Genomic DNA, 144179 nt, shown 5'->3' on the forward strand with positions numbered 1-144179 from the left:
TCATCATCAACTCCTGGAATTTACTCAAACTCATGTCCGTTGACTCAGTGATGCCATCTAACCATCTCATCCTTTGTTGTCCCCTTTTCCTCCTGCCTTCAATCTTTCCCAGCATCAGGGTCTTTTCAAATTTGGAGTCAGTTCTTCACATCAGGTGGCCAAAGTATTGGAGTTTCAGCTTCAGCATCAGTCCTTCCAGTGAATATTCAGGACTGATTTCCTTTAGGATGGACTTGTTGGATCTCCTTGCAGTCCAAGGGACTCTCAAGAGTCTTCTCCAACTTTTGGATCTCCTTGCAGTCCAAGGGACTCTCAAGAGTCTTCTCCAACACCACAGTTCAAAAGTAACAATTCTTTGGCGCTCAGCTTCTTTATAGTCCAACTCTCACATCTAAACATGACCACTGGAAAAACCATAGCTTTGACTAGATGGACCTTTGTTAACAAAGGAATGTCTCTGCTTTTTAATATGCTGTCTATGTTGGTCATAACCTTTCTTCCAAAGAGCAAGTGTCTTTTAATTTCATGGCTGCAATTACCATTTGCAGTGATTTTGGAGCCCCTAGAAATAAAGTCTCTCATTGTTTCCATTGTTTCCCCATCTATTTGCCATGAAGTGATGGGACCAGATGCCATGATCTTAGTTTTCTGAATGTTGAGTTTTAAGCCAACTTTCCCATTCTCCTCTTTCACTTTAATCAAGAGGCTCTTTAGTTCTTCTTTGCTTTCTGCCTATATAAGGGTGGTGTCATCTGCATATCTGAAGTTATTGATATTTCTCCCAGCAATCTTGATTCCAGCTTGTGCTTCCTCCAGCCCAGCGTTTCTCATGATGTACCCTGTGTATAAGTTAAGTAAGCAGGGTGACAATATACAGCCTTAATGGACTCCTTTACTGATTTGGAACCAGCCTGTTGTTCCGTGTCCAGTTCTAACTATTGCTTCCTGACCTGCATACAGAGTTCTCAAGAGGCAGGTCAGGTGGTCTGGTATTCCCTTCTCTTTAAGAATTTTCCACAGTTTGTTGTGAGCCACACAGTCAATGGCTTTGGTGTAGTCAATAAAGCAGAAATAGATGTTTTTCTGGAACTCTCTTGCTTTTTTGATGATCCAGCGGATATTGGTAATTTGATCTCTGGTTCCTCTGCTTTTTCTAAATCCAGCTTGAACATCTGGAAGTTCATGGTTAACATAATGTTGAAGCCTGGCTTGGAGAATTTTAAGCATTACTTTACTAGCGTGTGAGATGAGTGCAATTGTGTGGTAGTTTGAACATTGTTTGGCAAGAGCACCACAGAAGAGATGAGGTGCCCTCAGTCCATGGAATCAGTTGGCAAATGACGTCTGTTTGTTCCAGGGTTAGTGACATTAACTTTGTTCGGTTGATTAAGGTGTTGTCTGCTAAGTGAGAGACAGTTTGAGATTATTGTTTACCTATCTTCTCTCCCAAGACTTTTATTCAGTGGTTTTCACATCCATGGACAGTCTTCTAACTCCATCATTTTAATATATTTATTAGTAGACATTCTATTGTAAGACAAAGCTTTCTTGTTTTTCTTTTTTATTTTTTTATTTACTTATTTCTATCCATATGTACTAGCAGATTCTTGTTTTAGCTCATGGATTCTGCTTCATTACTACATTATTTATTTTTATGCTATGATCTCTTAGCTATGGCCAGTGGGAGCCACTCTCACTGTGTTCTGTCCTTTTGCTGCTGCTGCTGCTGCTGCTAAGTCGCTTCAGTCGTGTCCGACTCTGTGAAACCCCATAGATGAAAGCCCACCAGGCTCCCCCGTCCCTGGGATTCTCCAGGCAAGAACACTGGAGTGGGTTGCCATTTCCTTCTCCAATGCATGAAAGTGAAAAGTGAAAGGGAAGTCGCTCAGTCGTGTCTGACTCCTAGCGACCCCATGGACTGCAGCCTACCAGGCTCCTCCGTCCATGGGATTTTCCAGGCAAGAGTACTGGAGTGGGGTGCCATTGCCTTCTCCAGTCCTGTCTTTTTGATGGATCCTAAAAGAAGCTTAGGGCTTCTCCAGTGGCTCAGGAGTAAAGAATCTGCCTGCAATGCAGGAGCAACAGGAGACTCAGGCTCGATACCTGGGTCAGGAAGATCCCCTGGAAAGGGCACAGCAACCCATTCTAGTATTCTTTCCTGGAGAGTCCCATGGTCAGAGAAGCCTGGCGGGTTACGATCCATAGGGTCATGAAGAGTTGGACATGACTGAAGTGGCTTAGAATGTAGGCATGAAAAGCAAGCTTTACAATGTGTTGGTTTCTGCTGTACAACAAAGTGAATTAGCTACATGTATACCTATATCCCCTCCCTCTTTGAACTTCCCTCCCACCCAGCCCCCATTCCATCCCTCCAGGTAATCACAGAGCATCGAGCTGAGCTCCCTATGCTTGACATATCATGAGGCTTTCTATGGCTTTTATTCCTTGCATTGATCCTACAAGTTGTGAACCTTTCTTTACAGGTGAGGAAACCAATGCTTGGAGTGACAAAAGAACTCTAGAAAAACAGAGAACAAATCAATGGCAGTGGCATTATTTGGTGCCAGGTCTGTATTTCCAAAGGTCATACTCTTTCCACTCACTCACTAGAAAGTAGCTGGCCTGCCAATTTCTAACTCAACCTCTTGCAACACCAAAGAGAGAGAGAAAAATTTATAACACAGGCTGTTAAACTGACCCTTTTGTTTTTCTGTTATTCCTACTTTGTTAGAGCAGCAATTGGGAGGGGACAGCCGGAAGTTCTAGCAACTATCTGAGACTATGAAGCAACCTTGGCGATAGAAGCCCCCTGGTAGGATCTTAGAGCAAATGACAGCAGCCTGGGCTTTTGATGACAGCTTGCAATCACTTTACTAGCCCTGAGCTGCTCACTTCTATTTTTACATGCGAAGGAAACTTTTACCCTTTTCCTCCCTTCCTCCCTCCCTCCCTTCTTTCTTTCCTTGCTTCCTTCTTCTCCTCTTTCCTCCTTTCCCTTCTTTTTGTTTGTTATTGTTATTTTGAGTTTTTCTATCATATGAAAAAAAGAAATTCGAATTACAGTTTCCAAAATTATGCTTGGCTTCCTCTGGGCACATGTAAATGTCTGGGAAAGCCTGCAAAGCTCTGGTTGAGTGTGATTTAACTGACAAATTAAAAAGGTTTCATGGAAACACACACAGTTGAATATTTTGGGCCTTTGTATCCTTTGACATCCTTTTGAGCTAAAGCACCTTTAGCAGTTAAAATACATTAATATAGTGTTTCCCCCCGTCTCACTATTTAATTCAAAGAAGGATGCATTTGGAAGAAATTAGGGTCTTGCTCCACTAAGGCTAGTCCTGTTGAGTCCATTAGAGACAGTAACATTTGAGATCATGCTACATGATTTGGAATGGGTATGATGCTTGTGTGATAAAAATTATGACATCAAACAAAACTTAAAATTTACTCCAGGTGGGATTTCCCCACCCCACTCCCTATTTTAATTTTAACATCAAGCACAAAAGTAACACTACATATTTCTCCTCTCCTGATATGCTGAACTTTGGGCAAAATGGAAGGTGAATTAGGAAGACATACTTTTGTACTTGAGTACTACCCAGATTGGTGGAAATGAATTTTCCACTTAAATTCAGTTCATTTCAAAGCAGCCAAATATCATGGTCTCCTGGTTACTATATTTTAAGTCATTTTTAATTTAGCAAAAGATACTGTTTTGATGAAAATATTTTATGTATCTCCTTTGTTGACTGAAAGAGTTAAAAATGGACAAAACCACCACAAACCTTGAACTTCCCAAAAGTCTTATAGAGAAAAATATGGAGAGAATATTTAGAGACTCTGGTAAAACAAGTGGGAATTTGAACAATCATCTTAATAATTTACCCCAAAATGTTGAGAATGTTTATTCTGCCCTTAAATCTTGTTTGTCTGGCCCCATTACAGATAAAATTGACCTGGATTTTGTAGACAAAAACCTGAAAGCTTCCCTTAACTTTGTGAGAACTTTGTCTAAGTACCAAGTCGTCACTATGGGTGACTATTTGTTGAAAAGACGCCATCGCACGGCATTGCATTATCTTTGGAGTTACAAATTTGTTCCTCTGGGACTTAAAAGGAGATTAGAATGGACTCATAAGATCATACAATTTCAACATTTGCAAGGAGCTTAGATATGACCTACTTCAATCCTCTTCCGCTTCCAGTCATTTTAAAGATAAGGAAACTGAGACCCAGAGATTTTTTTCAAAGTTTCACAGTTTGTATATAAATCCACTGTTAAAGTCATGATGTCTCACACTTTTTGTTTATTTTATAAAATGACCCAGTGGAGGAAAAGAAGCTTTTGCCCATCAGTTTGAATTTGGTCCTAATTGTATTTGGTATCATGATTTTCTTCCATAAAATTGTATGGAATAAGAGAATTATAACATCAAAACCTTCTAAGAATGAATTCACTTAATCTTGTTTAAAGTTATTGATACTATATACCTACCAGAGACATGGGTAAGTGAGAGGACTTTATCATAAGTGATAGCAACATCTTAAGCCATGTATAAAAACAAAAATAGCAAACTGCATATTGATTCTAAAGCAAATCAAGTGAAGTGTCTTCTATGGACATATAGTCAGGTAATAAACTCAAGAAAATAATGTATGTTCCCTCCTGTTTTCAACAGGACTAGAAAATCTCCTTTAAACTTTGCATGTAATATGGAAATATGGTTTCTGGAGTAAACATTACAACATATCTTCATGAGTATTTATTAAGAAGTCCCAAATGTTTGTTTTTCTTAAAAAATGGCTGACATATCTATAGGTTTAAATCTTTTATTTGTTACTGATTAACTTAACTGCTGTGCCTGAAAAACCTTCATAATAAATAAGCTAACCAGTGAGTGCTTCACAATCAAACTAACTTTGCTTAAAAGATGATCGCCAAAACATGATTTACACGCTAATGAATTTTGCAATCAGCATGTGGTGGTGTACAAGTTCCAACATGAATCTAAAATGTACAAATCCAAAGACACTGAAGTTATTAAAAATCACACCACAATGCAACTACTTTTAATTAAAAAGAAATATATCACATTCATATTTAGCAGCGACATTATGGCATATGAGAAGGATAACTCAAAGTTACTTTTTGAACATATCCTAACACAACATAGCTATTGTTGCTTTGAAAGTTAATAATTCCTTTTTGAGATCAAATTACTTACTACACTGATGCAAATCAAGATGGAAAAAAAAACCCAAATAAGAATAAGAAATTATATATATACATGTAAATGATGTAAATTTTTTTACAAGGTGATTGATGATGGTGTGTCAGTAAAAAAAGTTGCTTGTAGATCTTTTTTTTTTTTCTCCAATCAGACCAAATTATTCTTAGAAAACCTGTATAAATCACTGGCTTCTGCCTCTGTTTCAATTAATTAAATTGCTGACAGTGAAATTGTTAACAAAGTAGCTTTAATATAAAAAATGATTTCCAGATCTTTGTATGTGAAACTTAAAAAAAAAAAAACCTTGAAGAACTTAAGTTTTAAACATCTGCATGGACAGATGTCAGAATGCAGAGTGTTGTACTATTATGCTGTGTAAGTATCCAACACTGTGTTATTACTCTTCAGTTAAATATTCACAGTGAGAGTTTATGATCTTTGTAAAAGAAAACTTCCACAAGAGAATAACCTCATCTCGCACAACATAAGCACTTTAAATGAATGAATCCCAAAGTAAACAATGAAAAATAATTTTCTGTGCTACTTTTTACATCTTATTTCAGTTACCTAGGATTTTTCTATTGATATTTTAAAAATCATTCAATGGCATGCAGTGGTTGTGATTTTATTAAAAATTATAGTATTCATTTTGAATATTTCTCTGGAAAGAGAATTTTCAGTGAAAATCTTATATGTAAATGGTGGAGAAATTACATCTGGGGAAAAAATACGGTCCTGTTGAATCCTACTTGTTGTGGAATATATATTATAGTACAACGAGCAGTATTTTTCAAGACATAAAAGATGAAAACTATCATAATATTATAAATGCAGCAGTAATTTAGTAAGTAGGACTTTATTTTTAAAGGAATACTGAGACCCAGACACCAAGATGCTGGGATGTTATTTCATTCTCTGTTCTCCTCTACTCCACACCCTGCAACTTAGATTCAGTTACTGTGCTTGATGAATATGTTCACAGTAGAATTATAACTGCCTGAAAAAAAAAAACTTTTTAATGGTTTTAAAGTGATTAAGGAAGAAAAACCGCTCTTATCTACTTAGAATTTACTGGCCTCTTCTGCACTAAATACATCACACAAACAACCACAGTTTCCTTACATGCTGGGAAAAATTCCTTAACAAAACACTGTAATTCTATGTCAAAGAGACTAACAATAGCATGAGCATCTCACTGTTTACTTAATGAGATGTGAATGGAAGTGTGAAGGTGAAAAGACAGATTCTAGGTTAGAGGATGGTAAGGTGAGACTGCTTTTCAGCACAAGGAAAAAACCCTTGGAAACACCGTGTCTGAAAATAACACAAGTCTTTCCTTCCTTCTTCTCTTTCTTTACTTGAGGAATCCTCCCTATTTGTCTTAAAAATTCTAATGTGGATTAATCTGCTCTCAAAACCATCATAGTGATGTTTATAAATTGAAGTGGCTTGGCTTTGGAAAACATTAGCCTATATTTTCACTTCCTTTGTAGCAAATGTTTAGTGATAGCCTGGTCTGCAGGTCGCATGGCATAGTCTACCCACTATCAATATCACCACCATTGTTTTCATCATTAGAGGAAACTGAAGGAAATTGGTGATGAGTTGTCAAGAAATCTTAGGGACAACCACCTGTCATTGCCCCATTTGTCCTTGTAAATCCTTTGTACCTATTCATGAAGGTCAAATGAGGTTATGTCTAGGAACCCACTGTAAACTGTGAAGCACAAACATGAGAACTGGTGATGCCAGTGAGGATTCGGGTGTTGCTGGACAATATTACTCATTTTTAGACCAGAAATCTGGTAGTAGCCTTACATTTTCTGATGATTATACAGTCTTGATTAACATAATTTATACTGATATAAACTACATTGAGCCATTCACTGGAATTCTAAAGCATTTTCTTATGATTCCTCTTTCACTATTGTCTAGAATCATTTAGCTACTGCAAGAAAAATGATTTTTTTTTACCTTATGAACTTTCCAATCTACACTTAGCAGATTAATTAGAAAATTGCCCCATCTCTTTTTTCCCTTTCCTGATATGTAGCTCTCACAGAAAGACGATGCTAATTTGATACAGAAGCTGCTTAAAATCAGTCGAAATAAACCCTGCTCCAATCTTGTGTACATTAAACAATTCTCCCTGATCAAATGGGAGTGGGGCTGACAACCAGAAGAGAGGAAGTTTGGAGATGGGTTTCTCCCCTAGCCTCATTTCCAACCAGGTAAAATGGAGTTTGAAAGGCCCAAATTCTCTGCAGATTTGCACAGCACAGTAATAGCCTTTATGCCTGGAAATTTATGGGCCATGGACAGTTTATAAGAAACGATGTAGTTCATCAGAGAGCCAGACTGATGGTGCACGTGGGAGCATTCTGCACAGGAAGTTGGGTTTTGGAATAATACTTACTTTGATAGAGTTGTTTTGTTAGCTAAGTAAAACAGTAGGGAAGCCAATGGCCACTTAGGCTTCAAACATAAATATATATTTATAAGTCACCCAGCTGCCTAATTGAGAGCCATAGTGTTTTCACTAAGTATATCTTTACCAGAAAGCAGTAAAAACAACAACATCATCAACAAAACCCCAGCCTCCACATAGATTCATTTAATCAGTCTTTGATAGTTTGGAGACAATTAAATGCTGTCTGAATGCTTCTTTCTTAAAGTCAAAGAGTGGGAGGTTGGGTAGAAAGATGCTTTTTTTTTTTGGTGGGGGGATGTTCTTGTATATTTAAGGTACAAAGACATAAGTTAAACCTTATATTATACTCCGGGTCGCTCAGGGCTATTATCAGAGATTTGAAATTGTGGTTCTAAGGACTTCAGATGAGCAGAGTTGGGGGGCTCTGAGGAGCAAGGGCTGGGTGTACAATTGTCTGGTGCTTTCAGGTTTCACAGAAGAAGGTTAAGCAGGAGGTGGCTTGTTAAATTTGAGCAGAGAACTGGAAAATAAGATTTCACACTCCTGAGATGAGGAAAGCTGGCGAGTTTGGAATTTGTCTGGGAGCTTTGAAAAAGGTCGGGTGAGCTATAGTGTTTCTCAAATTGTATTTCAGTGCTTCTGAAACGAGAAAAAGTAGGTGTCATAAAGGGCCCACAGACACATGCGCTCAAGTCAAGCGTCCTAGGTAAATGGGCATTTTCAAACTCAAAGGCTGATTTGGCATGTGGAGGGCATGTGGGAAGCAAATGCACAGCCTCTCCTTCTGCTTGGCTGGACCGCCTGGAATTCAGGTCGCACTAACGATGTTTTGCTACTGTGTCTTCCTTTCAGTCTTCTCTTTCTATTCTCAAACTCCTTTCTCCTCTTTAAGGCTGCGGCTTTCATGAGGTCTTTCTCTTGCTTTGAGGCCTTGAGCGGGACTTGGATTGCAAGTGGCCGCAGGGGAATCCAAAATGTGGGTTCTAGCCTGAGATCTGCTTCTTGGTGTGACCCGATCACAGGACACTTGCCTTTCTTCCTGGAGAGAGCAGGGTCAGGTCTCTGAGGTCTCATCTAGAGCTGGCATTATATGATCTTAGACTTGGCTTTTTTTTTTTTTTTTCTTATTGAAGTATAGTTGATTTACAATGTTGTGTTAGTTTCAGGTGTGATTCAATTACATGTATATATTCTTCAGATTCTTTTCCCTTATATGTTATTACAAAATATTGAGTATAGTTCCCTCTGCTATACAGTAGGTCCTTGTTTTTTATGTATTTCATATATATAACCCGTCCCTTTCCTCTTCGGTAACCATAAGTTTGTTTTCCATGTCTGTGGGTCTATTTCTGTCTTGTTTTCTTATTTGTTACAAGTAAGCTCACTTGTATCTTTTTTGTTTTTAAGATTTTACTTATAAGTGATATCATATGATATTTTAGATTGGGTCAGAAAATGTACTTGAATTCTCCCCTCTTCTGGGCCAGGTGTGACTCTGTCAACTGCTTTTTAGGAAAATTATTCATTACTGTTATTTGACCAGCTCTTTGTATCTAATTCTCTTTTCCAGTTGTTTTTCTATATATTATTTTTTTACTTCCAGTTTTACTTCTATTCTCTTTGCCCTTTGGTTTCCTTTGCGAGACGAATTTTACTTTCATATGATTATATAATATAATATGCTGCCTTTCGAGTACTTATTTTCCCCTTTTCCTTGAGGTTTGATCTTTTCTTGCCTGATATAACGTGAGATACATTTTAGGCCCTTTATAAATATTTCTTGATTGATTGGTTTAATAAGACTCCTCGTGTTTCTGACCTCCCATCTTCTCGTTTTGGCTTTGGTTTCTACGCCAGCTCCTGTGTTTTTGGAATTGTAGTTAAAGCCATCCTTCACCTCTTATAACATGAACAGTGGATCAGGCGGATTGCAGCTATGCAACCTCTAGCCTTAAATCCTCAATTCTTAGGGGGCTGACTTAAAGGATGACTCAGTCTCATTTCCCTTGCTCCCATCCAAAATGAACAGGAAACACAAAAGGTATTCAATATATTGGATAGCAGTCAAACTTCTAATAGTTTGGCTGTGCTAGAAAAATGAAACCTTTTTGTGTCAGAAGCCCCCAAACACTTTCTTTTGGTTCCAGCTTGCAAGAATATAAAATGAGAGTTTTCTCTGCTAAGAGTTACAAATGTTCTGAAATAACAACTCACTGGAGAGATACAGATAAAAATCTGTAGAAGTATAACCTCACATTAAATCCACATTTCCTTGTACCATAGAACATTAAAAGAATTTAATAGCTTGGAGAAAATGTTACTCATTGCCCATTATCTTGCTACTAATCTATGTATTTCTATGAAAATGCGATAAATTTTATACTATGCTGAGCACATTTTAGCATATACTTTAGTGGACTATTTATTTTTTAAATTCAGAAAGCAAATGATTGGTTTTCGTTAATTAACTTTTTATTAAGTGGAACTCCCAATAGAATAAAACAGAAAAAAGTTGTTTTGCCCTATCCAATATTATTTAACTTACTCTGAGATTCTCTGAGAATGCTTGTATGTCTTACAGTCTCTCCATACTTTGTTTCACTATTCTGCCATTTTGAATTTCTTTCAAGGAGGCATTAAATTTTGTTTTGAAAAACCAAAGAATTGATTGCTGCTAGTGGCTAATTCTGGAGAAGACAATGGCACCCCACTCCAGTACTCTTGCCTGGAAAATCCCATGGGCGGAGGAGCCTGGTAGGCTGCAGTCCATGGGGTTGCTAAGAGTCGGACACGACTGAGCGACTTCACTTTCCCTTTTCACTTTCATGCATTGGAGAAGGAAATGGCAACCCACTCCAGTGTTCTTGCCTGGAGAATCCCAGGGACAGAGGAGCCTGGTGGGCTGCTGTCTATGGGGTCGCACAGAGTCGGACACGACTGAAGCGACTTAGCAGCAGCAACAGCAGCAGCAGTGGCTAATTCCAAGTAACACCCTTGTCTTAAGAGACTTAAAAACAACAGCCACAACTTTCTGATAGAGTGGGAGTTTTGTAAGTTGAAGATCCCCTGTAGAAGGCAACAGCTACCCACTCCAGGGTTCTGGCCTGGAGAATTCCATGGACTATATAGTCCATGGGGCCACAAAGAGTCGGACATGACTGAGCGACTTTGACTTCACTTCACTTCACATGGTATTTCCACAATATATTTTCCAATCTCATTAGAAATAAATTTGACTTGTAAAATCTTCAGGAACATGTATGCTTGTTGGAAATGCCATTGGTACATTACGGCATCTGCAATGTATAATTTTTTTATTATCTATTTAATACTCATATTACTAGGATAAGTCTTGCTCAAAGAAACAGATGTTATAATCTAGAAAGTTATAGACATTAAAAAATGTGAATGATGGAAACTAATGAACTGAACTGTGTAAACCCTGACTTTATAGTAGTACTCTTTTAGGTGTATAAAATTACATAAAAAGATGAATCAGAATCTTTCAGAAAATTTGCTAATATATGTCATTATATGTCAATGTTATAAAGTGCAAAATAATTTTTCTCCTCCAATTTAGCAAACTGTTGTCCAATTTAAAGCAGTTTGATACCTATGATTTATACATTTTGTTCATGAAGAGCTAGCACATAGAACTTTAAGTGGTGTGAAATTCTTTTTTAGAGACAGGAAGCAGATTGATGGCCATTTTTGCTCTAGGTAAAAAGAGGTTATATTATTTCTCAACCCATTTTTTGAGGAAGATCTATGTCCTGGCTCTTTTCCTTCCAATCAAGTTTGAAAGTATGGAAGCATTATAAATTGTTATTATAAATACATATATTGTGTTAATGTAGTAGTCTGTTCAACCTTGGTGTCTACCAGCACTCATTATGTTGCAGTATTTTAGGAGGACCTTTACAACTTTTGTTAACATGTATTCTAAAAGAAGTACTATTAATGCTAACCCTGGAAGTCCTAAAAGGTGCCTTGTCCACTAAAATGGAGTTTTAATGCAGGGAATACAAGTGATTTTAGGCTCTATGTGAAAAAATATGGACGAGTCAACTGATGGAAATCGAACAACCATGACAAGGAGAAGGGTCTGCAGTTTCCCTTTCAAATGGTGTGAAGACTTCAAGTCAATCAAGTATCCTAAAATAAGTCACAAAATAGGTGAATCCCCTAGGATCTTACCAAGAACAAGTGAAAACTGCTCTGTTAATACATTTCTTCCTCTCTGAGAATGCCCAGTAAAGGAACTCCCATAAAAAATGACCTAACAATATGAAGACAGGAGCCTCCTTGAAGAAGAATCAACAGCCAGAACAAATATGAAAGTGATGGCTCTGAAATCGGACGTTATGGAATAATCTAAATAGGACTATACAATCGTTATGTTAACTGATTAGAGATAAGGAATAGAAATCACAAAGAAACCTCAGAAAACCATGGATGAAGAAAAGCTGTACTTGAAAAATAGCCAAATAGATGTTACAGAAATGAAACAAAACCATTGAAATTTTAAAAATCCAATGAGTTATTATAAAGCTATGCTAATTTGAATGTTGATAAATATAATGGTGAAACAGAATAGAGAACCCAGAAACATACCCAAGCATGTATCAGTTTAGTTCAGTTGCTCAGTCATGTCTGACTCTTTGCGACCCCATGGACTGCAGCATGCCAGGCTTCCCTGTCCATCATCAACTCGCAGAACTTGCTCAAACTCAAGCATATATGGAGATTTGTTACTTCACAGAGGAGGCATTACAGATCAGGAGAAAAAAGATAAGAGTATTCAGAAAGTGTCTCGGTGTTGAATGATAGTCAAACAGAAGAAAGAAATTTGGATCTCAGCTTTAGACCAACCACTGAAATCAAATCCATCTAAATTTACCTAAAAGTAAAATCCAAAAATTTTAGGGGAAATTATAGGAAAATATGTCAGAGTGAAAAGAATTTCTTAAAATAGTCACAGAATAAAATCATTAAGGATGGATAGGACAACTAGATACCCACAGGCAAAAGAATGAAGTTGGGTCCTTTACCTCACACCACATACAAAAATTAACTAAAAAATTAATCAAAGTCCTAAATATGAGAGTTAAAACTATAAAACTCTCGGAAGAAAAAAGGCAATGGCTCCTTAGAAATGACATCAACTCGGAAAGAACAAAGGAAACAAACTGGACTTTATCAAAATTAAAGATGTGCTTCAAAGGACATATCAAGGAAGTGGAAGAAAATATTTGCAAACATATATCTAATAAAGTGCTAGTATCCAGAATATGGGCTTCCCAGGTGGCACTAGTGGTAAAGAACCTGCCTGCCAATGTAGGAGAAATAAGAGACACAGATTTGATCCCTAAGATCCCCTGAAGGAGGTCTTGGCACTCCACTCTAGTATTCTTGCCTGGAGAATTCCATGGACAGAGAAGCCTGGCGGGCTACAGTCCATAGGGTTGCACAGAGTTGGACATGACTGCAGCAACATGGAAAACAAATTTATGGTTACCAAAGAGAAAAGAGGGGATGAGGGATAAATTAGGAGTTTGAGATTAACATATACACACTACTGTATACAAAATAAATAAATAAGAACCTACTGGATAGCACAGGGAACTATATATTCAATATCTTGTAATAACCTATAATGGAAAATAATCTGAAATATATATATATACATGAAAAAAAGCGCAAATGTTAGTTGCTCTGTTGTGTCTGACTCTTTCCGACCCAATGGACTTGCAGCCCGCCAGGCTCCTCTGTCCATGGAATTCTCCAGGCAAGAACACTGGAGCGAGTAGCCACTCCCTTCTCCAGAAGATCTTGCTGAGCCAGGGACTGAACCCAGGTCTCCCTCATTGCAGGCAGGTTCTTTATCATCTGAGTCACCAGGGAAGCCATATAAATATATATATATATATATACACACACACACACATATATATACGTATATATACATATATATACACACACACAATGCATCACTTTGCTGTACACTTGAAACTAACACAACATTGTACATTATACTTCAATTAAAAAAAAGAATAGATATTGAGAAAAAACTAGCAAGCCTTTACATCTGACAAACAATGAAGATAATGTGATATCATAAAATTTACAGCAAGTGCTATAAGCCAGGTCTGTGAGCTCTGTATATTTCTTCTTGTTTAATCTTCACTACAAGCCTAGGAGTTAAGTATTCTTGTTAGGACCCAGTTTAAGATGAGGAAACTGAGACTCATGAAGGCAGAATATCAGGGTGAAGGTCATTCTATGCTGGAAGAACTGGAGTCCCGTCATTCTGATCCCAGAAGTGCCTGGAAGTATCCTGGTTCCAGTTCTGCAAGTTCCAAGTTCCCGGACACATATCAGTCCTGGGACAGTGAGGTCAGCCATGGGAGCCCAAGCCTATTAGGGCAGACGTTCACTTAAAGTTTGTTGAATGGTTAATTTAATGAATGTTGTTTATTATTTTTCATAAATGTTAAAGATTTGCAATATATTAAGAACACAGCTTTTTATATTATATATATTTTTCTTTTGTCATTTTTACAACTTTTTTTGATATACAGATATTTTAAAGTTTTATGTGTCAAATTGTTCTATTTTTCCTTTATGGTTTCTTCCTTTGCTTTTATGTTTAGATATTCTTCCCTACCCTACACACCACAAGTTATATTTTCTTCTGGTTCTTTTATAGTTTATGTTGTAATTCAAAGTAAGTTGGGGATATGCAGGAATGGGAAAGACTTCCATGCACATTTTCCTGGTTTGGGTGAGTGTTTCAGAACTGTGAGCATTATGTTTGAAATGTTCATCTCAGGAACTGATTTAAAATCCATAACTTAAGGGAATGAAACGCTTTCCAATGCATTCCCAATGTGCAGCGCACGTGTATCTGCCCTGCAATTGGCAATCATGTCAAAATGTGTCAGCTCATTTCATATTCTTTTCAACTATCCTTTGATTAAAGGAGCGCTGTATCAACGTAAGTAAGCCTGCAGTCAAATCTACCTTCAAATTATTAGCACCTGGTGAGAGATGTCCTTCCCATTCTAAACACCAGTTCATCATGTCTTATTTGTAATTCACTTGAAGATTTTGATATATCATTATAAATACTATATGTGACTAAGTCTTTACACTGAAGCTTTGTTCTTGTAATAACAGCAGAAAATGTGAATTGCATACTGTGTTCCTGATACAGATGTGTGGATTCAGACCAAGCAGGTGTGGTACTGGGCTGAGATGATAAATCACCAGTCCCAAACGTCTTTGTTGGCAAACATAATGTCATTAATGCTTTCCTTGTACCATTGGCTCTAACTTAGTTTTCTAGCCGATGCAATGGGAAAATATTTGCGAATTCAGTTATTAAACAGTACAATGGAAATTATTTTGTTAGAAAACAAAATGAATGTTCTAGTCCAGGCATCAGCAAACTTTCTGGGAAGAGTCAGATGGTAAGTATTTTAGGTTTTGCTGGCCATAGGATGTCAATTACAACTCCTCCCCTCTGCATTTGTAGCAGCCCTAGACAGAACATAAACAGACAGGCGTGGCTGTGTTCCAATCCGACTTTATTTACAAAAGCAGTTGGTCTGAATGGTTTGGCCCCTGGGTTGTAGTTTTCCTACTACTGTAGAGTCAGAGATTTCATTCCCTTACAACTGAATATTTCTTACTTGAAAGGTGAGCATTAGTTACTATCCTGGAAAATATTAAACAAGTGCTCCTATCATTGGTAGTTTAAGGCTTTGACTTCAATGTCTTAAGGTTAAATTGGAAAGCCTTTTGAAAATGCTTTGAAGAATCATGATGTAAACGTGGAGTTGTTTGTGAGAATAGGTTATATCAATCTCAAATGAAAGGTTAGTGTCTCAGAGCTTCTTTGATATTAGTGGCTCATAACTTTCTTCCTAAACAAATATATCTGCCTTCTGCCAGAGAGCTGAATTCAGCTCTTAATTCCAATGGGGTTCAGACTTAGATGGAGGGAAACATATGGGTACCATACTTTTGGTAGAGTGTGTCTCTATGTAATCACAAAATTTGAATATCTTGAGAAGGAAATGGCACCCCACTCCAGTATCCTTGCCTTGAAAATCCCATGGACCGAGGAGCCTGGTGGGCTGCAGTCCATGGGGTCTCGAAGAGTCGGACACGACAGCGACTTCACTTTCACTTTTCACTCTCATGCATTGGAGAAGGAAATGGCAACCCACTCCAGTGTTCTTGCCTGGAGAATCCCAGGGATGGGGGAGCCTGGTGGGCTGCCGTCTATGGGGTCGCATAGAGTCGGACACGACTGAAGTGGCTTAGCAGCAGCAGTAGCAGTAGAGCTCTATGTTACAACTTTGGATGGTCTGCTCTAATGCACAAAGTTTCTGCATCACAAAGGTGGCAAGTGCAAGACATGCTCAGTATCATTACTTCATGCTTTAGTCAATTAGAAAGAGCAGCTTTTGCTTCTGTTTTGATAACTTCGCTCACCGTACAGAATGTGATCTGTGGGTCAGTTGCTGATTTGCTACAATCATATTCCCAAACTACAATTTTTGGGTGTGTATATATATATATACACACACACACACACACATATACATGTAAAAATATTTGTAGTTTTTGAGGGGGGTTGATAATATATATATATATATATATATATATATATATATGTATAAAGTGAAGTGAAAATCTTTCAGTTGTGTCAGACTCTGCAACCCCATGGACTGTAGCTCTCCAAGCTCCTCTGTCCATGGAATTCTCCAGGCAAGAATGCTGGAGTGGGTAGCCATTCCCTTCTCCAGAGGATCTTCCTGACCCAGGGATCGAACCTGGGTGTTCTGCATTGCAGGCAGATTCCTTACTGTCTGAGCCACCATGTATATATATGTATACAGACATGCTTTGTGTATTTACATATATAGTTTAAAAATCGGTCTCTTACAGACACCCAAATATTCATGAATATTTACTCCTGCCAAATTTCAATGCTATCAGTGCTTAAGACAGGTTGGATTTCATACTTTCAAAACTTCCCTGTCTGTGATAAGTCTTTTGTTGTTGTTGTTCCTGTATTTTGTTTGTTTTTATACTCTTGGAAGGGACTTTATTATTCTTTGGTGGTTGGCTTGTTTTTGAAGATGTCCCCAAAGCCACTGGAGATAACATATAATGAGTAAGGTAGATGTTTAAGTTGGGGAATGGATCTTTGTTCAAAAATAAGATATAAAGTTAAAGTAACAGTACTGATTTTTTTATGTCTTATGATGCAGCTTTAAAGGAATTTTTGAATATTTTAAGCAATGAAAACATTACTGAAATATGTATTGCCGCTTTAGATTAATTATTGGAGGGCAATTTTCATTTGGTTATGGAAACTACCAGCTGTATTAAGTCTTATTACTTGTATTGATACCTTGTAGAAACATGCTTCTCATTCACCCTTAGGAGGATAACTTGGACCGATACAAGGAGCCGTCAACAGGTTTGTAACGTGTGTCTCTTTCAACAAATCTGTGGACGCTTTAGTGCTAATTTCGCAAACTCTTGCCAGTCCAACTTGGTGAGATTTAATGACAGAAGTATCCCTCCTGAGTACCTATAACTTCTATGGCCCTTTGTGGGTGGTGTTCTGGGGCTGACCAGTGAAGGGGCAAGAAATAATTCTTAATTCATTTCATGATGGAGCCAAGTGTTGAAAGAGAGCCAGCTGGAGGCTCCTGGGGAGAATAGGGGCACAACTGAGAGAGAGAGGAGAGAGAAGTACTCAGAGGGACAATACTTGGGATTATTCTGATTTAAGATAGATTTAATTTGAGGAACGTAAATTCTGTGTTAATAGTAGAAACAGAAGTAACCATGAAAAAGTTCAAGTTGAGACAACAGGGCCTTTCTTTGGTATGTTTCTTCTTCTCTCTTAAAACATGCATGTGCTATACCCACCCCCCACAAATACTAAAATTTATTGTTAATTTTCTAATTACAAAAGAAATACATACTTATGAGGAACATTTTTAAAACCAGGATGTAAAATTAAAAAAAAAATTACCCATCATTGATCACACAGAAATATTAGTGGTGAAACTTAAAGGTATGCGTTTTCTCAATTATCTCTTCTTCCTCCTTCCTGCCTCCCTTTCTCTTTTGTCTTCCTTTTATTTTTTTTAATAACATTTCTATTGATTGCTTTTTTAAAAAAGAGGATCTATCACTTTAAATAAGATGTTTCATGAATTGCATGTCCTATAACAATATATCTAAATATCTCCAAGTGTATCTCTTTGTCAATGGGCATTTTTCCCAACATAATTTTAAAAATAATTTTGACTAGCTCTCTTCTCCCAGTTATAAATGCAATACATATTTATTGTGAAATAATATAGAAAACATACAAAAACAAAAGATAAAAATCATCTTTAGTACTACTACCAGAAGTTGCTTACATTTTTCCGTGGGGAATTTGAAGGAGGGTATTTATGGTAAAATAAGCTTGGGAAATTTTGGATTAAATGCACTTAAACAGGTTTTCTTTCACTGTAGGACTTCTCAACACCTTTAATATGTTGAAGTGTATTATGGTGCTCATAAAAGAGAGATGAAATAGTTTCCCCAACTTATTTGACCTAAGAATGTTTTATTCCAATAGATATTTTCTTTCTTCAAAACACACATTAGTAAACACTGTTCTTTACACACACACAGAGGCATATTCACACAGTCTTTATATACTTGTTTCTAAATATACTCGAGTAAATTCCGGAAGTTGGCGATGGACAGGGAGGCCTGCCGTGCTGCAGTCCATGAGGTCGCAAAGAGTCGGACACGACTGAACGACTGAACTGAACTGAAATATACTTGTTGTAAATTGTTTTTAAAAATAATAGGATAATAAACACATCATGGATGTCTATTCACATCAATAAATGGAAATTCACGTCATCATTTTTAATGGCTGCAAAATCTGCCCCTGGTTTTATGCATCCTATGTTTCTAAAAGCCTTTGTTTCCACTTTTTTTTTATATTTGTAGATTATACTGAAATCAAAGCCCTATACATCACTTTCTTGTAAACTTGCCAAATTATTTCCTTAGGTGAAACTTATAAGAAAGAGATAATATAAGACTTTCAATTTGTCTATATTCCAAGATTAGTTTCTTTACTCAAGAATATAGCATTTTTTATATTAAAAACAGAATGAGAGTTTAGTTGAAGTGTATGCTTATCAGCAGTGATCTAACAGGAGCAAAGTGGGCTATCAGAAATATGGTTTTTAAAATGCTTGCTGTTATTCACAAGACTACTGTGCATTTATAAAGGAGTAGTTATCAAAATGTCTTTTGGGTATGAAAACTGAGAGCTTCCCTACTTAGAAAATAAAGTAAAAAAGCCAATTCCAAAAATGTTATCCCACTCAACTTCTGGTAGAGAATCAAAAAGCTTAGGAGGAACAATACTTTCTCAGTTTTAAGTGAAAGGGAAATACATTTTAAATTCAGGTTAAGATACAGAAATATATCCCTAGTGTTTCTCTTAGTGATCTGCCTCTTCTTGTTAATTAAAATGTAACGTATTCTATCCAGTGTTTTATTAGAATTATGACTCCATTCTGTCAAAGGTCTCATAAGATATTTCACTGGAGCTCACAGAAACTGGGGTTTCATCTTGCTTAGAATCAAAATTCAGAAAGCAGATCTGTTTGATCAGATTCTCTCTGTCTGAATATTGGAGTCTGCATTGAAGCTTTTGAACGATTATACACAGGGCTGAGCAAAGGCTATTATTTGCTTATGTGGTAGATTGAGATCAAGAATGTTAATGTTATCTCCAAGAAGACTTTTTAATTTATATCAAAATTGTATAAACAGGGTCACCAGGGCTAAATGGGATGTCAATGACCTATGAAGATGAGAAAGTAAACAAAAGATCTTAAAATAAGCTCGTAACCTGAACACCTCGAGCGTTGTTGTATATTAAAAGGCAATTGCTTACATAAAGAAAGGGAAAATTACTTAGTGCTAATTCTGTTTGTGACAGGCTCCTTCTTCCTCAATCCATCAGCAGAATGGTGGTGGATGGGGGTTTCACTCTGCCTGTTTTGAAGGGCTGTGAAGAAAACCAATGTGAGCTGTCCTTTACGGGCATCCTGGCCCTCAGATGCCTATCCATTTCCTTTATGGGTTAGCTTCAGGCTAAGTTCTTTCTTCAGTAGAGGTTTGTGGAGATAAGGGGGACCTGAGTAAGATTAAAGGAGTAAGACGTGGTTGGCAGGAAGAGATGGGTAAGTTCACTAAGGTACACGTTCAAGGATTTCTTTGAAGCCTAAACGTCCATCTTTAAAAGGAATTTCAGCCAGATGGGGAACAAATGGGAACCTGTCTTTAGGTGGATAACCCACAGAGTTTGGGTTCAAGAGTAAAGGGATGAGGGGGTCCGAAAAATGTCATGAAAAAAAGGACCATGGAAAAAAAATAGAGTTGATTTTTAAAAATTTTGGGTTAGTGGATATATGTAATTAGAGATCTGAAATGGAGACAAATTAAAAACTCATTGGGCTTCCCTGGTGGCTCATCGGTAAAGAATCTGCCTACAAAGCAAGAGTCGCAGGAGCCACAGGTTTGATCCTTGGGTCAGGAAGACCTGCTGGAGGAGGGCATGGCAACACACTCCAGTATTCTTGCCTGGAGAACCCCATGGACAGAGGAGACTGGCGGGCTGCAGTCCTCAGGGTCTCAAAGAGACGGACATGACTGAAGTGACTTAGTACACGGCACAGGAGTAGATAGTCTGCTCACAAGAAAGAAAAGATGTATGAGGACTCCATGCTGACCAGGTTGTAGCTCCAGAGAGAATAGAACCTAGAGAATAGAACCATTATGTACATGGTTCTGTGGTTACACTTCTAGAATTAGACCCAAGCTCTTTTAGTTACCCTGTGTGACCCAAGAGAAGTAATCTAACCTCTCTGTGCCTGACTTTTCTCATCATTAAAATGAGAGTAATAATGGTAGCTACTTGCCAGGTTAGTGTAAGGTTAAACGAGTTATTACCTGTAGAGCAGTCAAACAGTGCTTGATATACAAGAAGTGCTCAGTGAATGCTAACCGTAAATTTTAACATTTGAAGATGCACTAAGAAGGTTAAGAATATCCTGAAAGATAACTATTCTGCTGCCTGCCCTTCCATCTGAGTGCTTAATTTATGTGGTTCTTTTTAATACAATTTTATGATTTTAATAATAAATTCATTTAATACATGAATATAATTTTATTCATTTATTTGGCTGTGCTGGGTCTTCATTGCTGCCCAGGCTTTTCTCTAGTTGCGGCAAGTGGGGGCTGCTCCCTAGCTGTGGTGCCTGGGCTTCTCATTTGGTGGCGTCTCTTGTTGTGGAGCACAGGCTCTAGGGCACTCGGGCTCCATAGTTGCAGCTCCTGGGCTCTAGAGCACAAGCTCAGTAGTTGCGGCCCTCAGGCTTAGCTGCCCCGCAGTGGAATCTTCCAAGACCAGGGATGGAACCCATGTCTCCTTCATTGGCAGGTGGATTCCTTACCATTGAGCAACCAGGGAAGCTCTATGTGGTTCTTGATGACTTTTTGATCTTTAGGAGTCATGTTTCAAAATGTGAATCATCCACAGGGTCTTACCCAAAGCTGCTCTCAATTAATGAACACTTGAGCAAGGATCCATTGGCCAGGCATACTGCCTGGGTGGGGTATCACTCCAGGGAAGAGGAAGAGGTGCTGGGCAGTGGGAAAGCTTCTGAGACAAACTTAACTCATTCACACCAAACTTAACACACCAGGTACAATTTTTCCAGTTGTGAGGAAATTCTTAAGTTTCTAGCATTTAAGTCCTAATCAGCAGAGAAAGAATGTGCCCCTATTGTTCTGTGAGAACACACAGATGGTTAGGATACATTTTCTGGCTCCTTGATTGAACCCTAGGAAGAAAAAACGTGTCTCATTCAAAAGAAGTCATGGGGACTTCCCCGGTGGTTCAAAGTGGTTAAGACTGTGCTTTTAATGTAGGGGGTGCAGGTTTGATCCCTGGTCGGGGAACTAGATCCCACACCGTGCGACTAAAAACAAAAACAAGTCGTGGAAGGGCAGGGACTCTTGAAAAAGTGGTGGAGGTTGTGACAGAGCTCATGTGAAGGAATTCAGGAGTCTTTGCTTTGGATGAAGAAGCTGAGTTAGCGTATGGCTGAAGCTGCATGCTGGCCAAGCCGGTGCTTGAGACATCAAAAGACAGGAGAGACAGGAAGGCAAGGACAGACAGACAGACACTCACACACACAATCAAAGAAGAGGCTAGTTTATAAATATATATTCTATTGAAATACCAAGTTATGTTTTATGGCTTAGTTTTTTTTCCCTAAGAGCCATCCATTTAATATGTTTTGTTTCCACTAACTTAAACAGAATCTATAATTATTCCTTTATAGATCCTCTATCCAAATACATTAAAATACTTACTATTTATCCTAGCACATTTTCCTGCTCTAACACAGTGGATTTCTCTTCCGATTAATAATACCCGGAGGATTCTGCACAAATCTAGCTTTTTGAGCTTAGGCCAATAAACATGGATCAAATGATCTCTAAGGCCTGTTTCAACTCTAAATCTCTTTCATTAAAAAAAAATTGTTTATACAAATTTTAAAGATTACTTTCCATTTATACTTACTATGAAATATTGGCTATATTCCCCGTGTTGTATATACATTCTTGAGCCTATCTTACACCTAATAGTTTGTGCCCCCTCTTCATCTACTCCCCCCCATATTGCCCCTCCTCCCCATTTGTAATCACTAGTTTGTTGTCTGTATCTGTGTTTTGCCATACTGGCTAATTTGCTGCATTTTTTAGGTTCCACATTTACATCATGTCATAGAATGTATCTGTCTGACTTATTTCATTTAGCGTAATGCCCTCCAAGTATTTTTGTTTTTGAAATACATATGTCAGAGAAAGGCATTGTAATGTTCTCAATGTTTGGCTTTTTTAGTGGTGTTGATCTTATCTCCGCTGCAAGGTTTGTTCAGTAGACCAAGAACATCTTGGTCTTTTAAAGTCACACACTGAAGAGTGGCATCTTTATTTCGAGGAGAAAGTGAAGATATGCTCGTACTAGTACAAGAAGGATCAGGTCATTCTTCATTAATAAACTTCCAAATTTTGAAAGGTTTATATTAACAAGAGTTCATTTTTGCTCTTATGACATGGCCGTCATGGGCTGGCTGCAGGCCGCACTCCACCTGCAGCATCTCATGTGAGGATATCGGGGGATGGAGCAGCCACTGTCTCAAGCATTGCTGGCTTTCATGGCTGAAGGTCAGTGCTCTGGTGGATCTTGCACTAGCAACTAAATGTTCCAGCCTGGAAGCAACACAAGCCATTTTTGCTTACAATTTATTAGACAGAATAAATCATACAGTCACCCAACTACAAGGGGTCCTGGTGTGTATAATTCTTCTCTGTGCTCTCAAGACAAGGACCTTCAACTATATGATGCAGAGATTCATGGGTTAGCTTACTTTAAAAATTCAAATAATAGAAAATTGTCACTTAGTAATACCCGATAGATAACTATTATTAATAAGCTAAGTTGGTGGGTTTTTCTAGTCCCTATCAAAGTGTACATATATGCACACATATACACACATGATTTAATTTAAAAGTATCCCACTAGAAATGCTCCTTCTATAGTCAGCTTCCCTTCTACCCTTAAGCATATAGCAAGGTTATATTTCTCCATGTCAAGACACTGAATCCACCTCTTCTCTTTTAACTGATGGGTACTATTCCACTTTATGGATAGACTATAAGTGTTTAATTCTCTAGTGTTCTTGACTGCAGCCATGAAATTAAAAGACGCTTACTCCTTGCAAGGAAAGTTATGACCAACCTAGATAGCATATTCAAAAGCAGAGACATTACTTTGCCAACAAAGGTTTGTCTAGTCAAGGCTATGGTTTTTCCTGTGGTCATGTATGGATGTGAGAGTTGGACTGTGAAGAAGGCTGAGCGCCAAAGAATTGATGCTTTTGAACTGTGGTGTTGGAGAAGACTCTTGAGAGTCCCTTGGACTGCCAGGAGATCCAACCAGTCCATTCTGAAGGAGATCAGCCCTGAGATTTCTTTGGAAGGAATGATGCTAAAGCTGAAACTCCAGTACTTTGGCCACCTCATGTGAAGAGTTGACTCATTGGAAAAGACTCTGATGCTGGGAGGGATTGGGGACAAGAGGAGAAGGGGACGACAGAGGATGAGATGGCTGGATGGCATCATTGACTTGATGTACCTGAGTCTGAGTGAACTCCGGGAGTTGGTGATGGACAGGGAGGCCTGGCGTGCTGTGATTCATGGGGTTGCAAAGAGTCGGACACGACTGAGCAACTGATCTGATCTGATCTGATCTTGCCTGGAGAATCCCAGGGATGGGGGAGCCTGGTGGGCTGCCGTCTATGGGGTCATACAGAGTCAGACACGACTGAAGTGACTTAGCAGCAGCATAGAGGCACACTCTTTCTAGTTTTTTATATTATTAAACACTGTGCAATCAGCATTCTTGAACACACAACTCAGCTAGCAGTAAATGTTTGTGACAAAAAAATAAATCGAGGAAGATAAATAATCACAGTGATATAAGACTCCAAATACATGGCTAGGGAAGAAAACAACATATTATTCAACCCTTTTTCACCTGGGTCAGCATATTTCAATGGCAGTAAAATTGTAGGAATTCCTAACTATCTTAATGTAGCATGTCATTCATTTTAGCATCTCTAGGACTCCTTTAAACTCCTGAATTCCTGTTCAAGTTAAAAAAAGTCTTGATTATAAAATTTAGCATCCCCTCTCTCATCCTTTGGGGCTTCCCAGGTGGCTCAGTGGGTAAAGAATCCACCTGCTGATGTAGGAGACTCAGGTTTGATCCCTGCATCACGAAGATCCCCTGGAGGAGGGAATGGCAACCCACTCCAGTATTCTTGCCCAGAGAATCCCATGGATAGAGGAGCCTGGCAGACTACAGTGCATGGGGTCGCAAAGAGTTGGACATGACTGAAGTGACTGAACACACACACATGCTTTGATGCTGTGGAAATAAGGTATATTGCAGTATTACTGCCTTATCTGAGAAATCTGAATCTCCTGAAAAGTGAACACGATGATAATGTGACCCTTCATTTATTTTTTATCTTCATTTCCAATTCCTCAACCCTATATACAGAATGACTAGTGATTTAAGTGAGAAATCTGAATCTAAATATCGTCAGGGTTTTAGCAGTTTAAACCAATCATGAGGACATTAGCTAGAAAAGCTCTGTGACTCCCACTGTGGAGGTGCTTACAGTCCCAAGAGGAGAGCTCTGAGCTTGATAGCTATGAGGTTTTTTTAAAAATTAATTTTTTTTATTGAAGGATAATTGCTGTCCAGAATTTTCCTGTGAGTTTTGATGGGTTAAGTAGTTTGTAGTTGGTTGTGGAGTTGTGAGGGAGCGCACCGTGGAAGATAAATGAGTTCCTCAACATCTGAACTTACTCCTCGGGCCACTCAGGTCAGCTCAGTTCTTCTTGAAGTTTTCACCGTGACCCAGTCAGCATCAGGCCTGGAGCCCCACAGGTAAGAGAAACCCCTGTGAACCAACCAAAATACTGGGGAGGGCTTGAGTAGCTTTAGCAAATTCTCACAGGGGAAAAAGTGGAGGGGGAACTATTAAAGATAGACTGGTACATCCTTATCAGGTGAGCTTTACAAGGATTCATGAAAGACAATTGGAAGCAACCAGAAAAAAATGTCTTCTTGTTTGAAAGAAAAGTTAAAGTGTTAGTCACTCAGTTGTGTCCAACTCTTTGTGATCCCATGGACTGTAGCTCCCCAGGCTCCTCTGTCCATGGAATTCTCCAGGCAAGAATACTGGAGTCGGTTGCCATTTCCTTCTCTAGGGGATCTTCCCAATCCAGGGATTGAAACTGGGTCTCCTGCATTGCGGGCAGATTCTACCGATGGAGCCACCAGCGAAGACCCTTTCTTTTCTTCTTGTTTAAGTTGATCAATTTACCTTTCAATTCAAGCTGTATATGAACTGTGCACTTTAAAAATCTATTCTATTTCAGTAGTTTTTTTTATTTTATTTATGGAGTTGTTTTCTTAGATTCTGTGTATGAGACAGGAAAAGAGAGAGAAAGGAGGAAAGTAAATGATATAATCAAAAATTATATCAAATTATTATTTCTAATTTACAAGTATAGAGTAAGGGTGTATTAGACCAGGCTGCATAGCAACCATAGAGTGGGTGGCTTAGACAATACAAATTTATTTCTCACAGCTCTGGAGGCTGGGAAATCCCAGATCAAGGCGTCACCAAGGTGAGTTTCATTCTGAGGCTTCTTCTCTTGACTTGGAGGAGGCTGCCATGTGAAGTGTACTCACATGAGCTCTTCTTTGTGAGACAGACAGAGAGGGGTAGGGCTCTCTGGTGTCACTTCTTGCAAGGCCACTAATCCCATCATGAAAGCCCCACTCTCCTGACCTCATCTAACCCTAATTTCCCAAAGATCCCATCTTCAGATACCTGCCCACTGGGGATTAGGGTACCAACACACAATTTTGGGAGGGACACAGACCTTCAGTCCACAGTGTGTGCATGTGTGCTAAGTCGTTTCAGTTGTGTCCGACTTTGTGACCCTGTGGACAGTAGCCCACAAGGCTCCTCTGTCCGTGGGATTCTCCAGGCAAGAATACTGGAGTGGGCTGCCATGCCTCCTCCAGGGGATCTTCCTGACCCAGGGGTTGAACCTGTATCTCTTAAGTCTCCTGCATTAGGAAGCAGGTTCTTCACTAACGCCAGCTGGGAAGCCCTCAGTCCTCAATAAGGGGTGTTAAATTCTTGGCTTACTCTTCAGTCCCCAAGGAGTTCCTAGAAAACTGAAGTTAAAAAAAATTATATTTGGTTAATATCTAATCTAAAAAGCACCACTATATAAATGATGCACACACAAACATTTATTGTTGTCCTCTTTATCTCACACTGGGCAGAACTTCCCTGCCTTCATTTTTACCCTCATCTCTCATGAAAAAAATCTTTGCAGATTTGTTGTTGTTTTTACAGTGCTAGATTCAGATGAAGATTAAAGAAGTAATGAGAGGCAGTGAAAAGCACACTTGAGATGCTGATCCCTGCGACCAACCCCTAGACACCCTTTGGTTTGTCAGTTCCCCTACCACTAACTATCCGAATCTTCAGTCTGACTTCATTTTGTTATCTACTTGAAATTCCACAGTTAAAGGATCGTGTGAACTAACAAGAAATAGCTTTTAAATACACAAATATTTGTGTGTGTGTGTTTAGAAGAATGTTAACAGACTTTTAAAATTATTCTGACAATAGTGAGGCTCCCAAGTTCTTTCCTTGCTGGCAAGTGGCTGAAACTAACTCTGCTGAGACCACTTCTGTGATTTGTTTGAAGGGGAGGAGATGGAGTGAGGAGTAGTGGATGTGAGGTGAAGTCAGAATGTGGCCCCACGTGTGTTCATCCCAGTACATGTCATCCTTTCAGGGTGTCAATGTTCTCATCTGTAAATGACAGATTTGGACTGGACGATCTCTAAAGCCAAATAAGAAGTTTACAAGGTGCGCATGTGGTACCTTGAAAAGTGCTTCTTCCATGAATGGGCACTCTAAATATTTGTTGGATGAGTGACATGAAGAAAGGCTATTGAAGTATCCTTGTAAAGCCCACTAGAAGTTGGGTCCGGAGTCTTGTAAAAGCGTGCCGACAGAGAATAACAACTTCCTCTCACCTGTGCTAAGATTTCCTGAGTGTGACCCCTTGTTTTTCTTCCTTTTCTTCTTTGTCAGTCTTTGCTGGCCTTGATCTTGGAGCCTGTCTGATCGTTTGCTATCACTGTAAGTAAACTGTTCACTCCCTGTAACTTGCACTTGAAAACAAACAAGGGCAGCCTCTTGCAGGAAAAGGGATGTAATTTTATGAATACAGGGAAGACAAGTACTGCTTGATTCCTGGAATTATACAAAGATCTCCTTTCCTGAGCTCAAGGTTTCACCATATTTGGTAATATAGCAAAACATCACTGAAAACCTGGGCTCTGGCCTTTAGCTTGACCTAAATAACTAAGTGACATGGCACAAAGAGCAATGCTCCCTGTACCTTGCTTTCCTTCGAGTTCTCCATTAGTCCCTTTAGAATCTAGCACAGTGCTTTCTGTACAAAGCAAATATTCAGAGCCTTGAATTATCTTTATGTAGAAAGAGTCAAGTGATGTCATTCCACTGGATTTACTAGGAACATTAGCAACAATTTTAGGTTACTTATTTTGGAAATAAGACCTTCAAGGCAAATATGAGTAGTTTGTTTCTCTTGTCTCTTTCTTGATGATCCATTAGATTAGAATGATCACAAGTATACATGGAAAGGAAGTTAAGATGCTGGAAGAACTAATAATTTTTGTCAAACAAGGAGTTGTCTGCAATCTTACTCGAGCGAGAGAAGCAAGATTTGGGGAGTGATCCATTTTCACCCACGATATGGCCACATTCTGACGATTCGGTGTTGGTGAAAGCGATTCATCCTTTCAGGGTGTCAACGTTCTCATCAGTAAATGACAGATTTGGACTGGACGATCTCTTAAGTCAAATAAGAAGTTATCATTTTTTCTTTCCTTGAACTTATTCATTTATTCAAAAACAATTAATTGAGGGCATGCAACGTGCTATGCATGTGGCATGGGGATATGGCAGTGAGTAAAATGGATAAACATACCTGCCCTGTGGAGTTTCCATTCTAGATGGAGAAAGACACACAATTAATAAATAAAAAATATAATTAAATACACATATATGTATATTTCAAAGGATGGAAAGCACAGTAGAGGGAGAAATAATGAAAGAAAGGGAAGGGGAACTTCGAAGGCAGAGTGACCTTTAAATGATGTGCTCCAGAAAGCTGTCTAGACATGCGTACTTCCAACAGGACAGGGTTGGACTTACCTAAAGAAATCCCATGTAACTGTCTTGGAGTTCATACTTTCCATGAAAAGTTTTTTTTTTAGCCAAATATATCTTTGACTTGATTTCATTTATCTATTTATCTTTCACATACAATTTTAAAAATTGAATTATAATGTACCCACAATAAAAAAAACTCCCAGATTGGCTTGATGAATATTAACAGTCACAGTGACCTGTGTAATGATCACACAAAACAAGATGTAGAACATTCCTATCATTCCATCAGGCTTCCCAGGTGGCTCAGCGGTAAAGAATTCACCTGCTAGGCAGAAGACTCAGGAGATGCCACTTATTCGATCCCTGGGTTGGGAAGATCCCCCGGAGGAGGGCATGGCAACCCACTCTAGTATTCTTGCCTGGAGAATCCCATGGACAGAGGAGCCTCTCAGGCTACAGTCCATAGGGTTGCACAGAGTTAGACATGACAAGTGACTGAGCTCATCATTACATTATTCCTCCTTCCAGTCAACTGCTTGCCCCTCCCCTGACACATAAATCAATTTTTGACATGTATAATCAAAGAGGGGCTTCCCAGGTGGCTCTAGTGGTAAAGAACTCTCCTGTCAATGCAGGAGACGTAAGATGTATGGTTCAATCCCTGGGTCTGGAGGAGGGCATGGAAACCCCTTCCAGTATTCTTGCCTGGAGAATCCCTATGGACAGAGGAGCCTGGCAAGCTATGGTCCGTGGTGTCACAAAGAACCATGCACGACGAAAGTGATTTAGCACACACATGCATAATCAAAGAGAGTTTTGCCTGTTCTCAGTCTTCATGTAAATGGAAAAGTGAAAGTCACTCAGTCGTGTCCGATTCTTTGTGACCCCATGGACTATACAGTCCATGGAATTCTCCAGGCCAGAATACTGGAGTGGGTAGCCATTCCCTTCTCCAAGAGATCTTCCCAACCCAGGGATTGAACCCAGGTCTCCCACATTGCAAGCAGATTCTTTATGAGCTAAGCCACCAATGGGAACATACTGTATATATTGGTTTGTCTCTTCTTTGCATGATTTTGAAGTTTGTCCATTATGCTTTCTGTAACAGTATTTTGTACCTTTTAATTGCTGAGGAGTATTCCATTGTATGAAGAAGGAAATGGCAAACCCATTTCCTAGTATTTTCTAGTATTGTCTGGAAAACCCCTTGGAAAGAGGAGCCTGGTGGGCTACAGTTCATGGGGTCACAAAGAGTCAGATACAGCTTAATGACTGAACACCAACAATAATTCCATTGTGTAGATTTACTTGGTTTTTAAATAGGGACTTCTCATAAATGAGAGCCTCCCTACCCCTCTCTGAAATATGGATCAGAATCTTTCTGCTGAAAGGGAAGTGTAGAACTAAAGGATCTGCCTGGTGACCTCACTGCTGGATCACCCATCATGCTTCTCATGTGTAATTAGTGTTGGTGGGCTTCTTCCCCTTCTGAGCGTCAACAGGAGGCCCTACCCTTGTCAGTATCTTGGTCTTGCCCTCCAGGCACCTGGCTATTTCAGGCTTACACTCCTGGAGTCTGGACTCACCAGGCCTTTCTCATCACCGCCAATCCATTTTCTTAGATGTGTAATCTGCCAGCCACTTCCTTTGTCCAGGCACCTCCAAATGCTGCAGGATGGAGCTGCAATCCCACGTCCTTAGCTGCAGTATCTGGCACTAAGGAGTTCGGTTTTATACTTAACTAGTTTGAAGGAATTCCGCCTGGGCTCCCCCTTTATTTAGCTCATGGCTCTTTTTTCTCATCCCACTTGCTCCTTTGAATGTCAGGATGGGCAGAATGGGGTAGCTGAGGTTTAGAAGGGTGGAGAAACTGTTCATCTTAGGGCTTGTCTTTGAAAAGCATTTCATCTTCCTTTTGATCAGTTACTGAATAGAGCAAGCCTGGCTTATCTGAGGAGGTGTTACAGTGTGAAAAAGGCATACTCTATGGGTGTTTGGAGGATGCATAACTCCAAGTGCACAGGTTTAAAAAAAATGGTAAATTATTTTTCTAGAGAAATACTGCATTTTGAAGGGTGATGTGGCACAGGGTCCAGTTAGCTGACACATGATCTCCTGCAGGTACTGTACTCTGCATCTCTGGTGCAGTGAAGCAGGCCATTAGCACCAGGGAGAGGCCTGGGACTAGCCAGAGGTATTTGGCTGTCACCACCTGTCTTAAACTCCATTCATTAGTTTCTTTAACATTTGCCTCAGCTATTTACATAGGATTCCTGAGCAGCAAGAAGGGAAATATCAGGGCAACCAAGCCATGGTTGGAGCTATGAAGTGTATAGTTAGAGGACTGGTTTTATCTGACTGTTCTTTCCTTCCCCATGACGTTGATTATTTCTTCTCTTGAAAATCAGGCTTTCAATGGGTGACTGTACTGTGGTATATTCCTATGGTAGAATAATATGTGAAAATCAAAAATGAATAAGCTAGAACAACACTTAGCAAAGTGTAGTCATTTTGTATCCAAAAAAATTATGGAGTTAAAAAACCTGAAAATTATATATGTACAATATGGCACTATTTATGCAAAAATTTTAAATATGCAAAATGATCCTGTATGTCATCTAGAGAAATTTACATATTATAGCAGTTTAAAAATATGCTTTTGGATGATAACCTCCAAATTCAGAATCAGTGTTCCCTCTGGTGGGGATTTGGAGAGGAATACATCTGGGAGGGGACCACAAGGAACTACAGTTATGCTTATAGTAGTTAATTTTGGGGCAGGGCGTTTCCCCGACACTGTGTGGTATATGGGATCTTAATTTCCCCACCAGGAATGGGACCTGGACCCTGCATTAAGAAGGCAGAGTCTTAACAACTGGAGCACAAGGGAAGTCCCAGTATTTAATTGCTGGATGGTGACCCCAAAGGCATTCTATATTGTTATTTATATGTTTTTATATATTAAAATATTTTATGATAAATAAATAAAAATTGTTCATTGCAGTAAGATGATAATTGGTTTTTATTCTCTATATTTATTAAATTTCTGATATTCATTCATTTTCACCAGTTGCCTAATTATAGATTTTGGTTAAGAAATGAAGTTTGGGGGAGGGGTGCTCTTAGATTTCAAAATTTATGTCAATGAATTGTTCTTAGAAGGCAGGTTTACCTTCTCAAATAAATACGTGGTATTATGTCAACCTAATTGGCACCCCACTCCAGTACTCTTGCCTGGAAAATCCCATGGACGGAGGAGCCTGGTAGGTTGCAGTCCATGGGGTCGCTAGGAGTCAGACACAACTGAGTGACTTCACTTTCACTTTTCACTTTCATGCATTGGAGAAGGAAATGGCAACCTACTCCAGTGTTCTTGCCTGGAGAAGCCCGGGGACGGGGAAGCCTGATGGGCTGCCGTCTGTGGGGTCACACGGAGTCGGACACGACTGAAACGACTTAGCAGCAATTAATGATGTGGAACACAGGATTTTAAATAAATGCTGCTGTAACTCTTTTTTTCCCCAAATAATTCTATAATTTACTCATTGATTAAGTGTTATTAAGACTACTATGTTATACTGGGATAAGTAACATGATGTGTTGAGATGGAGAAAAATTTACTCAACAAAATGTAAAATACACAATGCAAAACAAAAGTATTTTAGCCAATTTCCAAAGAGGAAATGCAGCAAAGTACAATGTGCTTAAACCCATTGTGAACAGCCATACTAGAGAATGAATGAGTGTGGTTTGCTGAGCTATTTTAGACTTGTCTCAGTCTGGGATGGGGTGGCAGGAGCTGGATTTGGGTCAGGGCCTTCTGTAGCTGAGAGCAACAAACCTCTTAAACTCTGTCCAGTCCCATCTGCATTCTCCTTTCCTGGGTTTCTGGATTCCTAAGGTTTGTTCCCTGAGAATCTACAAAAGCCATTCTGAACTAGGGATCCCCTCCCCACTCTCTGAGCTGGTCCAGAGCTGTGGGTGATGTTGACATCCAGCATGCATGAGGATGCAAAGGGGCACCCTATGAAAATGGAGATGTAAAGGCAGAGGAAGAGAAATGATGCAATTTCTTTTCCAGCTGAGGAGAAGGATAGCAGAAATGAACGAGATCTGGGAGGAAATTTATATTAGGGGATAAACAAATGAGTTTTGTGCCCGCCTCTTTAAGTCTCTTCAATGCCGTGTTCATTTCTCTTTTTTGATTACCAGGTAGTGCTGTCCTCAGTCTCTTGGGGCATACTTCTTTCCGGTTCTGGCACAAACTACCCCTCAGGGCTTAAAGACATGCAGATGACAGATGATCAAGGTATGCATCTCTTAATCAAGCTGCCGTATTCGCCCATCTAAAGAGCTGTTTAAAAAAACACATCTAGCAGATCTCAGCCTCCAATATTCACATCTTATTTACTCCAACTTTCACTTTTGAAAAATCTAAAGAAATTCGCATGCAGGCTGTGACCAAAGGAGAGGACAAGCTAAAAATTCCCTCTGCAGGGGAAGGACATTTCTTTATTTTAAATTCAGCTGCTGATTTTATTAGCTGCTGTCCTGACCTTTCAGCCAGCTTAAGGATTGTTTACATTAACATTGAAAATGTAAACTTGCATGGCCAGGGTGCTTTTCTAAATGACACTCTTTAGATAGCTTTTCATTTGTTGGATGATAATTACTATTTTTTTTTCCTCTTTTGGCTTTAACGTGGAAGGAAAGTAGTATGGCACAGTTTCCTTCTCTGTTAACAGACTGAGCACTTGCCATATGTCCAGCCCCGGACATTGTCTTTCTACCCAATTTTATCCTTCTGCCAAGAGAGCAAAATCACATTTCAAAAATATTATTTCCACCTTGTACACTGTTGGTGGGAATGTAAATTTGTGCCGTCATTATGGAAGATGGTATTAAGGTTTCCCCCAAAAAACCCAAAATAGAATTACTGTAGAATCCAGCGGTTCCATTCCTGGGTATATATCCAAAAAAAAACAAAAACAAAACCCCAAAACATTAATTCAAAAAGATACATGCACCTCAATGTTTCTAGAAGCATTATTTACAATTGCTAAGATATGGAAGCAACTTATGTATCTATCAACAGATAGATGGATAAAGAAGATGTGATATATATGTATATGTAAAATGGAATACTGCTCAGCCATAAAAGAAAATGAAAACTTGCCATTTGCAGCAACATGGATGGACTTGGAGGGTATTATGCTCAGTGAAGTAAGTCAGACAGAGAAAGACAAATACTATATGATATCACTTACATGTAGAATCTTAAAAAGTACAAGGAACTAGGGAATATAACAGAAAAGAAGCAGACTCACAGATACAGAGAACAATCTAGTGGTTATCAATGTGTGTGGGGGGCAGTATAGGGGTGTGGGTGGAAGTTACAAACCATTGGGTGTAAGATAAGCCATAAGGATGTATTGTATAACGTGCAGAATATAGCCCAGTATTTCCTGATACCTATAAATGGAGTTTAACCTTTAAAAATTGCATAACAATTAAAAAAATATTTCCACATGTCTACAGATAGACCACGAAACAAAGCAGTTTTAGTCCTGGTGTTCTAGAAGATTCAACTTGTTTTACTTGTGCTTATATTTTCCTCGGGAAAAAGTAATTTCATAGTGAAATGCTATGGATGTAGGACGGGATTCCACGAGTAGGAGATGAACAAAAATTCTTGCCTGGTAAATTTCTAAGTAAGTCCCTCTAGAAATGTTCTGTTTGGGAACACTTCATGGAACTTCAGGGCTAAATTGATCCCCTTCGCTGGAAGTCACTCAACAGTGACTTTGCAAAGCAGCTGATCCTCTTCAACCAAAATTTGGAGCTCTCACTTAGAGAGAGGTACAGGACAGAAAATGATGTAGGTATTTGACTGTTCCTGACATTCCTTCTAGTCAGAAAATTCAGATCTTCCTTGAGCTGTGATGAAATGCCACAGTAATTAGCCAGATTTCTACCTCACTTGGCGTAGTACGTAATATGCCTTAATAAATATTTCAAACTCACTACTATATGTATTGAATGGTTTGCTCTAAACCAGTGTAATCCGCTCAATCAAAAACCATTTAGATATTTAAAAATAAAATGGACTGCTATTATACAATTGACAATTCCCCCTTTTTGTGTACTCAACAGGTGTCAGGCCCCTCCAAGGTGTTTTTCATATCTTATTTCTAACCATGGTAAAATCCAGAGAGGTGGGCATTGTTATACCTATTTCAGAGATGAAGAAACTGACCTTGAGAAACAGCAACTGACCTGCTAACTTACACAGACAGAAATTGGCAGGTAAGGAAAGTCACCTCTTATCTGATGCTGGAGTTAACCCTCTGTCCACTTTACCAAACCTCTTCCATGTTCAAAACCATCAACACGGTCACTGAGTACCTGATTAGGTAAATGCAGTTCCGAATCCATTTGTCTTGTTTAGAACAACCGAGACAGAGATGCATTTCATTGGCTTGACCGAGGATAAGTGCGTTACAATTAGCTGTGTTTCATGTTTTGTGGGCCTTATCTTCAGAAAGCATCTTTGACAGTTTGCCTTTTGATAATGCACAGGATGTGGGAGGGATCTTGCCAAAATGACATGCTTCCTAGTATTGACCCTTTGCAGAGGGTTTTTGGTTGTTTTTCTAATCATTACATCGGCTGTTAACCTGGATAGTTTACTCTCTTAGCTAATGTACCCTTGGACAAATTTTAATTTTCAATCTTGCCAGCTACAAAAAATTGACAAGAAAACACATAAATATTACACCTAACCCAGCAGTCCTTTCAATGGCAGAATTGTTTCTTCATGGTACAAAAGAGACTTTCTATCTGCCACTTATATAAAATAAGCCCCGATTTGGGATTGTTTTTGGAGGGCAAAGGGTGCTGCTGCTTATCTGATTGCACTTAGTGATACATTTTTATCTATGATTTATACAACCTGACATTGATGTTCATTTAGCTCACATTACAAGCGAAGTAATTCACTCCTTAATGAAATGTACCCTATATGACATATTGACCATGCGAGCTGACAATCATGGCTCTAAAACAGGCCTAGGTAACATTTTCTTTTAAGTAGGCTGTCAGTTAACAAACTTAAAAACAAGGCCTGCTGACCTGCCGTTCTTCCAGAAGTATCAGAGAAGCACATACTAACATCAACTATTGAAATGGAGGGAAAGAGCAAAAAAAAAAAAAAAAAATGCATGTATTCAATGTTGTTCAGATGAACAGCCTTTCTATGAATTTATGCAATATTCCCTCCAACTTTTTATTTTGAAAAAAACTTTCAAGCCTATAGAAAAGGGGAAAACATAGCCCCATGAATATCTGTATACCTTTCACCTAGATTCAACTAATTGTTAATATTTTGTCACCTTTGTGCACTCTGTGTGTGTGTGCATTTGTATCATTTTAGAGTAAATTCAGATACCATGACTCTTCACTCCTAAAATGCTTCAGCTTGTATCCTGTGATGATCAGAGCATCCTCCCATATAACTAAAGTGCCATTAACACACGACTAAGAAAATGGACAATGCAATAATATAATCTAATATATAGTTTATATTCCAGTTCCCCCAATTGTCCCCAAAATGTATTTTAAAGCTATCTTTTTAAAATGAAGAATTGAATCAAAATTTACACTTTGCATTTGGTTGTTAAGTATTTATTCAGAATTTCACCAGTAAAATTATCAAATATATATAGTTTTAATTTTATATATAAAATTATACAGAATTTTACCAGTAAAAATGAAAACAGCTTTGATCCATAATGATCTGAAAAGACTATTGATAAACTGTTAGGAATGCTTTATACCAAAGTGTTTCTAATAGATTCTACTTACAAAGTATGTAATCCATCTTAGTGGTCATTTTTTTTTCCCTAACGTATTTCAATCTATTTCCCTTTACTATATTTAAATTGGTGGACATGGGGAAATAGTATTACTGATTTAAAAAATTTCAGTCTCAGAGAGATATATGTTTTATTCTAAGGTTTCAAAATTGTTGTTGGATTAAAATCCCAATCTAGAGGATTCATTCCAGCCCTACACCTAAAGGGAAAAGAATCATGAACTTTTCTGCTTAAAGCAGAGCTTTTCAGAGATATATTTAGAATGAATTACAAGTTTCAGATAATTGAGTTTTCTTCTAACTTAGACTTCTACTTATTTTCTTGAAAGCAAAATGTGTTAAATTAAAAATGGAAAGGAAAATTAATTTAAAGAACATTCACTGGGGCAAATGATGATTTTATTATTGCCATGGATATTCAAAGATCAAGTTTAAAGGAATGTGATTGAATTCAGTGTCACAAATGTACTTCTCATGTATAATAACATGTATCTAAGGTTTTGTTGCTAAAGCTGAAACTCCAGTACTTTGGCCACCTCATGCGAAGAGTTGACTCATTGGAAAAGACTCTGATGCTGGGAGGGATTAGGGGCAGGAGGAGAAGGGGACGACAGAGGATGAGATGGCTGGATGGCATCACCGACTCGATGGACTTGAGTTTGAGTGAACTCCGGGAGTTGGTGATGGACAGGGAGGCCTGGCGTGCTGTGATTCATGGGGTCACAAAGAGTCGGACACGACTGAGCGACTGAACTGACTGACTGACTGAAGGTTTTGTAAAGTGGCTGTAGAACTGCTTTAGAGTTGTACTTAAATACTGAGAAGTTGCGTTTTGTAAGTTACAGTTTGTGTGGATCCTATGTACTCTATTTTATATTTTCATCTGCAGTGCAAAAATGTTTGCAGAAAATAGAAGAGGGGAATTGTGACCTTTTATGTTCACTTGGTAGAAGACAATAACTTTGTTTTCAAAGTAGCAAAACAATATTATCCTTTTTCATATTAAATCATAAAAAGGCTTATGTTCAATTTAATATATTTAAAAAAACAGCCCCCCCCACCAAATCCTTGTCCACTGGTGATTATTATTGAATTTTAAAATTAACTAGAATATTTTTCCTCCATAGTAGAAAAAAGTGGAGAAAATATAGTAGAAAAAGACATATTTCATCACATGTAAGACATATTTTCACCTTTTAATATCTGAAATAAAGCTGTATCTTGAAAGAGAGATCACAAAAATTTTAAACTAGTACTTTCCTTTCTTAGTGATATTGTATAAAGTAATTGTGCTTCTTATAGTCGATGGTTTCTTACTTTCCATGAAATATAATGCTGAACAATATAATATGCCATACTATATATACCATCTATGAGAATTCATAGCAAAGGGACGTCGTTTTTATGAGCATTGTAGTACTGAGTATTTTTATGGTTGAGAAATTAGACACGTGGTCCCAAAGACCTTATCATACAAAGGATGGTTTGTGTGTGCTGTGCTATGCTAAGTCGCTTCAGACGTGTCTGACTTTTTGTGACCCTGTGGACCTTAGCCCATCAGACTCTTCTGTCCATGGGATTCTCCAGGCAAGAATACTGGAATGGGTTGCCATGACCTCCTCCAGGGAAAGTATGGTTTATCTTTGGATAAATCAACAAACAGTAAATTAGATTTACTCAGAAATATTAGTGGCTGACTTATCAAGTGCCTTTTTGAGGAATATAATTGACTGGTTTTAACCTAGTCAGCGCCTGCATTTCTATTTCTGGTTTTGGTTGAATTTATTTAGAGGGTATCAACTTTTCATTCAGAGCATCTACCATTTCTATTACCATAAATAAGGCTCTCAAAGCCCAGGCAATGTGGATGTCAGCCTGGTATCCACTCACTCTGAGAAGCAGGTTTCTATAGACAAACTTTTTGCTACTGAAAACAATGTTAATAGTGGAAGGACGAATTCACAGATTATTTTGAAGACACTAAACTTGTAGTCATGGTGTTTCTTTGTATTTAAGAAGGTGAAAACTAGCTGAATTCTTCTATTGGATAACATGTGGTAGACCAGGGAAAACAACTGTTTCAGCATCGTGGGAGATTTTGGACCCTGGATAACAGTGGTGTTATAGAAGATGGAAGATGTGTGTTGTCATGAGGGCTTCCCACCTGTTCTGGTCCGTAGAGGCTTCCAGGGGTACATGCACAGGTCCTGGTAACAGTGCACAGCTTTCATGTAATTTAGGGTTATTCTGGCCTCTCAAGTAAAACTTCTGTGTTGAAAATATAGCTTCAAAAGACTACATTGCTACTATCATGAACCAGTGGGCAAATTCATGGCCCAAGCCAGCCTGATGGAGTGGGGCTGCAATTCTGGAATGTCACCTCAGAGTGTGCAGAGAACCTTAACTGATTCTTGAAAAACTGGAGGCATCCAGATAGTTTTCTATAATGAATCCAAGATCCTCTTAGATAAACATTTTTTCCCAGACTCCTGGACACCACCAAGGCCTGTATGACAGAGGCTTTACTTTTTATTTTTGAGTACTTTTTCTCAAAATCTACCTACAAACATAAAAAAATACATAAATTATAAGGCCAGCTAGTGAATTTTCACAAACTGAATGCACCTGCAGGCAGTCTTGGGCTCAAACATCAGAACATTAACTGCTTCACTTCGTCCTGTTGCCTCCCTCATGCCCCTTCAATTCAACTTCCCCAAGGGGAATTTTTTAATTTAATTTTATTGGAGGATAATGGCTTTACAATATTGTGTTAGTGTCTGCCATACATCAGCATGAATCAGCCACAGGTCTACACATGTGCCCTCCCTCCTGAACCCCCTCCCACTCCCCTCTCCATCCCACCCCTCTAGGTTGTCACAGAGCACTGGGTTGAACTCCTTGTGTTGCACAGCAAATTCTACCTTGCTATCTATTTTACATATGATTATGTATGTTTCCATACTGTTCTCTCAGTCTGTCCCACCCTCTCCTTCCTCCACTGTGCCACAAGTCTGTGCTCTATGTCTGTTGTCGCCATTGCTGCCCCGCAAGTAGGTTCATCAGTACCATCCCTCTAGATCCCATACACGTGCATTCATATACAATATTTGTCTTTCTCTTTCTGACTTACTTCACTCCGTATAATAGACCCTAGGTTCATCCAGCTCATTAGGATGGACACAAGGGAAATCTTTGTAACTCTCTGGTTTTAATCTCCATGAAGGAGCCTGTTTCTTCATTTTGCCCTGCCCCATTAATTAAACGGCCACAAATTCTTCTTCATCTTTCTGGTAAGGTCAGTCGCTCAGTCATGTCTGACTCTTTGCGACCCAATGGACTTTAGCACACCAGGCTTCCCTGTCCATCACTAACTTCCGGATCCTGCTCACACTCGTGTGCATTGCATTGGTGATGTCATGCAACCATCTCATCCTCTGTCGTCCCCTTCTCCTCCTGCCCTCAATCTTTCCCAGCATCAGGGCCTTTTCAAATGAGTTGGTTCTTCGCATCAGGTGGCCAAAGTATTGGAGTTTCAGCTTCAGCATCAGTCCTTCCAATGAATATTCAGGACCGATTTCCTTTAGGATTGACTGGTTGGATCTCCTTGCAGTTCAAGGGACTCTCAAGTCTCTTATCCAACACCACAGTTCAAAAGTATCAATTCTTCGGTGCTCAACTTTCTTTATAGTCCAACTCTCACATTCATACATGACTACTGGAAAAACCATAGCTTGCAGAGAAAAGGCTACTTCATGCTCAGTTTCAGAAGGAAACCACTGAGAAAAAAATAAAATAGGATGTTGGGGTCATCTCCCAAAAGCATTATAATAGAGGCAGAAGGGGTGGTCCTGAGATAAGGATACAGTCATGCTGATACGGATACCTTAGATATGGCAAAGGGAACGTTGGGGTTTTCTGAGTCACGTAGGCAGAGAATCTAAATGCCTTTAAATGCTGGGGAAAGTGATAAGTTAGGAGGAAATCTTGGAAAATGAATTTTTTTTAATGTTAAAAAGTGATGTGTGGACCACCTTCTATATCCACTTGTCTTATTGTCTACAATGTGTGCATGGCAAGTCGCTGCAGTTGCGTCCAACTCTTTGTGACCCTATGGACTGTAGCCCACCAGCCTCCTCTGTTCCATGAGATTCTCCAGGCAAGAATACTGGAGTGGATTGCCATCCCCTCCTCCAGGGGATCTTCCTGACCCAGGGATAAAACTGGCATCTCTTATGTCTGCTGCATTGGCAGGCTGGTTCTTTACCACTAGCACCACCCAGGAATTCCCCTTATTGTCTACATGAGCTCCCAAATGTGATCAGTGCTAGGCTCAGAAAAAAAGAAAAAACAAAACTCTTGTGAAATAGTTTCTTGCTGTTAATAGGAGAGTAAGAGGAGTTGCACCGGGTGGTGGGGGGTGGGCAGGCGGAAGGAGTGGAGAGTTTAATTTAGTCTCAGCTCCCAATGTTGGGGGGTGGTGTGGAAGGAAATGGACTAGAACCATCAACTCCTTCCTACGAACTGTCAGTACAGACTAGGAAAATAATGCTAGAGATGTTAATATTTGACTCCAAAGCTTTTGACTGTGTGTGACTGGGCAATGGGGTGGGGTTGGACATGTCACTGAAATTTGCAAATGATGCATACCCACCATTCTGAGAACTGTATCCCCTGCCTGTATGATTTAGCATGACAACCAGATTACATTTATACAATTAATTAATGTTTGCTTGACCACTTTTATCCAATTTCTTTCCATAGCACATAAAAGAGAACCTGACATAAATTTCTCTTTCAAAACAATTGACTTAGCAACTGCTGACCTTCTGTTCTGTCATTCTAAGGATTGATTGGATATTGTTGAATTGTTTCATTCTACAGTAATTAAACATAAAATTAATTATGCTAGTAACCCATTATTTCTCTGAACCAAGGACTAAGTCATTTGTTTTCGCTTGGTTACTCTGAGAATCTGCCATCAGATGAGCAGGCAAAAAGAAAATCAGACTGTTGGAAAACGGAAACTAAATATTTTTAAGGCACATTTTAATGGCAAAAATATAATCTGAAAGCTGCTGATTTCCATATGCATAACATATTGAATTTGTTTAATGTAATTTAAGCCATAAATCTCTTACCTTATGATTTGGTCATTTAAATATTTTCTCAGGTGGCTAATCATTTAGAAAACATGTCAAATAAGAATATATGTTAAGAAAGAGAGATAGATGGATAAGACCAGAAGCATCACTAAAGTCATCATGAATCTCTAATTCTCGATCTGGTTTGCTGCTCAACCGAAATGAAATTTAGTTCACGAGTCATTTTCTTTGTTGGTTTTGTGTAGAAAATGCTTAAAATTACCCTGATATTATGAGCATTGAGTCTGGTGCTGAGAGGCACACAAGCCTGACAGGACTAAATTATCAAAATGTATGTGCTGGGAGAAACCAAAATAGGTTTTTGTGGTTTTCATTAGTGCAGGTCATATTAATTTAATTAACATGATTGAAGATAATATTACTGGATGAGCGCAGCAGATACCTAGCATTGACCTATTACTCACCCGTAGGCTATAAAATGATGCACCTGACAAATGGGTATGCAATCTCATATATTTAATATTTTGGTTAAACATTTTTATATATATTTTTTGCTCTGGGTTTCACTATGGCTTTGGGGTATGTTGGTGCACTTCATTAGAAAAAATTCTTGGTGTTTTTCAAAATTCATGACTATGATGAGCATTTTCAATATTGAGCAAATTTTTGTATTATATGTATTCTATTATTCAATATTATTATTAATAATATTCAAAATAATATATATTTTACATGTAGTATAGTTATGTTAAAGTGTTTGTTAATCACTCAGTCATGTTTGACTCTTCATGACCTCATGGACTGTAGCCCACCAGGCTCCTCTGTCCACTCTGTCTGGAGTGGGTAGGCATTCCCTTCTCCAGCGGGTCTTCGTGACCCAGGGGTCAAAACAGTCTCCCGCATTTCAGGCAGATTCTTTACCAACTGAGCCACCAATACTTTCTGCAATGTGGACTCTCCTATATCTATTGTTTTCTTTGCTGTGTTCCCCTTCCTTTCATCTGGCAACTGTAGCTCTTCCATATGCTGGAATCTTCTCCTAATGTGCCTGTGGTTCTATCTGGGGCTGTGATCTCTCACTCTTCTGGCCACAGGGATAGGCGTGGGACCCAAGAGAACTAATTCACAGCCCTTTACAGGATTTGTCCAGTTGAAAATTAAGAGGAATGTTCTGTGGCAAACAAGTTGTCTACTGATGTTTATTTCCTCCCTTTTACCTTATAAACAAAGTCGTACTTTTTTATTTTTAAGATGGGAATGTTCCCAGTTGAAAATCCTCCTCTCCTCATACAGTCCTGGAACCACAGACGTTCTTATCCACCGTATGTGGCCAGTGTGATATAAATGGAAATCCGCTGTATAGGGCTTCTGGAAAATTATTGTCCTAATGAAAGGGGTCACACTTAGCTGACGAGTGGCTTTTGCCCTCACTCCTCTCCCTTCTACTGGAAACTTGCGCAGAGCGATGTCTTCAGCCTGCTCAGAACAGTGGAGTAGTACTTGGGAGGACCTTGATTCTTTGAGAACAGCTCAAGGATCTGCACCAGCCTGAGTCTGCTCACCTTCATAATTCTTGTTATGTCAGAAAAAGAAAACCTCTATTTACTTACCTTACTGTGTGTGAGTTGCTGTTACGTTCAGAAGGACACGGTCCTAATGGGTATGGTCCTTTCCCGATGTTAAGGCTGCTTACAGAGAAGGTCAGGGAAGCCTGGAGTGCTGCAGTCCATGGAGTCGCAAAGAGTCAGACATGACTGAGCGACTGAACAGCAGCAGAGAAGGTCAGTCTAAGCAAATGAAGTCAATCCACAGAAGAAAGAGTCAAGAGATCAAGAACAAGGCCAGATCTTCAAGTCTCTCATGTCCAGAATTTCTCTGCAGCCTGGGGCTATGTTAGATGAACTAATGGAATCCTAACCTGCCAAGTTTCTTCAAGTTTGGTTTCTTTCTGTTACTCACAAATAACAGAATTTCTGGGGATATGGAAATAAAGACAAACACTTTCTCCATTCAGTAAATATCCCAAACCTACTAGAGCTTCCCTTAGCTCCTGTCTGTTGGGATGGGAAGGAAGAACTGGGGTTCTGGATTTGATGGTGCTTGTTGCGGAAGCACCGTCATGGAATGTCACCTTACATTTCTGAATCTCAGTTTCCTCATCTTCAAAATAACGGTAGTGGATTAGATGACCCCTAAGATCCTTTCAGTTCTGAATCACTATGATCCCATGATAATTTTCCACAGCATCAGCTAGGAACTTAAGTATGGAATACATAAATCAGTTGAAAAGAAATGCATTTAGAGATTTTCCACGAATGCCTGCTTCTACAGCTTAATGAAAAAGCAAGAAGTCAGGGAACAAGTAAAATTTGCTGTAGATGTAGTCACACAGGCCCAAAGTGTTTTTGTCTAAGAAGGTGATATTTACAGAGTGAAGGAATGAGATAGATTTTCCTGAAGATTAAATGACTTCTAAGCATCAACGTTGAGGTTTGAAGAGGATTCATCACATACTCAAAACCATCATAATAACAATAATTACTGCGAGTTATGTGCTATGAACTCTGCTTGGCATTTTGCACCAATTATCCCATTATGTCCTCATAATGATGCTTTCAGATATATGATCACGTTTCCATTTTATAGTTCTTTATTTTATTATTTTTGTTATAATCTGTGTAAGTCCCCTTTTGAAATAATTGGAGCTTAGTATTTCTTTCTTCTTTTTTTAAATAAAGCAGGGAAATCTGAATACCAAAGTTAACTCCAAAGTTATTTCTCCATTTCTCATTATACCTTAAAGGAAATAAAAAGTTTCAAAGGAAAAGTTGATTGGGAGTTAATTGTAAAGTTGCATCCAAAGCAATTTAGTTTATTAATATGCCACTACAAGAGAGGCTTTTTCCACTGCACAGTCAGGTCAGTTGAAATTCAGAAATGTTCACTGAAGCAAAGTTGTGTTGACCTGGGAGAAAACATGGATGGCCAAAAATCTATTTACAAAATTTTCTTGGTAACAAATGTTGAATTTGACTTCAGTTCAGTTCAGTTCAGTTCAGTCGCTCAGTCATGTCTGACTCTTTGTGACCCCATGAACCACAGCACACCAGGCCTCCCTGTCCATCACCAACTCCAGCAGTTTACCCAAAATCATGTCCATTGAGTCAGTGATGCCATCCAACCATCTCATCCTCTGTCGTCCCCTTCTCTGCCTGCCCTCAATCTTTCCCAGCATCAGGGTCTTTTCAAATGAGTCAACTCTTTGCATCAGGTGGCCAAAGTATTGGAGTTTCAGCTTCAGCATCAGTCCTTCCAATGAACACCCAGGACTGATCTCCTTTAGGATGGACTGGTTGGATCTCCTTGCAGTCCAAGGGACTCTCAAGAGTCTTCTCCAACACCACAGTTCAAAAGCATCAATTCTTTGGCTTTCAGCTTTCTTTGTAGTCCAACTCTCACATCCATACATGACTACTGGAAAAACCATAGCCTTGACTAGACAGACCTTTGTTGACAAAGTAATGTCTCTGCTTTTTAATATGCTGTCTAGGTTGGTCCTAACTTTCCTTCCAAAGAGTAATCATCTTTTATTTCATGGCTGCAGTCACCATCTGCAGTGATTTTGGAGCCCCCCAAAATAAAGTCTGACACTGTTTCTACTGTTTCCCCATCTATTAGCCATGAAATGATGGGACCGGGTGCCATGATCTTCATTTTCTGAATGTTGAGCTTTAAGCCAACTTTTTCACTTTTCTCTTTCACTTTCATCAAGAGGCTCTTTAGTTCTTCTTCACTTTCTGCCATAAGGGTGGTGTCATCTGCATATTTGCAGTTATTGATATTTCTCCCAGCAATCTTGATTCCAGCTTGTGCATCTTCCAGCCCAGCGTTTCTCATGATGTGCTCTGCAGATAAGTTAAATAAGCAGGGTGACAATATACAGCCTTGACATACTCTTTTTCCTATTTGGAGCCAGTCTGTTGTTCCATGTGCAGTTCTAACTCTTGATTCCTGACCTGCGTACAGGTTTCTCAAGAGGCAGGTCAGGTGGTCTGGTATTCCCATCTCTTTCAGAATTTTCCATGGTTTATTGTGATCTACACAGTCAAAGGCTTTGGCATAGTCAGTAAAGCAGAAATAGATGTTTTTCTGGAACTCTCTTGTTTTTTCGATGATCCAGCAGATTTAGCAATTTGATCTGTTGTTCCTCTGCCTTTTCTAAAACCAGCTTGAACATCTGGAAGTTCATGGTTCACGTATTGCTGAAGCCTGGCTTGGAGAATTTTGAGCATTACTTTTCTAGAATTTGACTTAAGAGCCATCAAATGGCTTCTTTCCAGACCATCTTTGCCTCAGGGACTAGGTTTTGAAGGGAGACACAGCTAACATTTGTTGAGCCCTATTCGTGAGGCAGGCACTCGGCTAAGGTCCTTTTCACACTATATCACATTTAATCTCCAAGGCAGCCCAGGAAGGCAGGTAGAGTTGATTCCATTTACAGAAGAGGAACAAGAGGATTAAATGACTTGCTCAAGGTCACATAGGCAGCGAATGGTGGATGGGACTCTGAATCCTTGGGTCTCACCTGCCAGTGGCCAAGCTCTCATAGATGGTGTGAGTGTGGTGTGCCAGTTGTCCAAGTTCCATGATGAGAACCATGGAAAAGTCCAGAGGTTCAGTGACAGAAGGCAAGTGTCAGCTGTTGATTGTGACTGGTTTAGTACTCTGAGATAGTAAGGAGCTGAGGATGAAGTGTTTAACCTGAAGAAAATTAGTTGACTGTGCTGTATAACATTAAATCTGTTTTCATTCTCCAAAGGTTTTCTCGGGAAGCTCCAAGCCTATGTTGAAAGCAACTTTTTGCGAGTTTTACTGAGTTGATGTCTGGACTTTTTTTCCAAGGAGATAGATGTAAACCTCTTGATTTGGTGTTTCCCTAGGGCTTCCCTCATAGCTCAGTTGGGTAAATTATCTACCTGCAATGTAGGAGACCCGAGTTCAATCCCAGGAGCCTGGGATCTCAAGAGTTGGATACGACTTCATGACTAAACCACCAGCTAGCATGGGAAGGGCTTCCTTGGTGGCTTAGACAGAAAGAATCTGCCTGCAATGGAGGAGACCCAGGTTTGATCCCTGGGTTAGGAAAGATCCCTTGGAGAAGGGAATGGCAACCCACTCTAGTATTCTTGCCTGGAGAATTCCATGGACAGAGAAGACTGGTGGACTACATTCCATGGGGTTGCAGAGTTGGACACGAATGAGAGACGAACACTTTCACTTTAGCATGGGAAGTAGAAAATCAGAAAAGCATCTTGCCCATGTTGATTTGTTCTTATGTCTCAAGGCAAGAGTATAAATTTAACTCTTTCAATGTTATGTGAGTCTGAAACCCTCTCCTTGAAGTGAGAATAAAAAAACAGAACAATTTTATATTGCTGTATTTGGGGAGCAGAGGAAAAGAAAATATTTAGTTATCCCTGGTTGCCAAAAGGTAGTGGAGTGGGTTTGGGTCTCCCAGAAAATAGCTGGTGCCTCTTACATCATCTGTTTTGTCTTCCTCTCCATTCAAGTAATGTCTATAATTCTTAAAAACCTCTCGGGAGACAGATAACAAACACTTCCTCCTAGTAACCCTCTGAGCCCGTCTCAGTGCTTAATAACCATTATGGAGGGACGTTTCCCCTCTTGAGTAAACCTAAATCATTTTCATGCAGGCTAATTCCATTTCCTCTCTCCTCTCCGGTGAGGAGGAAGAACAGCCGTTCACTGTCTTCCTCAGAGTAGAGCTGAACACACCTGAACACAGAGCCATCCAGTTACCCTTGGACTTTCATCATTCAGGCAGAGTATGCTGGGCATGCTTGATCGTGTCTGACTCGGTGACCCCATGGATTTTAACCCGTCTCCATGGGATTTTTCCAGGCAAGAATACTAGAGTGGGCTTCTATTTTCTCCTCCAGGGTATCTTCCTGACTCAGGGATTGAACCCACATCTCCTGTGTCTCCTGCATTGGCAGGTGGCACCTGAGAAGCTCTTGATAACATAGGTTGTTCTCAAAGTGAGTCTCTGAGTAGAAGCATCCCAGCATCTTCTGGGAACCTGCTAGAGATGCAGATTCTCAGGCCCCCCACCCCCAGACCTGCTTCATTAGAACCTGAGGGTAGGCCCAGTCACTGGGGCTTAAGCCTTCCAGAGGATTTTCATGCTTCTTAAAATTTGAGAACTACTAATACAATAGTTTTGATCAGACATGTGTGATTGTTACTAATAATAATCCTAGCAATTCATAATGGTGTTTTTAAAAGTTTGTATGGATGTCTGCATATAACAATGCATTCATTTATGTATTTATTTATGTGAGACATTGGCTGACAGCTGTTTGTAGGTTTCTGTGTAATCAGAGTCTCATAGATGGAGATGAAAGTGCCCTCTGTTCAGGCACAAATGTGCAGAGCTGACATTTTGGTTGTGGCCACCTGGGTTTATGTCATAAGTGTTCAGCTCATACAAATAACAGAAAATACAGGTGGGGACAAAGAAAATGGGGGGATGGAAATGCTTCAAACAGATAACCATTATTTTCTTTGTGTTTTTTTCTGACTTTTGTTTCTTATACACAACAGAGAAAAATTCTTCCAAAAGAAATCATACTATGCAGCCTTGGTATTCTTAAGAAATATGTTTTGAAAGCTTGATCAATTTATATTGAGATTGATTCACTGGTATCTTTCCCTTGGTTGGCTGTGACTGCAAATATATTTTTAGAAAGATTATTCAGGTTTAGGAGTAATTTATACCTATGAGATATGGTAAAATTAACTAGAGAGCCTGAGAATGGCACCCTTGGCTTTGGCTTTATGAGTACATAATTGGATCAAGCCTTGAAGAATTCCTATACAGAAGAGTTATAACCTGAGGAATTTTTTAAGTTTCTCCTAAACATTTTACCTGCAATGCAGGAGACCCAGGTTTTATTCCTGGATCGGGAAGATCCCCTAGAGAAGGAAATGGCAACCCACTCCACTATTCTTGCCTGGCCATGGACACAGGAGCCTGGCAGGCTACAGTCCATGGGGTCGCAAGAGTCGGACATGAGTTAGCGACTAAAGAGAGAGAGAGAATCTCTTCTCTGACTGCTTGCCTTGTCCCTCTCCAGTGGCAGTTCCTCCTTCCATATTCAAGCATTTCATATGCGGTTTGTAGCATCTCTTGTTCTGAACTTTATCCTTTATAAAAAATTTTAAATAAATAAAATATTAAGCTACCATTGGACTATGGAGGACATTCCTTAACTCTCATTAAAGTTGAGCTATATTAAAGGACCTTTTCATTGTTTTTCACTCAGTCTTAGCTTTGTGGAGCTTGGTTGTACTCACGCAAGATGAATGCTTTGAAATGTTACTCAAATCTCTTAACTCGAGTCTTGAGAATTCACAGATTGTGTTGCCCAGTCAACACCTTTTCCTGAAGTGGCTGAGCAAACATATCCAGGTTGGAAGAGTAGGGGTGAGAACGTTTTCCAACATGGTTGTACGTTTGCTGTCAAGGCATCTTTGCCAATTCTATGCTTTTGGGTATGGACTGTGTCTGTTTAGTTCACTGCTGTCTAAAAATACCTAACTAAATTCTAGCACAGATAGAGATTCAATGAATACTTGCTAAAAGATTGAAGGAAAATATTTTCATGACTATTTCAATGAGGCAACCAGGAATGCTGGTTTAAATGACAGCTAGAAGGGTATATGAGAAAGCTTGCCAAAAACTTGATAGAAAATTTAACCCAGATGCCCATTTTATTCATTGCTTAAGGTAAGCATGTGTATTAGTAAAACAAACAAACAAACAACTGTACCAGAAATATTTGTTTGGAGATCTCAATTCAGGTTGTTAAGATATTACAAAATGTGGCATTTATTTGCTCAACTCCAACTCTGGGTAATAAATATTTGCCAAGGTAGATGTGGCCTAAATATCCAACAGCTTATTTAACAAAACAGTTTGCTTAGAATAATCAAGAGTTCTCAAAGAACTATTTGTTACAACTAAGGTAGGCTATTAAAACATGAAACACATCATATCCTTTTCTAAACTCTTTGAACTTCTAAAACGATATTTTTTCATGTATTTCACACATTTGCAAAATTTTTTGCCTTTGTATATTTTTCTCTATTTTGTTATGGTAAGGCTAACTAGAAAAAAAACTTATTCTACCAGTTTATTTCATTTCTTCCCATGCTGTCACCTTGGGATGTAAACTGTTTTTTTCTTTGAATAAAGTAGAAGAAAAATCTTATTTTCAAACTAACTTGGAAAAGTGTACATTAAAAAAAAATTCAGTCACTCCCATAGCAGACAGTTTACAAGTAGTAACTCATTTAATATTTATATGAGTTTGGTATGACTATTAGTCTCATTTTGTAGGGGAAAATGAGGCACAGGGAAGTTAAGTAACTTTCTCAAGGCCACACAGCTTCTACACAGGAAACAGGAAAACTGGGATTCAAACATAGATAGGTTTACTAGAGTCCATGCTCTTACCCATGTATTATGTAATGTACTGTGAAGATTTTCTGAGATTATTGTTCTGTTTAGACCATCTAAGGTCATTGTCTCCAACCCTGGGCTTAAGGTAGAAAGGTTCATGTTTGATGATTTATGAATTAGGAGCTCCAGCAACTGTCCAGATTGTCTATTTTCCTCATATTTAAAGTGATGAGCTTAAAAGTCTGACATTTGTAAAGGATAATCATTCTTGAATTGGGAGGGGGGTGCTTTTTCTACTATTTAAATAGTGGTGTTATAGGAATGACTGAATTTATTGAAAAAAAATGTGCTGTTTTGTATCTGAATTCCAATATTTTATTTTTTTCTAATGGAACTTTACTTCTCAAACGGACAGTTGAAAGCTTAAACTAGAACAAGAATGTTTGCCTAGAGGATGAGATGGTTGGACAGCATCACCAGCTCGATGGGCAAGAGTTTGAGCAAGCTCTGGGAGTTGGTGATGAACAGGGAAGACTGGCGTGCTGCAGTCCATGGGGTCGCAAACAGTTGGACACGACTGAGCGACTGAACTGAACTGAGGATGCTTGTATATGCTTCCCTTCTTCTCCTTTTGCTCTATCCCTTTGCCTGACTTTGTACAAAGTAAAAATGCCAGGAAGAGAAATGAAGAAAGTGATACTATTAAATATAGCACAGGTGCTATTTTCATAGATATCTGTGGTGCTGGGAAGTTTTAGCTCTCCTATTTTTATATTCTTGATGAAGCTTTTTACCATTTTTTCAGAGATATACATACTGCAACAGAGTACAAGATTACTAGGGAAAGGAGTGTTCTTCACTTTACTTGTGCTAGGGAGGAGAATTTAGTGAAAGAGAAGGGGAAAGGAACAAAAGTCTACTAGATCAGGATCTATCTTAACTTGCTGTTCAGTTGAATAAAATTTTTGGAGTGAAGGAGTAGAGTTTTCTGATTTTATTTATCTTTTATAGTGACTCTTGTTCAACCTTCTTATAGAATAATAGAAACAAAGATAACTGCCATGAATCTCAGCTTCCCCAAGACCAGAACTTAATTTAGTAGCTGCCCAAAAAAATTTCTCCAAGTAAAATCTACCAATCCTATTTTCAGCTGAAGTTGGTAAGAAAATACAACCCAAATAAAGCATTGAACTCATAAGGCATTTTTTTTTTTTTCAGAGAAAGTAAGGTTTTATGTACTTCAACCTGCAGACTTCAACACTGAAAATTCAGGTAGCAAAAGGTTGGAGCCTTTCAACTCTAGTCAAGAGATAAAACCTTGATCCTTAATATGCATGAAAAGCTGCACATAGTGGACAATATTTTCCAATTGCTGATTCATTTGCCATTTGTTAACAGAGAGTATTTCATAGTTCCCAACCAGTCATTAAAGTTAGTTTTACTTCCTTCTCTTACCTTAGCAAAAATATTCTAAATTGGTACGTAAAAGCCCCATATCCTTTTGACTTCTGATGAGAGTTGAGACATATTGCAAACAAGCCACTAAGTCCTGTCTATTGAAACTTATGACAATACCCTGTGCATACATATACCTTTAAGTTTATGTGAAAGTGATTAATTCATCTCTCTGTGATGATCTTTATTTTTTCCCTTTTTTTTAAACATTTAAAAAAAACCTAGACTTTATTTTTTTAGAGCAATATTAGGTTCACAGCAAAAATTGATCAGAAGGTAGAGAGATTTCCCATATATTTCTTTTTAAAATTAATTTTTATTGGTGTATAGTTATTTTACAATGCTGTGTTAGTTCCTACTGTACAGCATAATGAATTATACGATGAAGTGCATAAGGAATAAAAATGACTAGAGCCGGCATGATCTTGGATCAAGTGACCTTGGTTTCAGACGTAATGATATTCCATTGAAGAACCACGTTCGGGGCAAGTTGAATGCACATGTGAACGGTCGTGCTGAGGAGGAGTTGGTCAGGAACGGGGAGGATGGGGGTGGGTGGAGTGCAGAGCAGTACAAAAAGAGACCACAGTGTTCTACCAGGCGCTGCTGGTGTTTTCAGATTAAGATGGGGGATTAAGGAATTTTACTCAGCAATTTGAGATGCTTTGTTAGGGGCTGAGGAGATTTGAGCTGCTTTGTTCTCAAACCACATGTTAGTGAAAAAGCAAACAGGCACTTAATCCTGACAGACAGCAGAACTTGACATCAATTTGCCCCTTGGGAGGTGACCAGGAGTTCCCTGTGACGGGCTAAAATGGTCAGGCCTTGTTTTTCTGGAGCGTAATGCCAACATTCCATTCTAACCTGTGTTTCTCAGCCGTGTGGCCATAATGTGGATGGTTGGACTGACCCAGAGTTTCTTGATATTAGAGACCCTCCCTTTTTTTTTTTTTCCCCTAAAAGCGAACAACAACAAAAAAAACCTTTTAAAGGCAAACAACCTCCAAGGTGCCAGATACTTAAACAGATTTCAAACAGGTCTAATACATTAGCCACTTAGTTCTGAAAAGAAATATAGAGAAGCTGAGATTCTTTCCTTTGGAAAATAATGGGTAGTTTCTTTTCGCAATAGGATCACAGGACAACATATCCATTCTTGAGCCTATATATGATTGTGAAATAAACATCAATTCTTGAACAGAGTTTTGAGGGAGGTTCTACTGACTCACCACTCACACTGAAGTAATGTCCTTCAAAGTCACTGAAGTAGGACGAAAGCAAACAAAAGGAATGGGAAAGAAATTAATGACTTCTTGAATTGGCTTGGATACATTACTAAATTTAAGTGTACACAGTTATCAGTCTGGCACATAATCTGAAATTGTGGTATAAAGGCTGATTTTTGCCATCTTGAGTTTGTATCACCCTTAATCCATTGACCTAAAATGCACTTTTAGTAGGCTATTGATTTACTGAACTTTGACATGCATAGGAAAATCATTTCAAAAATCTGAATTGAAGCAGAAAATTTATAAAGCATCTTTCAAAACAAATCTTATTACATTATAAAGATTTTTTCTGGATGAATATTCAGCTAATCAATAACTCCTGTACAATACTCTGGTAGAATGTGAAAATCTGTTACATCTTAATAATTAAAAAAACAAGTTTTGTCACTAGTCCAAGGCTGTTACATTTTTACAATATTTACACACATGACTTCGAGCCCAAATTTGAGCTTTGCTCCTCCAGCTCCTCTGCAGGAAAATTTATCTTCTTATGAACTAACTACTCGCTACCAATGTCCCTCCACACTAACATTGTAGGTGATTTTCTCCATTCTGCTATAAACTCACAATTTTCTTTTAAATAACCAGAGTTATTAGTCAAATAATCTTTGTTTTAGGATTTATGGGACCCTCTTTATGTTTAAATAGCATCAAACTCATTTTCAAATGAGCAGGAGCATCTTGTATAAGGAAATTAGTATCGCTTCAGATTACCAAAAAGAGAACCATATTTGAGTTTGAGGGTTTAATCTGAAGAAAATTTACCTTTGCATTGGCCAATGGGATAAATACATAAAGGGCTTGTATATTTAGTTACCAATTCTGAACACCAGAGATCATTTCCAGTATTTTCTATGTCTTTAATTGTTTTCTGCAAGTACCAGTGGGAGAGAAATCTGAAATTTAAAATACTTCAAAGGGACACCCATTCATTCATTTCTTTTAAACCAGTGTGTTAGCCTTAAATAGCCTTTAAATTGTGTTGCGCCTCTTTGTTTTATGAAGGTTTACCTGGCATATTATAAGGATCAAATACAGGGTGAAACTTCAATCAGAAACACAGTATTCATTCATTTAACTCTAGTACAGTAGAGCAAATTCAGGGTGACTCGAGGGACACAATGTCTTGTAAAACATATGTACTTAATATAAGGGTCATAAAACTTATTAAATTAAAAGCTAGGTTAAAAATAGGAAGAAAATTTATGCTGCTGTCTAAAATAGCAATAATTTCCCTTTGGCCTTTCCCTTTCCAAGTAATATGGATTCTCGTTAGGAGGGAAAAAAAAAGCCAACTTATGAATTCTTCATTTTGTAGGACCAAATGCAAATCTCTTTTAACTGCAACATGCATTTTAATGGGCAAGTGATATGGCAGAAAATAGAGGAGCAAGAAGATAAGATGCTAAACCTTGAAAAGTGTACCTGTGTCTGGGTTTCAAGGAGGCTTTGTTCACAAGCCTGAACAACAAGCCCTTTAGTGTTAGCTTGTGTCTAGGGAGAAGAGCTTGAGGAATATGAGGACAATACAAACAATGTCTAAAATTAGTTGAACTGGCTACATAGCGGCAGTACAGTGGAAAGCAGGGTGGAGAACACAGACCACACATTGATGCCCATTCAGCTTACAGCAAAGTGTCTCTGGACAAAACCTTTTCTTGTTCAAGCAAACTTTGAGGTGTTCAAAATCCATGGAAACCAGAGCATTTGAAGTCAAGATTTTTTACAATTAAAGTATGGTTGATTTAAAATATCATGTTAGTTTCAGGTATACAGCAGTGATTCAGTTTTATATACATACATTCATAGAAGGCAATGGCACCCCGTCCAGTACTCTTGCCTGGAAAATCCCATGGATGGAGGAGCCTGGTGGGCTGCAGTCCATGGGGTCGCAAAGAGTCAGACACGACTGAGCGACTTCACTTTCACTTTTCACTTTCATGCATTGGAGAAGGAAATAGCAACCCACTCCAGTGTTCTTGCCTGGAGTCCCAGGACAGGCAAGGGAATCCCAGGGACAGGCGAGCCTGGTGGGCTGCTGTCTATGGGGTCGCACAGAGTTGGACACGACTGAAGCAACTTAGCAGCAGAAGCATATATATTTACAAATGTATGTGTATATATATACATACACATACATGCACAGAGAATCTGCCTGGCAATGCAGGAGTTGCAGGAGACGGGAGTTGGATCCCTGGGTCTTGAAGATTCCCTGGAGAAAGGAATGGCAACCCACTCCAGCATTCTTGCCTGGGTAATACCACAGACAGAGGAGCCTGGTGGGCTACAATTCAGGAAGTCATAGAGTCAGACATAACTGAGTGACTGAGCAGCACATATACACCCAAACATGTGTTCTTTTTCAGATTCTTTTCCCTTATAGGTTATTACAAAATACTAAATATAGTTCCCTGTGCTATACAGTAGGTACTTGTTGGTTATTTATTTTATATGTGTGTGTGTGCTTAGTCGCTTCATTCATGTCTGACTTTTTGCAACCCTATGCACTGTAGCCTGTCAGTCTCTTCTGTCCATGGGATTCTCCAGGCAAGAATACTGGAGCGGGTTGCTGTGCCCTCCTCCAGGAGATCTTCCGGACTCACGGACTGAACCATGTATATGTTAATCCCAACATCCTAATTTATCCCTCTCCTCCCCCTTTCCTCTTTGGTAACCATAAGTTTGTTTTCTACATCTGGGAGTCTGTTTTCAAAGTCAGTTCATTTGTATCTTTTTTTCTGGGTTCCACATCTAAGTGATATCATGTGATATTTGTCCTTCTCTGACGTCACTTAATATGATAATCTCTAGGTCCATGCATGTGCTGCAGGTGGCGTCATTTCACTCTTTCTGTGGCTGAGTAATATTCCATTATGTATATGTACCACATCTTCTTTGCGCATTCATCTGTCAATGAGCATTTAGGTTGCTTCCATGTTGAAGTCAATTGATCTCTACTTGTGCCTCGCTCTGTGGTCCGTGGGCCACAATGAGATAGAAAATGACACATTACCCTGCCCCCTCTTTAATCCACACAGCAAAATTATGCTGAGTCTGTTCGAAAGTTTGGCTTCCACATGACAGCCATTTTCCTAGCTGTGATCCTCAGCATAGCACCTTAGGAATTTGAATCCAAAATAAATATCAGTTTCCTTCTACTGTATTTACCCAGATATCTGCAGCAAATTTCATCTTCATACAAAAGTCTTAAGGCTGTTGAGAAGGAGCTGTGCTTGGTCATTTATCTGTTTGCTCTTAGACCAATTCCTGCTATCTCCTTACTCTTTTGTATTTTAGGGAGCTTGAAAATGAAGTGAAAGTGAAAGTCGCTCTTTGAGTGTCCGACTCTTTGTGACTCCATGGACCTTATAGTCTGTGGAATTCTCCAGGCCAGAAAACAGGAGTGGGTAGCCTTTCCCTTCTCCAGGGGATCTTCCCAACCCGGGGATCAAACCCAGGTCTCCCATACTGTAGGCAGATTCTTTACCAGCTGAACTACAAGGGAAGCCCAAGAACACAGGAGTGGGTAGCCTATCCCTGCTCCATCGGATCTTCCTGACACAGGAATCAAACTGGGGCCTCCTGCACTGCAGGTGGATTCTTTGCCAACTCAAAGTATTGATACATTGCCATCTGGCTTCCACAAATGGAGACTCTGAGCAAGGAGGAGAGGAGACTGGGATACCCCAGCACCTCAACCTCCCACCTGGTTTGGAGGTGGCTCTGACAGTAAAGAATCTGCCTGCCATGCAGGAGACCTGGGTTCAATCCCTGGATCGGGAAGATCCCCTGGAGAAGGGAATGGCTACCTATTCCAGTATTCTTGGCTGGAGAATTCCATGGGCAGAGGAGCCTGACAGGCTATAGTCCATGGATTTGCAAAGGGTTGGACACGGCAGAGCGACTAACACTTTCACTGGCAATGACAGCATCTCCTCTGAAGTTCCAGAACCTGCCCTCTTCCCTTTGTCCCTTTGGTCTAAGGATGGCAGTGGCTTCCTGTTATTGCCAACTCTTGTGGTCTCCATTTGGCCTTTCAGTTCTTCCAGCACTTTTGGAAGTAGGTCCCAGTTTAAATCCTTTTGTTGAAGTACCCGATGATGATTCTGTTTTTCTGCCTTAACAGATAGAGCAGCCAATGGATTCATTTGTAGGCTATTGGTTCAAAAGGTAAGAGATTCTGTTTGAAGTCTTCAGGCTCTTTTTGGCCATTGGTAGGCTGCTGGCTCACAGTAGTCGTTTTGGCAACTGGCACTCTCTTTGGTAGACATGAAACAAACATGTTCAAAGGCAAAGTGAGGAAGTAAGAACCATGGAGGGGCCTTATAGGATGTATATTTTAAGGATATAAGAGAAGGCACATTGATGGGCCATGTGGACACACTGTTGACTTTGGCTGACTCCCCTTAGCTGGATAGCACTGAAAATGGAGGCTTCTTATGTCCCTTGAAAAAACACTCCTAAAACCCTATAATCCATTTTTCTTTTGTCCTTGAAGTCTTTTTATTTTTTAAAATTTTGCAAGTAAGTATCAAGATAGTGTAAAAATAGCCTTGTTTGAACTAAGATAAGCAATTCAGACATGCACACTCAGAGGCCCAAACTAACTTTGATCAGTAGCGAGCTAAGCCACTTCAGTCATGTCTGACTCTTTGCAATACTATGGACTGAAGCCCACCAGGGTCCTGGTGGAGGAACTCCCAAAATCATGAATCAGTTTCTTTCTCTCTCTTTTTTCCCCACCTTCTTTCCCTATGTGATCCCGTTCCCCAAGAAAACTAAAAGTTGGTTTCCATGATAAAACTTCATGGGCTGTTGTCTTGATGTGAGTTTGCCCCAAAGAGTTCTAAATATCCAAACTCCAAACCAAATAGCTTTGCCATTTAAAATACCATCTTGAAGGCTGACATTTACAGAGACCTTGGGAACATGGTATGTGGGGACTTTGATTCTGTTTCTCCAGTGGCAGATGGGCCCAGACCAGGCTGGTCTGCCACTAACATTGTCATTGGGTGGCATGAGTGGAGCTGGAGGGGACATTCTTCTTGCTTTTAGCCTCAGAGGCTTTCGGCATCCATTCAGAGTTTAAGAAATTCACACTGCTTTGCAACATATTTTCATCAGGCTCTTAGTAAGGCTTGGGAAAGCTTGAAAACAGACTGCTCATTTTGGGGAAGGCTTTCTTTGAACCCACCAATTTTATGAAATTTAAGCACATTGTTCATTGTGTAATTATAGATGAAATATTAGAGAAGTGGACTAATTATACACAATGCACTCAAGCCCAATTAAACTAGTGTCTGTGGTAAATGTAAGAGTATTCTCTTTCACTAATAAGAAATACTGTCTGAACAACAGAGAATAAAATCGTTATATTGGATATGCTGTAGAGATTATAAATATCCTATTAGCATATAAAATGAGGATTAACCTTATTTAATCTCTGCATGCCAGATCATCAAAAGTCATATTGAACTCCAGTAATGTTGCTGCATCCATCCTGCAAAATAATAATAAAAAAACCCTCACTATTAATAAATATGCCTCACTAGATGCTATTCGCATGTACTAAATTAAACTGTTGGAGGAACTCAAGTATTCCCATAATTGCTTAACAAAATGGCAAAACTACTTTTACCTATTCGTTGTGATATGATGGCTGATTCAGATGTATGTCATCCTAGTGGCTGGAAAAAGTGCGTCTCCCTGGCTGGGCAAATTAGCCTACTTCCAAATAAGTAAAATATACAATCCATCCCAGCTAGCACCACAAGTGACCTTTTGAAAATGTAAATTAAGTGATTGCACACACCAGGGGTGTGTTGAAAATGAAAATGTACGTGTTGGAGACATACTGCCACCACCGCTTCAAGTATTAATTGGCAGACTGAATCCAGTTTTCATGTTTTCATCGGAGTCACAGGAAATTCCACTTGAAGATACTCACGACTCTTGTTTTTGTGATAAATAATTGGAGTCGGGCAGAGCAACCTCTGGAGTTTAGCAAGAACAAGGGGTTTTTCAAATTTTTTTAGAAGTTGATTTTTTAATAAGTAGGGGAGCATTCATATTGTCTAGTTTATTTCTTCTAATAATTATGTCTGTTTATAATATTTACATATATAGTTACTATTCTCTGGGTAAGCCCTGAAAAATAAACACATGGAACTTATAACTTGACAAAATGATCCTGGCAGAAGAAGGTACTAAAAAAAGTAGAGTAGGTTTATTAGCACAAATAAGAGGATGTATGGTGAGTATTGGTAATAACCAGGCAGAAGATGGCATAGATGGTCATACAGTAACTAAGGAAGACAGACAATTCAAAACGGTACTTTAAAATAAGAATTACTCAGTGTTCTGAAGAGACAAGCTAACTATTTGGAACTGAGTGCTCTAGAAGTGAGATTGAAATGAAAAATGAAAGCTCTAGAATACAACTATATTAAATGACAAAAATAGAACAGATCAAAATACCCTAATGGCAAATCAATAGGTAAGGCACTATCAGTCATGCCCAGCTTGAATTCAAATTCAAGTTATGACATTAAAAATATTGGTTATGTGGTGTCACAAGTCATCAGCAAAGTTGAAGAGAGTGTTTGTGTATTCCTGTCCTGGACTGTGATCTTTCACAACTCAAGCACAGAAATCTGTGAAGGGGTTGGTGGCCAACGAGCAGCTCTTTGTTGGAATACAGGGAAAGGGGCTGCAGTCAATCTTTCGTCCTCTCTCTTCCCTCCCTCTGTCTCTTTTCCCTTCCCTCCCCACTCCTTCTTTCTTTCCAAGAGTTCTTGTTTATATTCCTTCTAAGATTTGATAGCTGTTTTTCTCTCATCATGAAAATCTTCAGGAGACGGGACTATGAATATATTTATAAACATTGAGAATGACTATGGTTGTTCAGACTTCATGTTCCTACTTAGGCGCATTTATTTAAAAAACAATCAGCATGTACACCTTTTCTTTGGTAGAACCCTTTCTCTTACTTTGCTTAGGTGGTCTTGCCCAAGAAAACAAGTTTAGTCCAGATTTCTGTGAAAATGCAGATGGAAAGAAACTAAGAATGCACTGGAGGGATCAGGTCCGGAGGGGCAGGATGGTACATGCTGTCCCAGCCTCTGGGCAAGGACTGACTCCAGGAATACAGAAGGGTCTGAATGGGAGGCTAGAATTGGAAAACACTCACCAAACACATGAAGTGAAATGTGGTTTGATTGCATTATGCTTCAGAATGCTAATGCAAAGCAAGCAAGGTGTATGTGCAAAGAGAAACTATAGTTAACTTTTTTTGCATCCTGGGACCACAGCTTGCCAAACCCAGGAGACTTTCTTTCAGTTCAGTGACATCCACTGTTAGGGTTTCTTTCCAGGTTTCTTGGCTTTTAAGACCACTTGCACAATAATATATATATATATATATATATATATATATATATATAAAATCTTCTGTGGCTACTTTATGATGTGGAGAAGGCAATATGGAGTGAGTCCAGTGTTAATAATAATGGCATTTTTGCCCTTTTGGACAAACCAACAATTTAGGAGTTTCAGCTCTTATTTTTATATTACTTAAACCTAATTAAAAGCTATCTGTAGGGGCTATTTTTTTTTTAAATTTCTTTGACGTGCTGGGCAACTGAATAAAATCCTATTCCTTCAAATTTTTGATGAGATTATGGATTTTCCGTGACAATATCACTTTAAATAGGCCTCCTCCCCTGCCTCCACGTCTAGCTTGCATAGAGCAATTGAGCCTGGCCTCCTTACATTATGGGTAGATGGTTTGGTTGTGACATGGGATCATTCTGACTTCAGAAAAGCAGTAGACAGTGTCTAGAAGGAAAAAAAAAAGGTCTTTATGGAGAAGATCAAAAGGGACATGAAGGCAGAAACTGACTTTCACTGAAACAGGGCTGGGGACCAAGCCTCCAGTTTCCTTATTGTAATTCATTGCTTGTTTCTAGGCCCCATGATAGAATTCTTCCACAACAGACAGAGGACTTTGTGAAATTGTAAATGAGTACGACTTCAAGCACTCTGTGGAAATATATTCTCCCCCCATAGCCCGTACATTATTTCTGCTTAGTTATGGTGGCTCACATTTCCCGTAAGTATCAGAGAGAACTTAATTCAACTCACACCGCATCACTTTAAAATTGTGCGGCTCTCTTAATCAACCTTTGTATCAGCCACAAATGTGCTGTATGACCTAATTTGAAAATGTCTCAAAGTGCTGACTCAAACTGTTAGTGAATAAAGGCTAGTCATTACCATTATGACACTAATGTGATGCAAAATAAAATTGAGTTGCATCAGCTGAACATTAGTTTGCAAAAATATTAGTGATTGAAGCCATTTTCTGTTCATATTTTATTTATGCTTATATATGTATACATATGCATATATTTATTTATTTTTTGAAACAGCCTTGTGACAAATTTTTAAGTGTGGGGAAGGAAGTTTCATTTTTAACACTGACAAAGCCACAAGATTTAAAGTAGATCATGTGTACATCATGATCCCTTCTCTAAAAGATGAAAACATATTGTTGCTGAATTCTTATTGAAATATGCATATGCATCTAAGCGATAACATATGAAAATTCTCATCTCCCCTGTACTTTGGTGGCAGTTTCCAATTTTTTGAGAACTGTGGCACTACTTCCTATTTTCCATCAATCATAAATTATCTGATTTTTGGAATAAAGATTTGAAATTCATCTCTTTTGTGGATCCTCTTTCCCATTTCTTTACTTGACCAAAAAAATTTTTTTTGACATAGAAATATGTACTCTTAATAAATGTTGGTGATACTACTTTTGAACAAAAGAAAGTAGGATATGGGACTAGAGATTATTTAGCTTTACCCCTTACTGATAATACTTTATAGAAGGAAGCATAAATTACCTTATATAGTTTAGATTATCCTGAAAAAAAATGCATGTGCTTTTTTAATTCTAATACATCCTAAGGTAGCAATGGTTTCTGCCTGTAAGCTGATAATTAATAATTGAAAATAAATAAGCACGACTCCATTTTTCCTAAATTAGGGAAATTGTCCCAATAGTTAATCAGAAATTCTGCACTGGATCCCATCTGGGGGTCTCCTGAATCTTGAAAATTCTGAACATAAAATTTATACATTAGTGGTCAAATACTTCTGATTTTACCTATTTAACAGTGAGAACAAGCCAAGCTTACAAATACCCCGGAGATAGATTGTGCTTTAAAATTTTCAAGGACGAGAAGTTTTGGCTATCAATAAATTACTTAACCTTCAGGTTGAGAGAGTATATATCTTCATATTGTATCACTATAAACAATCGGTAGAAAATACAGATAAAATTAAAATGCTGGCAAGATTTGTTCATTCACTTTTTAGAAAAACAAGTAAAACCTTAAAGCAAGATGTGTAGAAATTTGCTACTACGTGATACTTGAGTACTTTAGTCCATTTTATATTATGTAACATGTGACTTGGACTGTTTTTATGACCTATGTTTTATTTCCACATGAAGATAGCCCAGATTTTTAAAAAAGTAAGTTTGAAAAATTTCAAAATGGACTTGCCAAAACCAGCACTCAGAAATATGGGTGCTTTCAACCACACGTACACAGGCACACTTTCAATTTACCTAAACAAGAGGATCATGGTTTTTTAGCTAAAATCCAATTGTTATTAATTTTAGGTTGGGGGGTGGCGTGGGTGTGACGGCTGCAAACGGATTGCCAGCCTCTTAACAGTTCATCATTCTTGAATGATAGAAGTGTAGCAGCACCCTTCTGAGAAAAATCTTTCCTGTGGATTTTTCTTTGTCCATGCCAGGACAAATTGCGTGCTAAGTTGGAATAATTCTGAGATGGAAGACACCTCCATGACTGTCCTTGGAATACTGAGGAGCTGACATTCCTCTTTGGAAGATGAGGGGAGAATGCCCCCTACCCTCTTAGTTGATGATTTACCGTGCTCTCCCCTGAGGCCACAACTGATGATCTGTAAGCTTGTTGAGTTTTGAAGCAAATACTAAATATAATCAATATATAAAAATTAAAAAAAAGAGAGAGGAAAAAATGCAATGAAAATTTATGACCTTAACATTCCTTCAGGGTCAAGCAATTTATCAAATTCTCTCACTTTCTGGTTTCAATTACACAGCCATTGTGGAAGGAACTTATTTTAGCAGGTTCATTTGCCTCAGTGGGGAATACAGGACTTTGGCCTAATGCTTCACCTTTAGTGCAGGCCATTTGAGCCTTAGAACAAATACCAATCATCACTCTTTGGGAAAAAAGAATCTGCATCGGCATGGCCTATTGGAATGGGGTTTCTGTCAAGGTAAACGGTTGTCGGCAATGACTGTGGTAGAGTGGCGATAAATCCCATTTTATTGCTGAAAAATTCCAGCTTCTCTCCATGCCTGACAGCTCCCACATTCTCATACCCATTTGGGCAATTTCTGCGCTCTGTCCATCTGGTTCTCATTACCTCTCAACCTGCCTGCGTCTGATCCAGAAAAAGTGCAGGTCAGAAACAGGGGAAAAGAAACCGAGGTGATGGACAAAACAGAAAGCAGGGGGGTGGCCTTTGGAGGTCGGGGTAGAGGTGAGGGAATGACAGGAAAGGGGGATCCCAGCTTAGGTGCGCACCAGCCGCTGGAAGGGGCCACTTAGATATATTACAGAAAGATAATAACACAGCCTGAGCCTGGAAGCCAGAGGGACCCATATCTTTGGATTCAAGCCTTTCAAAGGCACCTGCTTTGAGGTGGAGGAGAGAGAGAATGTGGTAGATATGGGTGGAAGGGGCTAGACTAAGGGACAGCCCAGTCCATCCCATCTGTCAGAGGCACTGTGTCACAGGGGAGAAAGGCGTCAAGTTCAGCATCAAACAACATGAAGCTTGGAGTCCCATGTACACAACTGGCGTGCTTCCAAATATAGGGATGAAACTGTGCTGGAGATTCAATTTTGATTCAAGAATGTAAGTTTTTTAGAAGAAGAAAACCCTAGGGCCACCAACAACATTGTCTCCCTTTATTTTTCAAAGACAATTAATATATAAAAATGAACTAATAGGCACTTTTATGGAATGGTTCATTCATGGAACGACAGGACTGGCAGCGAGTGGCCCCCAGTGACATACATGGTCATTTTTGGAATTGCTGTGCATTTATGCCTTTGAAAAGTTGGTCTCATTCTCTGAAGCCGAAAACCTTTTGATCATAACTGCTTCTGACCTAAAATTACCCACCATCACCATAAGATGCCTCTTGGGGACAAAGATATAAATATAGTAAATATCTGATAATAGATATGAATAACAAGTCCACTTAGACATTATCCTAAATTAGACTAGGATGAAACTGTGTAACTTTTATATGTAAAAATATAATTTTTTCTTCTTATTTTGATGGGGTTGTTATAGCTAATACTAAAAATTTGGAAAATATATGAAAGTAAAAGTGATGAAATAAATACAAATATTTTTACTGAATAAAAATTTTGGAATCAGATGAATGGTTACTTAGATGGTGGTTGTTTCATCACCTGTTGTGATGGCAAAGTTTGCAATTTTGTCTTAAAACCAGGTATGATCATGTGTTCTTACATATGTTGGAGAGCAGAGGCACTGCTATGATTTTCAGGCAGAATCTCTTACTCTAGATATGTTTATGCAGACAATATGTCTTAGCGTGTTTTGGATCCTAGGGGTACAAGACCTCAAAATTCACTTTTTCACAGTCAGACCCCTAATGCTATCATGAGTATCTTGGTTTTATTGGTTTAATTCTAGGATCAAGATGATGTGAAATTTTAGTTACTGAGCCATACCTTGCAGATAAGTAATACTGACCTCTAATATTTAAGATTTAATTTCAAAAGTTTCAAGTCATGCATGTGTGAGAGAATTTCTATAAAATGTATCTGAAATTGTAAGTAAACTCTGAGTGAGACATTTGAGTGGAAAAAGAGGTCATTTATAAAAATTTTAAGTTAAAATGACTAAACAATCTGGAGTGAAGTAAATTACAGATGATCAAAATTGGAAGTTTGCTATTTGGCAACTTTAAACTGAATACTTTCCATCAACAAATACAGCTCTGAAACAGACATTTTCATGTGTACATATTAAAAGGCATAAACTTTTGGCTACTATTACATATCCATTAAAATGGCCATAATATATGGCATCTCTAATTTGGAAAGGAATTTCAGATTCTTAGCCAAAAAAGAATCTCATTTGAACTCAACTTTTCAGTACTGTACATATGTCAGAGAGATGTGATCACTGAAACTGTAAAGGATATTTGTTTCTTTTAATAGCAGAGCAGAAAATTAATGGCATGGGGGAGGGTGAAGTGACAATTTAACTTGATGCTTGATAGCTGTTTACTTACCATTGTGTGCCCAGAGTTCAATGTCCTGTAAAAGAAAGCGGGAAATAAAGAAACCACAACATTCATATGGCTTTTAGGAAACTTAAGACACATGGAAGAAAGTGCTTAGAAAGCCATTGAGATGTTTACAAAACAAATCATTTACATTTAACTTTTGTGTATGTCAAACCTGGAATGCCCACAAAGACAGAACCAACTTTAGCTATAAGAAATATTTTGGCATCAAAATGGTTAATAGTATTATAGCTTCAAAAGAGCCTATTGGCTCACCCTCAAGGATGCCCTGCAGTTGTTGTTAAAGTCATCAGATGAAGCTAGCCTTCTCAGCTAGCCTTTAGATTTGTCTGCTAACAGTAAAAATACTATAATAAATCGGTAACATATGTTGCCAGGCAAGGAAAAGTGATATAAATAAAGAGAGTAGGAGACCCAAATCAAGTACAATGTGAAAAGAATTTAACTTTCAATCTATTCGTTGGCTAATTACCATTTGAAAAGTAATTTGAAAGTGTTACTGTTATTTGCTTATATTCTTCCTCATTATTATTTTTTTTTTTCCTCTTCAGATTGCATTCTTACCCAAATTCTCTTCGTGATTGCCTGTTTTGCGGCTTTGGGGTAAGTCCCAGTTTTCCACAACCTTAAGAAAAAAAAAAATGCATAACATAAAAGATGCCAAAAAGACTTATGTGTCCTGATGTGTGGGTTTTGTGAAATATACATGGGTTTGTTGAGGAGGAGGGCGGCTAATGAAATAAAGAGAAGGGGGTTGTTTCTGCAAGAATCCAAGAGTGTGTGAAAGTGTGCATTGCAAACGAGTCTCCCATCAGGAAAGCCACCTCTGGAATGGAAATGACAAAGCTTGGAACACACACAATCAATTATTTTCACTAGCATTTAAAATATAGAAAACAAAATCTGCTTTGGGAATTGACTGAATATTTTATTTAGCTTTTTTATTGAGACATCCTTTGAAAAATGGCATAATATAAATAGTTTTACAAAGCAACAATATAATCAATCTCTAAACTAGAATATAAATCAAGGATTTCATTAACTGCTGGTAGCCAGTTTGAATTGTAGTCTTGTCCATAATGCCTATCTATCTATGTATGTCCAAGTTATATTAAAAACCTTTAAATGGCTTTGTAATATCAGCTACATCTAGCTATTATAATAATTAATGGTACTGTTTTATAAATCAATACATGTATTCTTGATAAATTCATATCCAGTTAATGGTGTAATTTAAATAAAAAATTAATGTAATAAAGGACATACAGAAATGGGCAGGAAATCTTTAAAGGTTAAGAGACAAATTTGTCTAAATTCATTTTTAACCTGTTTTGAAAAAAGTTTGTATTTAAAATCAGCAGAGATTTACCTTGTTTTTGTGAAACGAATCTTGTCATGTCTAATGGTATAATGGTATATGGTATTGGATTTGTAAGGTATTTTCCTTTTTTAACTGCTGAGTTTTAATTATGTACTTATTGTACTGTTGGGTGTTTTACTACCACTGGATTCTTGACTGTTCTTTAGAAAAAGAGAACAAAACAAACTAAAATCCTCCAACCAGTCATGTATTTTCAGTACATGAATGAAACGTAAATGCTCTTTTTAAAAAATGTATTACTAAATGAACTGTGCTGAAAATCTCCAAAGTTATACACAAATTTTATTTAGGGGGAAATCTGGCTGATTAGTTCAATGAATTTACATGTGTAAGAGCCCAGTGTTTTTACTGCTTTCACTGAATGAACATCCTAGGAATGTTAGAAAGAAAAGAAAAGAAAAATGCATTGAAGAGTCCACAGTATGTTTTAACGCTGTACACGGGTGGAGAAACATTCTACAAAGAGAAGAGTGTATTATTGTTCTAATTTTAGAAATATATATCGAAGGTGTATTAAGGAGATTTGGAAAAACAACTGAATGTTGTAGGTGATCAAATACAACCTTAAATCATTCCAAATAAAATTTCATTCCGTTTATAGAGTAAGCATTTTACACAAAATATCTTTCAGAATTATGCAGACCAGTCTGCCCTGCCATTCTCCATGACATGGTGCAGAAATGTTACTTTAATCCACTGAGCTTTTTCTGACATTTTTCTTAACATTGCTGAGCCTTATTTAGAGCAGCAAAGGAGATGTGTGCAGTTTCCTTTGACACTGATGGGTGTTTCAAAATGTTACAGGAGAGAGAGAGAGAGGGAGAGAGAGGAGAAAAGATTTGCTGCCAGTCACTTCATCAATAGAGCTACAGGAGCAATTACTATTTGTTAAAAGTTTCCATTTCAAATGAAGCTAAATTTTAAAGAAGCCTCATTCCTTTAGAAGAGCTGCTGTCTGGAAGAGGACGGGAGAGAACACACATTAGAGATTGCATGTTAACGTGTACTCAAGTACTGGAATCATTTGAAACGTATTGTGTTTTTAGATGAAACCTACAGCAAAACCACTCCTAAGAGGCTTAATTTAGGTTTTATAGGAAGAACATAAAAAAGACCAGGTTACAGCCACACACTGAAATATGGGGTACATTTTAAATATCTTCATTTAAAAACGTATGTTTATTTTCCCTCCTGGGATCACTAACGTGGGTCTCGACAGAGAAAGCGAGGACATGCTACATTCTTAAAAATTATCTGTTAAAGGGATCACATTCCAAGACAGGTTTGAGCATTTTTATGACTACAGATAACCTCTTAATTATGTCGCTGCCTTCCACTTGTTAATCAGAGACATTCAGCATGGTTAACCAGAGAATGGTTGCCTTTAGAAGACTACAGTATTTTTTAAGGACTAGAAACACTTTATTCCTATCATCATATCATTGCATGTATGATTTTAGCACTGCTAGAAACTTACCTGCTTGAAATACCAAACACCAAAGACAAGGTCTAGTTGCCTGTAATGCTGCTGTTAATTACTTCAGACTGTGCAGCTCATGAAAAATTTTAAGGGATAGATAATTTTACTTTTCTTGCCTCTCCCTGTCTGGCTCCTTCACCTCTCACACAATTCCTATTTGAACAATTTTAGTTGTCTTCTGTGGTCACCAATGTCTGAGATACTCAGAAACCCTTTCAGAGAGCAAGGTGTGAGTGGAGTAAATAAAATCATGTTTCACTGTTGGTTTATCAACCCTCCTAGGTAGTTTTCCTGCCAGCCAACCTGCGTGCTGTTAAGGCCCATAAAATTATGCAATAGTGACTTCTTTGGAGGTTCTTTAATCAGATAATGGCCGGTGTTAGGAGGAAGGGCCCAGGGCGATGTTGCTGGCACTTAACACTGAGCTTGGTCATTACTTGTCTGGTAGAGACCAATAAACAGCTGATTACTATCCTATAAGGAGCCAATATTTTACATTTATCCTAGTTATTTTTTCTTCTCTTTGCAACTTCTCATAACGACAAGCATTTGTCAAGAAGACCTATGAGCGGTAACCTCACAGGCCCCTTAAAAATTAGAATTTTCCTAGCGTGAAATGATGCCTTTTGTGAAATGGTGAGAATGATTTTGGTTTTTACAAGAGCAGAGGTTTGATTACTTTAAAGCCCATTTCTTTCAGATGTGGAGACCCCTGGACATCATCCCCCCTTCTCTAGTCCCCTTCTCTCCTCTATGACAGGTTCACAGGCCGCAACCAAGGGGTTTTAAAATGCAAATATTTATACTTGAGCTCTGGCAATAACAGAGTCAGTTTGCTTCCTCTGTTAGCCTGTGATAATTGATGCTTCATACCTGGAACTACGTTTCATTTCTCTCTTTACACATGAAGATATTATATAAATAAAAGATAACTTATGGAGAGGAAGCAGCCATTTGAAATAATAATCCTAAATTTGACTGGGTAATCTTTTAAGGCTTTAAGAGTCAGAGATGCAGATTTCCACACTTTTAAAGGAAACCTGATTACAACCAGGAAATGTGTGCATTTTTTGAAAGTCTATTGAATTTGAATGCCTGAGTGGGTCAAAAAAGAAAAAAAAAAGAAGGATTAAAGGAAGGCAGAAGAGAAAAAGATGTGAATGTTACATATACTTTAAACTAAGGTATTCAACCTCACGTTTAGACTTCTTGTTACAACGTTACTGACTCTATATCAGAATATAATTTTTTCATGACCTATGTAAATTGCAAAGCAGTGGGTCTTATAAAATGCCTCTCTTGCCCGGGATCCTCGTCTTAGAATGAACAGCAGTATACCCAGAAGAACTGGACCCTAATTTCACAACCGCATACAAAGCCAGGCAATTCTTGAGCCAAACAAACAAAGGGGGTGTAAGCGATTTCATTTATTTTGATAATCCTCCTCCTGCACAGGGGCATTTTGCTGTCTTTGTCAAAGTGAATGACAACAATTTGGCCAACTCTCTCTGAGCTGCACTCAACAGTGACAGGCAAATTATCAGAGGCCCTGCACTTCTTATTATCAGAGGAGAAGCCATCAGGGGGACGCATGGAGGATACCTCTCCCTTGTCACTATTTGTCAGTGGGACAAGGGCCACTGCTATGGGTAGCTGACAGGTAATTTCAACAATAACAATTACTCCTATTACTGGTGTCATAAACAATTCGCCCAAGGCATGACAATAGCAAAGCTTTATAATTCAATGCCATATAAATAAATGCCAGCAGGTAACAAGTAATTTAGCTCCAATCAAGCTTTCACCCCAGCATTAATATTGTTATTGCAAGAAAATGGAAAATTGAAAAAAATTCAATATGTTAATGAATTAAGAGAGGTTCAAGGGCTAGACAAGAGGGGTTGAAAAGGGAAACCAAAATTATTATGGTATCATATTTGATGCCATGCTGGGGGCCAAACAGCAGTATAATTACTTTAAGATTAAGAAGGGGATCAAAAGTGCTGTTTGCCTCTGACTTCAGACCTGAGAAAAGCATGACACAGTCTTTCAAAATCTTCCTCTCTCCAATTTCTGAGGAATATAAGTAGAAATATGAGAATGTGTATGTAATGTAGCATCTTGCTGACTTTTTGTTCCACCTGAAATATTTCATTGGAAACAGAGGCATGAGTACCAGAGTAACATTTCCATCTGTTTAAGGAAATCGCATCAGCACCTGCTTCCTTTACATTAAGTCTCAGACTGAAATTATTGTAATAAGCATATTTTTATCTGTGCTCCAGGTAGGGCTGAGAACGCCTCCTTGCTCTCCAGCTGTCCTCCTTTTGGAAGTGGGCTCAAGGATACAGTCCCATCTTCCTCTGTAAAACTTCCTGATCAAACAAATTTGCAGTTTCACTATTTGTCCTGCAAGACAATGTGCCATCATGGTGACAGCAGTAAAAGAATTTGAAAATCTCTAATTAGGGGAGCTGCAGAGCAATTAACGCATGTCAAATTTCACTTCATCAAGTGCCACTCTAATTTTCCCTCTAAAAATTAATGGATTTTTTTTTTCCTTTTGGTATGTGTGTGTGTCCCCTTAAGGCAATGTTGATTCAAATCTGCTCAAGATGCAGTGTTGCACAGCTAAGCATCTTCTTGATTACAATCCGCCACACTTCTAACTGCGCTCATTCTCACTGCCACGGATACTTTGTCAACAGTCAAATTACACCACGCTGATAACAATGCATAATGGTGTTCCTCCTCCGAGGCCCCTGGCAGGAGATGGGGTTCATAAAAATGTGATGTTTTCTTCTCAACTGTTTCTCAAGGAAGTTTGTATGACCAGGTCACTAGTTAGGCATTCATTTTTTGAAATGAATTCGTTAATTTCAAGGAAAGGAGAGAAATGATGGCATATGAAAACAGCTCATTGAAAAAAGGAATCAGAAGAAGAATGAGGAACTGAAAATATCCGTGGCCAAAGTTTTGCTTAAACACTTTGTTCGAAGACATTTTCAAGAGCACTATTCTTGGTTAAATACCAGGATTTTTTTTTTTTTTTCTTTACTTATGGGCTATAAACATTGGAAGCCTCTCTTGAACAGACAGTATTTAGATTATGAGAGAAGTTTGTTTAACTGCCATATTTGCCAGAATCCTCAAAACATTACAGGACACAGAAGATAAATGACTTTTTTTTAAGGTCAGGACTGTATATTCCAGATAAATGTTGATTCATTTTAACTATTTTTTATCCTAGTTGCTTGTTGCAGATCTGTATCTGAGTCACCAGCCCATGCGAGGAATATTTCTCACTGAAAAAATGAAAGAAACACAGTGATTAGATGATCTTAGTTTCAGTCTTTTTAGAGATCATTCAGATTTCATGTCTAAAACACAATCAGATCCAGAACAAAAAAGGGGAAATTAAACAAAATGCTCTATGTATATCTTTGCAGATTGTTCAAGGGAGTAGAGAACATTCACATGGATGACATCTCAGTTTTCCCATCATGTAAGTATATTTTTGGTCATGTTTTCTCTAATCATATTTAGTAAAATATCAAATTCACGGAATGTACACTTCATTTTTAAAAAATTCACAGGTTGAGTCCAACTTTTCATTCACTGACAACTAACTTGAAAATCTAAAATTTGATAATTTGAGGTTTGTATTTCCAAATATCAAAAATTTCTTCCTTCTCATAAGGCATGTTCTTAAGTGGTCTATTTCAAACAAAAGAAAATGACATTCCACTTTCAGCTAGCAAATGTTAGATTCTCTCAAAGCTGATGGGGGACTCGCTTGGAAGTTTTGCCATTAGAGTCACACAAATTGAATTATATTCATCTTTCCCAAATATTGTTCTTCAAACTCTATAAATATAGCAATACTAGGTTTCAAGTTTCATGTGACTTGTTTACAAATAAAGGTATCTTGAGGGGGGAAAAAAAAACAAGCTCTTTGTACTTCAGAAGGACAAAAACCTGGAACAATCTCATATTAAAACATTAACAAAGGATTGTAAAGGGAAATTTAAAGGGATAAAACTTGATTATATAATGCAATCCAGCAGTAATCAATTTTACCTTCAATATCTTGCTTTTGTTTTCCAAATGCTAAATAAACAATACATAATGCATCCCTCATCAGCCAAACCATGGAGGCTCTGTGCTCAAATAACAGGAAACATATTCAATTTTCCTAACAGAAGACAGTTCATTAAGCTGTGCCACATCAAATAAAACTTTAATTTCTCCAGCATCAGAGTCGCAATGAAAGCAATTGAAGAAGATGAGCCATATGGTACTTCTATCAGCAAACACATATTGCTCATTCCCCCAAAGTTTTCTAATTCTGCTCCCCAGACCTGTGTAATATAGATAATGTGCTCCGAGAGCAGCAACCATGAGCTATCTAGTGTACACTTCTAATACTGTATTTAATGGGAAATAATGAATCATAAAAGCCTAGAGAAGACGGCTTTTGCTAACCTAAATCTCAGCTGTAATTTCATTGTTCTGTGCCTAAGATGCTGTTTGCCCTTTCCAAACAACAGCAGTTGAGCATAATTATGCTGCCTCAAACCTGGGCTGGCAAAAGCATCTCTAATAGAACCAAGTTTCTATTAACTCCTGAATTTCTGAATTTAATGATGTGCTGATGCAGGCATGGAGATAACCAAGCATGTGTCGTTTCCAAACCCAAAGAAACATTTTCTCCTTCTGCTCTTTGGTCAGACTGCTCAATGCTTTATATTTCCTCCTCCACTCCCTCCTCCCCCCACCCCCAACCCATGCAACAGGAGTGGCATGATTAAAAATGAGGAGATTTTCTTGTTATTAGCAAATTTGACATTTGCCTGATGAAATGCACATAAAATGTGAAAGCTCCACAGTACTCAGAAGAAGTGTCTCTGCTCCAATCCAGGCAACCAAGATGAAATAATTTAAGTAAAGGACTGTACATCTTTACTCAGAATGTGAAGATTGGATTATAAATGAAAACCAAATATTGCAGAGCTTTTAGAGTGATGGTATTTTGATGCATGTGAAGTGTCTGGTGTTACATCTCTCACCTTAACTGCTTGGATTATTAACCTAAATATCATACATATGTTCACGTGCAGCAATTTCTCTGTCCTGGGTCCAGCCTGTCTTCCGGCAAGAGACTGGGATTGGGGCTTAATTCCTTTGAAGAGAAAAAAAAAGTTTCTATTCCCGCCCCCTCCTCGCCGCCCCCCCACAAATAGGTTAATGAATTTAGCTTTTCCATTTTTAAAGCTCATCAAATCAATATTTTCCCAACACAATGCTAATTGAAAATACCATCAAATAACACTGTGGCTATATATTGAAAACATATTTTAATGGTTGTGTTTGTTTTGGTATCATATGAGCCAAGGATGGTTGAATTAAAAGACTTTTAAAAGTTAGAGATTGCCTTTTTAAAGCTTATTAAAATCAGCATGTTACATGCCTGTCTCTGAATTAGCTCTACACACTTGATTGCCATCATTAACACTAGTTGTTTGGTGTTGCTCTGTGGTGGCTCAAAGCGGATTCCTACTAGTTATTAACTTGAAATCTCTTTTCATTGAAAAAAAAAAAAAAAATTCTGGTCTGTGGAAGAAACAGTCACCAAAAGAGACAGGCCTATGAGACTATGAAAGGGCCAACAGGTAAAAGAAGGACAGTCACGTCTAAAACACACTCAGGAAAAAAAAATCATGACAACAACACAGAAGCAGTCCATTGATTATATTTCATGAATGCCTTAAAACAAATGTTTAAACAGTTTTCTGAAACAGTGCAGAAAACCCCTGCATGCTCCACTGGCTTGCAATGACAATGGCCTATTGCAATGTAAAACACGCTGGAGAATAAAAAGGTGCTTTTTGTTACCATTTTATCAAAGCTGTTCATCTTCGAGCTGCAGGCAGCATTTTGCTGGAATTGCAGATATTTCTCTGTCCAGGCTCCTTTGTTTGTGCATCTCATTTGCATATATTTATCTCCAGCTGAGGGTGCTTTCTGCTCATTAAGGCCTCCCTTCCCATTATTTCATAAGCCAGCTGCTGAGAGAGATTTCACCTGTGGTGACTGAGAAAAGAGGGGTGAAAAACTAAATTCTTCATAAAAAGGAAATCTTCTGAGTCTCTTCCCCTATAAATGGGCACCATTTGTGTTAAACAGCCTCTTGTCATGATAGATGCCTCTGGAGGTCAGGGGTTAAAGTTGATTTGAAGGTCAGCAGTAAAACAACAGACAAACCAGACGCCAAACTGGTTCCTTAGCTGTCGGTGGGAGCTGTGGTACAAACAGGTCTTGAACCTTTTTCAACCTCTAATAAAACAGGGGATGAATCTGAAGTGGATCAACCAGGCCCCTGAGGCAGCAGCACAGAAAACACAAATAATATCAATATCAGGCAGCCACAGGAAACAATGGGGCATTTCTCCGTGCTCCATGCATGCTGCTATTGTTTCAAGGGCTGGGGAATTAATTCCACTTATTTATTTAAGGCGTGTCAACTCACTGCCTAAACCTGTTTCAGTGTCAAGATGAATAAAACTTTTATGGCTCATAAAATAGAGCCATTCATCTCAATGCTCTTTGTGGTGCATGTTTTTTTTTTTTTTTTCCTGGCATACTGAGTTAGGCCTCTGCTCCTAAATGGTTACATCTGAACTGTTGCTGTGATCCACACCATATTAGAGAAAAAAATGATTTTGCCGGCAAATGGATCTCAACAGAAATGACACAGAAAAGCATTTTAGCTGCAATGGAATAGTCCCCAAATTCCTCCCAAATCCTCATCATGCGCTTGCATCTGTTTTGAACATGCATTATTGACAAAGCAGAAGTTGTGTTATTTTAGGGGAAAGTTAAAAAATGATAGTCATAAAAAGTTAGTTTTCTAGAATATCACATATTTCATTTGACTTTAGAAATGCAACCTGGTTAGTATAGCTGCTTCCCATTCATCACCTTTGGCCCAAGTTTTCACTGTTGTGTACTCAGTTTGCACCGACAGAATAATTCAAATGCCTTCTTTAGCTCTACTGCTTTGAATTTTAATTTTGAACAGAAAATGCCAAACATAAATAGAAAATATACATTTCAGCGTATTTTTGGATCATACAATTTTTCAAAGTTCGGTTGTCGAGTCAATTTTCCTTTTTATTTCCAACTCATGACTTTAATAGTAATGTAATCCTCATAAACAAATGAACATTTATGAAGTGCCACAACCAGTGCTAAGCACACACGTGTTCTCATGCAATTGTTAGTGCTAGTTTAATCCAAGTCGCACAAACCCATTTAGAATAGTAAGAATACTCTTCAGGATCCAGAGCATACCTTAGAAAGGAAAATAGTCCAGTCAAGCAATATCATTCTAGCAGATGCTTTAACAGGGAACATCATATGAACCAGATTGTTCGATATTAAAATGAGCAAAAGGAAACCATTCCATGGTATTTCACAAATTCTCCAATCATGGGTTAAATCACGTCCACTGCAGCTCTCTGCTCTGTTGCAATGTAAATTGATTTGTGGATGAGTCACTGTGTTGTCCCAGTTGCTTTGCTTTGGAGGTCTCCAGTGAATATTGTAGCCTTTACTTATGGATGTGAGATTATTTCTAATTTAGTCAGTCAGTAGGCCAGTTTTTCTGCATGCACTCAAGTTTTTCCAGCAAGTAGGTTATTTGAGAATGGCCCAGACAGAAGTTGTACTTTCACATTTGGTTCATGGGTAAAGATGCCGCCCTGGAGGTGTGGGGTTCAGTTTTTGGGTGCCAAGCACTGCTTAAGGGTCCATTGCATGCTCTTTCCCATTTGAACTGGGGCGTGGACCAGAGCTCTGCATGGGGGTGGTCCCTTTACCAAGCACTCCTGTTTGAAAATGGAATTGCTTTCAAGTGGCCACCAGACCCTGAGAAAAATATTTCAACTCACAATTGATTAGGTTTTGGTAATCTATGGCAATGTGTTCTCATTTAAGCATGGAGCAGGAGATTTTTCTTCGATGACCCTTTACAGTTTAAAGAATGCAAGCAGTCCTGCTTCACACAAGAAATGCAAGTTGTGGTTGGAGAAATTTTCTAACTTATTGAAGGCAGTTTCTATCCTCCTCTTTGTACACCCTCTGCCTTCCCAAAGCATTTTATAGCTCCCTCTGCATCTGAGTTATCAATTTTCTCTCAGACCTTCCACATTACATTTAACCCCACTCCCATCCCCCAACCTAGGCCCTCCCAGTAACCAGCAAAAATACAGTTTACTCCCCCCGCCAAGCCTGCACTCCGGTCTCTCGTTCTACTTTTGCTCTAATCTAATCACTAATTCTTAAGCTTGGCCAAATAGTTAAAAATGTTAAGTGCTAGCAAGGCCTTCTACCTCCCCCTCATATCTGTCTCTGTTTATGGAATGGGCCTGGTTTCCTCCTCTTCTCCTTCAGCCCAGGGTCTTCAGGTCAGAACGCTGTAAATACACACAGCTCTGGCCCGACCCATAAATCTGAGCAAAGGGCAGGCTTATATATTCAGATAAGCATGGGTGGGGGGCGGGCGCTTGGAAGGAACAAGAACTAGTGAATCTGATGTTCTGCAGCCATGCTCTTGAGACGAGAACTGAACAGGCCAAGAATCTTCAGTGTGGAGAGGAAAAGATTTTTGTCTCGAAACATCTTTCCTTATTTCTAAAGGATGAGTTTGGCAAGGCTTCCTCTTTTAATTATTTTTTCTAACTTTTTCCATATTGGTTATACTCATATCCTTACTGAACATATTATCTTCAAGGCAATCAAATTAAACAATAAATTTCATTTATTTATTTCCGATGTCTTTCTTCCTTCTTAAGTGTATTGGTTTGTGTTTTGAACTTTGTGTATGTATGCTGTGTGTGTGTGTGTGTGTGTGTGCGCGCGCGTGTGTGCGGTGAATGAGTCCTTTTCCCAGAAATTCTATTCTACTGTAATTTTTCAGACCTAAAGGTCTCTTCCTAAATAACCATGCTGTTAGTCACCACATTGAATCCTCAAATAAAATATGTCTGAAGGAGTTGGGAATGACAAAGTGATAAGTAAATGCTTACTGGCCTTCAATCTTTAACGTTTCTACTTTATTACCAAGTTCGTCTTTTCTGTTGAATTTTCAAATCTCAAAGTTTCCTATGATTCCAGAAAGACTATCCTTCTTGGGACATGTGTCCCCTGTGGACAAATATACTGTCATAATGGAAAGTCTTGAACAGGGTGACTATGGCTGAAAACATTCTTTCTACTATTCATCTGACCTGATTCTGCTTCAGAGGTCATGAGCCACACCCCGCACTTGCCTCAGTCACTTAAGAATCTAGGACATGTATGATGACCTAGAGGGGTGGGATGGGGAGAGGAGGGAGGGACCGCGAGGGAGGGGATACATGTATAATTATGACTGATTCGCGTTGTGGTAAGGCAGAAACCAACGTTGTAAAGCTGTTTTCCTAAAAATTAAAAAATAAAAAAAAGAAGAATCTGGGAAATGTGGCACTTGCTTTGTTTTCAGTCAATATTTTAAATTTTATCATGTACATAGATAGAATTAAAATTTTTTTTCATATATAGAATTTTTATCTCATTTCTCTAGGTTATTTTTTTGGCAAATGAAGAACTGATTTTTTTTTTTTTAAGCCCAATTCATATTCCTCAAAAGGACCTTCTTGGGTTGAAATGTTAGTGACAATTCCATGTAGGTAAGAGAATTTTATGGGAAAAACTGCCAAGAGAGTAACTGGGCTGGCTGCCCAGACTGTTTGCTACATTCTAGCCTTGCCTTAGACAAATCCTTACATGGAAACAACCATAATAATGATCACCACTAATTGAGCACTTACTTTTGGAAAGCAACCTGTCAGGTACTTTAGATATATATTAATCTTTTTTTTTTTTCATTCTTGATGGGTAGTTTTTTTTTTTAATTTTTATTTTTAATTGGAGGATAACCCTTATAATAACATGGCAAATGAAGTGTTAAAATCTCCATTTATGAATGAAAAACTCTGATTGGAAAAGTGAAGACATATCTCCTAGAACAAAGATTAAGCTTAGAATTCAAACATGAGTGTGACCCCACAGTCCTCGGTTCTGAACTGCCTCTTATGGACTCAGGTTCTCCTCTTCAGGATGTGGGTCTTAGGTGGAACAGTGTTGATTTAACAGGGTATTCTGTATCTGGGTTGATTTTCTCTGTCCACACCTCTCCTGAAGCCTAGGCTTGACCTTTTCAACAGTCCTCTGGTGTCATGGCCTGGCTATCACAGAACTCCTGCAGTCCATATCTAAGACTGAATTCATTGATTTCTCACCCAACCTGCTTCTTTGTGATCGATGTGATATTTCCTGGGAGCACCACTGTCTGCTCCACTCTGTAGTTCATGCTCAAGGCTCTCTCTTGCTGCCTCAGCTCATTCCCTTCTCACCTGCCATGATCATCAGCTGGCCTGGCAGAGCTGTGACAAGTGCAGGGGGCATTACTGTCTCACTCCCTGGGTCTGCATCTGGCTCCTCTATTTACCAGTAGTGCAGCATTGCACTGGAGAGGGAAATGGCAACCCACTCCAGTATTCTTGCTGGGAAATTCCATGGATAGAGGAGCCTGGTGGGCTATACAGTCCATGGGGTTGCACAGAGTTAGACACGACTTAAGTGACTTAACACGCATGCACACAGCATTGCACAAAGTACTTTACTCCTCTGTGCCTTGATCTTCTCATCTGTAAAATGGGTCCCCAAATACTACTTATTTCATAAAGTAGTCTAGTTTCAGACCCCTGGTATTGCTTCACCTAACTGTTACAACAGCCTTCAGGCTGGTTTCTCTCCTTGTCATCCAGCCTTCTCACTTCCATCAGAGTTAGCATTATAAAATAATACCTATGATGATACCCTCCTGCGTAAAAGTCTTTGCCTCTCTGTTGCCTTCAAGCCTAACTATGGAGTCAGGCAAAGTCTTGGTAATCTCCTGCCAACTAGCCTTTCCAGGATCATTTCCATCATGTCCCCCTAAGCAATCTGCACTCTGGTGACAAAAAATTATCCATATGATATGCTCTTGAGCCTCCAGACTTCTGACCATGTTGTGCCCCACTACCAGCGATGCCCTTCCTTTCCATTTATGCCTAGTGATGGGCACTGATCTTGTATGTCTCAGTTCAAAAGTCACCTATGTTTTAGGGCATCACACATTGAGTTAGTCACATGTAGAGTGTATTTGTTCTGTTTCAGAATAGTTGTTGAATAGTTGAATGACAGGCCCTGTCATCATGATGCTGTACCATTTGGCTGTGAATGCCTGTGGGCAGAGACAGTATATTTTTCAACCCTGTATCTTTTGTTCTAGAGTCTCACATATAGTGGGACTCCTCCCCCAAATTTTGATTAATTTATAAAATGGCATTCCTCACCCTAAAAATGACTTAAAGTAAATGTGAATCAAATGCCTGCAATGCTGTTAATTGAAAAGTCTTGTTAGCTTGGATGACACAGTGAACTTGTGACAAAATTAAATTAAAAACTCAAGAGAATTTAGGAGCTTGGGATTAACAGATACAAACTGTGATATATAAAACAGATAAATGACAAGGACCTACTGTGTAGCACAGGGGAGTATATTCAATATCTTATAATAACCTATAAGGGAAAAAGAATCTGAAAAATCTACATATATATGTATATACATATAACTGAACCACTTTATTATAAATCTGAAACTAACACATTATAAATCAACTATACTTCAATAAAAAACTCTAGTGCAACTGTATTGTTCTTACAGTCTCCAAGATGAAGCCATCCTGGTTTTTCCTAGTACACATGTTGCTGCTGCTGCTGCTAAGTCACTTCAGTCGTGTCTGACTGTGCGACCCCATAGATGGCAGCCCACCAGGCTCCCCCGTCCCTGGGATTTTCCAGGCAAGAACACTGGAGTGGGTTGCCATTTCCTTCTCCAATGCATGAAAGTGAAAAGTGAAAGTGAAGTCGCTCAGTCGTGTCCGACTCTTTGTGACCCCATGGACTGCAGCCTACCAGGCTCCTCCGCCCATGGATTTTCCAGGCAAGAGGACTGGAGTGGGGTGCCATTGCTTTCTCTGAGTACACATGTTAAATAGTACATTTTTCTGGAACCTTAAGAGAATGGAAATTCTTTAGAATATCAGTGAGGTCTCTATGTTTGATATAGCTCACTAGCCAGTTTTTGCTTATCTGCCCTTACTCCAGGCATAATATTTTATGGCAGGCAGTGTATGGATAAGGACACAGCCATAGGCTTGGGAGCTGGAGGCCTGGATTTAAATCCTGGTGCTGCCACTTACAAGTTTTCTAATTGCTGGAAGCAGTTTTCCCAGGGCCTGTCCTCTTATCTGGAAAGTGGGTATCATAGTAACATCAACCACAGAAGGTACTATGAGTATCCAATGAGTTAGTGCTTCCACATACTTAGATAAATGCCTGACTTACAATAAATGCTCAATAAAAATGTTAAATATGTTACCCAGTTGGTGTTTATAGGAGAGGTGCCTAAAATTCTGGTAGAAAAATGAGGGTGATTTTATCACCAGAGCACAGTTCAGAGAGCTTGGGGAGATGATGAGCTGACCCATTCACCTGTGCCAGGACTAGTTATCCATTCAGACATTGTTCCAACACTCCAGCAATTTAGCATTTCATTTTATCCTATGACACATAGAGCTAAATCTAGAGGAAAACAAACTTTAATTTAGCAGTTAGGGCAGTTGGCTCCAGAATTGTTCTGCCTGGGTTAAAATCCTAGCTCTATGACATGCTGGTCATGTAACCTTGGGAGAATGTTTTCTTTTTTTTTAATTTTAAGTTGAAAGATAATTACTTCAGTATTGTGGTGGCTTTTGTGGTACAACAACATCAGCCATAGGTAGCCATATGTCCTAAGTTCAAGCCTTCTCATCTGGCAAATGAGGGGGAAAAAAGCCTAATTTTAACACTTTACCTGTTGTAATAATTAAATGAAAACAACTTGACATGCTTATTATAGGGCTTGTTGCATAGTGAGAGCTTCAGATCTGTTAATCCCTGTTTTCTTGTTGAAAGTATCATAATGTTTTAGTATATGATGTGCTTCTTAAATTTACTATGAAATATATCAAACCTGTGCCCTGCATTTTTCATTCAATGGATGCAACTGGACGGATGTGTGTAGCTCTCATTCCATCAGGTTCACTGCTATCAGCATTTTATTATACCAGCACCTCACAATTAATTTTATTATTTTTTATATTGATGGGCATCTAGACTGTAACTGACTGATTTCTATTGCAAACACTGCTGTGTGGAACACTCTCATTCCATGTGCTTTGGTGCACATGTGAACGACTGAAAGACTTTGTTTAGGGAATTAAACTCAGGGATGAAATTGTAGGACATGTGAATATTCAAATTTACTGTGCTGTGCTTAGTCACTGTCATGTCAAACTCTTTGTGACACCATGGACTGTAGCCCACCAGACTCTTCTGTCCATGAGGATTCTCCAGGCAAGAATGCTGTAGTGGGTTGCCATGCCTTCCTCCAGGGGATCTTCCCAACCCAGGGATTGAACCAGGGTTTCCTGTGTTGCAGGCAGATTCTTTATCAGCTGAGCTACCAGGGAAGCCCATTCAAATTTACTAGATGTGGTAAACTCTCTTCTAAGTAGCAGCTCATGAAGGATTTTCTGATAGATGATTTTTACAAATGTATTTTGGATCTTCATAAAAATTACTCTGTCGTAGACAGTCTGCAAGATTTTATGGTTTCAATGTAAAATCCAAATCACTTCCTTCTTTTTGTATTCTTACTCTCATGGGGTCCTCCTGTAATGGCCAACAGAATACTGTAAAAGTGATTGTTGCTGTTGTTTAGTCGCTAAGTCGTGTCTGACTCTTTACGACCCCATGGACTGTAGCCAGCCAGGCTCCTTCCATCTATGAGATTTCCCAGGTAACAATACAGGGAATCCTTCTCAAGGGGATCTTCTCAACCCAGGGATTGAAATTGCCTCTCCTGCACTGGCAGGTGAATTCTTTATCACTGAACCACCAGTGAAGTCAAACTGATGAAACAGGTAACAAAAAACTTGCTTCTGTTTGGGATTCCTTGATAACTCAATTGGTAAAAAATCTGCCTGCAATGCAGGAGACCCTGGTTCAATTCCTGGATCTGGAAGATTCCCCAAATAAAGGAAAGGCTACCCATTCCAGTATTCTTGCCTGGAGAATTCTCTCCTAAAGAGTTGGACACTACTGAGCAACTTTCAATTGCACTCATCTCACACGCTAGTAAAGTAATGCTCAAAATTCTCCAAGCCAGGCTTCAGCAATATGTGAACCGTGAACTTCCTGATATTCAAGCTGGTTTTAGAAAAGGCAGAGGAACCAGAGATCAAATTGCCAACTTCCTCTGGATCATGGAAAAAGCAAGAGAGTTCCAGAAAAACATCTATTTCTGCTTTATTGACTATGCCAAAGCCTTTGACTGTGTGGATCACAATAAACTGTGGAAAATTCTGAAAGAGATGGGAATACCAGACCACCTGATCTGCCTCTTGAGAAATCTGTATGCAGGTCAGGAAGCAACAGTTAGAACTGGACATGGAACAACAGACTGGTTCCAAATAGGAAAAGGAGTATGTCAAGGCTGTATATTGTCATTCTGCTTATTTAACTTATATGCAGAGTACATCATGAGAAACGCTGGACTGGAAGAAACACAAGCTGAAATCAAGATTGCCGGGAGAAATATCAATAACCTCAGATATGCAGATGACACCACCCTTATGGCAGAAAGTGAAGAGGAACTCAAAAGCCTCTTGATGAAAGTGAAAGTGGAGGGTGAAAAAGTTGGCTTAAGCTCAACATTCAGAAAACGAAGATCATGGCATCTGGTCCCATCACTTCATGGGAAATAGATGGGGAAACAGTGGAAACAGTGTCAGACTTTATTTTTCTGGGCTCCAAAATCACTACAGATGGTGACTGCAGCCATGAAATTAAAAGACGCTTACTCCTTGGAAGGAAAGTTATGACCAACCTAGGTAGCATATTCAAAAGCAGAGATATTACTTTGCCAACAAAGGTTCGTCTAGTCAAGGCTATGGTTTTTCCTGTGGTCATGTATGGATGTGAGAGTTGGACTGTGAAGAAGGCTGAGCGCTGAAGAATTGATGCTTTTGAACTGTGGTGTTGGAGAAGACTCTTGAGAGTCCCTTGGACTGCAAGGAGATCCAACCAGTCCATTCTGAAGGGGATCAGCCCTGGGATTTCTTTGGAAGGAATGATGCTAAAGCTGAAACTCCAGTGAAATTCCAGTACTTTGGCCACCTCATGCGAAGAGTTGACTCATTGGAAAAGACTCTGATGCTGGGAGGGATTGGGGGCAAGAGGAAAAGGGGAAGACAGAGGATGAGATGGCTGGATGGCATCACTGACTCAATGGACGTGAGTCTGAGTGAACTCCGGGAGTTGGTGATGGACAGGGAGGCCTGGCGTGCTTCGATTCATGGGGTTGCAAAGAGTTGGACACGACTGAGCGACTGATCTGATCTGATCTGAGCAACTTTCACTTTCACTTCTCTGTTTGTGGCATCCCTTCTCTTTCTGTCTCTTTTGCATCTCTTTTGCAACCTACAGTCAGTATAAAACCAACTCTACAGGGACTTAAAGAGTTAATGTTGCCATGTCTCAGTTGGATTATGGAGGGTTTTGTTTTCTTCAATAAACTTTTTCTGTACTATGTAAGATCTTTCTAACAAACTTGTGTTACTACTTTTATTATTAGGAAAATATATTTAACACCTGGGGAAATTATTATTGATTTACTTTTAGCATTACAGAGAACTGAGGACCACAAAATTCTACCTTCAAATTGGAAAAAGCCATCTTACTAAGCAGATGCCAACAGCAGAGCATCCGGAAAGGTTCTGGATGCTGCTTCAGTTTGGTTGACTTCCTTCTAAATCATCTTGGTCTTTTTGGCACTGGGGATGGGTTTTGTGAAAGACAATTTTTCCATGGAACGAGGGTGGGGTGGGGTTGGTTTCCAGAAGATTCAAGCATGGTAGGGTTCCCTCCTATGAAAATTAATGCTGCTGCTGATCTGCAAGGAGGCAGAGTTCAGGTGGAAATGTGAGTGATGGACAGCAACTGTAAATGCAGATAAAGCTGTGATTGCTTGCCCACCATTCACCATCTGCTGTGCAGCCCGGGGGACCCCTGTTTTAGTGTACTTATTCTGTTATTTATATTCTCTATGCATTTCCAATGTATAGTGTGTTTCTGTCTTCATGCTTTATTTGCTATTGTGTTTTCCCTTTCAGACCATCAGCTCTGTGAGGACAGTGGCTGTCTTTCTAACTTACCATCCTTTCTGCAGTCCTTAGAGCAGAGTAGGTACTTACTAATCACTTGAGGAATGACTAAATTGTTCAGACTACACAAGAAAAAGAGGAGAGCCAGGAGCAGGAAAATCAGTTCAAACAAAGTTCTATCCCAGGTGAGGAGACTACTGACAATTTGGGGGGCTGTTCTCAGTACCAGGTGCCACTGAGAACAGACACCGGGTGTCACCTGAGTGCCCAAGGTCTGCGCCAGGTGGAAATTCAGAGAAACTTCCTGTGAAGGTGTTCAGTCAGTGCCAAGGAAAGAGACTGGTGTAGTTTTCTGAACTCCAGTGGGGCAACCCAGAAGAAGGGGCTTGTAACTGAGTCTTCAGAATTCACAGTAAATCATCATGGCCTCTAGGTTTATTTGAACCATCTAAGATTGAATCACATTTACTTCTTAAAACAAGGAACTATTTTGTTTTTATCATGTACAAAATACTGATCACAAATACTTCAGGCAATAAGAAAAAATATTACCAGTTATGGCAAACACTGGAAATTTATAATTTGGTGACTTCATAAAGATCTGATCATTCCAACATCACGTTTCCAATCATTATTTTTTAAGCACTCCATTTACAGGGAATCATGTAGCCAGAATTTATTGTTTGTTTAGATTTTTCCAATGCCCTCATCACTGAGGTCTCTGGTTGCATGTGTAGAAGATTAAGAGATACAATAAACTAAAAAGAATAGACCAAGAAACACATACTAGATCTGGGCCAAATGAAATAAATATGTCTACTTCTAAATCCTGAAGTTCAACAAGAACAAAAACAAACTCTTATATATAAAAGAAGTAAAATTTTCATAAGAAAGAGATTCAGCCTTAATTTGATCTGTTTGCCCAAGTTAAACAGATGTTTAATCTAGAAGCCAGTATTCATAATTATTTTTATATTTTCCAATTATACTTTGGAAAATAATATGGGCCACAAAGAAGCACAACCAAAGAATTCAAATTCCCACAGATGTGAATTAAGGCCAAGGCATGGGTTTTCAACTCAGAACAAATGATCTTAAAATCCTGTTTGCAACTGCTACTAATAAAATTAATATTTTAATTAATAAAATAATGAATTTATTAGTTATAAATTGTATTATTTATATATAAATTATATTATCTATTATATAATTATAAATTATATATTAATATACATATAAATTATAAATTAATAAAATAAGAATGAACTACAGCTAAATGCAACTCTTCTCAGTATCAGGTTAAAAGCCCAGTTCCCTGGGTTTAATTTCTTGTTTTATGATGGTAGACAGATCGCTCCATCTCTTTACAACTCACTTTTCTCACCTGTAAAATGGGGACAATAATAGTATCTGTCTCTTTGAGTTTCTGTGAGACTCCCATAAGTTAATGCATGTACTGCATACAGAATAAGAACTAAATAAATATTAACTGTGATTATTGAACAGAGAAATAAAGCACCTGCTTATTGTTAGGAATGGTCTTATCTTCTTTTGTTTTGACAAGAGAACACCCTTGTCCATCTCTGCAGCTTCAGTCTTTCATATTCTTAGCTTAGATGGTTCCTTTCCTTCTCCCCTCCGAGAATGCTTCCCTTGCTCTGACTCACTTTGACTGACCCCTTAATAGCGGTAGGTTAGCACCAGAAAATGACTCAAGGCTGATTCCTCTGGGAATTAGTGTTTTTTAAAAAAATTTCCTGACACTCTAGAATTAGCAAGAGCAGTAGAGAAGACCTGATGAATTTTAGAAATCTATAAGAAAATAAGAGCAACCTTTGCAAACGCTTCTCTTCCTAAAATAAACCTCCTCAAACATTTCTGTCCCAGAGCGCCTATGATGGAGTATCCCACGTGGCTATCACTCTCCAAAAGGGAGAACCAAAAAAATAAAATTCCCTGTGTAAGGATCATACTGACATGACTGTGCATCAGGAAACTGAATACAGCTCTGTTCCCTTCTGGCAGATCTGAAGGAAGAAGCCAGTTGTCAGTTCTGTTTCTCTTCCACTTGCCATGTTGTCATGGCAAAGGTTGTGGTAGACAGAGGTCTCCAGGCACAGCACAAACCAACATCCTGGCCTTCAACCTGTGATTCTGTCCTGTGGGCCAGTCACGTCAATTCCCAAGCCTTAGCTGTCTTGGCACCATTATGCCAGCCCAACAGCCATGGCTATATCCAAGCAGGGACGTGGTCCAGGTGGCCTTGTAAGTCCCACCCAGCTCTTAAATCTATGACTCCTTTTACTTGTTTCACTGTGAGAGCATTGTAACCTCTCCTCCCAATTGTAACATCTTTAAAATCTAGCCCTTGAGTAAAGAAATCTGCCATGGATTTTCTTCTGGATTTCTTTGCCTAAAGCTGTGGCACTGAAAATCTTCTTGAAAAGAAATATTACTCTCCTCCCATGCAAGGCTCTAGTCATCTTCCGAAATGCCATTTGGATCCAGTTACTTCCCTGTGTAAACTCTTCCAATTGCTCTTCTTGGTGTGCAGTGTGATACAGCAGTGTGTACGTGGCATTTCATATCCTTCATGTGGGCCTGTGTAGTCCACTGCCCCATGGGTACCCTGGGATCTGGCCCTAACAAGCTGGACACCTCCTTTGCCATCTTATCTCTTCTCCATCCCCTGCCTTTGGATGGATTCTTTCCTCTGAAATTAACAGGCTTCTTCGCTTTCCCTGCTTGGCTAAATCCTTCTCCTCCTATACATTAAACTCAGGCATTGTGTTCTCTGGGGCCCTTCTTGGATCTCAGAAGGGGACGGATTGTCTCTGCTCTGTGCCATCTGATCCTCCGTGCTTCCCCCTGCTGCACTGTTCATGCTGCATTATACTTGTGTTGTGGTGTTCCTGTTGCCCACTGGTGGAAACTTCTGAAGACAGGCACTGGATCTTGCATTTTGGCAAGTCCTGCACCAGCCCAGAGTCTGCTCATGGCAACAAGGTCACTAAACATTTGAAGCCTGGATTTGACAAGATCTTCCTTGTGAATAATTAGAGACACCATAAACTTGGGGATTAGAATTAGGTATGCATAGCTGATGGAAAACTGTTCCCAAAGAATTTGGAGAGGGCAGACCTAAGGTGATGATTTGTAAGACTTAGAAAGGGTGGGAAGTAAGATGCAGAGGCCATTGAACCTGAGAATGATTTCTTCAACAGGTAATATGCCCAAATGATTCATCTTTGAAACTGATGAGGTGTAAAATTCTGCTTTTTGGGCTAACAGTTCATTAAACTAATACAAACTGTGGGAGGAAAACTTGTCTGGAAGTGACCCCAAATGAACCAAGACTGTGATAGAAACTGCCTAAAAATTTTCAAAAATTTTGAAATTGTGCATTGAGCACCTAGTATCAATTGGATATTTTCATCTGCTGCTGCTAAGTCGCTTCAGTCGTGTCTGACTCTGTGCGACCCCGTAGACGGCAGCCCACCAGGCTCCACCGTCCCTGGGATTCTCCAGGCAAGAACACTGGAGTGGGTTGCCATTTCCTTCTCCAATGCATGAAAGTGAAAAGTGAAAGTGAAGTCGCTCAGTCGTGTCTGACTCTTTGCAACCCCATGGACTGCAGCCCACCAGGCTCCTCCGTCCATAGGATTTTCCAGGCAAGAGGACTGGAGTGGGGTGCCATCGCCTTCTCCGATATTTTCATCAGATGCTTTAAATTCATAACCACATTTATTAAACCCCACAGCATCTCTATGATGTAGGTAATATTAACCCCATTTTGTGAACCAGGAGACTGAAGCCAAAATGGAGACTGATGTCACACGGCTTGGAAGAGACAGCACTGATGGGGTGACCCTAAAGGTAAAGGAGTAAAGGAGGGGCATGCATGCGTGTTTAGCTGCTAAACTGTGTCCGACTCTGCAACCCTATGGTCTGTAGCCTGTAGCCCTCCAGGCTTCTCTGTCCATTGGACTCTCGGGGCAAGAATACCGGAGTGGGTAGTCATTCCCTTCTTCAAAGGATCTTCCTGACCCAGGGATTGAACCCACGTGTCCTGCAATGCAGGCAGATTCTTTACCGTCTAAGCGAACAGGGAAGCCCAACAAGGGGCAGCCTCATACAGACCATGGTTAAACAGACATGCAAATCCTGTTCCCCCAACCCAAGGATCAAATGTAGCTGCTGGAACCACAGGCTCCTGCCTGGAAGGGGCTGAGCCTGCTGGGTAAGCTCAACATAGGCAGGGATAAGGTCAGACTCTGCAGGCAGGTGGGTCTGCTACCAGCCCTGTGTGGACTCATCCAGGCACGCTCACTGTCTCCTGGATTCAACAATCAGGCTGGCAGCCAGTGTGACTCTAAATCTCAAGCATAAAACAAGGGAATGAAGTCCCTGTCCCTAGCAGTGGCTTGAATATTAACTGACATATCAATGAAACCAAAGGGAGAGAGGATGCAATGGTTAATTTTATGCGTCACCTTGAGTGGATGGTGGTGCCCAGTTATTTGGTCAAACACCTATCTAGATGCTGCTGTGAAGGTATTTTTTAGATGTGATTATAATTTATTTATTTTTAATTTTTTTAACTTTTTATTTTATATTGGAGTATATATAGTTGATTAACAATGTTGGGCTAGTTCCAGCTGTACAACAAAGTGATTTAGTTATACGTATAGATGTATCTATTCTTTTTCAAATTCTTTTCCCAATTAGGTTGTTACATAACATTGAACAGAGTTCCCTGTGCTATACAGTAGGTCCTTGTTGGTTATCCATTTTAAATACAGCAGTGTGTACATGTCAATTCTGAGTAAAGTCAGTTAAGCTCCAGAATATGGGTGGGCCTCATCTAATCAATTGAAGGCCTAACAGCAAAGACTGAAGTTACCAGAAGAAGAAATTCACCTCAAAACCACAACAACAACTCTTACCTGAACTTGCAGCCTGCCTCACAGACTGCAGTCTTTCCAGTCCCCACAATTGCATGAACCTGTTCCTTCTCTCAGTCTCTCTCTCTTGCTCACTTTTGTGTCTGTGTGTGTACACGTATGTGTGAGTGTGTGTGTGTGTGTATTCTCCTGGTTCTGTTTCTCTGGAGAACCCTGCTAATACAACTGGTAATGTTGAATCTGTAGCTGAAAGGTTAGCATGATGCCTATGAAAGCCACATTCAAGTTTTAGATGGTTCTCACAGGATTGGGCTTATTCCATGTGTGCCATCAGCGTGGCTTATCTGAGATGCCTGAACATTTGAAATGGTTTACGTAGTGTATGCTGGCTCTGGTCAGTGTTGCTACAGAAAAGACGCTCATGTTATGAAAAAATTGAATTAGATGGCTGGCTGCTAGGGGTACTTCAAACTATTTTAAGGGTGGTGACATTATCTTATGTTAAATAATTATAATGCACTTGTCCCCACATTTTAAAATTTTTGAGTTTCTCTCATGTCTATTAAATTACTAGCACATAGCTGGGCAATTATTATGGAGTTGAGTTGAGACTGTAATAATGGCAAATTAAGAACCAAATTTCAACTTAAAATTAACCTGTATTTCTTATTTTCTTCACCATGCTTTGTCCTTATGTATTTCTTTTAAAGTACTCCCTTTTATGACCAGCATATTAGTAATGCTCTATTATTACTTGGTTATTTAATTATAAATTAAAATGCATAGCTCACAGGATTTCTGATGAGAACTAAGCAAGAAATTAAAACACAAATGAGAAAATAACCTAATTTGGAAATAACGTCTCTCTGAACTCAATTGTATTGTTTTCACAGAAAGTATAATTGGAAGGAGAAATCTGTCTGTTAATTTTATCCAAAAGAATAAAAGACTTATTGGAATATAAAAAAGTACTGCCTCTTTAAATGTTAATGAACAGCAGCTTTATCAACTCTAGAAGGTTTTGCTTTTAGTTTTCCTCCTTCAGTGAACATTTTACTGCCTCCTACCTGGCAAAGAAACATGGGATTGAACCTGAGTTTGAGACCATGGAAATAGCTGGTCTGGAAATTTCAAGCCAATTTCATCCCCTTTCCCTTGAGCATGGCTCCATGCCCTCCTCTTTTCTCCTTGAATGATCCTGTTAACATTCTAGGTTTTGCCACTGTTGACACAGCCAACCTGTCCTGCCCCACTGGTTAAATTTGCACTCGGTGAAGACCAGAGAAGTCCTTTAAGAGATCTGACACCCATCCCTTGGTCAGATCATCTTGCAGGGCAAGAAAGTATCATAAGAAGCTGAGGGTATTAGCCAGCCTTGCCCTTGATGTTTCCTGTTGAGGACAACTCCAGCAGACTCTAAAACAGCACTGAGGTTACAGATGGCATCTCTTTGGAAGGGGTGTTCAGCCCTGTAGCATGCCTCCTGGGGCCAAAATTCCCTCCAACAGACTTTTCAGCCATGGTGTATCCAAGTGTGGTCCCTGGACTCACAAATCAGGCATCACTTGGGAACTTGTCAGACATGAACATTCTCAAGCTCCGCCCCAGAATCTCTGGGGAAAGGGCCCAGCAATCTGTTGAAAAAACTTTCGGGGGTTCTGAAGCACACTCCAGTTTGAGAACTACTGGGTATAGCACTTCAGCTGCTCACAAATCTGGATGAGTCTATTTTGGGTTTTTTTTCAAAATTAGATGAATATTACATTTTTGTGGAGTATTTCCTCAGTAAAGAAGGGCTCTGGTTACATTAAAACACAGTCAATGTGTACACATTTGTGTGTGTGTGTGTGTGTGTGTGTGTGTGTGTGGCATTTGGGGGTAGGAGTGACAACACGAAAGGCCTTGTTCAGAGACTTCTGAACTCTTAATGGCAATGACTCAGTGAACAGGGCAGAGATAATTTCTCAGGATTGCCTTCATCAGCTTCTAATCTGAATTCCTGGAAAATCTTCATTTAGGACCCACAGAGTAGAGAGGGCCCAGACTGGGCCTTGGCACAGCACAGCCTTAGGGTGCCCAGGCTGAGGACCCAGACCCACTTCTGTTAGGCTGTGTGACCTGGGGCAAGTCCCATCTTCTTTGGGGCATCTGCAGGAGAATTGGTCAGATGATGTCCACTCTGGGTTCAAGATGGCGCTGACCACAGAGGCTTCCTTTCTTCCTGTTACCTCCTCTGTGCAATGAGGACTTTAGTAGAAGAGACCCTCCCACCAAAGACCGCGATGAGGACTTTAGTAGAAGAGACCCTCCCACCAAAGACCTCTCCTACCAGGAAAAAAGTTTATAAATTGAATGATTTCTAGGTTCCCTTTCAATTCTAAAAATCACCAGGCAGGCCTACGCTTGGTGTCCTAACTTTGAAGCCTTGTGGTGATGGAGTTTATGCATTGTTTCAAAGCTCTGGAGGCCTCCTCTGAAGATTTGTTTTCTGGTGGTGGGCTTAGCAACTCTGTTTTTTTCCCCCTTAATCTATTTTCTTTTACAAAGAACAAATGTCCCCAAGTACAATTTGCACCCAGATTACTAGACTCTCCACTTAAACATTACCAAAAGCTATAATTTAGAAAATCTTTTATCTATTCCAAGCTAACAGCAGTTTTGCATGTCTTTATATTGTTTTCATCTGTTTCCTTAGCCCCCTCCCCTTCAGTTATTGTCTCTGGAATATAGGCCGGCTTGTTTAACTTTCGTGCTGAGTGTGGGATATGGAAAAGATTACTCTTAATTATATTACTTATTTATTGACATGTAATATTTTTGTATGGCCCTTCTGGGCTACAGTAGCAGTATGCTCTTTTGTAAGGGCACTGCAGAAAGGTTGCAGAGGGGAGGATCCCGAGGAAATAAGATCTACTTTAATCCAGCAGTGGTCTATTCCTCAGTGTCTCCAGACCAACTTTTATTCAAAAAGTTCCTTGAATACTTACTACTCACCCTGCTCTGGTAGTCAACCAGTTCAGTGCTATTCTTTCTCCAACTCTACGAACCAGTTCAGCCTTTTCTAAAACAGTCACAATAGGGCCTAACAAAGATTCCCATCCAGGGTAGTTATTGAATATTGAATAGGACTGAGCTGAGGGGGCATTTTTCCTCTTTTTGGCCTGGGGATTACAATCCTGTCTCTAATGAACCACAGTCTGCATGACTTTAAGAAAGCTGTAATGCCAGTAAAGAACATAAGACAAATCCTTGGTCAAGCTACAACCAAGAAGGAAAAAATATTCCATCTCATCAAATTTCTCACTTTGTCCAAAAAATTCTCAACTTCGACTTTCTCCATATTTCTTTGCGCCTGCTGGTGGGTCAGGAATCAGAAATCCTCAGCTTTGTATGTGGTCCTGCAGCCTAGATACCATACCCTGTTCTGCTATGAGAGCAGGGTGGGCTACGTGATTCGCCGGGCTCAGAGTGAAACAAAGATATGAGGCTCTATGCTGGAAAATTATTACAGATTTCAAGATGGCGACTGTAGAGTTTTGAACCTAGCCCCGGGCCCTTTGGAGCTCGGGGGCCTCTGTAACTGTACAGCCTAACCTTGGTGCAACCCACCCAGGTTGCAGGAGAGTTAAGCACCAATTTTTCTCCTCTCCCTTATTGGGCCCAAGTCAGTTAGGTTTATTCTTAGAAGTCTGCGTTCACATCTCCCGGTTAACTGCCGCCCGCCTTCCGCATTTGCTACACATTTGAGACTATCTCTAAGCAACATGTGTATTTTGGCGCCAAGTAAATCAGACCACCGTTGAGTCCTCAAAGGCCTGATGCAAGGCGTCGGAGGAGAGGCAGCCTCGCGGCTCGGCATCAAAGCTGCTCTGCTCCCTCTGAGCAGAGCCTCAACTTCATCTCCAACTATGGACTTTTCTGTCCATCTGAATCTGACAAAATCCTTTGTAATTCTGTTTAAACGTTCCAGGGCTTTCCCCCACTTTTTCAGATCATTGTTATCAATGTCTGCCAAATGCCTTAGATCTTCCTCTCCTTGTCTTTACTGTAAATACTTCCCTTACTCTGCAGCAGCAATATTATAGCTATTCATAGTAGGGAAAGCGCTACAGCGATCTGGTTTTCTTTATCCTTCTGTTCTGAAAGAATTCCAAGGCTCACTCTATTGGTGTTTATGTAATTGTTCTAAAGGACGATTTTTTTTTTTTTAAACGAAGCCTGACACTTATTCATGATCTCTTCCATAAAAGTTTGTCATTGGTCCCCTCTCTCAGTGACATTACCAGTCTCTGATCATACCAAAAACATTTATTGTGTGATGTTCTAGACTGGAATTCACAGTTGGCCTAGTGAGAACTTGGCCCCAAATGGGAGCATTTGGAAATTGCTGCCTATAAACCAAAGAGTTACCTACCCTGCAAAAGGAGAAGCAGTTTTATAGATGATTCCTGCCAAGGGTCATGCCACTAGGCAAGGAAGGTCACAGACATTAGCAAATGGGTAGTTTAATTAAAATAATTCATAAATCAGGTTTAGGACTTCTGAATGACCCCTCCCAGGAAAAGTTGACAGATGCACTGAAAGTGAAAACAAAATGTGAAACTCTGTGAACCGCTGCTCTTGGCTGGGGGTGGGAGGGTGGGGATGGTACACCTGGAGTTTCCGTTTTGGTAAGTGGGCGCTTAATTCCTCTTGCAGATTGAGTGTGGTGATGGCTGCAGTCCTGGGTAAAGGAACCAGAACGCCTGAGTCTGTTTCTCTAATATTTGCTTTGACCATTAATTCCTACATAACTTTGGCCAGATCACTGGACCATTGATTTCAGTGTTTTCATGATGAGCACCATGTCTGTCATAGCTGACTGTTTTTCCTTCATGGGGAGGCGAGTTACATGGATGGAGAAAGCAGCAAAAAGAGTCTCTATATATGTTTGAAAGCATTTGTCCTTTCAATATGAATTTTCCCCTCTAGATCTTATTGGATTTCTCACTGACTTCTTTGTTCTTTTGAATTGTAAGATAGGGGTCACACTTTGAGTATTTTCTCACTGTGTAAGCAAATGTAGAGTTAGATTTTGGATCCATGTCTTCTTGGAAAAGAAGTCCTCTTGAAGCCTAGAGAAGTCGGGTGGGTGAATTGTTAGTCTGTTAACCCTCCCTTACTGTCTTGCAATCCTGGTATAAGGATGTCGAGCTGAAAGTGAAAGTGTTAGTCACGCAGTTGTGTCCAACTCTTTGCCACCCCATGGACTGTAGCCTGTCAGGCTCCTCTGTCCACGGAATTCTCCAGGCAAGAATACTGGAGTGGGTTGCCATTTCCTTCTCCAAGGGATCTTCCTGACCCAGGGATCAAACCTGGGTCTCCCGCATTGCAGGCAGATTCTTCATTATCTGAGCCACCTTGCTTTATTTTTCTGGTTGAGTGTGCTTCTTCTCTTTCTTAAGGTGTTTTGGGGATGGGTCTGTGAGCTTAATTAAAAAGGTAAAGTGATGGATTTGAGGCCAGGGGACTTTCATGTGGATTGTTTTCTCACTAATAGTCATGCAAATTCTGATAGCAGCCATGTTACCATTTTTCCTCTTGGAGAAATGATATTGGAGGGAAATAGCCCTTCCTGCCTGGCTGTAATTCAGCGAGTGGCCTCCTACCATCTTCTCCCCCCCACCACCCCCTCCCCAAAGCATTAGTGCTCTTTACAACCTTCCCAGCAAAGCTCCTTCTGCCAGACTGGCCTTCAACCCAGCCTGCCACCAAATACACTTTGTTAAAATGGGGCAGTTTCACTTTGTTTCACCAGAAAATAAATCTTTATTTAAAAGCTTCATAGCTTTTCATCCTTCCCATGTGACTCTAAATACATGTTCACTGGGTTTCCATGGGTCCATCAAATTCTTTCTCATAGACTCTTTCCACTTTATATCAATGTTCCCTGCTGTCTGCCTTGACATCTCTTTCTTCAGCTCTTTTCCAACTTGTCAAAATCTTCACTTCCTGGAAGAAAGGATTATACAGTGGAAAGAGCATGCATGGGATCTATAGAGGTTTTAGGATCCAGTTTTACCTAGTTTTGCAACTCATGAGCTGTGAAAACTTGAGGAATTTCCCCTCCTCAGTGTCCATAATTGCAAATGGGAATAATAAAAGGCACTTTTCTCACTGAGAGGTCATGAAGATTACTTGAGATAATACAATGTGAAAGTGTTTTGGACTATTTGGGCATGTTTACTATTATATCTCTGGGCTTCCTTGATAGCTCAGTCGGTAAAGAATCTCCCTGCAATGCAGGAGACCTCAGTTCGATCCCTTGGTAGGGAAGATCTGCTGGAGAAGGGACAGGATACCCATTCCAGTATTCTTGGGCTTCCCTTATGGCTCAGCTGGTAAAGGTCTCTATGTTGTTTGTATTCTAAATTTTACTGTGATAGATTTTCCCAACTCATGCAAATAATACATAACCTATTTGTGACAAGTGAAGTGAAATTTGCTGTATATAGTCCATGGAATTCTCCAGGCCAGATTACTGGAGTGGGTAGCATTTCCTTTCTAAAGAGGATCTTCCCAACCCAGGGATCAAACCCAGGTCTCCCACATTGCAGGCAGATTCTTTACCAGCTGAGCCACAAGGGAAGCCCTAACTTATTTATAGTTTAATTTTAATTATTGATTCTCAAAACATGTATTGACTTTTTTTTTTTTTTTTTGACTCTAATTGTTGGTACCAATACGGGCTTTGCTCCCTCCCACCTTTTTTTAACCCAGGGAATTTAGAGTTGAGAATAAAAGGAAAAATTATAAGAAAAGACAAGTAGAGTTCAAGTCCTAAAGTATGCTAAATAACACATCTGTTTGCCTTTGGAACATCTGGAAAAGCAACTACATAGTAATTCTCTTAAAAATGATTTATTTAAACATTTGTGGAAGATTCAGGTGTGTGGTTTTAATTGCACAATTAATTAATTATTGGTGAGATTCTCTTATTTCTTTGTAGTAATCAACCTAACAAAATATGCACTGTAGTCTAAATTATGGCACAGAAGAAAATTTACAAATGTAGCATCAGTTTTTATTTTAATCCTGAAAGTCTGTTCAAACAGTTGTTTTTGATATTAACTAGATGCCCCCCTTTATCATTTCCTTTCCTTTCTTCCTTCCTTCTTCTTCCTATTTATATAAACAAAATACAATAAGGAGAACAATGTTATATGGAAGAAATTAATCAAAGTATATATGCTGTAGAAAAATAAAAACAAAGGAATGGACAGTAATGATTAATTTGAGCTCTACAAATTAATCCAGTAAACAGAAAAAAAAAGATTGCTGATATTGTATACTGTGGGTGTGTATGTTTGTTAGTTTATAAGCAATCAGACACAGGACTTCAAAGAAGCCTTCGTTTTTTCCAGTAGTTTGTCAATTTTCTTTGTAATTATTTCTTATTTTTGGTTAACTATTTTCTTCTTGATTTTTATCAGATTTGAATGAACTTACAAATTTTCAGTTAATTAAATGTGAGCTTGATGTAGTCTTGTGAGTGATAAACGTTATCACCCAAAGAGAACTATTTGAAAGTCACATCTTCCCATCTTCTAATGTAGCTGGTACCGCAGTGTTCTCCATTAGTCTCCCCTTTGAGTGAAGATTACAAAGGTTTCTGGTAAAGTGCAATTATGCTCTTGTGAAGAGTATATCATTTAAAACATATTTATCCATAAGTAATTTATTTGAGTGGGTACTTAGCAACAGGAGAATGGTACCCTGATCCAGTGAATGTCAGGCTACAGGAAGCTTAAGAGGTAGGGTCATGGCCTGCCTGTGAGAGCAATTCCTTTGCCTTTGGTTTTGGGATACCTGGCACCCTGAGTGTCTCTGTGGGGACAGGTTCTGACAGGGCAGGGTACCAGAGACCAATTTCACCCTTCATGATGTAGCTTAGCATGATGATGAAGTGAATAAGCACATCTACTCATCATGCCTAGAAGAGGTGTATAGATTTAAGGCAAGGTTTGGAGACAAGCAGTCCCACCTCCCCTGCTGATTAGCTGTGTAACCTGAACAGTTTCTTACCATCTCTGAGCTTGTTTTCTCATCTACCAGATGTAGTATCTCTGTTTTGGGTTGCAATGATGTTAAAGGGGATAATGTTTATAAAGTATGTAATATACAGCCTGTAGTTAATAAGCATCAATAAACTGTTTATATAAGTATTTATATTGATATCCAATTCTGTGTTGTTTAATTTGACCTCAAATGTGTATAAGAGAAAAATCTGATTCAAACTTATCCATAAAGACTTAAACCAAAAAGGGACTTACTGACTCATCCAAATGGAAAGCGAAGTCAGGCAGGCCTTTGGGTGATTTTAGGAATATCACTAAGGCACTCTTACATTTCCTTCTCTCCATCCTTCCTTTCTGGTGTTAACTTAACCTCAAGGCTGGCATCTCTTTGTGGTTGAAAAATAACTACAAATGCTTCTCAGATCTACCTGTTTCCCTCTCCAGGGAGCCTCCTAAAAGAGTGAGAAATCTCTTTTTTCCAGAGCTTTCTGTCCTTGTGATTCAGCTTGGTCCATCATGATCTGAGATCTGGGGAAGGGATTATATTAGTAAATTTAGGCTTGAGTCTTGAGCTCCAATCTGATGTCAGCTTTCTCCAATACCTGGGAATTGTGAAGGGGAGATGTGGCTATCTAAAAAGGGAGACATGGATGACGACACAACCGCGTGTTGATGACACTGTCTTCATTACATTGAAAGTACTGCCAGCAAACATAGTGACTGCAAGAAGTTGTTCTTTCCCCTATAGACTGATCTGGAGGAGATAGGAGGACTCAGAGGTCTTACTTTGAGAGGGTTTGTTATCATAGATCTTGTTAAGACCAGAACCCAGGTTTCCTAATACTACACTGAATATCCTCCCACCATACGGCTCTATTTCTTTAGAACTTCCTGCTGTGTCACTTTCTAATGTTACATCTGGGAAAACTGAGTGTCAGAGACTTCAAGGGACGGCTTAAAAGTCACACGACTAGTGAAAGGCAGTCCCAGAACTGAAACTCCTTCCTCAGTCTCTGCAGAGTATTTTCTATCATTCTAAGGCCAGGGGACAACCCAGTTACCAGGACCCAGTTTCTTGTAAGAAAATCAATGATTGTTGTCATGAACCTGAATTTGTATTTTAGCATTTTTGCAATGACAAATTCCTAAAAGCAATTTAAAAGCCCACCAAAAGGGAAACGCATTATATTTGTAAAGTCAAAAGTGTAACAGTTAGTTGCTCAGTCACATCCGTCTCTTTGCAACCCTATGGATTGTAGCCTGCCAGGCTCCTCTGTCCTTGGGATTCTCTAGGCAAGAATACTGAAGTGGGTTGCCATGCCCTCATATTCATTTCTAATTGAGACTGAAGTGATTTAGCATGCATGAATGTAGATTTAAATGTGTTGGGAAACTTTACATATATGTCCACCAAACTATAGGTTATGTGAAGAAAGTTATGATTAGAAGAACATGGTGGGGAATTCCTTGGTGGTCCAGTGTCTAAGATCCAAGCTCCCAATGCAAGGGGCCTAGGTTCTATCCTTGGTCAGGAAACTAGATCCCACATACTGCAACTGAGATTTTGCATGCCATAATTAAAGATTCTACATGCCTCAACGAAGACTGAAGATCCTGTGTGCTGTGACTAAGACTCAGCACAGCCAAATAAATATATTAAAATATTTTTTAAAAAATTAAACAAAACAAAACAGAAGAACTCGGTATTATGTCCCTACTTGTGTGTGTATGTATGTGCACATGTGTGTGTATGTGCACAGTGCATATGTTTATGTGTGCCTGCTAAGTGGTTTCAGCCATGTCCAACTCTTTGCAACACTATGGATTATAGCCCACCAGGCTCCTCCGTCCATGGTGATTGTTCAGGCAAGAATACTGGAGTAGATCGTTATGCCCTCCTCCAGGGGATCTTCCAGATCCAAGGATGGAACCTGCGTGTCTTGCATTGTAGGCAGGTTCTTTACCAATGAGTCACCTGGGAAGCCCTACATATGTTTATATATATATATTACATTTTTTTAAGAATACTGAAGGTGTTATAGGTAGTAGTTGCCTTGGGGAAGGAAATTTGGGGATCTAATCAAGACAAAAACATGATTACTAGGTAATGCTTAAGAGTTGTCACATACACTATATTTCGACTTTAAAATACGACTTAACAAAAAACAACTCCTCTCCTTGGTTTCAGAATTTCGGTATCAGTTCAGGTTCTGTTGTGTCTTAGCATTGTGATGTTAGGCAAGGCGCTTCATTTCCCTGAGTCTCCTCTGTGAAATGAAGATGATGATGTTTGTCATACAAGATTGTTATGTGAATTGGAAAAGAAAAGTCTATGAAAGCACTTTCTAAGCTCTCAAGGACTACCCAATTGCTAGTAAATTACTAAGTTGCAGCATTTTCTCAATGATATTTCTCTTTGCTTCCCAAGTTAACCCCCTCTCCCCCTCCCAGGAAGGATGACCTCAGGAAGGATGTCTTTGGCATTGAAGTGTAAATAATCTCCTTAGAGTTTCTGGCCAACTGGAAGCACTGATGAGGAAGAGAGAGGGAGGAATTCAGGAATCAAGGAAGGTCTAAATTAGTCTATCAGCCTTTTTTCACAACTTGATGAGCATTTTAATTATGGCAGACTTGGTTTTTCCGTATCCTGGCACAACTGTGGAATTGGGATTCAAAGCTTCTTACTTTATTTTCACCTGTCTAGGAAAGATGGAAAGGTCTGATGCCAGTTCATTTATTTGATCAACCAGGAGTTACTGAGCACAGACTGTGTACTAAGCATTGGGCTAGGTGATCAGGAGAATTCTCCTGTCCCTTGGAGTTACAGTAGAACAGATCAGCAAGTATTTGTTAGTTGACTATTGTATATAGCATTTATTTTAAATTGGCATTTGTTTTAAATAGATGATAAACACTTAGGTAACTCTTATGAGTGTGGTTACAATAAAACCAACAAATATATTAGGAGAAACACTGACTGTAACTGCCCACCCTGGCCAGGTAACCATAGTAACCATTTGTGGGAGTTATTTTATGACAGAAGGTCCTGGTAAGGAATGTGGAGCTAATAAGGCACCACCAACTTAGAAGAATTTGGAAATGATCAAAAGGAGATGCCAGTCCATATATACTGCCAGCCTCCCAGAATCCTCCTTGTTGGAATCCATCTTTGAGCAATAAGTGCGCCACCAGGAAGGACCCTGAGCCAGAATGATTGGCCAGAGACAACCTGGAAACTAACTTCATCACCATCAACCCTGACACTGTGAGCCACATGGCAGAGCAGTTCTCTTGGTTTCCCTTACCTTCCAGCCCCCTCCCAGGTGCCCCCTTCCCAATAAAGTCTCTTGCTTTGTCAGCATGTGTGTCTCCTTGGACAATTCATTTCTGAGTGTTTGATAGAAGCCCACTCTCAAGGCCCTGGCAGGGGTCCCCGTTCCTGCAACAAATGCATTTCTAGTTCTTCATTGCTAATATAAAGTCAAAGTGTCCACCTGTCTAGAGTTCATATATACCCATACACACACCCTAGAAATATTTTCCAAAAAACAGTGATGGTGGGGGCTGTTAGGAACCAGACGTGTGGGTTAAGGCTTACATCATGCCCTGTACCTTGGGTCTTTAAGTTTGATCCTTGGCATATCCAGGCAGGAACAGAGGGCAATGAAAATTAATGGGAGAAGCAGAACAAGTAGAGATCCCTTACAGACAAGAAGACATTTTAAAACTTTGCATTATTGATGAGAATTTTGGAGGAACCACAGATCCTGAACCAGCATGAGATCTTCTTTCATAAAAAGACTGTGATTCATCTGCAGCAACTTCCTTCCCCGGCAAACGCCCCCCACCCCCAACCCCCAACCCCTCCCCACTGTCCCTAGTCACAGCAGAATTTCATGTTACAGAGCTCAAATTCAAGTAATTCAGGTCTGAAAAAAGAAACCTCTTGTTAGAACACAGACAATGTTGACAATTAGCCAGGATTCCAAGGAGAAAAAAAGGGAGGCCCCGGCAAGGTAAACGCATTTGTGTTTATACAGCGTGTGATGTGTTTTGAAGTTTTCCCCAAGGAGAAAGGCCCTCTCTCCTACTTCAAAAGCCATTTTCATGTTTTTGAAATTACTAGAAATTATGGGCTAAACCCCCTTCACACGTAATTTATGTCACCCAGTATCTCATATTTTGTGATAACATGCAAATACCATATGTCGCACTTTCTCTTTATGGATGGAGGAGGGAAGGAGGGAGAGTTGGCAGAATTATCACTAGGCACTGCAAAACCTTCCAGTGAAGTCCGTATCTGCCATGGTGACGTTTACTGGTTATGGCAGAGCTGATCAAGTGCAGATTTTCCTGCCGCTGAGGCTAAATTGCAAGCTGCTCATAATGCCATCAGATGCTGCCGGTTCTCAGCCAATGAGAGCTTCGGGAAAGCTTCTCTTCCTCCCTGTTCTCTGTGGCAGCAGAGCCCCCGGGCACCGTTGGTCCACACTCTATCGTATTTGAACTTGATTGACCTCATGCCGCACTTCTCTGGAATAAATGTATCTTGCGAGATCTCATGGGTTCCAAATACTCAAACTGGCAACCCTAATGTATTCCCAGAGTCTTCATTTTTTACTTTCCCTTACAGGTATTTATTTTCTTAAGTGAAATGGTCAATATTTAGAAGTATATATTATTCATAAGACTGAAAGAGAAAAAAAAATCACATCTTCTATTTTACTATTCTATTTCATCTGAGGCAAAAATGTTTCATGCCAGGCCAAGGGAGACAAAAACACAAAGCCATTATTCAGCTCCTAGCTGCTTCAATCATTTTTGTGCCAACAATGGTGAAAAGATGTGATTTTACAAGCAAACAGGAAGAAAAGGCTTGAACACACCTTGGGAGCATGTTTAAGAAGTTGATTTATGTTTCATGCTGAGTCTTACACCTGCAATTCAAGCAAAACCCAACTTGGCCGCCCCAAAGAGTCTGGTTTATTAGGTATCAAGGAGTCGCAAGAAGCCATGTAATTAAAACCGTAATTAACTGGAAAAGGAAAGTGCCACCTGAGTTTTGAGAGACTGTCAATTTTATTTCCATTACAGCTCTCCAGCTTCTCCTCTTGGACTCTTTTTTTCCCCCTTTTGCTTGATAAGGAAACAACAAATATGCCCACATGGCATCCATCTATTTTTTTAATACATTAAAACATGTATGAATGGCTACTCCGTATGGAAATTATTACTTGTTTCAGATTTTCTAGATCAATTTCTTCCTGGGAGGACTATTCCAGAAAGGTGCTATGCAGTACTCTAGTCTTCAGCCCAATATTACCATGGGGCTCTTGAACTGAGATCCGTCTGAATTCAGATGCGTTGTACATGTAAAATACACACCAGATTTTGAAGATGTAGCACAGAAAAATGTAAAATATCTCAGTGATACTTTTAACATTAAATTACTTATTGAATGATATTATTTTGGGTGTATTGCTTTGTATAAAAATATATTGTTTTATTTTTTCTATTGAAGTGCAGTTGGTTTATAAGGTTGTGTTAGTTTCTGGTGTACAGCACAGTGATTCAGTTACACATATATACATATCTATTCTTTTCATTATAATTTATTATAGGATATTGAATATAGTTTCTTGTGCTATACAGTAGTACCTTGTTGTTTATCTATTTTATTTATAGTAGTCTGAACATATTATTATTAAGCAACACTCTTATTGTTTAGTTTCACTTGTTGCTTTTTACTTTTTTGAGTGTGGCTACTAGAGAGTTTAGAATGATGTATGTAGCTCACCAGACATTTACATGGGCAGGACTGTTCTGGAGTGCCGTGCTCCCCATGGAACTGGGCAAGGATGGACTGGACATACTTTTTCTTATCTTTTCCACCATCCCCAGGGCTGCGAGGGCCACCTGGTGTGGAGACAAGGGAGCTCTTGGTGGCAGTGTGCATGGGTGCTGGAACATGTTATTAAGGCACATGTTTGTGATTGGCAGATTGTTTAACTCAATTTCTCAATAAAAGACACCAAGGGAGATATCTGAGCAGCACAAATGGAACTTCAAGGGTCCTTTCGTCTAACTGCCCTTCCTTGGCCAGCAAAGTTTCAAACAAAACATTAAATATATTAGCACCAGAACAACGAGTGCTAGAAACTTCAAATGGAGGTACTGAAAGCTGGTTCAAAACCAACACCTGTGCCTTAATTTGTGAATTAAAGTGCTGATAAAACAATCTTTTGAAAAAGGTCAACTCATTTACATTAGATTCTGGAGACTTCCATTTCACATTATTACACCATCTCTCTGACCCATACTCTTTGAGGGTGATAAAGAGAATTCGTAATAAAGACACAATTGTATAAGGGTTTTGAAGGTGGCTAGGGAAAGAACCTTTTTGCCACTTCATTTCAGAAATAGGCAAAACTTTTAAATATCTCAGCCTTCCTCTTTCCTGGACTCATTCAAAAAGAAAGGCAGCATCTCATTTCCCTGTTAACAATAAGGTAGTGACAAACCTATTGATGAAAACTCCCAGAGGAAGAGACTGAAACCACCTTTCTTCAGGCAGAGGGAGAAAAAAAAAAAGTCCCTTCCTAGCTTCTTTTCCCACCTCCACTGCATTTTTTTTTTTTTTTAAGCTGCATTTGTTACAAGGTAAAGGTTTCTGGAATCTTCCAGTTCAGAACAGAAATATGTTGGTGCGTAATTTTGGAAGTGAGCCTGAGGTACCCAGAGCAGATGACACACAGGGCTTAGGTCCTGATTCAGCTACAAGTCAGCGGGGCACCCCAGGACCATCTGCGTCCTATAAATTACAGTAACGCCGGCACATGCGGCTTGTAAATCACCAGTGAACAGGCTTCACCTTGTGACACACGACATGAACCCTGTTGTATATTCCAATAAACTCCTATAAACCATCTGATATAAACTCCGGATTATGTTTCTTTAGGGGGTGGAATACTTAGATTTTCTTTGCTGATCTGATTCCTCTTCAATATGTGAGTTGAATACACACAGCGTGTTCCCTTCTCTTTCCACTATGCTAGGCATTTTGCTGTTTTTCAAAACCAGAATTTTACTTAGTGGCTGACATGTACAATTTGGTGAACTTTAAAGGACCAGTCTTTTTTTCTTTTGCCTTCTTTAATAAACTTGTTTCTTTCAACACGACTGTGAATGTCAAAGTCTTGAAGTGACTACACAAGGAAAATACGATTTATAAACAGAAAATTAATGGCCAAATGGTCAGTAACCTACTTCACTGAATATAAATAAACTTGCTCCATAAAGGGTCATATCGTTAATATGTCTTTGCTGGGCTTCTGGCAACTTACACGGCTGCCTCTTATGATAGGATTTTTGGTGTGCAAGAATGTGAGGAGGGAAAAAAATTAAACTGGGGATAGCATTCAATTCCATTTATGGCTCATTCATAAATGGTTCCAAGCAACTGTGTTTGGTCAAAACAGTGTTATCCTATTCACAGAGTTCTTCCTCCATCTTTAGGGCAATCCTTTCTGAGGGCTCACTTCTTAAGGTTGTGATAGCTGACTTGCTGACCCACAGGTCAAAAAAATGTAGCAGAGAAATACCCAGATGAGTTCTCCACAAGATACCAAGCTTTACTTCTATTAGGAAAGATGGTAAATTTTCCCCACTTCTTTAATTTTTTTTAAAAAACAGTAGCAACAATCTATATTTTCATTTTTCATGATGAAAATATTTTGTCTCTTAAGAAAGTTCTTTCAGTTCAGTGCCTTTGATGCAATATTAAATTGTTCCTTTTATATCATTTTTATAGGTGTGCAAGTATAAAAAAAGAGATCATTACTTCTTTGTGTGGAATATAAACTGAATATAAAATAATTCAAAAAATTCAGTTGCTCAGGAAAGAGGTAGAGGATGAGATACTTTTGTCTAAATTTTATTGTTCTGATGTATTCTACTCAAAGTTAGCTGAAAGTTATATAAATTTCCATGTTCATTTTCTAAAAATATGTTAAATATTATTTTCTATAGTAATCTTCCAGCCTACATAAAGAAAACACAGTATATAGCAATAAATGCCTATGTCAAGAAACAAGAAAAGTATTTTAAAAAATTTAACTTTAGAAGAACAAGATGGCAGAAGAGTAGGTTGACATGGAGTATATGTCTCTCCACGGATACATCAGGAATACACCTTTCGACACAGAAGTGCATGCAGAACACCAGCTGAGAGCAGACAGGAGTACCTGACCAGTGGAAATGAATGTATAAAACCAACCAAAACTCAGTGGATGAAGGAACTAGGGGGAAAACCAGGAGCATTAGTAGGATTTTTCACAGAAGTAGAACAAAAAATTTCACAATTCATATGGAAACACGAAAAACCTAGAATAGCTAAAGCAATCTTGAGAAAGAAGAATGGAGCTGGAAGAAGCAACCTTCCTGACTTCAGATTATACTACAAAGCTACAGTCATCAAGACAATATGGTACTGGCACAAAAACAGAAATATAGACCAATGGAACAAGACAGAAAGCCCAGAAATAATCCCATGAACCTATGGGTACCTTGTTTTTGACAAAGGAGGCAAGAATATACAATAGGGCAAAGACAGCATCTTCAATAAATGGTACTGGGGAAACTGTACTGCTGCTGCTGCTGCTAAGTCGCTTTAGTTGTGTCCGACTCTGTGTGACCCCATAGACAGAAGCCCACCAGGCTCCCCTTTCCCTGGGATTCACCATTCAATAAATGGTACTGGGGAAACTGTACTGCTGCTGCTGCTGCTGCTAAGTCACTTTAGTTGTGTCTGCCTCTGTGTGACCCCATAGGCAGAAGCCCACCAGGCTCCCCCATCCCTGGGATTCTCCAGGCAAGAACACCGGAGTGGGTTGCCATTTCCTTCTCCAAGGCATGAAAGTGAAGTCGCTCAGTCGTGTCTGACTCCTGGTGACCCCATGGACTGCAGCCTACCAGGCTCCCCCATCCATGGAATTTTCCAGGCAAGAGTACTGGAGTGGGGTGCCATTGGAAAACTGAACAGCTACATGTAAAAGAATGAAATTAGAAAACATCCTAACACCATACACAAAAATAAACTCAAAATGGATTAAAGACCTAAAGTAAGATGAGAAACTATAAAACTCTTAGAGGAAAACATAGGTAGAATGCTTGATGACATAAATCAAAGCAAGATCCTCTATGACCCACCTCCTAGAGTAATGGAAATAAAAACAAGTAAACAAGTGGGACCTGTTTAAACTTAAAAGCTTTCACACAGCAAAGGAAACTATAAGCAAGGTGAAAGGCAACCCTCAGAATGGGAGAAAATAATAGCAAATGAAACAACTGACAAAGGATTAATTTTCAAAATATACAAGCAGCTCATACAACTCAATGCCAGAAAAACAAACAACCCAATCAAATAATGGGGAAAAGGCCTAAACAGACACTTCTCCAAAGAAGACATACAGATGGCTAACAAACACATGAAAAGATGCTCAACATTGCTTATTATTAGAGAAATGCAAATCAAAACTACAATGAGATATTACCTCACACTGGTCAGAATGACCATCATCAAAAAGTCTACAAACAATAAATGCTGGAGAGGGTGTGGAGAAAAGGGGATGCTCTTGCACTGTTGGTGGGAACGTAAATTAATCCAACCATTATGGAAGATGGTATGGAGATTCCTTACAAAACGAGGAATAAAGCCACCATATGACCCAGCAATCCCACTCCTCAGTGTATATCTCGAGAAAACCAAAATTAAAAAAGACACATGTATCCCATTGTTCATTGCAGTACTATTTACAATAGCTAGAACATGGAAGCAACCTAGATGTCCATCAAGAGATGAATGGATAAAGAAGTTGTGGTATATATACACAAGGGAATATTACTTAGCCATAAAGAGGAACTCATTTGAGTCAGTTCTGATGAGATGGATGAACCTAGAACCTATTACACAGAGTGAAGTGAGTAAGAAAGAGAAAGATAAATATTGTATTCTAACACATACATATAGAATCTAGAAGAATGGTACCAGAGAACTTATTTACAGGGCAGCAATGGAGAAACAGGCATAGAGAATAGACTTACGGACATGGAAAGAGGGGAGGAGATGGTGAGTGTATGGAAAGAGTAACATGGAAACTTACATTGCCATATGTAAAATAGATAGCCAACGGGAATTTGCTCTATGGCTCAGGAAACTCAAACAGGGGCTCTATCAACCAAGAGGGGTGGGATGGGGAGGGAGATGGGAGGGAGTTTCAAAAGGGAGGGGATAAATGTATACCTATGGCTGATTCATGTTGAGGTTAGACAGAAAACAACAAAATTCTTTAAAGCAATTAACCTTCAATAAAAAAAAATAAATTAAAAAGAAAAAATAATCTAAATTTACACCTCAGTGAACTAGAGAAAGAAGAACTAACGAAGCCTAAAGTTAGTAGAAGGAAGGGAATAACAATGATTAGAGTGGAAATAAGTGAAATAGAGACTAAAAATAAAATAGAAAAAAAAATCAATGAAACTAAGAACTAGTTCTTAGAAAAGATAAAATTGACAAATTTTTAGCTAGACTCTCAAGAAAAAATGAGAGAGGACTCAAATAAAATCAGAAATTAAAGAGAGTGACTTACAGCAGACAACAGAGAACTATAAAAGGTCATAAGAGGCTACTATGAACAATTATGTGCTAAAAAACCAGATAATCCAGAATAAATGGTTAAATTCCTGAAGACATACCACCTACCAAGATGCAATCATAATGAAAAAGAAAGTCTGATTAATTACTATTAAGAGGATTGAATCAGTACTCAAAAGCTCCAAAATAAATAAAAATCCAGGACCAGATGGATTCACTGGTGAATTCTACCAAGCATTCAAAGAATTAATATCAATTCTTCTCAAACTCTTCCAAAAAATTAGATGAGGAAGGCGATCTTCTAAACTCATTTTACAAGACCAACATTACCATGATACCAAAATCAGATAAAGACACTATGAAAAAGAGAGTTGTAGGCCAATATCTCTGATGAATATAGATGCAAAAATCCTCAACAAATATTAACAAACCAAATTCAACAGTGTATTAAAGGGATCATATACCTTGAGCAAGTGGAATTTATGAATCCCAGAGATTCAAGGATAGTTTAACACTCAAAAATCAGTCAATGTGATAAACCATTTTAATAAAATGAATGATAAAAATAAAACAATCATCTCAATAGATGCATAGAAAACATCTGAGAAAATTAATATCCATTTATAATGAAAACTCTCAACAAAGAGGTATAGTGGGAATGTACCTCAACATGATAAAGCCCATATATAACAAGCCAACGCTTAACATTATCAGTCAGTTCAATTCAGTCGCTCAGTCGTGTCCGACTCTGTGACCCCATGGACAGCAGCACTCCAGGCTTCCCTGTCCATCGCCAACTCCCAGAGTTTACTCAAACTCATGTCCATCGGATGATTACAATAATACAACTTAACATTATACTCAGTGCTGAAAAACTATTCTAATGTCAGAAACAAAACAAGAATGCCTGTCTACTTTCACAGTATCGGAAATCCTATGCTTTCCAGGTTGAGCTAGTGGTAAAGAATTTGCCTGCCAATGCAGGAGATGCAAGTGACATAGGTCTGATCCCTGGGTCAGGAAGATCCCCTGGAGTAGGAAACGGCAATCCATTCCATATCCCTGACTAAAAAATTCCATGGACAGAGGAGCCTGGCAGGCTACAGTCCATGGGGTCACAAAGAGTAAGCACACACCATATGAGGTATTATTGGAAGTCTTAATCAGAGCAATTAGGCAAGAAAAAGAAACAAAAGGAATCTCAATTGGAAAGAAAGAAGCAAAACTGTCACTATGTGCAGATCGACTCTTAGTGACCCCATGGACTGCAGCCTAACAGGCTCCTCCGTCCATGGGATTTTCCAGGCAAGAGTACTGGAGTGGGGTGCCATTGCCTTCTCCGTATTAATATGTAGAAAGCTCTAAATACTCTATAAGAACTAATAAATTCAGTAAAGTTGCAAATACAAAATATGCAAATTATCTATTGTTTCCATAAACTAAAAATGAATACTCAGAAAGATAAGTTAAGAAAACCATCCAATTTGTAATTGCATCAAAAAAGAATAAAATACTTAGAAATAAATTTAACCAAGGAAGTGAAAGATCTCTATATTGGAAACTATAAGATTTTAATAAAATAAATTGAAGACAACACAAATAAATGGAAAGATCTTCTGTGCTCATGAATTAGAAGGAATATTAATGATATTGTTAAAATGTTCACACTACTACTGCTGCTGCTAAGTCGCTTCAGTCGTGTCCGACTCTGTGCGACCCCATAGACGGCAGCCCACCAGGCTGCCCCGTCCCTGGGATTCTCCAGGCAAGAACACTGAAGTGGGTTGCCATTTCCTTCTCCAATGCATGAAAGTAAAAAGTGAAAGTAAAGTCATTCAGTCATGTCCGACTGTTAGCAATGCCATGGACTGCTGCCTACCAGGCTCCTCCACCCATGGGATTTTCCAGGCAAGAGTACTGGAGTGTTCACACTACCTAAAGCAAATTACAGATGCAATCTGTAACAAAAGTCCAACAACATTTTTCACAGAACTAGTACAAACAGTTCTAAAATTTGTATGGAATCACAAAAGATCCCCAGTAGTCAAAGCAATCTTGAGAAAGAAGAATAAAGTCAGTGCGATTATACTCTCTAATTGCAAGCAATATTTCAAAGCTATAGTAATGAAAATAGTGTACTATTGATATAAAAATAGACACATAGATCAATGGGACAGAAAAGGGAGGTCAGAAATAAACCCACACATATATGGCCAATTAATGTATGAGAAAGAATGTACAGGGAGGAAAAGGCAACTTTTTAATGTGGTGTTAGAAATATTGGACAACCTCATACAAGGTATGAAACTTACCACTACTTCCACTATACACAAATGCAAGACCTGAAGCCATAAAACTCCTATTAAAAATACTTGGGCAGGAAGCTCCTTGACATAAATCTTAATGATGTGAATTTGACACCAAAAACAAGAGCAAAAAATAAGCAAGAAGTACTACATCATACTGAAAAGCTTTTGCATAGCAAAAGAAACCAACAGAATGAAAAGGCAAGCTACTCAATGGGAGAAAATATTTATAAATCTTTTCTCTGATAAGAGGCTAATACTCAGATTTTATTAAGAACTCATACAATTCAATAGCAAAAATCCAGACAATCTGGAAAAATAAATGGGCAGAAGATCTGAATAGATATTTTCCCAAAGACATACAGAGGGCCAACAAGTACACAAAGATCACTAATACATGTACATGGACATCATTAATCATCAGAGAGATGCAAATCAAAATGAGATATCACCTCACATCTGTTAAAAAGGCTATATCAAAAAGACTAGAAATAACAAGTGCTGATGAGAAACTGCAGAAAAGGGAACATGTGTACACTGTTGGCGAGGATGTAAATTGGGCAGTCCTATGGAAAACTGTATGGAGGTTCTTTAAAAGATTAAGAATAGAACTACCATATGATCCAGCATATGATCCTGTGGGCACAGGAGGGCCTAGAGGAGCTACTCCACGTTCAAGGTCATCAGGGGTGGTGGTGAGGAGATACCCCTTGTCCAAGGTAAGGAGCAGCAGCTGTGCTTTGCTGGAGCAGCCGTGAAGAGATACCCCATGTCCAAGGTAAGAGAAACCCAAGTAAGACGGTAGGTGTTGCAAGAGGGCATTAGAGGGCAGACACACTGAAGCCATAATCACAGAAAACTAGTCAATCTGATCACACTAGGACCACAGCCTTGTCTAACTCAATGAAACTAAGCCATGCCCGTGGGGCCACCCAAGACGGGCGGGTCATGGTGGACAGATCTGACAGAATGTAGTCCACTGGAGAAGGGAATGGCAAACCACTTCAGTATTCTTGCCTTGAGAACCCCATGAACAGTATGCAAAGGCAAAATGATAGGATACTGAAAGAGGAACTCCGCAGGTCAGTAGGTGCCCCATATGCCACTAGAGATCAGTAGAAAAATAACTCCAGAAAGAATGAAGGGATGGAGTCAAAGCAAAAACAATACCCAGTTGTGGATGTGACTGGTGATAGAAGCAAGGTCTGATGCTGTAAAGAGCAATATTGCATAGGAACCTGGAATGTCAGGTCCATGAATCAAGGCAAATTAGAAGTAGTCAAACAGGAGATGGCAAGAGTGAACGTCAACATTCTAGGAATCAGTGAACTAAAATGGACTGGAATGGGTGAATTTAACTCAGATGACCATTATATCTACTACTGCGGGCAGGAATCCCTTAGAAGAAATGGAGTAGCCATCATGATCAACAAAAGAGTCCGAAATGCAGTACTTGGATGCAATCTCAAAAATGACAGAATGATCTCTGTTCATTTCCAAGGCAAACCATTCAATATCTCAGTAATCCACGTCTATGCCCCAACCAGTAATGCTGAAGAAGCTGAAGTTGAACGGTGCTATGAAGACCTACAAGACCTTTTAGAACTAACACCCAAAAAAGATTTCCTTTTCATTATAGGAGACTGCAATGCAAAAGTAGGAAGTCAAGAAACATCTGGGGTAACAGGCAAATTTGGCCTTGGAATATGAAATGAAGCAGGGCAAAGACTAATAGAGTTTTGCCAAGAGAATGCACTGGTCATAGCAAACACCCTCTTCCAACGACACAAGAGAAGACTCTACACATGGACATCACCAGAAGGTCAACACCAAAATCAGATTGATTGTATTCTTTGCAGCCAAAGATGGAGAAGCTCTATACAGTCAGCAAAAACAAGACTGGGAGCTGACTGTGGCTCAGATCATGAGCTCCTTATTGCCAAATTCAGACTTAAATTGAAGAAAGTGGGGAAAACCACTAGACCATTCAGGTATGACCTAAATCAAATCCCTTATGATTATACAGTGGAAATCAGAAATAGATTTAAGGGACTAGATTTGATAGATAGAGTGCCTGATGAACTATGGACTGAGGTTCGTGACATCAGGGATCAAGACCATCCCCATGGAAAAGAAATGCAAAAAAGCAAAATGGCTGTCTGGGGAGGCCTTACAAATAGATGTGAAAAGAAGAGAAGTGAAAAGCAAAGGAGAAAAAGAAAGATATAAGCATCTGAATGCAGAGTTCCAAAGAATAGCAAGAAGAGATAAGAAAGCCTTCCTCAGTGATCAATGCAAAGAAATAGAGGAAAACATCAGAATGGGAAAGACAAGAGATCACTTCAAGAAAATTAGAGATACCAAGGAACATTTCATGCAAAGATGGACTCGATTAAGGACAGAAATGGTATGGACCTAACAGAAGCAGAAAATATTAAGAAGAGGTGGCAAGAATACACAGAAGAACTGTACAAAAAAGATCTTCACGACCAAGATAATCATGATGATATGATCACTTACCTAGAGCCAGACATCCTGGAATGTGAAGTCAAGTGGGCCTTAGAAAGCATCACCACGAACAAAGCTAGTGGAGGTGATGGAATTCCAGTTGAGCACTTTCAAATCTTGAAAGATGATGCTGTGAAAGTGCTGCACTCTATATGCCAGCAAATTTGGAAAACTCAGCAGTGGCCACAGGACTGGAAAAGGTCAGTTTTCATTCCAATCCCAAAGAAAGGCAATGCCAAAGAATGCTCAAACTACTGCACAATTGCACTCATCTTACACACTAGTAAAGTAATGCTCAAAATTCTCCAAGCCAGGCTTCAGCAATATGTGAACCGTGAACTTCCTGATGTTCAAGCTGGTTTTAGAAAAGGCAGAGGAACCAGAGATCAAATTGCCAACATCCGTTGGGTCATGGAAAAAGCAAGAGAGTTCCAGAAAAACATCTATTTCTGCTTTATTGACTATGCCAAAGCCTTTGGCTGTGTGGATCACAATAAACTGTGGAAAATTCTGAAAGAGATGGGAATACCAGACCACCTGACCTGCCTCTTGAGAAACCTATATGCAGGTCAGGAAGCAACAGTTAGAACTGAACATGGAACAACAGACTGGTTCCAAATAGGAAAAGGAGTACGTCAAGGCTGTATATTGTCACCCTGCTTATTTAACTTATATGCAGAGTACATCATGAGAAACGCTGGACTGGAAGAAACACAAGCTGGAATCAAGATTGCTGGGAGAAATACCAATAACCTCAGATATGCAGATGACACCACCCATATGGCAGAAAGTGAAGAGGAACTAAAAAGCCTCTTGAGGAAAGTGAAAGAGGAGAGTGAAAAAGTTGGCTTAAAGCTCAACATTCAGAAAACGAAGATCATGGCATCCGGTCCCATCACTTCATGGGAAATAGATGGGGAAACAGTGGAAACAGTGTCAGACTTAATTTTTTTGGGCTCCAAAATCCCTGCAGATGGTGATTGCAGCTATGAAATTAAAAGATGCTTACTCCTTGGAAGGAAAGTTATGACCAACCTAGATAGCATATTCAAAAGCAGAGACATTACTTTGCTAACAAAGGTCTGTCTAGTCAAGGCTATGGTTTTTCCAATGGTCATGTATGGATGTGAGAGTTGGACTGTGAAGAAGGCTGAGTGCCGAAGAATTGATGCTTTTGAACTGTGGTGTTGGAGAAGACTCTTGAGAGTCCCTTGGACTGCAAGGAGATCCAGCCAGTCCATTCTAAAGGAGATCAGCCCTGGGTGTTCTTTGGAAGGAATGATGCTAAAGCTGAAACTCCAATACTTTGGCTACCTCATGCAAAGAGTTGACTCATTGGAAAACACTCTGATGCTGGGAGGGATTGGGGGCAGGAGAAGGGGATGATAGAGGATGAGATGGCTGGATGGCATCACTGACTCGATGGACGTGAGTTTGAGTGAACTCCAGGAGTTGGTGATGGACAGGGAGGCTTGGGGTACTGCGATTCATGGGGTTGCAAAGAGTCGGACATGACTGAGCGACTGAACTGAACTGAACTGATGATCCAGCAATTTCACTTCCAGGTATTTAGCCAAAGAACATGAAAACACTGCTCTGCTGTGTTCATTGCAACATTGTTTACAATAGGCAAGACATGAAAATAATCCAAGGGTCCATAAATGGATGAATGAATAAAGAAATCGTGGCATAATCACACACACACACACACACACACACACACACACACACACACGTTATTTAGCCTTAAACCAAATGAAATCTTGCAATTTTAAACAACATGGATGGACCTCAAAGACATTATCCTAAGTGAGATAAGTCACACTGGAAAAGAAAAATACCATATGATCTCTCTTAAATGTGAAATCTAAAAATATCTGTATATTAAAAACACCATTTGTAGATACAAAGAATATATGGGTGATTGTGGGTGTAGGATGTGGGGTAAGAGAAATGGACAAATTATTTATGTTGTTTCTTAGTTTAAATACATTTAATAATAATAAAAGAGAAAACAGTGCCATTTTTATTTGTGATTGATTTAAGATTTGTAGAAGGATCATATGCTCAAGAGAAAAACTTAGAAAAAATGTAAAGTTAGAAATTAGAAAATGTTCTTCAAAGTTAAGGGAGTTAATTAAGATATAAGTATAATAAAGGGCACATAAAGTTTAAATGTTGAGGTTCTGCTGAGAAAAAAATGTCCCTATAGCTGAACTTAATTGCCTTAGTGGTAAAGAGGTAAGATTCAATTTTGCTAAGATACACAGCAGTGCCACTGTGAATTCAAAAACACAGCTTCCAGGAACTTCTAAATATGTAGTGCCATTCTTTAATTAATGCAGTTATCCTGTAATTTTAGGGATTTATTGATACTGGCAGAAACATTTGCAAATAACTTAGAAAATTTCATGACATATTATGTATCTCAAAGGATTTCATTCAGTATTTTTTTTCTTTTTCAACTGCAATCAATAATTTCTTTGAGAACTCTTAATATGCTAAGATATAGTTAAAGATTCTTGGATATTCCCAAAAGAAGGATTTAAGAAAACAAATATGAACAAAGATGAACTTTGTGGCACTGATGCTATTTTCTTTCATTCACATAATTTTTGAACAAGTTCTGCCTCTGTTTTCCATTACACTAAATAGTTCTCATTTTTATTCAACATCAAGAGATATTAATGTGGGTGCATCAAATCAGAGTTTGGATTCTTTGAACCTATCAGACTATTTTTTTTTATGAATATTTGGGGTTTGATAAAACCCCAAATGCATGCTAGAAGCACTTTTTCCATTAATTATTAAACCCATGTGCATTTTGAGGAAAATTTGATCCATATGGGTTCTGGTTCATTTATGCTTTACTCATCAAAATACTCTTTCTTAAAGTCCATGTCCAAGAAATCTTTCAAGCGCTGTTAAGTTTTTCGAGCTTTGCCAAGAACAAACAAAGTTGAGCACCAAAAGATTCAAGTTGGTTTGTAACCCTATACCTATGGAGCATTAGTGGTTTCTAAACTTGGATTAAACACACCCCCTCATCTCTAATAGGTAGTTGAATGTACCTCCAGAGGGAAGCTTCAGGCTTGGTATAGAAAGCAAAAATCAGATGTATGTCAACAAAGGCACCAGATAATCCCAGAATGCATCACAATTCATTAAAAGATTACTTTGATTATATTTTTTGAGCGCAAATATGCAGACATGTTCCATAGATTTTGAGTTGGAAGGTTAAGAATCATTCCAAGTAGTTAACAAAAAAATTTGCTATTGTCTAAAATGTGAAATCCTAGTATTTGGATCATAATTTTAAAATATTGGGACTTGTTAAAAAACTACTATGGGAAACATGAAATAGTTATTAACAGTGAAAAATGGGAATGTGACCAATGACTTATTTTATCTATCTCTTCTTTTTCAAGAAGTCTAAGAAGTGAGGGATTTTGCTTTTTGGTATTTTGTTGTTGTGGGTTTTTGAGTCTTTTGTCTTTTTCTCCTCCTAGAACCAACAGACCCAATCAAATTAAGGTCATAAGTAAATATAGATTAGATTTTAAGGCATCTGTCTTTGATTAAATTGCATTGCTAGTCTCAGAAATTCCAGAGGAAGACATAATTGAAAGATGATTTTAAATAAAATCTCTTTTTTCAAGAGATCAGAAAAAATAAAATCTTTTAAGGTTGTCATAATTGGGGTTTTGTTAAAAAGAGCCCTTATCTTTTAGAGATTCCCTACTGAAATATGTGTAGATAATGTGACATGATCTCTGGGGTTTACTTCAAAATTCAATGGAAATTAAAATGAATGAATAAAAAAAGAAGATGTGGTATATACTTACAAGGGAATACTACTTAACTACAAAAAAAGAATGAAAATTTTCCACTGGTCACAACAGAGATGGACTTAGAAGGCATTGTGCTAAGTGAAATATCAGACAGAGAAAGACAAATACAGTATACCATTTATATGGGGAATCTAAAAATATACAACAAATTAATGAATAAACAAAATAGCAGACTCACAGATGTGGAGAACAAATTAGTGGTTACCAATGAATAGAGGGTGAACTTCCTGATGTTCAAGCTGGTTTTAGAAAAGGCAGAGGAACCAGAGATCAATTGCCAACATCTGCTGGATCATAGAAAAAGCAAGAGAGTTCCAGAAAAACATCTATTTCTGCTTTATTGACTATACCAAAGTCTTTGGCTGTGTGGATCACAATAAACTGTGGAAAATTCTGAAAGAGATGGGATATCCTGTTTGGGACCAGTCTGTTGTTCCATGTCCAACTCTAACTGTTCTTCCTGAACTGCATACAGATTTCTCAGAGGCAGGTCAGGTGGTCTGGTATTCCCATCTCAGTCATGTCCGACTCTTTGCGACCCCATGAATCGCAGCACGCCAGGCCTCACTGTCCATCACAAACTCCCAGAGTTCACTCAGACTCAAGTCCATCCAGTCAGTGATGCCATCCAGACATCTCATCCTCTGACGTCCCCTTCTCCTCCTGCCCCCAATCCCTCCCAGCATCAGAGTCTTTTCCAATGAATCAACTCTTCGCATGAGGTGGCCAAAGTACTGGAGTTTCACTGGAGTTTCAGCTTTAGCATCATTCCTTCCAAAGAAATCCCAGGGCTGATCTCCTTCAGAATGGACTGGTTGGATCTCCTTGCAGTCCAAGGGACTCTCAAGAGTCTTCTCCAACACCACAGTTCAAAAGCATCAATTCTTCGGTGCTCAGCCTTCTTCACAGTCCAACTCTCACATCCATACATGACCATTGGAAAAACCATAGCCTTGACTAGATGGACCTTTGTTGGCAAAGTAGTCTCTGCTTTTGAATATGCTATCCTGCGATTCATGGGGTCGCAAAGAGTCGGACATGACTGAGTGACTGAACTGAACTGAATGAATAGAGGGAAGGGAGAGTACCTTAGGGGTACCACAGGGGTAGGTGATTAAAAAGGGTTATTATGGAATATTATGAAATCATGTGAGTGAAACTTTTGAAACTTGTAAAGCACTATGGAACAGTCTCTTACTCAATTAAAAAATTTAAATAATACATTAAAAATGAGTTAAGTGAAAGTGAAGTCGCTCAGTCGTGTCCTACTCTGTGACCCCATGGACTTAGCCTACCAGGCTTCTTCATCCATGGGATTTTCCAGGCAAGAATACTAGAGTGGGTTGCCATTTCCTTCTCCAGGAGATCCTCCCAACCCAGGGATTGAACCCGGGTCTCCCACATTGTAGGCAGATGCTTTACTGTCTGAGCCACCAGGGAAGACCAAAAATGAGTTAGGCATATGATATATGTGGAAAATTCTTCAAGACATGGGAATACCAGACCTCCTTCCCTATCTCCTGAGAAACCGGTAGGTAGAACAAGAAGCAACAGTTGTATACCTGTGGTGAATTTGTTTTGATATTTGGCAAAACTAATACAATTTGTAAAGTTTAAAAATAAAATAAAATTAAAAAAAAAAAAGAAGCAACAGTTAGAACTGAACACAGGACAACAGGCTGGTTCAAAATTGGGAAAGGAGTATGACAAGGCTGTATCTTGTCATCCTGCTTATTTAACTTACATTCAGAGTACATGATGTGAAATGCCAGACTGAATCACAAGCTAGAATCAGTATTGCTGGGAGAAATATCAACAATCTCAGATATGCAGATGATACTACTCTAATGGCAGTAAGGGAAGAGGAACTAAAGAGCCTCTTGATGAAAGTGAAAGGAGAGTGAAAAAGCTGGGTTAAAACTCAACATTCAAAAAACGAAGATCATGGCATCCTGTCCCATCACTTCATGGCAAATAGATGAGGTAACAGTGGAAATAGTGACAGATTTTATTTTCTTGGGCTCCAAAATCACTGTGGATGGTGATTGCAGCCATGAAATTAAAAGATGCTTTCTCCTTTTAAGAAAAGGTATGACAAATGTAGACAGCATATTTAAAAGCAGAGACATCACTTTGCCGACATAGGTCTATGTAGTCAAAGGTGTGGTTTTTCCAGTAGTCATGTATGGATATGAGAGTTGGACTGTAAAGAAGGCTAAGCACGGAAGAACTGATGCTTTCAAACTGTGGTACTGAAGAAGACTCTTGAGAGTCCCTTGGACTACAAGGAGATGAAACTAATCAACCCTAAAGGAAATCAACTCTGAACATTCATTGGAAAGACTGATGTTGAAGCTTAACCTCCAATACTTTTGTCCACTTGATGTGAAGAGCCGACTCATTGGAAAAGACCCTGATTCTGGGAAATTTTGAAGGCAAAAAGAGAGGAAGGCAGCAGAGCATGACATGGTTAGATAGCACCAGTGATGCAATGGACATGAATTTGAGCAAACTCCAGGAGACAGTGGAGGACGGGAAAGCCTGTTGTGCTATAGTCTATGGGGTCGCAAAGAATTGGACAAGCTTTATTCACTGAACAACAAAAAGTGTATGGTAGGAAGTACAGGTAAAACAAGATTAATTGTCAGTGGTGGATGCTGGGCATATTGATGTTCATTACACCTTTCTGTTTCTTTTAGTTTATGCCTACCATATGTGCTTTGGATCCACCCTCATCATTGTCTCAGCAAGAATCAGTTGACTATAAATGTATAGGTTTATTTCTAGACACCCAATTTTGTTCCATTGATCTAGATGTATGTCTAACCTTATTGCACTACCACACAATTTTGATTATGGTAGCATTATAGGAAGTTTTGAAATTGGGAAGAAACCCAATTTTGTCCTTTTTAACAATTGTTTTGATTACTCCGGTTCTCTTGTGTTTCTAGTAATATATGAATATTTTTCAGCTTATCAATTTCTGTAAAAAAAAAAGTAGCTGAGATCTGATAAAGACTGTTGGAATCTCTAGGTGAATTTGGAAAGCATCTTAATCATAACAATATTAAGTCTTCCAATTCATGAACAAAGGATGTCTTTCCATTTATTTAGGTCTTGTTTAATTTCTTTCATCATGTTTGTAGTTTTCAGTGTAAATGTTGCATTTTTATTATTGAATTTATCCTTAAGTATGTTATTTTTGATGTTATGTTAAATGGAATAGTTTTCTTAATTCCTTTTTCAGATTACTCATTGTGTGTGTACAGATACACAGTTTATTTTTATAAATTGATCTTGTACCATGCAATCTTGATGAACTTGTTCTTCGGTTCCTATAAGTTGTTTTGTGAATTCCTCAGGATTTTCAATAAATAAGATCATGTTATTTATAAATACAATCTTCTTTCTTTCCAACCTGGATGTTTTCTTTTTCCTTTTCATTCTTCCTTTCCTTTCCTTTCTCTTAATTGTCTGTCTTGAATTTCTACTACAATGACAAATAGAAATGATAAGACTGCTTGTGCCTGATCTCAGGGGAAAATATTTCTGTCTTTTATAATTAAATATGACATTAGCTGAATGTTTTTTGTAGATGCCCTTTATTAGGTTGAGGAAGTTCCCGTCTATTCTTAGCTTGTTGAATGTTTTTTTTTTATCATAAAAGAATGTTGTATTTTGTCATCATGTGTTTTTTTCCCCTTTATTTAATATTATGGCATATTACATTAATTAGTTTTCATATGTTGAACCAATCTTGTATTCTTGGAATAAATCCTGTTTGAAGTGAAGTGAAAGTTGCTCAGTCGCATCCAACTCTTTGCAACTCCTTGGACTATACAGTCCATGGAATTCTCCAGGCCAGAATACTGGAGCAGGTAGCCATTCCCTTCTCCAGGGGATCTTCCCAACCCAGGGGTCGAACCCAGGTCTCCTGCATTGCAGGTAGATTCTTTATCGCTGAGCTACCAGGGAATCCCTAAATCCGGTTTGGTCATGCCTTATAATCCTTTCTATATGTTGATGGCTTTGGTTTGCTTGCACTGTGTTGAGGATTTTTGTGTATATATTTAGAAGGCATATTGCTCTTTAGTTTTCCTCTTTTGGGATATCTTTGCCTGGTTGTGGTATCAGAGGAACACTGGCTTCATAGAATGAGGTATAAAGTATTCCCTCCTCTTCTGTTTTTTAAGAGTTTGTGAATGATTGATCCAGCTCTTTTTAGGCAGATCAGTTTTACAGACGTGGATAGAAGTTTGAATAATATGGTTGTATGGCACTTATTCTCTATGCTAGGCTTTTAGGTATTTGTATATGCATCGTATGTTTTCTATCAAGTTGTAAAATCATCCATCTGTTGAACACGTATTTATTGAGCATTTAATATGTGCTGCTGCTGCTAAGTCGCTTCAGTTGTGTCCGACTCTGTGTGACCCCATGGACTGCAGCCTACCAGGCTTAATATGTGCTAGGCATTGTGAAAGGAGTTGCAAGAACAACAGTGAACAACACAATCCCAGTCTTGTTGGAGTTTACAGTCCAGTGATGATGAAGTACAAGAAACAAGTAAGTAAAAACCAAAGAAATACTTATTGTTGGCAGTAACGATACCTTTCCCTTGTGGTTCAGCTGATAAAGAGTCCACCTGCAATGCAGGAGACTTGAGTTCAATCCCTGGGTTGGGAAGATCCCCTGGAGAAGGGAAAAGCTAGCCACTCCAATACTCTGGCCTGGAGAATTCCATGGACTATACAGTCCATAGTGTGGCAAGGAGTTGGACACAACTGAGCGACTTCCACTTTCACTTTCTTTTTTTTTTATTTTATTTTATTTTATTTTTAAACTTTACAATATTGTATTAGTTTTGCCAAATATCGAAATGAATCCGCCGCAGGTATACCTGTGTTCCCCATCCTGAACCCTCTTCCCTCCTCCCTCCCCATACCCTCCCTCTGGGTTGTCCCAGTGCACCAGCCCCAAGCATCCAGTATCATGCATCGAACCTGGACTGGCAACTCGTTTCATACCTGATATTTTACATGTTTCAATGCCATTCTCCCAAATCTCCCCACCCTCTCCCTCTCCAACAGAGTCCATAAGACTGTTCTATACATCAGTGTCTCTTTTGCTGTCTCGTACACAGGGCTATTGTTACCATCTTTCTAAATTCCATATATATGCATTAGTATACTGGCATTGGTGTTTTTCTTTCTGGCTTATTTCACTCTGTATAATAGGCTCCAGTTTCATCCACCTCATTAGAACTGATTCAAATGTATTCTTTTTAATGGCTGAGTAATACTCCATTGTGTATATAGATGCCCATCAGCAGATGAATGGATAAGAAAGCTGTGGTACATATACACTTTCACTTTCAATGACACCTTATATATCTCTGTAACACCATCTTCCTAGTATCTGGTATAATATTTTAAATGTATTCAGCACATAATAAAGGTGAAATAATTTATTTTGGTACGGTTTCTGCTTTATAACTTGATTGGGAAGATTAGGGTATCCACACAGAGTAATGTGAGAATTGTTTAGTCGCTAACCTGTGTCTGACTCTTTTGTGACCCCATGGACTGTAGCCCACCAGACAAGGCAAAAAATAATTTTATAGTTCTACTACAGTAAGGGAAATGAATATACAAAAGTCTGAAAACTTAGCTCTCAAACTCTGATGTGCAAAGGCAGAGAAAAATCCAAACAACGCACCTGATTGGTAAAGCTCCGCATTGCACATAGGCATGTCTCTTACAGTAGCATTTCTCAAGCTGTCACTGCAGAAGAATCATCTGGAGATCTTTATTTTTTTCCCTTAAATACAGATTTTGATTCCACAGATCCAAGGGACCACAAAATCCTCGATTCTAGTAAACTTCCAGGTAATGCCTACGTTGCTGTTTCACAGACCATACTTCTGAATGGCGAGGCTGTACACTCCTCTGTCTTCTTGGTGCAAAAGCAGAGAACCAATGGATATCTGCTGAATTAGATAGGAAAAATTTCCTTCAGAGTTTCAGAGGTAACTGAAATGCTGCAGAACTGTCTGCTGCTGAGAAGGCCTAGAAAAATCATTAAAATCTGTGTACATGCCCCCCACCACCAACCCCTTGGTATCCTATGAGAAAACCAGCAGAGAGGGAATAAGGGAACTCTTATCTTCCAAAATGATGTCATTTATGCTGAAACTTAATTATAAGTGAACATCCATCTTTCCTGTCAAACAATGCAGTGTACATAGGCCAAATCATTTTTAATGTAAATATAAATGGTTCTTGTGTGTAGCCGCTGGGGAGATGGTTAATGTGGGGATGGAGGAGGAGGAGGGTGGAAAGCTAATTCTACTTTTGTAAAGGGAAAATTGACTTGGTGCCTTGATATTCTGTACCTATTAGGAAAAAAAGAAAAAATAAATGTTGGTGATGGGGAACTGGCTTGGTAGGGTCTAACATGCAGATATTAACCATGAACAATTTTACCTTATTTCTGCTTTCTGGTCAGATATTCAACCTAGAAATATGTGCTTTTTCTGTTAGCATGATTTTTTTTTTTTTCACTTACATGGTTGAGTTTTCTGGCACATGTCATGTCCCACAATATAGTGCTCTAGAGTTTTAGATAAAAAGAAGCTTTAAATAAAAGACCAGTTTGGTAAAAGCCAAAAATTACTCATTGAAATAGGTATACTATGTTGTGAAACCAGAAAATATAGAAACCATAAGCTCCTCTTATCGGTACATAAACTCAGATATTTGGGACTATTGCACAACTGAAATCGTTCCATTTCAAAAGCTCTTAAAGGACCAGACCACTCTGTGAAATTCGATCAGAAAAAATAGACAACGAGTTACACTGTGTATTAGGCATGGGTCTAGCAAGGAGATGATTCCAGAAAGTAAGAGTGAGCCTAGTAACCTGCTAGTGCAATTGGGATGGAAAATATCTGTAGTCTCTATATATGCATGTACATAGCACACTTTTTGTGGAGAAGGCAATGGCACCCCACTCCAGTACTCTTGCCTGGAAAACCCCATGGACGGAGGAGCCTGGTAGGCTGCAGTCCATGGGGTCGTTGAAGGTTGGACATGACTGAACGACTTCACTTTCACTTTTCACTTTCATGCATTGGAGAAGGAAATGGCAACCCACGCCAGTGTTCTTGCCTGGAGAATCCCAGGGACGGGGGAGCCTGGTGGGCTGCCGTCTATGGGGTCGCACAGAGTCGGACATGACTGAAGTGACTTAGCATCAGCAGCACACTTTTTACATATTGTAGGCAAAAGTATATTAGACAATTTTGAAACGGAGTTCTAAAATCAACATTTATTGACATGCATTTTTATGCCTGCTAATATGCTTGGGACTGTATTAGGTAGTGCAAAGGCTATAAAAAGGTACGAGGCATTGTTCCTACATTCGGGAAACTACAAGCAAGCCCTGGTGGGTATACACATACATATTCCCACTGTACAGCAGTATTCATCTCAAAGTGGAATGGGAAGAAAGAGAGAATTCGCTTTTGTCTGTGATGCCCAGGAGACTTTTAGAGAATACGTGTTTAAGAGATGGGAGATTAGAGAGTTGAATTGTTCTGCTTAAGTCAGGACAGGACAGGCTCTGCCCTGGGGCCCAGGCTTTAGAGGGCCTCACCTTGGCTGTCCTCTGTTATGCCCTGACCATGGGGCAAGGATATGTGGGGCCAAGTGGATATGCCACATAGATCCCACATCTTCTTTTCTAGACCTGGGTACTTGGGAATCTGAAATTGTCCATGTCAATGACCCTGGCCTGGCCTCCAGGACTGGGCGTGGATACCTCACTGCTGCCATGCACACTTAGGCCCCCTCACTGTCCTCCATCTGCAGGGCAAACACTCATGAGTCCAGAAAGCCACCTTAGGCTCAGTGCTCCCAAGATGCTTTTGGATGAGTGCTGTGTGGCCACATGGAGGCACACTCTGTACTCATGATAAAACAAGGTATTGAGTTGCCCGGGGCATATTTAGGGCTTTTTTTTTTTTTTTTTTTTTAATATCAACCTGCTTCAAAGTTCTGATGGAATATTGGAATCAGAACTCAAACTTGGGACCCTCAGCCCAGTGCCTTTTCCCTGTTTATACTTTCCTCACTGGATATGGTCACTTCCCCATATTCAATTTTTAGGTTTTTCTTGAAATAGGCACTGAAGTAGGAAAAATAAGTAATTGTTTTTCCACCAGCTCCAGCTGTTCCTGTCAAACCCTTAACACCATTTCTTCTCCTTTTTTAGTTTAGAGAGAATCAGAGAGGCGAGAAGAGAAGAGGGCAAGGGAAGAGGAGTAAGACAGGCAGACAGAACACTTTCCTTTGGGGCTGGTTGTACCTGCCCCAAGGAACAGAAGTAGAATTGTTTGATGGAGCAGAAAAGGCAGAAAGAAGGAATTCCCTGGTGGTCCAGTGGCTAAGACTCCATGCTCCCAATGCACAGGGCCCAGGTTTGATGCCTGATCAGAGAACTAGAGCCCACGTGCAACAACTAAGAGTTTGCATGCCACAACTGCAGATCCTGCATGCCTCAACAAAGACCTTGTGCGACTGCACTAACGCTGGCCCAACCAAATAAATAAATATTTAACAACAACAACAAAAAGAAACGGCAGAAATACGCTCTTATGTCTATCATATATCCATGTAGATATGAGGGCTGTCTATCTATCTATCTATCTAATCTACCCACCTATCATCTATCTATTTCTTCATCCTTTCTTCCTATAACCTCCAGAGCTGACCTAGAATTAAGATAATCTCCTTCTTAATCCAGTGCCTGGAGCAGAAACCGGTGGCAGGAGGCCATACTTCAGGCCGGGTACATGTTGTCTGACTTGCTCTTGTGGTTTGGAAAAAAACCCTTCTTCTTCAATGACTTTCTAGATGTGACTTTCAGAAAGAAAAAGCTTCAATTGTTTCCACAGTGGCCCTGTTGCTGGCACCTGTGCCCATGCCACTGCCAGCAGCTAACGAGTGTGGTGAGCAGGTGGGGAGGTGGTGGAGGTCAGCTTCCTTGGTGTTCTATTTGTGTGTCTTTAGGAGTATGGGCTGTGTGCAGAAGCTACTGTTTTGGTTTTTGGTACTCTATTTTTTGTTTTTATTGGGTCTCTCACTGAAAATGTCTTTTTCTTTTGTCATCCACAAAATCTGAATTTAGTGGCCTCTCTGTAAGGATGGGCTTTCTCCAGCATTGTCAAGGTGCCTTGTGATAGGGGACATATTTTGGATCAGATGACCCAGGTACCATTCAAGAATTCATGAGTCCAGACCTCTTAGACCCTAGAATAGCATAATAAAAGAAATTTTGAAAAGAATGGAGATAAAGTCCATATTTTCAACATATCCATTTTAAGGGAAATTTCAACAGCAAATGAATTATAACAATCAGCCATTCAAAACTGACCACTTTTGGGAATTCCGTGGCAGTCCAGTTAAGATTCTGTGGTTTCACTGTCATGGTCCAGGTTCAATCCATGGTCATGGAACTAAGTTCCCACAAGCTGTGTGGCACAGCCAAAAAACAAAAGAAGAAAAAAACCCCCAAACAAAACCAAAACCAAAATTGACCACTTTTAAAAGACTGCTTAGGCTTGGGTTGAGTTATGAAAGATACATAGGATGTGGTCACTGCCCACAATGGGGCCAGTGATGTAGGAAGAGCGGTCAAGAGATAAATGACCAAAAGAGAAAGTGTATTTTTCTAACATACACAAATGTGTGTATGTTAGAAGAGTTTGGGGAGATTTTGAAGGTAAATGTGTGGTTTATTCAAATACAGCATTTCCTGAGTTGGTGTTCTTCAAAGCATATTTTTGAGAACTGTTAATATTTGGGCACTGTGGAAAATGTCTTGGTGGCAGAATGAATGAAAAAGAAGGACTCCATTGTGTTTCACCAAATCTCAGAGACCTTTGAGTGTAAGATGCATCATTATTTTATGTTCTACTAAGTAAGAGAAAGCACTACAATATAAATTATGTGATGCTGTTGATGGGAAGATGCAGCCCGATTTCACAGATATTAAAGAATAAAAAACAAAAGTGAGTCTTAGGCTTGATAATACTTAGTTTATCTTCTCCTTTAAAGTTTGACAGTACATGTTATTAGCTCAAAGTCCCACAGAAACCTGTTTAATTTAGCTTTTCCCCTATTTTGTAACTTGAAATGCTTTTATTGGATAAATATCTTTATGAACTCAGGCATAAAAATATATTTGCTAGATTTCAATTCATTATGATTTTAATAGTGATAATATTGAACTTCAGCTTGTTGCATATTTGGCTCTGACAGCCTCTTCCAGTTGTGTCCTGAGTCCTTTTAACATGTCTGCAAATTTTTGAGAGCTTTTTTGCTTTCTGGTATATCAAGAATTTCTGATCTCAATCTTATATTTCCTGCTCCATTTCTGAAATCAGCCATCTTAAAAATAGTTTAGTTTTCATGATTAAAAAATTCTTTTTTTTCTTGAGATCTATTACCTCATTTCTGAGTTTTTACTTTGATAATGCATTCTTTCATGTCATGTATCATTTTCTTAAAGTCTTTTAGCTCATTTTGAAGTAGAATGCTACAGTTCTGATCTATTTTTTTGAATATGCCTCTCTGGCATGATTTTATATTCTGCAGTAATCATATTCTACTCATTCTCTTTTTCTCCTATGCTAACTTTGTGTAGAGTCCATTTCTGTGAATCCTTCTGATGTGAAATTAGTTTTCTTGAACTTTTATAAAGAGGCTTGATCTAGACAGCTTTCTAACTTCATAGATCTTCTATCTTCGGTTGTTTTTGTGGGCTGTTAAAGTACTCTGGCTTGTTTTCAGAGATTCCTGACTCTGCCTCCCTTCCCAGTTTTATCTGGACCTTCTTTTCTTCATCCCTATCATTCCTGACATGTTCAAATTTGATTCCATTCCTAGTACTTTCTCCTCAGTATGGGGCTCTATATGACACTTGTGGGAATGTTTTTCTCTAAATATTGTTCATGTTTCTGATTTTGCTATCTAATCAGTCTGCCAATTTTTAAGTAAGGATTCTAAAAGGTCTAACAATTATTCTTCCACAATTGCCATATTTTCAGACTCCCTTGGAATACCTTTTTAATGGCATAAATATGAAAATCTTACAGAGTAGTCATCTGCAAAGCCTTGGTTTGATAAACGCTTTTTGAATCTATCAGGCACATTAATATTGGCTTAGAGCTGTTCTATTTAGTGCTTGAAACAAAAACGTTATTATCTAGCTTGGTTAAAACCTGTAATGTCAATCATTATGGCAATTATGACCTCATAATATTGTAAACAGCTTTACAATTTATAGAACAGGTCATATAACCATTATCTTAGTTAATCCTACTAATAGTACTGTAAAGTGGGTAGAGCAAGTAATTATGCTTATTCTGGAGATGAGGATTCAGAAACTTCGGGAAGTTCACGCCATACTCCAAGGATGCATAGCTGGAAGATGATGAGGTTGAGAGTCCTCACAATCAGTTCAGGGTCCTAACCGCACGGCGATGTCATTAACTAGATTAAGCAAACATGATGAGGTTTTCTTCCTTGGGTATAAACACATCTGTGGAACAGGAAACTTTAATGTTTCCCCTTAGCTCTCAGAGAAAAGGATAGACATTCTGCTCAAGAGAGATGTTTTGCAGAAGATGCCAGGCAAAACTCACCATGTTGATGTTGTAGTAGAGTGCACATAAATGGGCTTCACAGGTGGTGCTGGTGGTAAAGAACCTGCCTGCCAATGCAGATGATATAAGAGGCATGAGTTCGATCCTTGGGTCAGGGAGATCCTCTGGCATAGAAAATGACAACCCACTCCAATATTCTTGCCTGGAGAATCCCTTGAACAGAGGAACCTGGCAGGCTATGGTCCATAGGGTTGCAAAGAGTCGGACTCTTAGCATGCACACAAGTGGATATAAAAGAACATGAGAAGCCAGGCAGACTGATGGCCACATCAATGATTCAAGCACTAGGTTGTATTTCTTCTGGAGAGCAGGGATCAGCAAACACTCGCCCATGGGCAGAATATGTTTCCAGTTTTTATAAATAAAGTTTTATTGAAACAGGACCATGCTTGTTTGTGTATTGTTTATGGCTGTTTTCATACTATTAGAGGCACAGTTAATAGTTGCAACAGAGACTGCATGGCCTAAACAGACAAGCAAATTCACCACTTGGCTCTATATAAAGTTCGCTGATCCCTGCCCTTGAGCAAGTGCACTTGCTTAATATTAAAGCTGGACAGAATATTCATTTCTGGAGTTTACTTCTTTTCTCTCCTTGCTGCCTACTTTCAGTGATACTTCATGGGCCCCAGTGCTCTCCCTCCTTTCCTGGAAAATCAAGTATTCTCTTAAAGAAAGAAGGCAGGAGAGGAATCAGAAGCTCTATAGCAGAAGATTCCCACTCCTTGAGAACTCATGTAGACTACTGTCTCTAATTCCATGGCAACTGGAATGTGAAGGTGATGATAAAATAATATATTAAATATATTTTACTTTTCTGGAGAAACAGGTTTTTAGGTATATCACTGTTCATACCCATTGTACATATATCTCATTAAAGGTTATGCTGCTTTAAAATGAGCTTTGAGTTGAGATAATAGTATTGGATCAAGATTTAGTTTATATTAAAATAGTTTGATTGGAATATCATAGTATGAGGAAGCAAGGAAAAGGCCAAATGGGCTTACATTAGATGTAATTTAGTAAAAATGGAAAGTTCAGGCATTTCTGGCATATAGAGAACATTTATAGCATTTTGGCTTTTCACATTCATCTTTTAAAGTTCCCAGTTACAATATTTTCTTTTGTTAGCTCCTTAAAAATAATGAATAATTTTGCTTTGCACCAAAAGCTGGAAATATTTTGGTATATGTTAATTCAGAAGATAAAATTTCCTTTGGAAATGCTCACTTTAGTCTGTATATGAGAAATGAAAGTCTACTAGCTAGAGTTCTAAAATTATCAGTATCATTGGGTTCGTATCATTACATTGTTTTGAAAATTTATTCAGAGATCTGGAAGTAATAACCATCCTTTCACAAAGTCAACCCCAGAGTTGGCTTCTGGTTTAATGAGTCTGCTCATCTGTCCCCCACTTTTTTCATCAGAATTAAACATAGAGTTTAGTAAGCATTAAAAAGTAAACTGTTTCAAGACTCATGCCCACCCTCCATCTTGGGAGGATTACATTTCTGGGAACTGTTAAGATATATTTCAGTATCTATTGTTCACTAAACATTTCTCTGTTGCTACTTTAAGATAATTGGTAGAATATTCTTTTGCTTCCTTTATGTTAGATATGGCTTTTGCTCTGATCACTGAAATATGAGAGGAAGTCTTGAGGATCGCTTCTGGTTATAAGCTTTAAGAGCCCGCATGTGAATCGCTGCTATCACTTCCTTTTTTCTTCAATCAGCAACATTTCATATAGTGCAAGCTCTGCGCATCTGGGGTCCAGAGTGGGGTGAAGTGGAGGTGAGCCCTGAGTCAACCTGAGCACGATACATAGTCAGAGCAAGAAATACCCCTTGTGTCTTAAACCACTGGGATCTGAGGTGTCTTTTGTTACTCTGTCATAACCTGGCCCTTCCTGATTGATTCAGTATGTCTGGGGTGGCATTAAAAAATGATTTGAATTCTCCATAGTGGGAGAAACAATCAATTATTTTCCAAAGAGACTTATGTGAATGTTTGGCCTGGCCTTTTAGTCAATGATTTTATATTAGTATGCCTCTGGGATGGAATACACGCTTTATTCTGTCTGCTCACTTTTGCTGTTGTTGTTGTTCCCTATTTATGTTATTCCCCAGAAAGAAGACATTTGAAAGAATACTTTAGAAATTGAATGTGTGAGAGTCAGTCCAGCTCTCCATCAGTATCCCTTGGAGAAAGCAACCTTCAGAAAGAATTGAATGGTATTAGACCTGGGGGAAATGATGCTAGAAAGTAACAAGCTATTAGCAAATTGGGTTGCTTTCAGCATAATATAGCATAACAGGATAATATAAATATGGATTAGTGCTCCAGTCCAAGTTTTTATTACAAGAAGTACAGTTGATGTGAATGGAGGAGAAACTAAGACAAAGATTGAGCCAGAAAAACACATTTTTGTATATGCCAGTCCATTTAATCTATTTCTGTACTGGTTTTTAAGCCCAGGCATTATCATTGTTAACAATTTGTCGCCTTTTAAAATTCAGAGTGACTGAGGCTATTACCATACTTGGACAAATCATGTACTTGGACATGTTTGGTTGTAGTGGGCTTAGGTAGCAATAGCTTTCTTTTCTCTTCTCTTTATGGACAAGAGTCTTTTCCAAGGTCTCCAGTTAGGCCTAGGCACTTTCAGACCTTTGCGAAGGCAGCTGCCAAAGGAAAGAAGCCACTTAAACTGACTGTTAAGGTTTATGTTTTCATAGAACAAAGCGATACTCTGTCTCTAGCCACATGCACGTATTAGCAGCAATAATAAAATATTGCTGCATTATCCCCAAAGTATAGGTCTCTGATAAGATAAAAGCTTTTTTCCCAGAAGGATTGGTTGGTATCTGGAGAGTGGGAGATTGGGAAGGAAGGAATACATTAACCTCATAGTTCTGATAGAAATGGCCTCTTCCCTTATGAAGAAAATGCACACGGTAAACATATGTGACTCACAAAATCATGAGAGACTGGTTACCATCTCACTGTACTTACCTCCGTTTATAGGGTTAGTAAGTGGTTAAAATACTGCAGACTGTTCAAGGGGAAGTGGTCCATGAAAGGTATACAAAGAGTTAGAGCTAAACTATACCCTTCCCCTAAAAATGAAAAAGAAAGCTCAGAGCAAGAGAGATTATTGAGTTATTAGTAAGTGGAAACTCACATGGTGTCCAAGACATCTACAGTGTTACTTGTGAAATTTGTACATCAGTCTCTTCTCCTGTCTTTGGATGAAGCTATTACTTCCTATTGGCTTATTTTTATTTATTCTTCAACGTGCGTTTGTATGTAACATACATGTAAGTGATGAAGCAGAATAATAAAATGAACAGTTGTGAACTTGTCACTCAATTTAAGATCACAAACATCATTGTAATTTTTTATACAATTCTCCCATGTCACAAACCTCTGCCTCCTCCCAGCCTGATATTAAACTTTGTGCTGTGCATTGCTTGCTTTACTAAAAATTATTTTCATACATGTACATACACACATACATACACATATATCCATATAGCATGTTGCTTGGTTTTGATGGTTTTTTGAGCTTTATGAAAATTTTATACATTGTGTAGTTTACTGAGAATTTCTGCTTTTGCTCAATATTCTAAGATACATCTATGTTGTTTGTGAAATTTCGTCTATTTGTTTTTCCTGCTCTATAATTTTTGATTATCTGATTAAACTACAGTTTGTTCATCTACTTCTCTTGTTGTTGGGCGTTAGAGCTGTTTCTCAGGGCTTTTTTTTTTTTTTGCTTGATTTTTGGTAATTTATTTTGCTGCTGCAAACAGAAGTTCAGTGAATATTTTTGTTCATGTCTCTTGGGACACAAGGGCAGAAGTTTCACTGTGTATTACCCTGAATTGTGTTCTAGGTAAATATTCAACTTTATATTCTTTAGAGCAAACTGCCACATTTTTTTTCAAAGTAGTTGTGCAAATTTACTTTCCTTTCAACAGTGTACATGAATAAAAGTTCCTATAGATTCACCTCTTTCAATTTTTGATATTAGAAAATGCCTTAATTTATGCAAATCAAGTGTATAAATGGTATTTCATTGTGGTCTGATTTGCATCTCCATGATTGCTAATGAATTTGAGCATCTTTGCAAATATTTATTAGCAATTTGTGTCACCCTTGGCTTTTTTTTTCAACTAGCAAGGTAACTATCTATTCAGTGCTCATTAGGAGGGAAAGAGAAACCAGTTGATTAAAGCCTTTAGTAATTAAGTCCACAATTGGTAGATGACAGATGACTGGAACTAAGATGAGTGCAATACTTCTCTGTGAAAGCAGAGCAGTGTGCAAGAGTATCCTTAGGGATTGTTTAAATCTGATACTTTTAAAATAATTTGTACCCAGTGAACTATACCTATAAACAATGGTGCATGATAATTGAGAACTTTCTGTATTCCTACATAGATCAGTTAGTGTTTGGTAGTTGTAAGTAACAAAAATTCACTTTGGCTAACTTAAGCTCAAAAAAATTATTCATGGCTGTTCTGTTCACAATAGAAAAAGAATGGAAAACCTCAAAATCCATCCATAGGAGAATAGATGAGTCAATTGTTGGCATCATGGCATCTTGTATGATGGCCCCACTGAGACTGCATATGGTCCCCAAAGGACATCTGGCTACTTTTACCAAAAGATAAGGGACATAGATCTGGGAGGAAATAACAGACTCCAAAATCTGACTCACTGGATCCTTTCTTAGGTAGAAAGGGTAAAAGAAGTTGCTGGTTTCCAAAGAAGACAAGTGGAATTTGAGTTAAAAAAGTGTATTTTTAACATCATGAGAAAATATTACTGAATTATTTTTCTAACTACCCTGACCCTTTTTTTTTGACTGAGGTTTTCTAGGTTAAGCTAATAGCCTATAAAATAAGTGAATTTGTACTAAGATGTGAGGATAGTGATGAATTGGCTCGGAGAAGGAGTGTGCCCCAACTCCAGTGCCAGATTGAACCTGTTGGTAGGGTTGGCTTTGGTGTTTATGAGCTCATGCATGTCCCCTTCTAGTAACGGTGAACCTTTGGGAGAGGAACTAATTCTCCACTCACTAAGGGAGAGGCTGGCTGCCAGGATTTCTTTAGGTCCTGTCACTGGCTGCAGATGTCTCCAAATCCTATCTCTGCCTCAGAATTTGATACTATTTAAGTAGGTAGTGAATTCATCATTTGAGCAAGTCAGATACAGGGTGCTTTGGTTCCAGGAAGGCTCCAAGAAAGCTGTGTGGAATAAGACTAAGTTTGTGAACTCCAGGTATTTATTTACATAACAATGGTGTGAAGGGTGGAGCCGTTTTGAAATTCAAAGGAGGGGTGATCCACAGCAAGGTGATATGTGGTTAAATCATCTTGCTTTAACTTTTTTGTTCAGAAGGAAACTTATCAAAGCATATGACAAAAATAAAGATATATAAGCAATAACAGAATTTCAAGTATGAGCAGTTTCAATGATAATAGTAACTACCATTTATCAATTTTTCTCCCCCATGTCTCATAAACTACCTTATGTGTCTTAATTTTGACTCTTATAACAACACTTTCAATAGTTTTCTTGTTCCTACTTTATAGGTAAGAAAGCTGAAAATTCAGATCAGTTAAGTAACTTATATAAAGTAGCAAGTGATACTGCTGGCATGATGTCACATTTGGAATTAGAATTATGACCAGTTCTAATGAATGCACACTTGACTTTTTCCTGCAAGAGGTATATGGTGTTTGACAACAATGCCTGATATTTCTGTATGGGATTATATAGATGGGGCCGTTAGTACTGGAACAGTGTGTTTTGAATTGGTTAAGAAAAATTATGGAACACTGGTAGGTTTCTCTCCATGGTAAATACCTTTTGACATCAACATTCTACTTGTGAAATGCCTTTAACAAATGCCCTCTTTCCTTTTCCTTAACCTGTATGGATAATTAGGAGGTGGCTCTGATGAGGCTCCCCCTTTAGACTGGATGAAAAAAAAAAGGGCTAGGAAATGTCAGATTCTTTGGTGGATGAGTCTTATGTTAGGATCTGTTATGATCTTTTATCTTGGGGCTATAGAAAATTTGACCCATTTAGATAAGAGCATTGTAACATTGTATTGCAACTCTTTTTCTCTTAAACAAAATACCTTGATTGAATAAACTTTTCATTCTTTTATAAAGGAGATTATTATAATACTCAAGAGAGCCATGATCCTTCTTTCCTCCTTAATTTATTATTTGTTGGCCAACAACAATCCCATGTGAATCACCAGGTCTGGGCGTGCTGCTCCTCTGGTCCGACCATCATGGACCAGAGCTCAGTATTTAGTGCAGCCATTATCTTTTCGCTCTCACTCGAGTCAGCAATCTTGCACAGCTTGATCCCCCCCTTTAATTTAGAATTTGTCTTCTTGCTTGGCTGCTGGCTGCCTTCAGAAAGGGATGAGCATTCTCAGTGAGTAAATGTAACTAACTCCCCAGCCTTCACCCTCTTCCCACCCCAGCAATCATTAGTCGGAACATCTGTTCTCCCTGCGTTTGGAACATGATAGAGCTCACACTGGGATTTTTGGTTCAGATCTTTTCAACATCAATTATTTACTAGACTGAAAGCTCCTATAAAGAAAGAACTGTGTCCTAAACTCAACTGTAATTCTGAGTGTGAACACAAAGAAATATTTGTTCAATTGCATTGAATATTTATGTCTGAGACAGTAACTCAAGTTGGTTGATAGAAGAGGTGAACCAGAAATCCATATTTTGTCACAGAGATTTACTTATTCTGCATTGGAACAGAACAATGTTAATGATCTTATTCTTATGGCATCATTCTTCTCACACATTTGTCTTTTTAACTCTGAGAAGCAGTAGTAAGAGTTAGGCTGTTGAACTAGAAAGATCTGTACAAGATCCCTACATTGCTGCTTCTTACCTTGGTACCCTTGGGCAAGTTACTTAAACACCCCAAGCCTGTGTTTTTATCTCTAAAATGGGAATAAGTAATCACAAATACATAAGTGTAGTATTTTGAGATGATATTTGTAAGGTCTATGTATTAAGTGCTCAGTGAACGGTAGCTATAATGGTTATTTTACAATTAAGAGCAAAACTGTGTACTACAGTGAAACTGCAGATGACTCTTCCATTCAGCTTCAAAGATGTACAATTTTGTACCATCTAAAATTGTTATTCAGAAAAATCATTGTTTTCTTTCTGTACATGTACCAACCTTAGATTTTCATTGCAATAGCATGCTTATCTTGTAGCATAAAATGAGTCTTTCATGCTAGCAACCCACTTCAAAAAATATTTTTAATTGGCTATAAGAAGTGACTTTTCAAACCAGATTTTCTCTATGGGTTCTTTATTATTCAATACCATGCCTTGCAGTGTGTATCAGTCAGGTACGACTGTATAACAAACCATTCTAAACACGCACTGGCTTAAAATAAAGTCTTTTATTCTCATCCACATAGCTGGTAAAGAATCCACCTGCAATGCGAGAGACCAAACCTAGTTTGATCCCTGGGTTGGGAAGATCCCCTGAAGAAGGGAAAGGCTACCCAATCCAGTATTCTGGCCTGGAAAATTCCATGGACAGTCCATGGGGTCACAAAGAGTCCGACACGACTGAGCAACTTTCACTTTCTTTCTTTCTTTACACAATTGTGGGTTGTGTGGGATTTGGGTAAGTGAGGTTGGGCTTGACTGAGTGATTATGTTTCAAGCTGTGGGTCTGGTCAGGCCCGTGCATGCGTGCTAAATCACTTCAGTTGTTTCCGACTCCTTGTGACCCTATGGACTGTAACTCTCCAGGCTCTTCTGTGCATGGCGATTTTCCAGTCAAGAATACTGGAGTGGGTTGCCATGCCCTTCTCCAGAGGATTTTCCCAACCCAGGGATTAAACCTGTGTCTCTTATGTCTATCTGTATTGGCAAGCGGGTTCTTCACCACTAGCACCACCTGGAAAGCCTACAATGAGGAACTGGTCTTATAGGCTGGGTTCAGGACTTCTCTCTATGTGTTCATTCATTCTAAGCACAAGCTCTTTTCATGTTTAGGAAAGACAGAGGCACAAGAGGAAAGCTCATCTGTATAGGCAGATTTTAAACCTTTGTTTATATCATATCTGCTAATAATCCATAGGCATAGCAAGTCACATGATTGAGACTGAAGTCAGGAAAATATATTCCTTCTATGGATCTAGGCAATTGGGAGTAAATATTTTTGAGCAATAATCAATGTACCATTAAATATAACAACACAATAAATTCTATATTGAGGCAGGCAGCTCTGTGAATAATATCTTCTCCAGTGTCTCACATAGCAATAGTGACTGATAAAGGGACCCATTTTTCTAAGGGTACGTTTTCAACCAACCTTAGACCACTAAGTGTTCAGAATTTAGAATGTTCAGTTCAGCATGTCTAAGAGGCAGGTATGCAACAGAGCTTTAAAAATACAGCACTTAGGAAAATAGACTGAAGTGAGTCCTAGGGGATATAGCTAAAGAGATTGCTATTACTTCTAGCAATGCAATTTATGCTTCCTGTAGGAATACTATTTGGGGTCTTTTTTGGAGAAAGAAAAACGAAGTAGTGCTTGTGCTGTGTTTGATGACTTGGCTTCTTAAACATAAGATAAGGCTTTGTATATTTGACTGAGGAGAAACTTTAACTTGTTATTTCAGTCTCAAAGTCATAAGGAAAACAAACACATCAACGCATCCTAGATTCTAGATTTCTAAGTGTGTATGGATATGGGGCAATGCTCTTATTCATACTGAAGTATGATTTTGATGTCTGCTCTTGACCTTAGCATGGTTCAGTTCAGTTCAGTTCAGTCGCTCAGTTCTGTCTGACTCTTTGCAACCCCAAGGACTGCAGCACGCCAGGCCTCCCTGTCTATCACCAACTCCCAGAGTTTACTCAAACTCATGTCCATCAAGTTGGTGATGCCATCCAACCATCTCATCCTCTGTCGTTTCCTTCTCCTCCTGCCTTCAATCTTTCTCAGCATCAGGGTCTTTTCAAATGAGTCATTTCTTCGCATCAGGTGACCAAAGTATTGGAGTTTCAGCTTCAGCATCAGTCCTTCCAATGAATATTCAGAACTGATTTCCTTGAGGATGGACTGGTTGGATCTCCTTGCAGTCCAAGGGACTCTCAAGAATCTTCTCCAACAGCATAGTTCAAAAGCGTCAATTCTTCAGCTTTCAGCTTTCTTTGTAGTCCAAATCTCACATCCTTACATGACTACTGGAAAAACCATAGCCTTGACTAGATGGACCTTTGTTGGTAAAGTAACGACTCTGCTTTTGAATATGATATCTAGGTTGGTCATAATTTTTCTTCCAAGGAGCAAGCGTCTTTTAATTTCATGGCTGCAATCACCATCTGCAGTGATTTTGGAGCCCCCCAAAATGAAGTCTGTTACTGTTTCTGTGTTTCCCCATCTATTTGCCATGAAGTGATGGGACCAAATGCAATGATCTAAGTTTTCTGAATGTTGAGCTTTACGCCAACTTTTTCACTCTCCTCTTTCAGTTTCATCAAGAGGCTCTTCAATTCTTCTTCGCTTTCTGCCATAAGGGTGTTATCATCTGCATATCTGAGGTTATTGATATTTCTCCCAGCAGTCTTGATTCCAGCTTGTGCTTTCTCCAGCCCAGCGTTTCTCATGATGTACTCTGCACATAAGTTAAATAAGCAGGGTGACAACACACAGCCTTGATGTTGTATGTATACAGCCTCCTTTCCCAATTTGGAACCAGTCTGTTGTTCCATGTCCAGTTCTAACTGTTGCTTCCTGACCTGCATACAGATTTCTCAGGAGGCAGGTCAGGTGGTCTGGTATTCCCATCTCTTGAAGAATTTTCCACAGTTTATTGTGATCCACACAGTCAAAAGCTTTGGCATAGTCAATAAAGCAGAAATAGATATTTTCTGGAACTCTCTTGCTTTTTTTGATGATCCAACAGATGTTGACATTTTGATCTCTAGCACGGTAGGTTTATTCAACAAAATATAGTGACCAATGATGGGTCTTTTGTATGTTTACCACCTCCATGGAAAGGAATGTATTTGGATAACTGAGCTGCATTTTTTTGAGAGTGCAATTGTATTAACCGAACACTTCTGGAGCCTATTTTTCTCTTCAGCCTCCCCACTTGCATCCAAGGTAAGGCAGCTGAGAGTTCCTCACTTTCCATACTTTGATAAAAATACCTTTGTTAAAGCAGTGGTTCCCAGCCTTTGTTGTACATTGAGATCTTCTGGGGGAGCTTCAGTGATATTGATGTCTAGGTGTCTTACAGAGGCTAGTTGAACTGATTTGTGCATAAGAATGTTTAAAGCTCCTCCTGTGGTGAAATAATTGTGCAGCCAGGGTTATGAATCTCTAATCTAGAGCCTTGCTAACTTCGTCCTCATCATTAGAATAGCTCACTGCATATAGGTCTGCATTTAGTACTATGCGAAATGAGTATGTCTGGAGCTTGGAATGTCATTGAACTTAATTTAATCTTCACGAAAATTACATAGGTGGTTATTACTGTCCTCCTTCTGTAGATGAGGAAACAGAACCTCAGAAAAGGACATAGCTTGCCCTCAAACACAGAGTTTTTAATTACAAGGCTAGGATTCCAATGCCAACTATCAACTTCAAAACCTTGGGCCCTTTCTTACTCCAAAATAAAGCTGAGTAGGCACTTTTTTTTCATCCTGTAATATGTAAAATTTTTAAGTTCAAGAACTGTTTTTCATAATGTAAGCAGCCTGGGTAGGAAATTGCCAGAGAAAGGGTATTAAGCATGGCTTTCTTGACGTAAGGGAAGCCATTTTTGGCCTAAGCCACTTTGGGATCTGAGCCTGGTCACAATGCTTACACTTGGATAGGTCTCAGTGATTTTAAGGAAAGTAAAGGAGCAGGAACAAAGGAAAAACAGTGAAGAAACAATAGCTCAGCAATAAAGCAGAATTTTGTTCCTCTTCAAGGGATATACATCATAATCTAAGTGTCCATCATGGATGAATGAAGATGATATGGTGCATATATATAATGGAATATAACACAGCCATTAAAAAGAAAATGACATAATGCCATTTGCACTAACATGGATGGGCCTAGACATTATCTTACTGAGTGAAGTAAGCCAGACAGAGAAAGACAAATATCATATTATAGCCTTTATATGAGGAATTTAAATAATAGTGCAAATGGTCTTGTTTACAAAATAGAAATAGAGTTACAGGTGTAGAAAAAAACTTACTGTTATAAAGGGGAAAAGTGGTGGCAGGTAGAGATTAATTGGGAGACTGGGATTAATTTATACACACTACTATATATAAAATAGATAACTATTAAGAACCTACTGTGTAGCACAGGGAACTCTACTCAATACTCTGTAATGACCTATATGGGAAAAGACTCTAAAAAAGAGTGGATATATATGTATGTATAACTGATTCACTTTGCTCTATAGCAGAAACAAGCATAAAATTATAAATCAATTATGTTCCAATAAATTTTTTTAAAAATTAAGAATGTACCTCAAAAAATCAAAATCTGATACAGTCTTTGAGTTCTACAGGAACTAAGGCCTCCACTCAGGTGGAGAATGGAATGAGATTGTTGACTTTTTTGAAATTCCATCAACTAAAGCTTGAACTGTCTACCTTTGCCCCAATTCTATTGAATTCAGCTCTGCTCAAGCCCCTTCTTAAATATTCATGTGCTTTTTGCTTAAAACTTTCCTCAATTTGGGGGGAGTTACTCTTTTGGGAAATGTTCCCAGTGTTCTTATTTGCTGCAAGTAATAAATCCTTTCTTCTCCCAATCTTTGGCTTGGTTGTGTCTTTTGGTTTGACATCCATCCTGTTAAGTATTACCAAATCCTCCTGAAATAGAACAGATTATTTCCCCCTATTTTACAGATAGAGAAAATGAGGAGGTTTGGAGTGGTTGTGTGAATCATACTCTTAAAACCTGTTCCCACTTGGAACCACATTTGGCTCACCAGAACCCAGAGTCAGGTGAGGCAGGTATTACTGCCAATTCCTGTATGAGGAAGCTGAGACCTGAGAAGAGAGTTCATTTTCTCTGTGTCTTTGGGCTACCCACAGCCAAGGTCACCAAGGCCTTTCACTATAACATTTGGATTCCTATATTTCATGATGATTAAACAATATTGGTGAAAAATCACTTCTTAAAATAAGAAAACAGAAGAAATAGGACTTCTGCCTCTGGGAACGAGATTTTCATATTCAGACTTCCATGATGCTAATAGAATGGGCAGAATGTATTAATTCTGATTTTTTTAGAATAAAATTCCCACTTCCAATTTAATAGAGGGTTAATATTATTATTTATTTATTTTTTAAATTGATGTATATTTTATTTATAATGCTATGTTAGTATCCAGTGTACAGCAGTGATTCAAATATACATATATATATGTATTCATCTTTCATGTTCTTTTCCATTATTGTTTATTTATTACAGGATATGGAATACAGTTCCTTGTGCTGTAGGGACAGGGACCCTGTTGTTTATCTATGTTACATATAGGAGTTTGTATCTGCTAATCCTAAACTCCTAATTTATCCCTCCCCTCTCCTTCCCCTTTTGTGTAAACAGGTTTGTTTTCTATGTCTCTGAGTGAGTATGTTTCTGTTTTGTAAATAAGTTCATTTTTATAATGCTTTATATTCCACATATAAGTGATATGATATTTGTCTTTCTTTTTCTGACTTCACTTAGTGTGATAATCTTTCAGATCAGATCAGATCAGTCGCTCAGTCGTGTCCGACTCTTTGTGACCCCATGAATTGCAGCACGCCAGGCCTCCCTGTCCATCACCAACTCCCGGAGTTCACTCAGACTCACATCCATCGATTCAGTGATGCCATCCAGCCATCTCATCCTCTGGCGTCCCCTTCTCCTCCTGCCCCCAATCCCTCCCAGCATCAGAGTCTTTTCCAATGAGTCAGCTCTTCACATGAGGTGGCCAAAGTACTGGAGTTTCACTGGAGTTTCAGCTTTAGCATCATTCCTTCCAAAGAAATCCCAGGGCTGATCTCCTTCAGAATGGACTGGTTGGATCTCCTTGCAGTCCAAGGGACTCTCAAGAGTCTTCTTCAACACCACAGTTCAAAAGCATCAATTTTTCAGCGCTCAGCTTTCCTCACAGTCCAACTCTCACATCCATACATGACCACAGGAAAAACCATAGCCTTGACTAGACGGACCTTTGTTGGCAAAGTAATGTCCCTGCTTTTGAATATGCTATCTAGGTTGGTCATAAGTTTTCTTCCAAGGAGTAAGCGTCTTTTTTATGCTGAGTAATATTCCACTGTGCTATATCTTCATATTCATCTTCATATTCATTCATCTGTCAGAGAACACTTAGGTTACTTCCACATCTAGGCTATTAATAGTGCTGCTATGAACACTGGTACATGTATCTTTTTGCATTGGTTTTCTCCAGATATATGCCCAGCAGTAATGGTAGGCTACTTTAAAGATGATGAAATTAAACTTAAACTGTGCATTTAACCACAAGATCTTCAATTTTGTTTCAGTTCAGATCTTTCAAATTTGGTCACCCATTTTCTCTTTCTTTAATGATTTATTTTCCTTTTCACTGCCTCATAGAGTTAATTTCACTTTCCCTTCCTTTTGAAAGTGGTTTTCAGGAAAAGGGAAAACAAAGTGATCCACAGTGAGTGAGGAGGTTTGTATTATCACTTCTAATCTCTTTTTTCCTCATAAGTTAAAAAAATTCTATTTTTGTGTTTGTTGTATAATATATATGACATATTAATAGGCTAGTCTACTACTTATGTATCCAAAAATATGGATATTTATGTATGTAACTATCACACAAACACATGCAGACCTATTGAAGTATGTGCACAGATGTTTTCATTTCTAGGGACATAGGCCCATAAGTTTGGAGACCCTTTATGTTATGGGTTGAATTGTGTGTCGGTTGATTTGTGTCTGCTGCTGCTAAGTCACTTCAGTCATGTCCGACTCTGTGCTACCCCATAGACGGCAGCCCACCAGGCTCCCCCGTCCCTGGGATTCTCCAGGCAAGAACATTGGAGTGGGTTGCCATTTTCTTCTCCAATGCATGAGAGTGAAAAGTGAAAGTGAAGTCACTCAGTCGTGTCCGACTCTTCACGACCCCATGGACTGCAGCCTACCAGGCTCCTCCGTCCATGGGATTTTCCAGGCAAGAGTACTGGAGTGGGGTGCCATTGCCTTCTCTGTGATTTGTGTCTATCTCCCTACAAAAATGACTTCCCTGGTGGTTCAGATGGCAAAGAATCTGCCTACGATGCAGGAGACTCAGGTTCAATCCCTGGGTCATGAAGATCCCCTGGTGAAGGGAATGGCTACCCACTGCAATATTCTTTCCTGGAGAATTCCATGAACAGAGGAGACTGGCAGGCTATAGTCCATGGGGTCGCAAAGAGTCAGACATGAATGAGCAACTAACACTTTCACTTTCCCCTCCCAAAAGATGTTGACCCTAGCCCCTAAAACCACAAAAGTGATCTGATTTCAAAATAAGGCCATTGTAGATATATTACATTATAGATGAGGTTATCCTGGGGTAGGATAGGCCCCTAATCCAATCTGACAGGTGTCCCTATAAGACAGCCACATGAAGACAGATACACAGGAGAACTCCATGTGAAGATGGAGGAAGAGGTTGCAGCAATGCATCTATGGACCAAGGATTGCCAGTGTCACAAGATGCTAGGAGAGAGGCATGGGACACATGTTGTCTCAGCGCCCTTAGAAAGAACCAATTCTGCTGATACCTTGCTTTCAGACTTCTAGTCTCCACAACTGTTAGACAATACATTTCTTCTGTTTAAGCCACCCAGTTTGTGATACTTTGTAATGTCAACCCTCAGAAAGTAATTCACTTAGTATGTATTGACAAAAAAATTGTCTGAAATATTTTAAGAAAACTTAACAAATTTACACTATTTTCAAGTAGTACAATCTACCAGCATGATGCTTTTGTTAGGAAATCTAAGCAGACATTTGAAGTCTGAAGAGGGTGCTGAGAGTCAGGGAGAGAAAAAACACCCAGTGCTTTTGGAAGACCGCTTGTCACCAGGTGGAAACCATGAATATCTCTGCAGAAATAATAGGTCCCAGAATATGCTTGGGAGACTGGGAAAGGCCACCGGGCTTTTCAAGCCACAAGCTGAGTGGTTGAAGAAAGACACTGGGAGCTTAAGAGAAATCAGGGAGTCCTGGGGCTAATTTTTGCTGGTTTATTTTCTTTTTTCATTTGTTTATTCTCTACAAGTCAGATTTTGGAGCAATTAGCAAAATATCATGCAAATATTCCCAGTGTGACTACACACGAATAACTTTAATTCTGCTGAACATTTGTCTTGTTGCTACAAAATACATCTGCTATTTGCATTAACTTAATCTGTTAAGATATTGTGAACTAAACCACAGACTTTCAGAGACATTTAAGAAGCAGCTTCCCATTTTTATTGGACACTTTTGACTAGCAAAATCTGCTTTTGTGATCACATGATCCCACCCCAGGAGCACCTTTTTTCCCAGGGCTGTTTCAGACAATAGAAAAAGATGCATAATGGAGCACTAGAGAAGGCAAGTGCTGGAGGAGCAGGAGGGATGTTTATC

The 144179-nt window shown here is 39.0% G+C and overlaps 2 long non-coding RNA genes across 4 annotated transcripts; one reads left to right on the forward strand and one right to left on the reverse strand.

Annotated features, from left to right (window-relative positions):
- The first annotated feature begins 24905 nt into the window (after positions 1-24905).
- On the forward strand, positions 24906-85085 carry LOC129623262 (uncharacterized). Of its 2 annotated transcripts, XR_008700441.1 has the most exons (7): positions 24906-25303; positions 27543-27590; positions 32862-32958; positions 34803-34955; positions 65820-65871; positions 71579-71634; positions 84494-85085. It is a non-coding gene; the product is annotated as an uncharacterized LOC129623262 (long non-coding RNA). The 2 variants fall into 2 exon arrangements; XR_008700440.1 differs by lacking the exon at positions 84494-85085 and having other exon boundaries at positions 71579-72199.
- On the reverse strand, positions 70522-75842 carry LOC129623263 (uncharacterized). Of its 2 annotated transcripts, none has more exons than XR_008700443.1 (4): positions 75483-75842; positions 74025-74222; positions 73199-73311; positions 70522-71434 (listed from the first exon to the last, which is right to left on the reverse strand). It is a non-coding gene; the product is annotated as an uncharacterized LOC129623263 (long non-coding RNA). The 2 variants fall into 2 exon arrangements; XR_008700442.1 differs by having other exon boundaries at positions 72210-73311.
- Positions 85086-144179: the final 59094 nt, after the last annotated feature.

The sequence above is a fragment of the Bubalus kerabau genome, chromosome 11 (assembly GCF_029407905.1).
Source record: "Bubalus kerabau isolate K-KA32 ecotype Philippines breed swamp buffalo chromosome 11, PCC_UOA_SB_1v2, whole genome shotgun sequence".
Lineage (NCBI taxonomy): Eukaryota > Metazoa > Chordata > Mammalia > Artiodactyla > Bovidae > Bubalus > Bubalus kerabau.